General features: G+C 38.3%; 3 protein-coding genes across 8 annotated transcripts; 1 reads left to right on the forward strand and 2 right to left on the reverse strand.

The window, feature by feature from the left end:
• Positions 1 to 9,966: 9,966 nt before the first annotated feature.
• Positions 9,967 to 84,272, reverse strand: HS2ST1 (heparan sulfate 2-O-sulfotransferase 1). Of its 3 annotated transcripts, none has more exons than XM_063165761.1 (7): positions 84,086 to 84,267; positions 26,709 to 26,947; positions 20,570 to 20,655; positions 16,916 to 17,054; positions 13,445 to 13,542; positions 12,238 to 12,395; positions 9,967 to 10,770 (listed from the first exon to the last, which is right to left on the reverse strand). In XM_063165761.1, exons 1-7 carry the CDS (start codon positions 84,207 to 84,209, stop codon positions 10,544 to 10,546), a joined length of 1,071 nt encoding a protein of 356 aa, XP_063021831.1. In that variant the 5' UTR covers positions 84,210 to 84,267; the 3' UTR covers positions 9,967 to 10,543. The 3 variants fall into 3 exon arrangements, with proteins under 3 accessions (XP_063021831.1, XP_063021832.1, XP_063021833.1); XM_063165762.1 differs by lacking the exon at positions 84,086 to 84,267 and adding an exon at positions 38,052 to 38,146; XM_063165763.1 differs by lacking the exon at positions 9,967 to 10,770 and adding an exon at positions 10,806 to 11,908 and having other exon boundaries at positions 84,086 to 84,272.
• An 807-nt stretch (positions 84,273 to 85,079) lies between these two features.
• On the forward strand, positions 85,080 to 107,853 carry SELENOF (selenoprotein F). The gene is made up of 5 exons (XM_063165765.1): positions 85,080 to 85,182; positions 86,263 to 86,430; positions 97,556 to 97,619; positions 105,195 to 105,244; positions 106,865 to 107,853. Exons 1-5 carry the CDS (start codon positions 85,114 to 85,116, stop codon positions 106,994 to 106,996), a joined length of 483 nt encoding a protein of 160 aa, XP_063021835.1. The 5' UTR covers positions 85,080 to 85,113; the 3' UTR covers positions 106,997 to 107,853.
• Positions 107,854 to 121,387: 13,534 nt separating this feature from the next.
• SH3GLB1 (SH3 domain containing GRB2 like, endophilin B1) lies at positions 121,388 to 143,185 on the reverse strand. Of its 4 annotated transcripts, none has more exons than XM_063165767.1 (11): positions 143,037 to 143,185; positions 140,127 to 140,268; positions 137,449 to 137,577; positions 136,595 to 136,728; positions 136,121 to 136,213; positions 134,039 to 134,077; positions 132,588 to 132,611; positions 128,595 to 128,684; positions 128,028 to 128,128; positions 122,843 to 123,074; positions 121,388 to 121,860 (listed from the first exon to the last, which is right to left on the reverse strand). In XM_063165767.1, the coding sequence occupies exons 1-11, from the start codon at positions 143,106 to 143,108 to the stop codon at positions 121,753 to 121,755; spliced, it is 1,164 nt and encodes a 387-aa protein (XP_063021837.1). In that variant the 5' UTR covers positions 143,109 to 143,185; the 3' UTR covers positions 121,388 to 121,752. The 4 variants fall into 4 exon arrangements, with proteins under 4 accessions (XP_063021837.1, XP_063021836.1, XP_063021838.1 ...); XM_063165766.1 differs by having other exon boundaries at positions 133,991 to 134,077; XM_063165768.1 differs by lacking the exon at positions 143,037 to 143,185 and adding an exon at positions 142,541 to 142,665 and having other exon boundaries at positions 133,991 to 134,077.
• Positions 143,186 to 144,179: the final 994 nt, after the last annotated feature.

Raw genomic sequence — 144,179 nt, forward strand, 5'->3', positions numbered from 1 at the left:
GCTAGAGGTTAGCACACATTAATTGGGAACATTAGTCATGCCAAGGTAGAAAGTTCTACAGGAAGAAGATTAACGAACAGACAGGAGCAGCCTGTGCAGGGCTCAGGAGGTCTGAATTCCTGGCTCCTTCACAATGTTCTTGCCTAGCTGGAGGCAATTCACATATATCACCACCAGTGCTATATTTGCAGATACCACACTCTTGGCTTAGGACTGCAGTGAAAAACCCAATCTTGCTGTTATCTCAGCACACATCAGTATCAAAACCGCTCAGCAGGCAGACCCACCAGGTCTTCATTCCTCCCAACTGTTCCAGGCTGCTGTAGCTGACAGCTGGCAGCAGAGAGAGGAATCCAGGGAGCCATTCCCCGCCAGGCACAGGGCAGCCGTGCCCAGGCACCAGCCTGCCATGCTGTAGCTGGGTGAGGCTGCACACAGGCAGCAGCAGCCATCAGAAGATGCAGCTTCTCAGAGAGGTAAGCCCACCAGAGTTTCAGTGCCTTACTTCTGACACAGGACAACAGCACCAGATTTTCTAACCAAAGCATTGTAAAAGATAAGGGGACTTTATTCAATACTACCCAGTAATAAACAGATATTCTGGCAGTCACACAGCAATATACCTCTGACCAACACAGGCTTCCTTTGGGTCTGCAGCTCTACTGCATTGTGTGCCAATAAAAACATTTCTGTGCAGTAATACTAACACAGCTCTTTATCTAATTGATCTACAAAGAACAGGCATCTATACTGCCCCAAAATAGGTAAAGAAAGTGCTTACCTGATGGAGGGACTTCTCTCTGCTGGACAGATGATGATAACAGGTGCCCAGAGATGAGTGGGAAGATGAGATGTGCCAGATGCAGCAATTCACCTCTGGCACCTGTGTTTGTCTACTTGCTTTGCACGTGCAGAGTGAAACATCTGTCTCTGATGAGTAACTGTGGGGAAGTTACTTAAACTTCTCAGTTATGCTCTGCGTCATCTAAAAGACTGGAAAATCATAATTCCCAAAACCTGACACCAATATCCCACAACTAACCTTTCTCCTGCCCTTCAACAGACAAGTCTTCAGCTAGCAGTCAGTTTCTACCATCTCTTGGATATTCTTCCCAGGAATTAGAGACACCAACAAATGCTAATAAATCTCATTATTTGATGCATTTATTGAGAGTTGATGCATCAGCGGATGAAGCCTAGAAACCAATCCGCAGAACCCTAAGAAACTAAAACCCCTCCTCATCTGAAAGGGCATTCAGAGAGTGGAATCCTATTAATTTTGAAGTGATGTGGGCAAGGATTTGTACCAGCTTTAGGCAGGGTGAAAATTTGGCTTTGTTTTTAATTTACATTGCTTAAACTTTGTTTCTCAAAAATCCTTTAAGATTCTATTAGTGGCCTGTTTTTTGTGGTAGCAACATCACATGAAAACTAGCTATTTATTCCTTGAGGGTTCCCCCTGCCCCCACATGATCTGGGAAGAACAGCTGTATGGGGTTTTTTGATTTATATGGAAAGAGGAAACCACCCAGGGCAAAAAAGTCTACAGTCAGCAGAAGCAGCACTTTGTCTTCAAAGACTTAGACACAAGGCTCCCAAATGATTAATGTTTCTAACTCACATTTTTCTTGCAGATGTGATTACAGAAGAGAATATGAAGAGGAAGTGATTTTTAAAAAAATTGTTATAAATGTATGTGTGTATTTTCACAACAAGGCATGAAACAACAGAAACCAATTTTCTGGCTGGTTTTAGAAGAATAAAGTCAACAATTACAAACTCAGATGCCAGAGTGTTGCAATGTTAATACCTTGTCACAAAACTAGGTATTATGCTTTCCTAGAAAGTTACAATACTTGCTTAACCTGAAAGAAAGCAACCTATGAACAATATATTACTTAACTACATGTTAACATAAATAGCTAAAGTCAGGCTCCACACGTGAAAAATTGACAAATACTGTCAAGTGTCACAACATTTAGCTTGCATTGCTTTTGGTTATGTAGTATCAGAGACTTGAAGAAATTTTAGAACATCCAGTATAGCTGTGGTACCTAGATCCCATTTCCTAGTCTTCTGCAGTACCTTTGGAACTAGACAGGAAGACTTCCAGTCTTGAATCATTATTTGAATTTGGATAAACAAAATGAGATTGGCATGGAAGAGAGTCTATTTTGGATTTTAAACACATCTTTTTCATGCCTGTGATAAAGGACAAGAGAGTTTAAATTGCCACACACACAAATCAGACATGAAATGATGCAATTAATTTGAACAATCATCTGTGAACATACAGGATAAACCATGATGACATCAGGGTTTCTCCCTTCTCTCTCAGTCACAAGGTACACAATTGCCTTGGAAAACACTGTTGTCAAAGAAGCAACAAGCTTTAACATTAGGATCTTTAATTGCAGAAAGCTCTTTTAAACTTGTTTCCTAGGTACCTGAACTGAGTATAGCCCCAGCTGTACTCAGATGCTGAGAGACACAAAGAAGCTGGGATTTGAAAGCACATTCATGCATCTGCCGGTGCCTCTGACTACTTATAAGGTTTTCAACCTTGTCTTCAAAAGCTGCCTTTGGTCTTGTAATTCACTCTTCATTTTTCTTGAACATTCTTGGTTGGGTGAGTTGGGGAGGAGGCAGTATAGAACCAAAGATAGACATAAGCTTACTGCAAAGCTTTGCTCAATAAAACCTGTTGATTGCAGCCTAATTCTCATCTTGTCAGGCACTTTTCCTGCACAAAGTTTAAAAAAAGAAAAAATATCCCCCCCTGGTTAAGTATCCTTGCCAGATACATGGGGTAGATGTATGCAAACTGTCCTAGGTGCTGTCAGCAGCACACACATGAGAGCTAATGCAGCACACCAGTGCTGCCCCCACACACAGGACAGGGACCTCCACTGCCACCAGGCTCTCAAAGGTGACCCTGAGTAAACACCCAGTTTGATAAACTCCATACTGGGGTGTGATCTCATGTCCCACAACAATACCTGCAAGATAAGACTTGTCCTTTGGAAGGCTTGTGGAGGAACAAAAACTAGCACACTATCTCATAGAGCCAGCTGAGAAAAGGGAGAGACTGAACACAGATGTCATACACTCATACATATTTTTCCACAAACTAGGGGGTAAAAAAATAAAAGGACACTGACAAAGAATGTTTGCTGGTGTGGGGAGGGCACTGACATGTTCCTGTTTTGCTCTGTTTTAAGGGGAAAACTCCCTGTTTGCCTTACAAAAAAACCCTCAAAAACCTTGTTGAAAAGTTTTGTGGAAAACATTTACAGCCATTTTTGCTGACAGTAAAACTCATGTTTCTAACCATCTCTCCGAAGTAGCCTTTAGTATCAACAGATGTCTTGTTGGAATCTGCCTGAGCCAGTGAACTCATTCTGAATGGACACCAAAAAAAAAAAAAAGCAGCATTTTTGCTCCACATAATCTGAATATTAAGTTGCTTTCTCCCAGATTTTATGGATTTGACTTCTATCATGCAATTATTATTTTATCTTCAAGAAGCAAGGACCTCAGATGCAGAGCACATGAGCCTACCAGTCAATGTAATTTATTTTTCCAGATCTATAGCTTAGCTGTCAGTAGTACTGGAGCAAAGTGTGGGAAGTAGGTACATGGTCTGGGCTATAAATAGGAGACATTTCATTTGGTGGTGTACAGGCCTTGCTTATAATAGCAGCAGCCTCAATGGCTGCAGCTTTAAGTTCATTAATTCAGTCAGGAGAAGGCACTGAAGATCCAAAGAAGATAATTAGGCCAGAGACAGCCATCATAGCTGTTAATTTAAGCAATTACTGCAATATATAGTGGTTTGTATTTCTGCCTGTACTTTCCTGTGTTCTTTACAGACTGTCTTCACAGATATAAATACACCCTCCTTCCATATTGACTGTTTGCATGGTGTTTGTCCATATTTACACCCATTGTTACACAATGCTGGGAGGCAGTCCTGACAAAGCCAGCCTGTAACTGCACTAGTCTCTAGCATTCCTTTTCTTCTTGCCAATTCTCTAAGTCATATAACATTTTTAAAGTTATTAAGTTCTAAATAAAGGAGATTAAGGATTCCAAATTCTATTCTGTGCTAAAAACAGCAATCAATAATTGTCAAGACTGTAAAAGTGCCTTTAGGCCCTCTAGGCCATTATTCTCTACACTAGCTTTTCTCTTTTTTTGGTAAAGAGACAGCTTATAATATTTTCCAGTAACTGCTGCATCAAACTCAGAGTTCTGGTAGAGTTAGAGCATTCAAATCATCATACCAAATTAGGTATGTTTCTCTTTCAAAACAGAACAAGGTTTTTCATTATTAATAAATAATGGAACTATGTTTGAAATAACACATACATTTATACAGCATAGTAGTGAATTATTTCTTAAAACATCAGAGGAATGCAATACCTGTATACTTGAACGATAACCACAATTCCCATGAATCACCATTTTAATCTATTTTTTTCCCAATTTAAACTTCTTTTTTTTCAATAGGAAGATTATTCTCCGTGCAATTATTTTGACAGTCATATTTATTACAAAAGGTTAATGTCTGTGCATAGCAAATGTGAGAATGGATTCAGGATCAGCCTTGTAAGTGTGCAGGAAAGGGGCAGAGAATGTTTATCACAGTATTTTCCATTTTTATGAGGATGCAGTTGGTTATTATGACAAGGTTAAAGGTCTCAAAGCCTTCATTTTTAGGCCACAGGTGTTCTTTGTAGAGGTTTTTTTAATAAAGAAAATTATTAGTCCTTTAAATTAGCTCTTATTGAAAGTTACCACATCTGCGTTATGTGGTAATGAAGCTGGGGGAGGAGGTCATAGCAGGGGACTTGTGCTTGAAGAAAACATCTGGGTAGTGCCTTGACATTCACTAGCAACTTTTTTTATTTTATTAAAAAGTAAGGAAATTATACTGAAATCAATTGCAAGATGCAAACAATAAATAAAATGAAAATACAGGATCTGAAAAAAAAAATTGGTTGGAACAAAAACCACCTTTTCTTTCTATTGCTCCCCTCCCAAGAATTCCAACTGCTGAGATTAATTACATGGGCAAATGAATGGCAGCATCAGTTCAAAAATGGTTCAACCAGTACCTACCACTTACACTAGTCATCCTGTCTTTCAGAGGAGGAGCTACTGTCATGTTAAATAAAGCTTTTTGTTGTATTGCAACTTATTTTGGCTGTCATTCTATTTTACTACATCATTTCAGAAACAGGTTACAGTGACCTTAGGAAGTCCTCTAAATAGGCATTTTTTTCCTCCACTTCCCCCAGCTGATAAAAGCAGAGAGACTTTGTTTGCTGTGCACAATCACACCTAGCACTTCCATTCACAGGAGCAAGGAAAAGTCTATTTTCAACAAAAGGGGGATTTAAAAGCCATCAAAATCCTCAAGTGGAAGTTGCAGAATAATTCCATGATGGTTTTTAATTGTCAAGGCTGATAACTACGTATTTAGGAACTCCTGCATTGACTCCTGACCCCTTGGCAGGGTCAGACGATGTTCAGCTCCATAGCACACAGAGCCAGGGATGTTTATAGGGCAGTGGTTACAGTATGCCTCAGAAATCCTAAACAGCAGCATACCCATGCTCACTGAATTTTCTTGTTCTAAGTCCTTGCTTACAAATGCAAATGACATTTCTAGTCTACTCAAGTTCTTTACACCACTCTCAGCACTGCAGTAACTGAGGCTGTGCCCATACCACAGAAATTGGTTGGTCATTTGTTTCCTCAGGCAGGGAAGCACAAAGGTATAAATCCTCTGTTTTAATGCCAGTTTTCTGTTCTAACAAATCTTGGCTTTAATCTCAAGAACTTTCCATTGACACCTTCAAGCACAGTGTATAACCCCTGCAAACTTAAAACTTTATGTGGTCACAAAGCCCATCCAAGTTCTAAGGGCCTCTAAATATATTTGGTTATAGCTGTATGAAATTATTACAGAAGAGCTACACTCCAGCTTGTCTCTCCCCTCCAAAACCACAACAGCTGCCAACAAAGTTCACAATACTGTAAAACAACATGCTCCAGAAAAAAAGCATTCAATGTGAATGTGACATGCAAATATTAAGACAGGACACCAGACTTCTTTTCTTTCCCCTTCCCAATGGGTGTTTTATTTTATAGCATTTGCATTAGGTAATCAACTGAAACACTTAAACAACAGAAAGCTGGCAGCACAGTGAGGAAAAATTGAGATTATTTCTCAAACAAATAGCTGTGACAAAATTGTTTCAAGTTGGAATAGTATTGCACAAATGAATCAGTTTACGGAGGGTGAGTGGGAGCAAGCATCTTCAACATGGATTGTGAGAAAAAAGGCACTATTCAGCTGTGTGTGTGTGTTTAAAAATAAAAAGGTCATGAAGCACAATCCATGTTTTTCAAAATTACATTCAGTACTGCTTTAGAAATGCTCACAAACCTGTCTCTTTTGCAGAAGCTATGGAAAGCTGCTGATGTGAGTATCAGACAGTACAAGTGTACGAACATTTATAATTATGCTCCAGATAAGTCTCAGGAAGAGAGGCTCTTGCTATAAATACTGCTGCAAAGGTTACACAGTTGCATAGGCTTACAGTAAAGGAAGCATCCATCCAACTAAGCAGCCTTAAACTTTCTTTAAGTTCAATCTCTAGTAGTCATAAAATATGCTCTAATTTTGAAGAGCTAGATTGGCAGTGCACTTGAATCAGGCTTTTCCAGTGATTCCTTAAGCAGCACAGCTCAGACAGTATCATCCACGCACCTTTTTGTCATATACACCTTTAAGTATACATATACACATTAAGCCAGGTAAGCTTAATGGAAAATTTTAACATAAGTGTGAAAAAAAATAACTGAATTTTTTCCCAGTATAAGATAGAATTACTCTGAGATCATCAATAAGCAAAAGTTTATTCCAGTAATGTAAAAATAGCTAGGTATCTTCAGAAAAACTAAATACCCAGAAAAGGCATTTCAAATGATCAGGGTGGGCTGGTTCTCCATATCCTACATTGTATAGCTATACATTTTAATGTGTGTTTGAAAATGAAGCCATGATCAGCATACCAATAAAAGAGAGACTGCTAGAAAATCCACCCAGAACAAGCAGGAATGTGCACAGAGGACATTCTGCATCCTAGCCTTGGGTTTGCTTATAGATGCACTAACAAAATAAACGTGAAATACTTGTTGTGTGGCTGCAGAATTATTAAGGGAAGGAGCTAAAAGCACTGCTGCTCTCCCACCAGCACTGCCCAGAGTATCTCAAGTGCCCCAGGCATGCTGTGGGCTGGCTGTGTAGTCACCTGCACAGCAGGACCTCGTGCCTCGGGCTGACATCAGGAGTTTCAACAGGGCTAGAGTTGTGCACAAAGTCTGAGTGGCACTTTTGTAGAGAAAGTACAGAACAGTGTCACAAAATCTACTCTCAAGTGTATGTAGATACATGAGCATTTCAGCACCTTTCATATGAACTTAGCCCTGCAAAAAGCCAATCTCACTCCTCTACAGAGTCCAGTGACTCCACTTAAAAGATCTGTGTTCAGGAGGCTGCATAATAGTTTACTGATCATACAACCTGCCAAAACAAAACGTCACATATTGCTGCTTTCCTCTATGAGTCATTAAGGGAAAATACATGAAATAAATAATATTTATATACCGTCAATTTTTTTTAATGGCAACAACTTGGATTGTTTCTGTTTTCTAAACAGAAAACAAATAGAATAGATTATTAAAAATCTGTAAAGCTCCTTTTCCTAAACTGTCTTTTAGGAAATCCAATTTGATAGTTGTAAATTCAAATCATTCTAAGTTCACAGTTGTCCTTCATGGTTGCACTAGATATAAAAACAGACAGTCTTGGTTCCTTCTGTGTTCTACAGATGATCAAATTTTCTGAGTATACCTGAAATGAGTACCGCTCCAATTGTTGGCACTTCTAAAAAATGTTCCTAAAATTCTTGTTTGTCTCAACCATCACAGTTCACAGCAAAGAACAGGAAATTATATCTGATTAAATAAAATCTGTTATCTTACATGAACTATGAAAAATATATTGCTCTTTTAAAAGTAAAAAAAATTGCATTGTTCTATTGGTTTTGTTATTGGAGACTCATAATTAAGAAATTCTAAATCCTGGAAGGAAAAAAAAGGAAACATAAACAAAACTGCTTACAGAATAGAAGTTGTTTCTGTAGACCCTACTGAAATTAGCAGAAGTTTTGTCTATTGTTTTCTTGTCAATAGAGAAGCATTTGTACATACCTACTTAGATGAATATTTTGCTTTTTCTCTTAGCAAGCTCTTCAGGTCTCTTAGAGGTGCTCTGCTGAAAATTCTGAAGGAGATTCAAGAAGATAAACTAATCTGAATTAGAACAACATAGTAAAAAATCTAACATAAAACTATCACTAAGTGGAAATCTTTCCTGGGACTATAAATATTTATTTTACTTTAAAAAAAGTGTCTGCTTTTAAATGAAAACTTTTAGATCTCCATTAACTACTTTTTGTGTATGACTCCTCAGTTCCTTTCATTAGCTAGGAAACATGTCTTCATGTGTGACCTAATACATCCTATAGCCAAACATGTTGGCATCATTATTATGTCAACAGACAAGAACAAGAACAGGAAGTTTTATGCATGGTTCATGCTATATAAATGGTAACTTACGAGAAGGAACTTCCCTGATTATTTGGGAAGAACAAAGAGAGATCTATTTTTAAAATCAGAAGGGAAAAATCTAAGAAAACAAAGAAACTGCAAGATGTACTTGATAGTCTCTCGTTATCCTCTCTGTAATTGGGCTGTTGCTTTTGGCTGCAGACATCCAGTTCACAGACCATTTTCCATTTCCTTTGTTTTCATTACAAGAACAAGCTGGTTAAAGAAACTCCGCTTGGTAATTTTAAACTATACCTTCAGCATCATACTGTAAGAATTTAAACGTTTCCCACCATTCCTTTCTTTGTCTCCTCAGTGCCTTCCCAATCAAATCCTGTGAAAAGCACTTTTAAGAAAAGGCAGGTGGAAGCTGTGTAACTACTTGTATCTTTAAGAAAATTCAATACGAAAAATTCTTGCAGTGCTCCACGGCCATTTGCTATAATGCAGTGGCCCCAAACATCTGTTCTCAAATTTCAATTTACTTCATTTGCCAGGTGTTTCACATTGTTAATAATTGCAACTCACAAATTTACAACAGTCACGTAAGGCAGTTACATAAATACAATTATGTCAATCAAGTTCACTGCACCTTTCCCAACCAGACTGCATATGACAATTTTCTTCTTGTTCTCTTACCCTAATAAAAGGATGAAGACTACTTTTCTGAAAAGACAATCCCTGGAAAACATTCTGGTATTGAAGTCAGAGAGGTCACTGAAGTGCATTTCAGCAATGTCCAACAGTTAACTCAACCAGGAAGTAGATGTGATGTTTTTCACTTCACATATAACAGAACCGGTGCAAAAAACCCCACTTAAAACTAATTACTTTAAACCTTTTGGTCCAAATACATAAAATAAGCAGTATTTACAGCATTTTACTCCTTTTGTAAATGCGATGCTTTAAAACACATTATAAAGCACCTCAGTAAAAATATTCTACAGATAAAAGTATTGAAGTAGTAGGAAAACCCTAGCCATACCACAGCTCACTAGTAGAGTCATAATATGGATTCACCAATACCTCAGTTTACAATTATTACAAAGAATCCATGGAGGAACGTACTGAATTTACAATTTTTATAGCACTGTGTAAGGATCAACTAGAACTGCAGACAATACCAAATTTCTTTGTAGTTTTCCCAACCTCAGCCAGTGGCGGTGGTGATAAAAAAAACCAACCAAACAAAACAGAACAAAAAAACCCCAAAACAACCCCACTGCTCTGATTCTTTAACTTTTTACAATATTAATGTGAAAATGACATTTTTAACACCAATGAGTATTTGTAATTTTTTAATAAAACCACATATATAAATATGCCAATTCCAGCAGCAGCATTTCTCAGCAGAACATGATTAACCATCCCAATTAATATCATGTGACATGATTCACTAAAACAAAGCACAGATGTCAACCAGTTATTAGGGCTACTCATACTGTATACAACAAAAATTTCCATGTTGAAAGCTGGGGAAAAATTATTTCCTCTTCACAGAAGTATAAATGAAAATAAATTGCTCTGAAAATTAAAAAGAGCATCAAAAGAAGTGGTTTTTTGATTGTTTACATTTTCAAATAAAACTGCCATGTATTAATTGCTCCAAATTACATTGTAGATTTCTTCAGGTTAAGGATATTGACTCCCACTGAAAATATTAGATAAAAGAAATGAAGCCTTTGCTTCTGGATTACCAACACAACTATATCCAAAGCCCTGGAGGTGATCCACAACCCACTTTTCTCGTACAAAGAAATGTCTTGGAGGTCTACAAACAATCTAGTTTCCATGGCTGAGGACTAAGATGATGATGTGGCCAAAGATTTAGGTCCATAAATCTAATAGTATAGCATTCTTAGTTTGATTTAGGGTAAATCTTTTCATAGAAAAAGTTTTGAGCCAGAATATACAATTCTCCATCTTTTTCCCGAACTGCATGTGCTCTGACAAACTGAAATTGCTCCAGTGCAAATTCATAGAACTCATTCTCCATTTTCCAGATTTCAGACTGCTGCAGCTTGGCAATAGTTTCTTTTGTGGGAAGTTTTTTCTCAGTTGTTTTTCTAAGATGCGACTTCTTTCCTAAATGCAAAATGAAAGCAATAACTTAACTTTAAAGTTCATGTGCTCAAAAAATGTTTACAGTCCTTTGTTATTTACAGAGATTTTATATTCTCAGTGTGTTGATAAACTGCATTAGAAGGAGCAGGCTTTAATCCAAAATTTATTAACACAACATGCAGAGTTGGAACCGGCAGCCTCTCTCACTTAATGTTTATGAATTTTGCATCCATTCTTTCAATTCTTCCTGTTTGCTCTAATAAACCCAGGGAATGAACATTCATTTAAAGAGTAAGATTACTCCATATAATCTACCTGGAGCAAAACTGGTCTTTCAAAATTAATTATTTATATGCTAATCTGGTATCAAATGTTAAGAATTTTAGAAACTGCAGAGACTTCTTTCATAGAATCATAGAAATATTTATGTTGGAAAAGACATTTAAGGTCATCAAGTCCAACCACAAACCTAACACTGCCATGTTCCAGTCAGCCATGTCCCCAAGTGCCACACCTACACATCTTTTAAATACCTCCACCACTTCTACACATATTTTAAATATCTCCAGGGAAGGTTATATTCAACTCAAACTACCAAAAACCTCCCTGTTCTGGTGTAGCTCTCTGTAGCTCTCCATAAAAGAGAAAAAAATCTTGTTTTTGCATGATTTCAATTGTCTATTTCTAATCAAAATATAATCTCTACTAACAGCATTTAAACCATTACTCTCCCATCTAAATAGGATACTATAGTCTTATCATAAATTATACATAAGCCATATCCCTGTTGCAGAGTTTCTGAGACAAAGAAGACCAAAATGATGACCAGATTTTCCCCAAGGAGTGCTGTTGCTTTCTAATTAACTTGTTAATACTATGTATCTAGGCTCTGTACATCAGATCCTTTTCTCCCTCTATTTGCAGCTAGGAGCCCTGCTAAGATAGATCTTCTCTTCATCATAAATTGAATGGCCAGCTCCTAGAAAGTGAGCTACTTCTCATAGCTAGGAGCCCAGGAAGATAAACATCTACTTGGGTCTCTGCATCCCTCAGGCTTTATTGCTCAGCCAACCAGGCTGCACTGAGCACAGTTAATTCCAGCAGAGCTTCTGAGGAAATGGAAATCTGCCACATCAGCTACTTTAAAAAGCTGAAGCCACTGTAAAAATTAAAAAAAAATATTCTGTTACAAACATAGCACAATGTTACATGCAGTACACCTACACATCTACCTTTACCCCAGCCTTAAATATTTATAATTAGTGTAAGGCAGAAAGATACTTGGACTAGCATCACCCCTGAGAGAAAGAGAGAGAGAGAGAGAGAGAACTGAGAATCTTCGAAAAGGAGTTTGTTTCTTATACCGGAGCATCATCCAGCTGAGAGGCAAACCTGGCAGAGACTGAAACTATTCACCTAGATCTAAACAATTTACACTGAAAAAGGCAGAAAGTGGTTGAAAACTCCATGAAATCAGCTATTTAATACCTGTCCGGTACAGTTCTGTAGCACCCCTGAAGAACCGGGGCAGAGCTGCCTCCAATAACATGATAAAGTCTTCAAGCTCTTCAGTAACTCCCACTAGGAAGTATTCATTAATCAGATTGTATTTGGCTTGTTCCAAAGCCCATCTGCTTCCCACATTCCTAAAATGACAGAGAACAATTATATTAAGTTCTGATGTCAGCCTTAGTCCCTAGATGGAGATTACTTCACAACAGGACATTTGTATAGGCAAGACTTATTCCAAGTTATAACCATTGCTAACTTCATTTCCCTTTGCAGTTCCTCTCATTTGTGTTCTCACCTAAAAATGTGACTCCTCTACTTATAAAATAGTCTAAACAAAAATACTCAGTGTGTGTATATGATTAATGCCTCTATTCAAGCAATTTTTTGGCGATTTACACTGTCTCAATATTAATACTCTGTCTCTACTTTCACGTTAGATACCAGAAATCTGGCAAGAGCATACCTTCCCTTTTGCATCTTCTTTCTTTCTCTGCTTCTCCACATGGCCAGAGAGTAGACAGGTCTGAACAACAGGCACTGAAAGAGGAGCTCCCAAGTGGCCATTTACTTTGCTTATGTTTGAATGAACAAAACCTTTGACAAATAATTGCCATTGCTATCACTCAATCTCTCAAAAACTCAATGAGGTTTCTTCTGTTTTTTTTTTGCTTAAGAGTTTTTTTAAGTTTTTGCCATTATTATAAAATATTTTGCATTGACAGATGGATACTATTTGCTTTTGTTTCAGTTTCTGCTAAGTAGCATTGACTACTGGATATCTGGTAAACGTTTAAAAAGATAAATTTATCCTAATCTCAATTATTGTGTATTCCCCAGGAACTTTAGGAGCTTGAACTAAAATATATCCATTCCAAAAGAAGGATTCTGTAGTCTGACATAAGAGAAAAATGTCAAGACTTTAAATCCGCAAAAATGATTTTTAAAATTGAAAACATGTTTTCCCTCATAGCACTGCTGATACAGTATTGTAACACACTGCTAGTTTAAAGAACTGCAAAACTGTTTCAGTAAATCCATCTTTAACAGAAAGCACTCAAGTATCCACTGCTTCACTCTGTTCAGTCCCTCACACTTTTATCAACTGGACTACATACTGAAATTTGTTAAAGTTTAGATTTCAGCACTGATGTACTTGATGAAAAAGCTAAATTCTTCTCCCTACCAGCATTCTGAGCTGTGGCCACAGAAGAATGGAATTTGAAGCCAAAGTTTCTCTGGAGCACAGTCGGAACCTCCAGCTGCCACACATTCATCAAAGGTCTGGAACAAAGACAAAATTGAGCTGAGCTTTAAAATCTCATCTATGTACCTAACATCTCAAACAGAAAAACACATATATGATGTTTTAGAAAAAAAATGTCAAGCCTTGCTTTCACAGTGTTATCAGGATGATCTACTGTCTCAGCTAAACAGTACTTGGACAGTCCTTTATGGTTACAAGTAATGAACAATTGATCTTACCTGATACATTGATATACCTTTGATATAACTTTAGCAAAGGTTATTTGTCAAAACTAGCAAAAATAGTCAATAACTGTTGGTATAATTATTTTCCCTTATAAAAAAAGTCACTAAAGATACACCATCAAATGCCATGAGGAATTGTGTGATCCTGCAACAGCTGGGTCTTTTTTAATACAGAACATTGTGCATTTTGTCTTTTAGATTAAACAAGCTTCTATTACATTTGAATAATGAGAAATAATTGCCATTTCAGAGGCTAATTTTGTTCTGGCAATCAGAAGAACCAAAAAGAAGTTGCTCACAGCATAACAGAATATTCCATACAATATTGCTCTTGATGTGGATACACTGCTGTAGTAACAGAGTTTCAACTGCAATAACACAGTTACAATAGGAACTCCATTAGCACTGCAGGGAAATTGTAAATGCTTTACATGTCACCATAAAGGAAGTATTTGTGGTATTTCTAATCAAGATATAAGGCCTGTATCTAGGATATATTAAAAAATAATAGATCCCATGGACAACTTTTTAGATTGCTTCTTCAGTCTAATTACAAGTTTCTGTTCAAAGCAACTATGTAAAAACACATTTGTGTAATTATTTGGGGTTAAGAAAAAGGACAACATGATTTGCTTTTATTTTGAGGTGAAGTTTATGAGATAATCTGAAAAAATTATTGATACTATGCCAAAGCAGGGAGTAAACTGTGGTGCCTTGGTTCACATTGAACTCTGAGTTTAAAATAGCTTGTACCTGTCACACACCATAGATAAAAATGCAGCTTTAAGTGGGAAAACAAGACATTGGTATGCTTTCCCTAGCATAGTTCTCTAGGGAAACTCTGCACTGATCTATTGTTAAACGCACCTCCTAAATTATGAATGTTTATACTAAAAATGAACTGGCATCTGTGCGAAGAAAGATTTATTTGCTTATACCTGCAGGTTATTTTACAGTTAATAAGCAAGAGGAAGCAAGCCATTTTCTAAGTAAGCTGAAATAGGACACACTTCCTTCTACACTTCCTCTAATGCACCTACCTTGGCTGCTCCATCCAGAGATTCATTATAAGAAACCCTTGCCTCTACAGACCCTGCATTTGGAGCCAAGCTAACTATGACTGGAAACACAGAGATACAGAAAACAACCAAATTTATAATTCTTCTATATAGATGCCATGGTATGGACTAGGAGGGGACAGAGTATAAAAATACATTGAGATTCCTTCCCACTAATAAAGGAACAATTGAGTTTCACTAGAGGTAATTTCTGATCTTCCCTACTTTTCAACTCTAGAGCTTTTCATTAACCTACTGTAACATATACTAGAATAAAGACACTGCAATTGGCTCAATCCATTTTTGAGCTTACTGAATTTTATAACTAATGTATGCAAAATTTACATCATCTATACATGGACAGTTCCACAGAGACCCTCTGGAAAAATAGTACTACCTGATTTACATGAAAGAAGCCAGACGCTTGATACAGTAAATGAATTTCACTTCAAATGAACTTGAAATGCTTACAGAACACGTGAAGTCTGTACAACAACAACTAAGTCTCTCAAATCAAAAGAAAGTGGTATCGTAGTGACAAAATGTAAAAAGCCCCTTCAACAGAAAAACATCAAATTACTAATGCAATGCATTGCAAGCATTATAAACAGAAATGCATATGACCTTTTTCCCAGCAAATCAAAGCTTACAGTGCAGTCTAGCAAGCAGCAACACTAAGGATTTTTGGCATGTCTCCCAGTGACTACCTAACCATGTTGTTTGGATTATAATTCAAAATTAAAATAAACACTTACATTTTACTCTTTTTAGTAAGTTTTATGTCCTAGAAACAGCTCAGACTTAGCAGCATGCTCAGCTTTCCAAGTGACTGATCTCAAGCAGGAAAGAGGAAGACAGTCTACGAAAGATGAGATCTTATCTCTCTTTTTTAAAAATGCCTTTATGATATCATATCACATGACCTGTTCATCTGTTTAGCCAGTTCTATAAAGACAATTTTTAATCTTAATTTTAATTTATTCTTGAAGCTTTTCTCTTCCTATGCTGCTGTGCTTCAGGATACCTGGACAAACTGAAATGCAGTAACTGAAGATGGCGCTAAAGCCTAAATAACAGAGGACCACTTAGTTCCCAACTGGAAAAAAAAAGAGGAATGATTTGCTGCAAATATTTAAGAAGCACTATTTGGATGGGGGCAGCACACAAAATGATTACTAAACTGTATATTTTGTGCGACTTTTGCTTGTTTTTTAATGTCTCTTGGTACCCACACAGCACTACACTAAATTGTCAACATTACAGAAAAACAGCATCAGCTTAAGAAAATATAATCACTGAAAATGTATAAAGTCTTTGGCTCTATAAAGTACAAAAACTCATTACATTTTATAGGATTCCACACTATTCAAGCTACAGTTTTGTAAACCATACTCATGTATTTTACACCCTGCTTTTCTTCCCAATATAAGAAAAATCTAAACCAACATGTCCAGAAAGGTCATACTGCAAACCATGACAGTGGATGTACAGATTCTTTCTGGAACAGATCCATTATGAAGTCTAAATGATGTTGCCATCCCAAAACTGTATTAGTAGTCAATGTTTGAATGTGCTAACCTGAACTTGTCTACAGCCACCTAAGACACAAGGAGGAAGTACAGAAATTTATGTGTCATACTCCACAGTTTCCAAAAAGACATTGCAGTGTTTACCTTTTTAAAAAATAGAATAAATTGGGTTGCTAATTATATGAAAATAATCAACAAAGCCAAAGCATCAGCAGTTTTGCAGCTTTTGCTGAAAAAATATGTCTCAGTCTTCAACAAGAAAAGATGTAGCCTTCTTACACAGGAGGATAAATCTAATCTGGTAATTATAATTCTATATATACCTAATAACCACTTAAAAATACTATTTTATTTAATTTTTTAACAAATTGCAACATACAGTGAATTTATAAGGGTACAGAGAACCTATTTATGTCATGCTCTGCTCCAGTATGGACAGGAATCGGAGAATATAACTTTGAAAGCCATCACTATCACCAAGGCTGATAAAATAACAATTTGGCTTTGATCAGGGCATTTGTAAAATTGTCTTCACATTGATTTTACTAAGTTCAGCATATATTATTAGGTGTACTTTACCTTTTTATCCCCCTGCTTTCGCCTCCGTAGCCCTGGTCTGTAATCATCTCCAAAGCGCAGAAAGTAATAGTAAGAAACTAGGCGTTCTATAGGGTCTCTTATGACATTTATGTAAATTGGTTTCTTTTTAACACCAAATCTAAAGTAAAAGAGGAAAAAACATCTTTCAAAGGACAAATCAAAGCTTCTCATCTAACATGTAAAAGCCTGTCTTTATTGCTACAACTGAAATCCATACACAGAGTACATGACACTGGGAGGAAGCTTAATGATCACTTCTTTTCATCTCATATCCAGTGCACTACATGGATGCAAAAGTAAGTTCAATTTCAATCTGCCTAAGATGATGATTTTAAGGGTTTATTATTAAAGAAACAAACAAAACAGACATATTGTCACACAAATAGATACTAAAAATGTTTACACAACCATCCTGACTCTAGAAATGCCTTAACTAGTTTAGCAGCCACATACATGTTTATAATAAGTACAAGGAAGTTTGATATTGAGTTCCTGCCCTTGTGAACTGGGCTTTGCAATGCTGTGAGTGGTTTTCCTGGCAGGTCTCCAGCTGTCAGAGACATTAACTCTAATAGCAGGAAGACAGAGCTCAGAGCCCATCCATAGCCTGGGTTGAATGCATACAGCTATGCTTATTAAATATAAGTCTAAGATAGCATCTGTAACCATATTAACTTTTCTATCTAAAGATATTAAATTTTTCCATAGACATTTACCCTAAGCAAATTTTGATGCACTCCACTACAAACAGAAGCCTGATGAGATGAGGTGGTAATCTCATATGACACAGAAGAAAAATTTAAATTTAAATCACCAAACACCAAAGGTAGCAATTGTGCAAATGCTACCTTTCAGTGGTCTATGTTCAAGTCAGCTTTTACAATACATTTCTCAGTTTTATTTTCTTTGCCATTTGAGATATTTCAAATATTAAAGACCTTATATCACAGTGGAAATTGCAAGTGTGTCAAGTGCCCTGAAGTAAAGCTAGAAGCTGGAAAAAAAAGTTCTCTTCTGTTCCTATGCAAACTGGGAAAGTGTTCTCCATCAAAAGAGGGCCATTCATGCCTAGCTTGGCTAAGACAGAGAACTCACAGTTTTAAGATGCAGTACCATGATTTTTAAAGGGGTAAATTTTACTACCAGATACTGTGCATATGAGGAATGTTAAGTTGAAAAACTGAAGAACAGAAATGTAGCAAAAGTCGGAGAAAGGAGGAAGTTAGAAAAAAAAAACAATTAACAGGCATTGCTTTTGCCAAAAACAAGCACTACAGACACAGAAATTGTTAAAGGCTACAGAAAGAGCAATTGATTCTCCAGTGCTGCCAGTAGAGTACCAATGATTCAGACTGGAGCACTCTAAGGCAGAACTGCTGACATCTGTCTGCATGCCAGCTCTGGCTTCCCACAGTCTGCAGAGGATGGAGGGTGTGAATATTTCAACCACTCTGATGCAAAGTCCAGGCTTTGAACCTCACCCTCTTTAAGCTGCACTGAAGTGCATGAGACATGCAGGTGTCCCCTTCCACAGACTGCTGCAAGTGCTGAGGAAGCTGAAACAAACCATTTCCACAGAGCAGCAGACTCAGCCAATGAACAGCACATATCTGTGGGTTAAACGCAGATGTCCAAGCCCTCAGAAATGCTTGTGCTGCATTGTACAGCAGCCTGCATTTGCACACGAGCTTGAAGAACTAGTTTCAGTTACAGTAATATAAACCTAGCAGTAACATAATTATTACTGTAACCTTATTAATAATGATAATGAATTGGCAATTGCATTGTCAAAGAACTTTTTTCCCAACTATTTACCAGAGAAAATAGAGAATAAATGGCTAAGAAATTTTAAAAACAAAAAGAAAAGGGAAAAAACTTTAACTTTTATTAGCATAATTTCTACATGGATGGATTACAATACCCTGTCCTCAGTACTGTGAGTTATCGATGGAATCCAGTACTTTAATTTTCAGCATATTTTAAGAGGTACTTCTGATATTTGACAGTGGACCTAAGTCTGAGGTCCATGGATAAGGAAGCACTGACTCTTCTGAAATATTTTATACTCCTTAACTACAAGAATGTTCATTACAAGAACATACCTCACAGCCTTAAAGGTGTGGGCCTTGCCAAGCACAATCATCGTATTCAAGATATTATTTTAATAATGAAAACCCAAAGTATGAGAAAGCAAGCTGTTGTGGGGAAAAAAAAAAATCACTCAGGTGAAAGGATAACAAACAACAAAGACAAGGATAACACAGTCCTGGAGGGAAGATGCAGATGAAAGAAATCTGTGAAATTGCTTAGATGCTTTCTAGATGTAAAATATTTTAGTTTTAAGAGTTCCAGTATCTGAAAATGTTTTCAGCTTTATGAACTAATGTATAAAATAACATTCAGCTTTGCTGCACCAGAAAGCCGTTACTCAGTTCAAGCGTTTATTAATGTTGAAGCATTTTAATTTTAAAAAGGCAGAAAGGAAACTAATGAATTTTGATGTATTTTATTTGATTGACTGATTTGTCAGTAACTTTTTTTTGCCTTTTACTTCTTGTAAACTTGGTGCCACTGGTTATTTTCAGCTACTACTGTAGCTTTTAGCATTTTCTGATAACGTACTGTTTTGGGAATCCGCACAATCACTTCCCCATCTCATTCTTTGTAATAAAAAGTCCAAATTAAAAATCAGAATACATGACAGAATGAGTAATTAAAAGAAATGACTAAACAAAAGGAATTATTACATACAAAAAAGAATTTAAATAAATACTTTAATGCACAGAAACATATAAACACCGAGTGATCATCAGCAAGAGGTAAAAGTAGCGGTTACTATCATTTGTGCAGTCAAATGTAATGAGATCTGAAAATGCCACTTTCAATTTTAAATAATTTTCCACATGCTCCAAGTGCAAAATGAAGCACTGCCTAGTAAGCATCTTAAGCAAAACTGACTTGTCAGTTCAAGGGGAGGTTTCATAAGACTGAGCTACTAAGGATCACAGTTTTAGATCCAGGACCAAAAATAAGACAAGAAAAGAAACATATGAAAGTGGGAATAAAGATATGATCCTGAACCTTTGAAGTCAGTGGGACGATTTTTAAGATAATTTATTTAACTTTAGAAGTAGCAGCATTTAACTCCACAAGAATTATTCTGATGTTTTTTCTAGCAAATCAAACTATTATAGACCAGAAAACTACTTCAAAAGATAACTTTTCATATTTTGATAAAGTGTAAAGAGATACTAAGGTAGAGAAGAATGACATAACTTAAGAGGCAGGTGGTGTTACTCTTTATATGAAGCATTTTTGAGAACAGGTGTGTTAAACCTCCCCAAATGGGAAGCCAATCCTAAAACAGAACTGCCAGGGTTTCAGAAAAAAACCCATGATTTTCAGCAAAATAAGCTTGGAATTTAGACAGGGAATACTAATCCCAGTATATAAACGTTTCCTTTTTAAAATGAGTCTGGGCTACAGCATATCATGCAAGGAAACAAGAGCAGTGGGTGAAGATCACCCCGAACTCCGGCACTCCGGGAAGGCGGGGCCGGGCATGCCCGCGCTGCAGTTCCCGGCCGGAGCGCTGGAGGGCGCGGCAGCCCGGCCGAGCCCACGCGAACGTACTTGGCGAAGTCCAGGTACGAGACGTGGCCGTGGTAAAATCCCGGCTTCATCTCCTTCCACGAGGTCACGTTCTTCACAAAGCGCACCTGCGAAAGGGGCAACAAAAAGCGTTTCTGTGTGCCTCATTGCATTTACCCATACACGGCCTTTCCTGCCTTTTAATCTTATAATGCATTAGATTAAAAACTCTATTTTGAGTATTATAAAGAAAAAATAGTGGCCCCTAAAATAGACTTTCCTGCAGCATACAGATGACTGATTTTAGGTCATCAGAACTGAATGATCAGAAACTAACAAAACCAGAATACAGCAATCAGAAAGACAGTCCAAGGAAAACTTTCACAAAAACATCAGCAAAACAAACATTTATATTTTTGTCAGTCTATTTTATTTGTAATTGGAAAGGAAAGAAGGATTCTTTCAGTAGAAATGCAAGTACGTATTTTATGGAATTGTCTGTCTGATCTGATATTCAGTCCCTCAAATAAAAGTGTACTAGATTTACAGCATGTTCTTAGACCTATTTTATTGGGATATAAGAAACAAATCTGATGGTTCATTTGCTCTTCCATCCCAAAATGCAATGCACAAGTAATCCAGAAATGTTATAAATGCATGCAATGTAAATCAGATCTACAGTTTGCTATTTTGAATAGTCATCTTAAGCCTAACATTTCAGTGAAACTTTCATGCTAAAGCATGAAGTAGCCCTTGAATGAGGGCTGATAGAGCACTTATTGGCAAACTTCACAAAAATAGGAATAGCTTTACATTTCAAAGAACAAAATAAGACACATGCCCCAAACCAGAGAGTGTGATCAAATTAAGTGGGACATGCAAATGCTGATAGAGCTTGGCTTTACTGGATGAACAGAATATTCTAACATCAAAGCATGTAACTGAAAGTTATTCCAAAACTAGTGAATTGGATAATAAAAAGAGGATGATAAATTTGTACTGCCCGAGCTGTCTGACAAAGATATGCCATTTCTAAGGTTGTGAATTAAAAGATAATGTTCTCTGCACATCTGCAATATCTTTTCTGTTATACAGAGAAACAGATAACCACAAAGATACTAAGGTGAAACAAGAGAGACAAAAAAGCAAAGAGCTCAAGACAACACATTAACTACCATTCTGTAAGAACAAGTATATTAAGAGTGTCCTGAAGCATAATATTTACTATTTGTTATAACATACCAGTTGAAGATTTTAAGAGGTGAGACTGGCCTGCTGCTGTTTCTTCAATTGTGCAAAACTCATGGTCTATGATTTAAGAGATTGGTAACCTTATTTCTTTAAACACTGGCTCTTGGACACTCAGATAACAGAAATTTATACTAATTTTTAATAACAGGTAACATGAATTTTTTAGTATACAAGTTTCACAGTCAGTGGCATTACAAAATTTAAAGCATATATTGCACATTAAAATGGCGGCAAATCTAGCTGAAAAGCACTGCACAGTGTTACACAACGGTGTTTTATAAACTGCATTGGCTTTCTGTCTGGTTTTGTCCATAGCACAAACTGTTAATATGGGACTTTGAACCCAGTTGAACTACCTTTACCTTCAGTAAATAAACTGAAATAAACCACAATTCCATTCACTGTATCTTTCCAAAATTAATGACAAGATATTTTCAGTGGAGAGCCTCAGCTATAAATACTTCTTTACCTGGCAAAGATATTTCCTAAATACACAATATCAATCATCTTTCCTTCCCTCACCCACAAACCCCAAATGTCATGATTGATTGATACAACTCTCCAAGTAAGCCAGTTATGCTATTTAGGCTGTGCAGTGCAGCCCACATACTAAAGTGTACATTTATGTTTCCATGAATGAGCCTTTTGAAATCTTGTATCATCTGGGATGATTTCTAATTTCAGTTTCTAATAGACTTGGACTAGACATAAGGTAATGTTAAGTACAAAATCATAAGTTTTTTGTTTTAGATCCCCATGCCAGCCATCTGGCATCAAAATGTTGATGTTTCAGGCCTCTAACACCAACCAAGCTAAGAGAAGGCTAGGAAGGTTTTATAACACACCTGTGACATTTACATCTGTCTTAGGATGGACCTGCAACATGCTGAGCCCCTGAGAACTATAGTTTTTAACACCTATAACTAGACTGCAGGCAAGAGATTTTTTTTCCTCTCATAATTTGCAGCATTCCAAAAGCCAGAATTGTTCCAGGTCATGGACAGCCTAATGAGTCTGGATTCACACGTTTTAGGTCAGAGATGAATATTGCTCACCGCTTCATACTGTTAAATATGATCAATTTTACTTTTCTTTTCAGGGCTTAGCAGATACTGTAGCTTTCAAGAGACAGAGCAAGCTTCTCCATCAGAGTCCAATTGAATAAAATTTGAGGCGACTTTAAAAGTTCAGATGGACGTGAATGGAATTCCTGTGAAGCTGTTTCAGGGTGCTTTTATATAATCAGCTACAAAGTTGCTTCACAGCCTTCAGTAAGTGGGAAATCAGCTGAGGTTCACGGAATTAAAAAGCCCGATCAAAGGTACTCCAGGGGCATAAGATGTCCTGACAGGTAAGTTAAACACATTCAGTTTCTAGGACAGCAGGAATTTAAAACAAGTCCCAGTGAGCCAAAAGAAGGAAAAACCCAACCAGCATAGCTGGTCTGAGAAAAAGCCATGTGTGTAATGAAAGTGATGCTCTAAGTTCTGATCTCTCTCCAGTAACTGCAGCCATCAGTGCCTCTTCCCCAGTCTGACTGCACACTCCCACATGAATTCACGCACACACAGACACACTCACACAGGCACACACATGCATGTGTGCACATGTGTGCAAGAGTGTGTGTGTCTAATTGTGTGTCTGAGTGTATCTGATGTGTGTGCATGTGACTGTGTTTGTGTCTCAGTGTGAGAGTGCCTGGGTGTGCACAAGTGTGTGTGTGTGCTAGTGTGCAAGAATGAGTCTCAGTGTGTGTGAGCATGTGTGATCTAGCTCTGAACCACAGGTCTGGAATGCTGGAACAGTCAAGCAGCACACCTTTGGCTGCATGCCATGAACAACCACAAGTAAGCTCAAGGAAAAGGACAGCTGAGAATCAGTTCTGTGAGATGGTGAAAAGATGGAGTTCACCAGTTCAGCCATGGTACAGCCAGGATACCTGCCTTGAAGGTACCTGCCTTGTACTTTTCTTTCTTTCTCAGAAGGAAAAGTACAATTGGCACACATGCAGCACTTGTACTCAGTAGACCATCTAACTCCAAAAGAAAAATTCTTAAATGTCCACAAGCACATATCAGTACTTCCATTTCTTGCAGAGTTGCTGCAGGCTTTTCACTTGCTCCACTTCTGACAGCCACTGAAACCTGCACTTGCAGAGGAAATAAGTACTACTAAAAGCCACTATGACTGTGCTGGCCTCTGAGAGACCAACTGTTTTAGAATGCACTTGGAAGCAAGATAATATATGGTCATGGTGCTCTTTAGAGAAAAATTGAGAGAGAAACTGAAGGAGAAAAAACCCAAGAAACAGAAGCCAGCAAGGTGAGGGACTGAAACACTGGATAATTGTAGCCTTCATAACAGTACAGAGAATGTTCTTACACCCACTTTTTAAATAATATATCAAGAACACATGCTGTAACGCAGAACAATAATTTAATTTTAAGTGCTTTCAATGACAACTTCACCATGTAACAAAAGCAATAAAGTTTGTGTGACTGGTATGCCATCCTGATGTGACACAGGCATTCTTGTATGGACAAAGTGTCACTGCTGAAACATGCAAGCAGCAAGTAAAACTCAACCAAACAACTACTCTGATTTAGTTAAGAAAAACACACAGGTCAGAATTGCAACATGAGCAACACAGCACTCAGCTTGCTGCAAAGAAAAAGCCTGGCCTGGGGAAAGAGGGGCAGCTCCCAGGATCCTGCTGCCAGAGGTGCTGCAAAAGAAAGGAAGGCTCCTGGGACAAGTTCCACCTGAAACTAAAATGAGTGTTAGGAACTCTTATCAGTTTATCTCAAATCAGATAGAGACTATATTTGGAGTGGATTTTAAATATCATTTGTTTCATACTGCATTCAAGAAGTAAAGGTTTCACATATGGGCTGAGAACTTAGAATCTGTTACAGAATTACAGTAGTTCGGAAGAAGTACAGCAGAAAAACTGCACAAAAGAACACTCACGAATTTACAAATTTCTGCCAGGCCTGAAGCAATCTTCACCTTACCTAGGCAGATTTGCTTAAACAAACAATATCACTAACAGAACAATTTTGTCTCTATGATATGTTTATGTATTTTACTACTGGCACATATACACCTAATGCACCCAAATGAGCTATACTGGTGAAGGTGGCATATGAATATGCCATGCTAATCTAAGCCCACACAGAGTAAACACCATGAGCTACCACTCAGCACCCCTGCCATCTCTTGAATTATGCAGCATGACTTGTAATGGCAAGGTCTTATCTCCGTGTATTGAAGGTGAATAATTATTTCTGCATCTTTGAACAACTATGCAATATATGAAGTTCTTCATTGCCAGCATCTTCCAGTTAATGGCCACCAAAAAACAGTATCAAGTGTCTAATTAAACTACATTATTTACCACCTTGGACAAGAGCATAGTATCAAATGAAGGTAGGACTGACAGTAGTGTATATGCTCAGCACAGACAGATTTTCATTTTTCAATAGATTATTACTAGAGGGAGGATGAAGAGTTTCTATTTTATAAAACTACGCCAGCAAAGAACAAATTTTATTTGAATTAAGTTCAAACAGATGTAGAAATTTAAGGTAGCCTGTGTTTAATTTATACCTATTCAATGACTAGCTCTCCTATCCTCCAGGACAGACTTCCATTTCAAAAGACACCTTGAAAGAAACAGAATTTGGTGGGAAGTGGTATACCTGACTTGAGCATGATTTTAAATTAATAATTAATAGGTTTATTAAATCTTTTGAAAAATCACCCAGCTCTTAGTGCACAGGTCTTTAGTACTTGTTCTTTGCAGTGGACAGGACTTTAGTGGTGACTACCAGACTTCATAATCAGAGTAATCATGTATGACAGTACCACTTTCATATGTAGGAAACAATTTTACAGGAGGAAATACTCCACAGTAACATAACTCCACCATCAGAAAACAGATTCCAGTATCACCAAAATCCATTATTTCCTCTCCACAGAGATCCCTACCTAAACCCTCCTCCAACATACAGAACTGGAGGGCCTTTAGCATCTGCTTCCCCTGGCCCAGTCCAGCTGTGCTGAGCTGCTTCAGCCTGCAGACATGCACTCAGAGGAGCTGGACGGCTCAGAGCTGACATGCTGCAATGCAGAGCAGCTCCTGCCTCTGCTGCATATCAACTTCAGTGATCAGCATACAACCAGCAGCAGAGAGCTCAGAAACATTTGTTCTACAGGCAGGGATGATGACAGTGATGTTTCAGATCTCTAACCTGGATTCTCTGCAAGTGCACTCATGATGGCCAAGGAAATATTAATGAAAATAAACCAATAAACCTACTTCCTCACCCCAGCCTAATAAAAAACATGGCACTGAACCCTCATCTTTTTAAAATGCAGTAGCCATGGTCATGTCTAGTCCGGTACTACAGTGATTTTAGTGAGGATTTTAATGGATGCTAAGTGACCTGTCCTTTGCAGAGCAAGCTATTTACAAGCACTTTTCTGTGTGCTTTTTATCACCTGTGAGACCTGACCAGCCCCAGTACTAAAGACACAAGTCTAGCCCTGACAGCATGGCACAGTGCCTGCACTATTCAGAGAGCAAATTGCCTAAGACTGCATTCACTGCAGATGGAGATGACAGGCAAGTTGTATTACACAGCCAAAACAGTTCTAACAACAAAGGTCATTTCTACCCCAGTCATGCCCCTTTTAGCTTTGTTTTTGTCCAATAAACAGACACCACCTCCAGTAGCCAAGCAAAAGCCTCAACCTATTAAGAAATAATATTCTCTACAAAGAAAATATGAAAACATTAGATTTCATTTATATTGGAGCATGTGACAAAGAAGTTAAGTACATCAGAACACCCAAGTTTACAAGAGCAAAATTTTTTTCCTGTGTTCTTCCCTGGTTTCATAAAGACATCCCAAATTCAGCAGCTCACCTGATCTTGCAGAGACATAACAGGGTTATTTTTGGTTGTATTGATATGTAGAACATGGTATTTGTTCTTAGCACAGAGATCATAGGCAATATTTGTGAAGGATGTGCTGGCAGTCTTGGGTACTCTGTTGTAAATAATCACCACATCATCTTCCTCATCCAGTGTCACATCTTGTCGGGGACCATCGACTGTGTGACGTTGCTCTATTTCTCTGACTTCATGCCTTGCAATAGCCCTTTCTGTTAAGGAAGAAAAACATAAAATTTCAATGTAAGTCTCACCAATTCTGAAGTTCAAACCTTAGAACACAATCTGGTGAAAAGCAGCAACTCCTGAGCAATAAAGGAAACACTAGCTGTAGTATGTATTTCTGACATATCTGAACAAAACTTCATCAATAAAAATGAAGGAAAGACAGTCCAACACAGAACACAAAGCCTAGAAAACAATATGCTTAGGGAACACAGAGCATACTCTGTGACTCACACTGATGTCATTATCTTTAGAGCCACCATCTCGAAAGGAAAGTCTATAATGCGCTATGAAAATGGTGACATTCCTGAAATATGCCACATGATTTCTACAATATCCCTAGTTAAAAATTATAATGGAAGAAGATTTTATTAATTTGAAGTTTGACAAGAATAGAAACAAGAAGTGCTTACAAAACAGGTAACAGACTCAGGCTTTTTCTGTTCTAGACAAGTATGCACTTTAATACAATTTATAATACAGATGTGAAAACACTTTTTCTCACTCATGTGTGGTGATACTGCCTTTAATAATGTATTCAAAGAAATTTGCATTTATCAGTAGTGTAAGCTGAAGTTGATATCACAAGAGTAACCTGTAATTCTCTGCATTATTTTCTTTTACAGGGTATAGCTTTTTACAGATGACACACTTTTAACAGCAGCAGCAGCTCTTGACCTTTACTTCCCTTGATTCTTTAGGCAGTTTCTTCTATTCTCTTTCACCAAATCTCTTTAATTAGAACATAAAATCACTTCTAAAGCAGAATCATCAAGCTGTGAATAGCCTACCCTGTAATTCCACGTAAATTGTCTTAAACCACAAAATTCCATCTGTCTGAAATGCTTCAAAGCTTAAACTCACTCACTCTCTCATATGCTCATATCTCACACCCCATAACTAAGTTCCATCAGTAGGAAAATGTTTGTAGGAAATGCTTATTGAGTGTATCTCAATTTTCCACATGACATCTGTTGCTCCCCACTACATCAGCCACAGTTTTTGCTCCTTCCTTTCTCATTTGCTACCTCTCCCATCAATGCTGGCAGACGTCCTATTTTGGAAAGAGATGAGGCAACAGACTCAGGTTTCATCTCTCTGAAGATGGCTACAGAAGAATGGGGCTGGCAAGTCTCCCCTTCCTGCCAGTAACAGATTAGAGGAAGCATTCAGTAGGGAACACAGTTAACTATGTGGCTGCCCAAGGCTACACGGATAGTGAATACCACCTAGAGAGGCTGAAATGAAACATTTGGTTGGTATTTTCTACACTGGAGTAGTAGATCTAAGCCAGATTTAATCATATCTGCACAGAACCCCAGGGCTGATAATGCTTCCATGGAAGAGAGAAACATTTGTGAGAAAGAGACATGATTTGCAAGAGGATTTATGAGAAGCATTCTCTAATGAGGTATTTTAAACCTTGATGATTCAAGAATTAGTGTGATAAGGGCACTTTAAAGACCATGCATAAGATATAAAACTGCATGATTGGATGCAATTAGCAGAAAGGCTATTGCATACAACCACCTTCAGCTTTCCATTGCAAGAAGGAAAGCAAGAACTCAGGTAAGGAGCAGAACCTTCACAAGCCTGATGTATACAGACAGTCCTATTATGAAAAAAAAAGAGGCTTTACATTTCAAGCTGAAACAAAAACTGATCTTTAAGATGAAGCACTGAAATCACCTTTTTGAAATAATTGTAATACTTAAAAAACAAAATCTGAAATGAAGTGAAGGATATAAACTGCTGAAGTGCAAGGGGAAGCACCTGAAGTGTCTAACCTGGTCAGCCACTCTGAGGGCCTGTTTCATTCTAGTCTACAAGTAATACAGTAATGAAAATTGCAAATTTTGTAAAAGTGCACATTTTTTCCCAATCACAAACAGTTGGCAGTTCTTCCTGTGAAGTCAGGAAACTCTTCTGCTAATTACTGAAAAGGCTGTTTAACTCTTAAAGTGATGCATGATGCCTATTGATTTTTTTCTATTTATAAGGTTATTTAATTTATTTGGAGAAGGGAAGAGGTCCAGTAATGGTAAGCTGCAACTGAGAATAGTCTTTGGGATACCCATGTAATCAGAAGTTAGAGAATTTGAGGAGTTAATGGGCATTTGATTAATTACTTCATTTGCTCTTCTATAAAATTTAAATAATCTTAGAAGAAGAAGCCCTCTAATGGCTGAAAAATGAACAATATGTGTTTAGAAATATGGCAGAAAATGCAATGCTTTAAAGATATTTGACATGTGGAAGACAGGGAGGTGTATTTACTAAATATATATCATGTTTACCAAAACATCTCCTTAGATGACAGCCCTGCAAATATAACTTTGATTACAAGAACCTATCTACATAAGGTTGGACTGGTTTCACTGAAAACAATTTTTAAAAATTCTAAAAATAAGGATGGGTGATTTTTTTCCTCTCAGAGATTCAGTGGACAAAATGTCCCAAAGTCTTATTGCTTTCACTGCATTCTATTTAAACCTCGTGTTGTAGGAAAAATACTTATACAAAATTATTAAGAGCCAAATGCTTAAATAGGGTTAAGATCATACACTCTAAATTTCACATTATATAACTACACCCATTTTAAAAGATACATGGCATTTAAGTAAGTGATACCTTTGAGTACAAGACAGGTTTTCATAAAACTATAATACAGGATAGTTTTAAGGCATAAAATAGTCTGTTTCACACTGTTTTATTATTGCTTGTTGAATTTCCCCAATTGTAATACACAATATAATTGCTACACCCTTGGGATAAACTCTGTTCTGTCATCTGCAGCTGTCCTGCACACAAACTTTCATCAACTGCAAGGACAGTTTGCACACAGGCAGCACGAATATGATCAGTGTAATAACAGTTGCTGAACTGATTATTTACCAGCAGATGAATTACTTGCACAAAATCCTTAGTTGGCTGAAGTAGCTGCTTTGTAAACAGGAGAACAAGTTTGTTTTCTCCCCCATTTGTCTACATGTTCTTCTAAATCTGCCTTCATCCTATTTCTGTAAGTCAGCCTCTTGGCATGACTTACATTTCTTGAGCCATCCTCTTGTAGCAATAAACCACAAAATATCATGGCTAGCAACAAATTGGTATGACAGTCAGATGCTACCAGAAAATAACACATAATGGGCAAGTTATGTCTTCTCCTTCAGCAGAAGCACTAATAGCAACATTTCATCCATACGCCATCATTTCAAGGTTACTGCCCTTTCAAGTCAAAGCAGTTTCTCAACAAGCTCAAACATTACTAACAAGAAATACTTGGGAGAGAAATGGACAGGCCAAGGATCCCAACTAATAAAATCACCTGTGAAAATGCAGTAGACCCATACATACTTCTAAAAATATTTGAAAACCCAGCTGAATCATATTTACATAATTACAGAAACAAATCACCCAAATGAACAATATTTAAATAATTATAGAAACAAATGACTGGGATCGTAAGCAGTTATTAGTCTACATTCCTTGCACATTCAAACAGATAAATGTCTTAGGTAAAACAAGCTTATTAGCATTGACTTCAAATCCAAGAATTAACTGCATAACTGCATACAAAATCTTCCCAAAGAAAATAGCGTGTCATGGATTCTAACAACTTAAAGATTAACAAAACCAAACATTTCAAATTCCTCACATTTTTCACAGAAGCATAAGAATCTCCTGGGATTTCTGAACAAAGAAATCCATAAAATCAGAAATTCTTCTTTACCCTCTAACTTAGCACTTACCACTCTTGATGAAAGACACATTTAGAGCCTTGCTGGCTGTCAAAATCAAGTTAAAGTAATTGAAAAAATAATTCAGAGCATGCGGCTCTACTTTCCCAAACTATGTTCTTTGTCCTCTACAGCTATTTTCCTTCTGTATGTATCTACAGATATTATTTAGGCTCTCTCTTCAATCTGACTTATGTGCCTGACATGCTTCATTGTGAAAGTGCCCACCCAGACAAGGAAAGACTCAAGTCTTAAAATAAATTTTAGCTCAGCAGCCTTTGAGTGGTGCCCAACAGAAGAAAAAGATGTGGATTCAAACTTCAGCCACACTGGCTTGAAGTGAAGGAACTGGACAGCTGGCTTGGACAGCACCGCCCCTGAGCAAACTGTTGCTGTATATTTACATTACTGGACACCACATTAAACCAACAAACAGCCTTCCTGGAGCTGGCAGCACCAGGGCAGCCAGCTGACTTGGTGTGTCAGCTTGCTTTCCACCTTGCTCCCAGGCCAGTTAGGCAAGCAGCTCTCAAGCTGTCTCAATGCCCAAAAGCTTTGTTAAATGCATGACTGGCCTAAACACTGAACCCAAGCAGGACTGCAAACCTACTCACTATGGACTCCATTCTCCTCTGACCAAGAATGAGAACTAAACAACAGCTTAAAACAGAATCATAAATCTTAGCGAAGGTGATGTTGGGAATCATTTTCCACACCCACCACATACACACAAAGTTTAGGTATCCCAGCAAGCATGGTTATTCTCAGAAATAATATATTTACTTATAGCAAATATTTCGATAAAACAGCATCCAATAAAAGAGAAAAAAATAAAAGACTTAATTCCATCAAACATGAAAATTTCAAAAGTTTGTAAATGCTTTAAAACAGAACGTGCATACTTAAAACACATCTTCAGCTCTAACTACAGCACCACTTCCATGACTCCTGAATACTGCACATAATGCTAACTATAAAGTTAGGTAAAGATCTATGGAAGCAAAATGGTTATGCACCATGATGTGGTATATCTGAAAATAAGCATATGTCAAGCAGCTCCATAAGCTTTCCAACTTCAGATTGAACTGCTTTGCTTGACCCAAGTGTTGACTTCAAGTTGATGAATTAGCATGAGAACAAAACAACAGTCACCATTCATTTTTGTTTTCTCCTAGTCACTTGCAATTTCTTGTTTCCTTGGGACAAGTAAACAGCTGTAAAGAAGGATGTAATCACACAAGGAAAAGCTTTGTGACTTTTCAGAACACCCAAACTGTCAGTAATCTGCTACGAAGCACTGTGACTATGATAAGAGCAAAGAAAAATAAGTTGCAAACCAGGGATTTGTTCTCTAAATAATAAACACCAGCTGAGTATATAAAAGTGGAGTTTGCTTTATTTATAGTGCCTTAGTATCTTAATGCAGGTCTCCAGTGTCAGCAAGAGAAGTTAATGGAACTGTTTCTTACACACACGCAGTTGTCACAAGCATTCCACTATACAAATATGCATGTCACTCCTTCAAGAAAAATCCAATTCAAATAGTGAAAAGAAGCAAGATCAATATAGAGTGTCTGACTCTATTTAGTAAGGCAGCCTGGAGACTGGTGCTTACCTACATATATTTGTTATTTATATTATTACCCGAGCTTTCTGCCGCCATACAATCACTTACTTTTTAAAAAGGGTATTGACTAGCAAAAAAGCAAAAAGAATCACTAAACTATCTGTTAAAATCATTCAAAGGCCTATATGTAAGAACAATGCTGTATTCTAGTAAGTCCCATCAGGTTTAATAAAACTAATTGCTAAGACATACTGTTATTTGCAACATATTGCACTTATACCCCTGCTTGTCTTCACACATCTTGGCTAAACTAACCTAATCTGGAAAACAAGCTATTGCCATCTGCTCTAACAGCCAAAAAAGGAAGACAGCAAACAGCACTGCCTTCTGATCAGAACGGCAGCTGACGTGCTTAAGGTAGAAGAGCTAAAGATTTTACTAGGAATCTGAGCAAGTTGGAGTACCAAGAATAACCCTACAAGAACTCTGTGTAGCACCAACAGATAGAGCGTGATATTTGCTAAATTGACACTGGCTATGTATAGATTAAGCATTTACAGTGATAAACACGATTTCTAACCTTAATGTTGTTATTGGAGCTTGTGTAAAACAGAAGTTTTGAAAGAAGTTATAAAAAACAGAAATGAGCCTGCGTGCTGCATGAGCCCCACGGTTGTTAAGTCATTACAGAATTAATTTTAATTACATTTTAAAAATACTGATTAGATAAGCTCTTGATTATATTTTTTGTTTTCTTTATAGAAACTATTTATCTTGGTCTTAGCTTAAGATCTTCAATTTAATTCTATACCCTGGGTGCTTTGTACATAAATCAGAAGTTTTATTTTTCCCTCAAAAATGTGAATTGTTAATCGAGATATTTTCTACTTCATGTAGCTAAAATATCAACATAGATTAAAAATATTGCTTTATCTTTTTTTCCAGTCTAAGGTTTGCAGTCTAAAGACCTCATCTGCAAGATCAAAAAGATAAAGCATGAATAAAGATAAGCTCTAACAACATATAGACCACTTAAAAATTACATTTCAGGAACATCAAAGCCATTTTAAGTAAATGAAAGTACAAAAGCCCCCCTATTTTTAACTAAATGCTAGAACTACAACAAACACGAAATTAAAACGTTTTAATTATCTCTGAAAAACTCTTTTTGCTGTATCCTTCCCCTCCTCACTTTAGTCCAAGCTATTCTCAGCAGAACAAGGAATAGAAATACAGGCAGTATCAACCTTGTTCCTTTATGAATAAAATAATCACTTGCTGTAAGGGAGCCCTTCCCCTTTGACTCTCACAGGACTGAAAGGAGCAGAGGCCCTGCGCACCCAAGGAGTGCACAGAGGGACCATTACAAACTCCTCTCACCACACACCCCCCTGGTGCACCCTGAGGTTCAGCTGGACTGTCATGAGAGGTGCCCACATGAAATCCGCAATACCAGTTTGAAACCACGCATTATAGAACATTTGTGACACAACTAGCAGCTAATGCAAACCTTCCAGAATCATCTTCTCCATGCTAAGGAACAGTGGCAATCATATTTCAAATACCTGCATATCGACATCACAAATATAAATCTCTTTGTAGCAGACATTGATTAGTAAAATCACAATTATACAAGCAAGAGCTTGACCTCATTTCATGTCAGTGTGATATGGAGCTCCTTGTGCTTGGTAAAACAGAAATAGTCCAGGCTAGTGATGTGTACAGTAAGGTGGCTTTGTACAAAAAACTTCCCTCTGGCAGGAGAGCCAGCTGGCTCATTGAAAGCCTCTTGGTGTTAATCCTGATTTAGATTGGATTAAGCTTTTTAATTAAAAGGAATTCTTTTCCTACACGCATGAGAAATATTCTGATCTTCTCCCAGAACTTTTTTTTTTGAACAAGGATTATTTGATGAAAATTTGTCCAGAAGAAAAGGGCAAACCATTCCTTCAACTGCATCTCAGGTACCTGTTGCAAAACGCTAAAAACAATTCCAGCCCCCTGCTCGGTATTTCGGTCCCACACAGTGAGGGATACAGCAGATTTGTATTCATCAATCTCTACCAATGCTTCCTAACCACAATACAGCACAATTATTCATTATCAGAAGACATACCATCACTGAACTTACTAAAAGTCAGAACTGCCAAATATTATGCTGGGTAAGGCAATGCCACTGAAATAAAGGACAAAAAGAATTCCCCCAATAAGTCCAGAGAAAAAGAGGAATTAAGATTCTCTTTTGATGTTTCAAATTCATTAAAATACTCATTTTATGATGGGAAAGTGTATTTAGCTTTACATACTGCTTTGTTAGCAGTCAGAATTGCACAGTATGCAGAGTTGACTGGTCCTGAGAAAAAACCAAAGCGCTCCAAACCAAACACTAGGAACACCCACATATTTGGTCAGATTATCTTTTGCAGACATTAAGACTTTCAGTGGTCAGATTTTATTTTATACAAGCAAAGTAATCTGCTTCCAACAATAGTCAATAGGCTAAAATCTAGCATTAACCCATTTCTAATAAGGCTGAAGCCTGCAGAGCTCTAGAAGGCAATAATGCTTTTGCTGCCATTGAGAGCGGAAGTGTTCTGAACTGTCAATACCGAGGCACTGATGATGCTTTAATTTGGTTTTAAAGAAATATTACACAGTCAGCACAGCTATGAATAGCAATGCTAAAACTCTGTTTTAAAGCAATGGTTTTTGGAAACATCACTGCCCGAGCTCCCAAAGACACTGTGACTTTGAGAAGTCTGTGCCCTCATCAGAGGTGCAGCTACTGGTCTGAACTCAGCTTTCCCCAGAGAAGCTGTACAGTCATAACACTTCTTTCTATGCCAGTATGAAAACTACCAAATTAATCTAAAACATTTCCTCTCTGTTCTTCACATATCCATTAATGAACACAAATTCTCCTGAGGTGCTTTTGGTTTAAGTCTCCAGTGACCATCAATGGTTTCTGTATATACTGTTTAAATTTCCCTTGCTGTTGCATTAAGTCTCCACCCTCAAATTCCATAAGCCTCAATTACTACTTTTGCATATATGAATAGTAAGGTTCACAAGTTCATTTTTATGTTAACAAGCTGCAACCATGTAAAGATGTATATAAATATTTGTTGGTAATTCTAATAAAGCATGTATGAAAAAACACACTAGTCTTCCCTTCTGCTATATGAAATGAAAGTTACTACTTCAGAATTTTAAATCAGGAAGCTATTTTAATCCGAGCCATTACTAGGGGCAGGGCCTACAAAAGCACTACTATAAACTTCTGTGGGAGGATATACTGACTGATACAGTTTTTTATAAGAAATGCATTATTTATCTGAGATACTTCAAAGCAAAGAATACCACTGGTGAACTCTGATGACACATCACATGTATCTATCACCAACTAGATACATGTTACATAGTGAACTCACTCTTCAGACTGAGTGAGCAGAGGGAAACTTGAAAAGGACTTCTTTGTCATGATACAGACTCTCTGGCAACATTGTTAGATAAAGAATAAAATAAAATAAATTTTAAAAATAAATAAATGGAAATAAAATAAATTTAACTTTGACTCCTGATACTCAGCAAATTTAATTGCAGTGGTTAAAGAGGGAACTATCCATGTGACATCATATTATGGTAGGAACAATTCATACACAAACTTAGGCAGAAAAGATGGAGGGAAAGTCAAGAGGCAATAGTCCTCTATAGTATGACGTGGTGCAAAGGAAGCTCCATGATGAGTGAACACTGAAAATGTGCATACTCTCATCCTTCAACTCCTCAGTTACTGTTCTATATCTACTTCATCATTTTTATCTTCTGTTACAACTCACAGTTTATCTTTAAAAAGGCAGAAACACTATGGCTGTATGTAAGTTGTAAACACTAACTTCCCTAGTGCATATTAAAATAATTTCTGAAATCTTATTACTTCCACATTCCTAGATTAAAGTAACTTAGTTTCCAAACAGCCACCTCAAAATATTTTCACACCTCTTCTGACACCTAGTTCATACCAACTTATCTTCTTCTCAGGAAGGCAAGGATATCTTGGGCTGACATCAATATGCAGGGTTAAAATTGACTCAGGGTAAAAATTCTCACTAACGTTTCATACATCACACTATCCAATGAGAAAATGGGTCACTTTTCATCAAAGGGAAATTCTGTATATAAATTGTTGTAGATCAGGACTTCACATCTCTGTACACTACTAGCCTATGACCAACTGAGAAGAGAACTCTTAAGCAAGATCCAGGGTGAACCACAGCACAAATGTATAGTGATTTTTTCAGCAAAACTATATCAAATTTAAAAGAGTTTATTCTGTCCAAGTGGCCTCCCCTCTGTGCTCCCAAATGTGAACATATTATCCCAATGGTAATTTGGTTAAAGTAGCAGCCATTTATTCCAGAGGCTGTGGAGAAGGCCCCTCTCTGTAGTCAATGCCACAAGACTGCAACTACAACAGGTAGCAGAAATTTCACTTGACTTTATACGTGGTACTTAAAAAGTATCTGGGAACTTCAGTAATTTTGTACGCACCATGAACTATTTTAACCTGTTATTCTCTGAGGTACAATTTCTGTAATATATTGACTTCTAAAAACTGTATTTACAATTGGACAGAGTAAGTTTTATTTCAAAATACAACATTTCCTGTCGAACGAAAAAGCACAGAGCTGCCACAGCTCTGTTCTGCTCTTGCGCCTTCCAGCTGCTCAGAGGGGGAAAAAAGAGTCGGTTTAGGTATTGTGAGGTTTGTTTTTAAATCCTGTCTCTCAGCCCCTGGGAAGCAGAGGAGTTTCTCGCTGCTCCTCCCCAGGAGGGAAGCTGAGCGTGCCACAGAGCCAGAGAATCTCCTGCCAGCAGCGGGGGCTGCGCTGGGCCCGCGCCGGTCACTGACACAGGCTCCGCGGCGCGGGCCGAGCCGGGACCCAGACTGGCTGTCTCTGCACATCTGCTGTGCAGACAAGCGCTGAGAACAATCCCTGCTTTCAGCCCAGATACAAACTCACCCAGTATATTCATCAAAAAAGCAGCTGAAGCCATTAGCTTTCATTTTCCAAAATGATAGAGACCCACTCCCGCATGACTACGAACGTGACGGTTCCAGCTTCTGAACTTGAGATGGAATACCCCCAGCTCCCTGTGAAGGGTCACCCTGTGCAAAGCACACAGCCACACGAGGCAAACCACAGGAAATCAGCTTACCCATTGAAAACAGCTCTGAATTGATAACAACTGAGCTGCAAAAACCCATAGAAATTCACATTCATGCCACTAAAACAACTGCAGCAAACTGTCTTGGTGAAAGGAAATTCACCATGGACATGAAACACACTTTTTTCAAGAAGTGAGAGCTCTTGATAATAATTATTTAGGCTATTACAAAGCTAAACCTCACTAGGCTGAGCACCATTCTGCCGCTCAGAAGAACTTCCAGATTGGGCTGCACAGACAGACAGCATCCTGGCTCATTTAACACACAATACAGCTGTCCCTAAATTAGGCCTAAACTGAAAAATATTAAAATGATTCATCATGTTAACTTTATTATTCAGATTGTCATTACATGTGAAAGCAGGAAACTCTCAGGCAGTACAGGTATTTTAAGGTTACTTGATTGCAAAGTTTAAAAGCAACAACAATTCACCATTTATCACAAAATAATTTGGGTTGGAAGGGGACTTGAAAGGTCATCTAGTCATGTTGTGCAAAAATCAAGACCAATGTGATGAAGAGCATGAACAACACACGGAAGGTTTTTTTACTCACTGTCTTGTTTTCTCGCCATGCAGGAACACGTGGGTCCCATTACCAAGTCCTTCCTCCCAGGTGAGAAGGTGGAAATCTTCACTGTAAAACATATGCTGACATGCATCTTTCAAAAGCTAGAGTTTTAACAGTTTTATTAATTAGTCTAAACTACCTGAGTTCTCAGAATTAAAGCTGTATCTGTTACAATAAATGCTCCCTAATCTAGTTGTCACTAGCTGAGAAACACACTGCAGAGATCAAAGAGATTTGCAACTAAAAACATTTAAACAATTTTCCTCTTTCTGTTGCCTACCTGAATCTAAGGATGTATTTTATTTTCTTATTTTACCATAGTAGTACAACTATGCAAACCTTTCTTTTAAAAAATACTGTCATTAGAAATATGAGGCACTATCTTTGCTAATTAGTGGATATTTTTGCATCAAGAAAGCTGTCTTTAAAATGAGTTCTGGGTCTTCAAAATTATATGAAGTACTAATTTACAAAAATAATTAGTATGTACAACAATCACTTGAAAGCCTATCTCCTGCTATAGGACATTTCCATTGGGCAGCAATCTGGACTGCATTATAAGACACTATTATACATGAACAGATGGAAATCATAAACTGATATTTAGCTACAGATTTCCTGTCAGAAACTTATATAAAAAGAAAAGAAGGAAATATGCTTAACATTTTCCATTAGCCAACATCAAATCACTGAAAAAAACAGAGGCAACCATGTAATGTCTATGAAACAGCAACCTATTTTAATCCATATCTTTTCATGTTCCTTACAAATCAGATAATCTTATTTATGCCTATGTTTTTATCCTTAGGCACACAACATAGGATCAAAACCAATAAACTACCTATAAAAGAGCACACATTTCAGTCACAGTTAAAAATTAGGACTTCTCAGGTTTGAATTCTTACTAATGGCTGAAAATCAGTCGAAGCCATTGAAGCGCTTCAGAGCTTCACAGGTTTGTCAGAACTGATTATTGTATCACAGGCCAAAAATGTATTAAACTTTCCCATTATAAGCTGTAATGAACTGTCTTGGCTAGATTAGCAAACACATTGTTTATATTGTTTATATTTATATCACGTGTTTATATTCAGGTATGAAAGAAACTCAAGTTGCAAAGATTTATGTATGGAACACCAAACTACTATGAAAATAAACTGCTCCCTTCATTTAAGGGCAAAGTAATGTCAGCTGTTGCAATCAATATGACTATCTAGAAATACAGTATTGTTTTGGATTACACTTAATCAGAACCTTCTGCTTCACTGCCAGGATTTAAAAAGAAAAGTAAATATTAATGCTATTAAAACACAATACAGAGATCATCTGTTGCTGAACATGCCACCCAAGATGAATGGGGACTTTGGGAGATAAGGTACAGCTGTCATCTGGGTCATGGGAGCTGTATTTCACAACTGATAAAATTGATAACTTCAGCCACCTGTAAACTAAAAAAATCTCCAAAATATTATTTCACAAAACGTCAGAATACTTTAAGTACCACATTAATGTTTCCTTCTGCAGGTAAGTCAATAGCAGTGTAAATTTTTAGTCTGCGCATAGACTGAGTTTGCTATTTTCTTCATGGATTTACCAATGAAAGCTTGTAATATTATTATTCTACACATTCAGCTTCTTTAATTTCATTTTCTTTCTGCACAAACACAATACAAGCAAAGGAAACACTTCCTTCTGTTTCAACAGTCTTAGAGACAAACCAACCTTCAAGATCACTGATGATCTCCAAAAGGATTTCAATGGAGGGCCTTACTATTAATTACTCCAGGCTAACAACAGTTAGGGCTTCAGGCACAACCAAGACAACATACCTAATTCCCCATTTCATTTGGTGAATTCGTGAGGTCAAACTGCATTAAACGTGGGGAGGAAGGAAACTAATTGGAAAGAAAAAATAATGTGTAAGTTGACTATCAATTAGAACATGTTGTGTTATTCCACACTCCACTAAAGAGTGCACTGCATCCAGAATTTCTTATATGTATATAAATTCACATTCAACAGTTGCATAAAAGTTCAAAAAGTCTGTGTTACTATTTACTGAGAGCTGGGAATAGTCTACACAAAGTAAACCTGGCAGCTCACAGCTATCTCAAACTTACCCTTGGGAAGGGCACCAGAATTCTGCAATATTTGTCTGAACATAGCTAATAAGCCTAGTCATTCATAATTAACAATGTTCTCCTTTTATTTTACATTATGCAGCTGAGTAAGAACTTGTCTGTTAACCCAAACTGAAGAGAAGGAGTCTGAAGGTTTACTGAATACCACCATTAAGACACAACCACAGCTCTAGCAAGTGAAGTTAAAATAAAAATAGCCACAAAAAAAAACCACTAAAAAAGGTGGGAAACCATCTTAAGGAGTAGAAAAATATACCCCTATATACTACAATGAAAGAACACCAGGCACTCTTCATAGTTAACCAGATGCACTGGAGGTAAAGAAGTAGTTCTTCTTCCAAACAAACAAACAGAAAATCCCGCAGTTTCAAAAGCTTTTAAAAGTTTTTTTTAGGTAGCTTTTAATAGACTTGACTGGGAACACTCTGAGGCCAGACAGCAGTGAGCAGCCTGAGGATCCCATCTTCCAACCATTAGGCTTATGCAATCTACTGCCTCAGCCTTTTTTCTATAGCTGCTTTATCAAAGAATAAACATAAATATTTGTTTATAAAGCCGCAGGAACTTGAGGGGAATGGACATGTGGCTTTCTCTATCAGAAGAATGAGAGTCTTCATCTATCTTTTTATATGTAAGGCAGTTGAGATAATGTTAGGTCTTGTCCTAATGGATTTTGTTTTAGTATCTTCCAGCTCAGACGTAATATAACATGACATACAAAAGGCTTGTGAACAGGCTGAGAACACTGGGGATATCACTTCAGCTCCCCCTAAATTCCCTCCAAGCACAAACTTCTGCTCTACAGAACATAACTATTATTATAAAATTACTCAAGCTATTTCTTTGTCCATTTATTAGAGAGTGAATAGGAACCAAGAATACAGGACCGCTGGTCTGCTCAGAGAAGGTTTACTAGGATGCAGCAATACATTCAAGTGAGGAACCAGAGGATCTTCCAATACACTTGGTATTTGTGCTGGCAGCCACAAACAACAGTAAACAAGTTTTTTGATTGCAGACCTGTGAACTAAAGGGGTAGAATATATCATCCAATTCCTTTCTTCTCAAAGCTCTGCCACTGGGAAAACAGAGCACTTCTTGTAGAGGAAAAAGGACCTAGTACTCAATTCTAGTACACCCTAAAACAATTCCCAAATAAAAAAACCCCACCAAAGTAACTCCCTGCCATCAACACCAAAACCTGCTGATCAGTACATGATTATGCCAAGTACTTCATAATGAAGTTAACAGTTGTAGTTTCCAGCTATGACAGCCCCACTTGCATTCTGTTCACAGCTATCAGTGTCTTCTCAAACACACCTTGTCGCCTCTCACTGGTGTCATTTCAAGCACCAAGCCTGCAGCTGTTCAGTTTCCAGTGTCAAATCTCCCCAGTACTTCCTAAACCCTCTGAAGATCCCACTCCTCTGTCTTAAACACACCCAAATGTTAAGATGCCCACATACAAGCTGCTGTTGCCTAGTTTCCATTAACAGCTACAAATAAAGTAACAGGAATAAAGCCAAATACTTAGGAATAGAAACACTATTATTCTGATCTAAGAAAATCCACATTTATCAATTCATGCAGAAACAGTCTCCAGATTAAGCCAATAGCAGTTGAAAGACAGCTCCCCCAGATCGATCACACCTATAGAAAATTAACAAAAAATATTTTTTTATTTCAGTTAAGAGTTTTTTCTAATTTACATTTTACAAATTCTATCCCTTAGCCAAAATTTGCTACCTCAACTTTGTTAAAGTTTATTCTGCTTTAAAACCCAGCAGGAAAATTAAACCCCTTCAAGCCATCCCCTGCCTCCTTCTGATAGTGAAGGAAACACTGGGAGAGATTATAAGATGCAATCACAACTTACTGAAAAATCACAATAACAATAAAATCACAACAATATTAATAAAAGTGTAAAAAAGAGTGTTTTACCCCAAAAGGGGATTCACCACAGAACAACCAAAAAAGCTTCCTGAAGACAGCACCCAGTGTGGTTTCCCAAAGGCAAGATGGTGACTGACCCTGTGGTATATGGGAAAACAAAGGTTTAGCTTCCCCCAGACCAGTGGGAAAACAGGGACAAGGCAGAACCTGGTGGGACCGGACAGGGCTTTGAACAATCAGCTGAGGCCTCTCCCAGCCTGACTTTGTGGAGCAGGACTGGAACATTTGGTGTTCCAGCTGTGGCTCCAGCAGCTGCAGCTCGGGCCTCTCGTGGATCCGCTGGGCTCCGTGCTGGCCTCTCTCTTCCCTTGCTGGGAGCCACATCTTGGGCTCACCAGCGCTGCCCTTCAGCACCAAACCACAAACCTGCAGCTCAGAGGAGCAGGAGAAGGAGGCACCAGCTGTGGAGAGGGGCTTGGTCCACCAGGCTGACCCAGTGCTGGCACAGCCCTCCCTCGAGCCTGACCTTTCCACTTCCAGCTGCCTCCTGCAGACACCACAGGGCGGTGGTAAGGAATTAAACGGCACTAGAAACTCCAGCCCTCTTCTCTAGAACCACAACTATGTTACAAAGGTACTTACCTCTGGTAATCCATATACACTTCCTGAAAAAAACCTCACTTTCACCCTTAAAAAGCTGTCAACACTAGACAAACAGAAATCACTTGGAAGTATTTCTTCTTAAGCTCTCATATATGTCAAAGTCTAGATAATCACTAGGCTGTGGCAAATGAAACTATTTGGGTTTGTTTCAGTTGTGTTTGTTTTGTGCTCTATGGTGTATTTTTAAAGATTTATCTCTCAATCCAAGTTAGTCATATGAATTTTTATACCTATATTTTGCTACAGAAAAAATAAAAAAGAGAATGAAAAACTCTTTTACAGAATAAAACATTGATATAGCAACATGCAGATGACTAATATACAGATTAGGCACTTGAAACAGCTTCTACTTCAATCATCATTTCCCTATTCAACTATTCTGTAAAATGAAACCAACCCTTGACTGACAAAAAATACAAAAATGTCAAATTAAAATATTTTTTTAAGTTCCAGACATGTAATAATCTGCTGCTCGTAGTGGTGGTCTATAATTATGCAACATAGATATAGCATACTTATGCAAATGAAACTTACACTAAGGGATCAATTTCTCCATCCTTGAAGTGCAGAGACCCAGCAGAATATCTTATAGCATTGAAATCAGAACTTAGAGTGGAAAAAATTTGTCAGTAAAAAAAATTAAATATGCTCGTGTATATCTGAAAGAACATGTTCAAGACACTAGAATTCTGATTTCAAAGTGAAAACAATCACTCTTCTGTCTCTCACAAGAAGAGCCCACTGTCAATATGTATTTTGGAACAACTGTTATAAATCAGCTTGCAATGCTGAATGAATGCAAAGGTTCCCAAAAGTGAATTCGTGTCCTTTCAGAAAGGATCTGGACAATTAAAACATTGCTGATCCTTCTCAAAACAAAGCACACCATCACATTCTCATTATATAACTTCAGCTAATATGTACACTTTGTACACCAGTAAAACTCTCTGTAAAATCAAACCCAGTAATAATCTTTATGAAGCTGGCCATTAAACTTGTGCTTTACCACCAGAGTGCTTCCTTGAAAGTATTTATGGTAGAGGTGATAACAGATATCTCCTGCTTTTGTTTAGCTTTCCTAAAATTCCAGATGCCAGCGCAATATGTGTCAACTCCTTTGGCCTCTCAATTACTTTACAGAAGAGCTCAGGCAGGCACACAGCAGAGCCTGGGAAGTACCATCTTAACAGGAATGAGGAATGGGCCATGTGTCTGCTCCTCCTCAGCCCCAGCTCCCATCTTAGCCTCCTGTCACAAACCCATCTCCATCAGTGGTTTAAGCCAGTATGGTAAACCACAAACAGGTGACAGTTTTCAATGGAGACACAGCAAAGAACTGAAGGAAACCAAGGACTGATGCACATTTTCAAGGCCATATTGAAATATAGCAGATTTCACCTTCTAGGGACAAAGACTGATTCTCAGTTTGATCCTCTTACTATTTTTGCTTCGTCTGGAAAGAAGTGTTAGAAATTCTAGGAGAAAGGCATTTTGTCTAAATTCTCTGATGCTGTGGAAATGTCATAGTCATCGAGAAGAAAAGGCTAGGATGGCACAAGTCAGATCACTACTTGTTTTGCATAAAGGCAGTTGAATGAAAAATTTTCTCAGTAAATTCATGTGCTTTAATCAAACAATTCACAGGAATAAAGTCACTATATATAGATGAATATTACAAAGTGAAAGCAAGTTATCATTATTTTGCTATTACCGGTATCAATTCCTTTTTTCCCCTGCTGTTGTCCTACAGGCTGTACACACAGACATACTATTTATCCAAAAGAAAATGAATTTTCCAAGATTACTGCAGAATTAAGGGTGCAATCCAATGGTCTGTGTTTTAACACTAATAACAGATGGCTTATCTCAAAAAACTGGTTTCTACCTGTGTGAACCAAGTTCAGGGACAGAATTTTTTCACGGAGTCTGCATATGAATTTGATGGCAATTGAACTGGGAGAGTTAACTGAGTACTGCACTAACTGAGCCCACAGGAATGGCACTGAGTTTCACAGCAGGCCCAGCAGTGCCATTATGGGCACGGTCAGTGCAAAGGGATAAAGGACACTGCCACAGAAACAGGAAAGTGATCCTTTGGGGGCTTTTTTCTGTCTTACCTCATTTTCCTATGGTCTCATCTTTCTCACTTTTCCATTCTACTTCCCTGTGCTCTGCCACATCATCCTGTGGCCAAAACATTCCATGGGAGCCAACACACATTTCTCTTACCACATGATCTCCTCCTGATTCCAGAAAGGTGAATGCAAACTTTTGGGCAGTCAATTAATAAAACCAAGAAATACACAACACTCTTGGAATACAAAGAGGAAAAACCCAACCAAAAGACAAAAAAACAAACCCACTGTAAAAAAAAAAACCATGAAAAAAACCCATGAAAATTACATAGCCCATACAGGTTGTCCATGACTGGTATTTTCTTTTTAATTCAGAGCATCACAAATTATTTTCTTAGGCCTCCTTCCATAATTTTTAATACAAAGTACCATTATTAAGAACAGAGGCAGCAAACAAATAAGATCCGGCATCACCTTGTCTAAAAATAACTATTTCTACCTCTATATGTATTTCTCTGTTTCTCTTCAGCTTTAAGCTGACTAGGTTTCTAGTCAATGTTTTAACAACAAAGAGAGGAAACAAAACAAAACAAACAAAAAGACCTGCTTCCTTTAGGATGCAAGTCAAAAAACTTCAATGATCTTTATAAGCACCTGTTACTTTTTGGTTCCAAAGAAAAAGTGGTACCAAACCAGCAGAATAGAATTATGACTCCATGAACAGCTAAAAATGGAAAGTGATCCTCTGAATTAAAAAGTTGAGGAAGATTAGGGAAAGTTCAGATAAGATCTATGTCTAGAGAGCTAGCAATAGGAATGAGTTATAAAATATCAATCTATAAAATATTGTAAAAGAACATTTAATATAGAACTTGTAGTAGAGATAGTTAACATCAGTTTTCACCATGACAGCAGCTTGTATTTAAACTAGTTGTTAAATTTGTGTTAGACGTGCACACAGTAAAAATTAAATTTAAGACCTGCCCTTTTCCAAATGTTAAGAACAAGTACTTGATTAACATTATGTAAATGTATTCCTATTTTTATCATGACCAAGCAGAAAATGTTCATTAAGATGCAAACACAATATGCTGAGAAACTGTCAGTCCACCTCTTTTGCAAATTATTCATTAGGAGTCAGGCACTACATTAACACAAATTTCTATGACAATAAATACACACAGATCTGAAGCTTAATGCAGGATGAAATGATGGGAACACTCACATTTTGAGTGTTTTTAAATGTGTAACTTTAATACACTGCTATGTAAAGTTTCATGACTAGTGATGGCTGATTTGTATTTTGTGAAACAGCATACTTGATAAGATAGAACTTTTTGGCTGTTCCCTACTACGACTATTAACTTAGTCAAAAGTTTGTAAAGCATTCTAATAAAAACTCCTGCATATTTACATTTTGACACAATAAACAGAACAACTACTACTGCTAGAGTTTATCCAATGTTTAATCTGCACTGGAAACAGAAATCAAAATTAGTGAATATGCTTATAAAGATTAAATAGACAACGTGCTTTTTCATAGCTTTAAATAAGCATTAAAAGAAGAGAATGCCAGTTGCAGAACAGGTATTTCAAAGTAACAGAAAAATAAGTACAGGTTCTTGTTTGAAGTCGGTTCTTGTAAAAATCTTCACAGATGTGATCAGAGGAGCCATTTACCACATCAAAGGAATCTACACAAATACTTTTTAAAGCAGCTCCATGAGGATGGCACCAAGTTTTCATGTTTGGCCAACATAAAGCAGTGGTTCCTTCCCTTCTCCTTCCTCCAGCCACCTCCCAGACTCCACAACTGGGGGAATAATCAGAGGGAATGTACTTGGTTAGAACTTTACTCTCTGCAAAACAAATCTGAGTTTCTGATAGCTCAAAAGGCTTGATGAGCCTTTCACCATCTTCATAGTCTTCCTCTGGCCTCTTTCTAACATCATCTTCCTTATGTTGTGGCACCCAACTGTGTTACTAAAAACATCTTTCCAAGTCTACAGTGATTCTTTTTTCCCCTTTTGGAATACCACAAAGGGCTGGAATGTTGCAAGAGAGCTGCTTTAAATGCCCTGGAATCTGGTCTTGTTTCTTCTCTTTCACTTCTGTGAATTACACCACATTTTACTTACCAAACTGAGAAATTAGTGCAACTATTTACTAAATGAATATTGTTCTCAAAGCCTGAACTCCTAGCAAGAAGAGTGCTTGTACTATTGAACAGAGACTTTTTCATAGAACTAGTGAGAAAGAGTAACATTGCTGATACCAAGAAAGTGTCATTGCATTTACCTACAGCTTTTGGATTCTAAGCTGGAGCACTCATAAAAGGAAGTATGAAAGATTTTTAAAAGTAAAGAAAAAGAAGGAAATATTTCTGAAAAGTCTCTAACTAGTATACACTGGTCCTTAATATAACAATTGTAATGTGACCATCTACATTGTTTTAGTCCATGATGGTGCTTTCTTGTATCTTTGAAATTTCTGGAGTGACCACAATGACCACATCTACCATGAGACCTGCATGCCTCCACAATTTGTGGATTTAAACTCCTAAACTCTCTTGAGACAGAAAAACTAATTTTTCCATTTTATAAACAAGGAAGCATAGAACAAAGAAGCCACTTGCCCATGCATGCACACACACAGCCCCCAGCCAGAATTTAAAGCCAGACTGCATAAATCCTTGCCTCAGACCTCATTCATAGTATCAGTAACAGCTCTCTGTAGCCCTCACTGACACAAAAGAGCAGCTGATATTTCAAGAAGGGTGTCCTGAAATCTTACTCAAGTTTGTTTCTCAGAAGAAAGACTTCAGCTGCACACCAGAACATACACATTTTATTTTCTACTTCTTCACCAGAATGTTTTGTCAAATGGCTAGATAGGATTTATTTTGCTGCAGCATCACCTTATGCCCTACTCTGATACTAATGCAGTTGTCTAATATGCCTTAAATTACCTGTTTGGGCACCTGACACTGAGGTAGCTGCACTAAACCTGTGTTAAGTTTGAATCTTGCATATGGCAGAAGGTCAAGACAGCAATGAATTATCTACTCTGGGTAGATAATTCAATTACATTATTGCATTAAGTACAATACCTATCAAAATCTGTTTAATCACCAGTGTCCTTTGAGAATGACAACAGACATACAACTATCAAGAAAATAAGAATCAGCAGTTAAAAGTTTACCTTTCCCTACTCATTTCTCTGGTGTGTATCAAATTACACAAAATTATATAGTTGGGGGTAAAAAACCAGGTGAGCAAGTATCCATTCCCTGCAGTATCAGGTCTGACAAGAAATGGCACTTTCCAAACTAATTACAGTTTAAGAGAATTGTGTTTAGTTAAACTTAACTGCTGTAATTTGGCCCCTTGAGAAAAAAAGTAATAGCTGATTTTGAGTATATCAGCATGGGACCATGCTGCCAGTACCTGTATAGAGATACACAAAGACTGCTGCATATCTGTTCATGAAGGGTACTCCACTAAGCACAAATTCATTCAACAAAATTTTAAATTGCAATTATTACACTTACCTTACCTAGACATCTTCTCTAAGAGAAACGCCCAAGATATCAGAGATGCCATCCTACGCTGCAATTAGACATTATCCACTTATCTCAACCATGAGAGAATTCATCCTCATATTTTAATTCCACCAACATGGTTTCCATGTGGAAAATGGAGTAGCAGACTACCTCAAATACAAAGGTGTGACTGTACACATACCAAATTCATGCACTTTGATGTATTTTTCTGAGGGCCCCATGAGACGTGCAAGCTCTGCAAGGTCTGGCACCATGTGATGTTTATTGCTCTTCATCAGTTGTGATTTAATAAAGTAGCTGAAAGACACTCTGGCAGATCCATTCAAGATATGTGCTTCTCCTCCCCTCCAATACAAGTACTAATTATATAATGACTTTTGTGGGTGTTTTAAATTAGGAAGTATAAGACTGTAAGAGATGAACATTCTCCTTAACAGTAAATTTATTTTGCTTTTTAAAAGAAGAAGCTGTATTTCCCTGAAAGAAGTCCTTGTCTGGTGAAAGTCATGCCAAAATTCCAAAGGAAAATGTCAGCAGCATTAGCCTCAAAAACAGATGCAGTGCTGGCTATATTGCTCAGCCTGTTTTATGGACAGCAACTAGTTTTGAAGAGGTTTGCTGGCCTTCATAAGCATTCATTTTATTAGACTTAAGCTCATTATTGCTTGGGTTTTCCACTTTGATACTTGATGTTAAAACTGATCTTAAAAACACTGCAGTCACTTCTTTGTGCTTTTGGAGATGAAAACAATTCTTTGCATCTTGCAGTTTCTGTGACTGATAATATGATCTGTTCTATCATTTATACATTGTGATTTTTTTCCTTGGGGGCATTGAACAAAATCTTATTCTACACATTAGATACATTTTTAAAAAATACACCCACATATCATTGTACATTCCCCCTTCACAGAATTAAGAACTGAATTAAGAGCTCTAATAAAATTTTTAAAATATGTTGAATACTGACCACACTTTATCATCAATCAGTAGATTTCTCCTGCTGACTAGAATAAGAAACCATCAATCTGTAATCTCATCTATCCAATGAATTATACAATACTAACTAATCAGACTCTCATAAAATGAAATCATAGGTTCTGGATCTACATGATCTCTCTCAAACTAAGTATTTCATCACTCAAGATATTCCAGGGTCTAGTGATAGGAAAATAACCCCCTCCTGTTCCCAGTTTCCACATTCACTGCAGTGCCTTAGAAGCTGCGCAACCCTTCAGCTTTCTCAAACAATTAATGCTCTAAGAACATGATAATCTCAGTCACTGTTTTGAAACTATATGGCCCAAAACTAGATTTTTATCCTAATACTTCATATTTAGAGGAATGTACCAGTTTATGACCAGTTTCCCCATCTTCAGGTTTTTCTACAATCCTGATAGGAAACATTTACAAGTAGGAATCAACAGGCCCATTGCAGACCCAATCAATGAGATGAAGGACTATAATTTATCTGCCTAAGAATCACCTTCTGTACCTGGCATTCTGCACATAATTACTCAACTGTTGTTTAAAACAAATACAGCATTACTGAAATGAATGCCATTAATCAGCAGGCAGCCTCTGCCTATACAAATCAGCCCCACTCGACTTCTAAGTACTATAGACAAATTATTTACATTAATTTTTTATTAAGAACTTAATGGTATTATAATGCACCATACCAACAAATCAGCACAACTAATATAGTTATAAATACCACTATAAACTCTACTGAACTTCTCTGGCAGCAAAAAGAAGCTGAGCTGGTAATGTCAATGTAAAAACCTGGCCTTAGTTCACCACTATTCTCATGAGAAAATATTGTTATGACTAGTTTACTGTACGTTTTCAAGTAACAGAAAATACTCCAAGGAAAACAGCAAGTGTTTTAGAGCAGCCCTATTGATGCACTGAAGAGCCTGCCAATGTATTCTGGAATTTCATTAAAGTTTATAGTAAAACAAAAGGTCTCTTTTCTCATCTCATCTCATTTTGTGCAAGAGCCACTGAATTTAACTTTATAATCCAAAACTCTATTAAGAATGTAAGTGTTACTCCACAGCAAATACGATCTGAATGCTTTTATTCATATCTTCTTCCCTCACATCAATAGAAAAAACATATTTCCATTTATGTTCGATAATAAATTTTTAAAACTTTATTCCACTTTTTCTAGGCAAATCAATTGTGAATGTGTAAGCAGAAAAAGCTGACATTCTAGTCACAGAAAACAATGAGAGAAAGCTGCAATAGGAGTCAGAAGTAAGAGGCCACTCATCTATTTGCAGCAAACATCCAGAGTATCTCTTTTATAGATATGTTCAAATCTAATTACTCTGCAATGGCCAAGCAGCTCCATACCAGAGATTTCCTGTTCACCATTGCAGTAGAATATTTATAGCCATAAGCTGGAGTTGCTTCTTTCTTCTTTGTTTTCTATTACATTTTAGGGGTTTTTTTTCCCCTAGAAAAATTATTTCTTTCAATAGTTGCTCCCATATTGTTTCTTCCCAATAGATGCATCAGAAATGTTTCCGTGTTATAACATGGATGGGGAACTTTTTTCAATATACTTTCTCTGGAGGCTGAGTGAACCAGTTCATATGATTTTAAAAACAATAGTCAGTAATGTGATACCTAACAAAAACACAGAGAAATAATGATAAAAATGCAGCAAACTTTGACCAAGGGAAGGTAAAGGTCAGGGACATTCTCATTATCCACATATTAAAGATGAAGATTAAACCAAAAGCACTGTCCCACAAATGCAGAAACTAATTGCATCAGGCTATTTTCAGAATTCTGTATCTTCATTCTTGTAACCAAATGTTGAGGGCCATTCTTTGCTATCAGTACCCTAAACAGATGAAAACTGAGCAGCATTTGACTGCAAGCACAGAGGAAAACCTGAGTTAAGTAAAGTACACATTAAAACATCTTCAGGACAGCTAGGGTCAGTAATGAATAAGATTACCATTTTACCAGTAAAGTACATTTACTACCCAGATAAACACACAGCACTCAGCAGCATCCTTTTACAGGTCAATGGGTTTTCTATAGAGCCAGTGTGGAGAAATATTTCCAAAGTACCTCCTCAAATACGCTTGTCTAAATCTGTATGTCCAGCTGCACAAGTAAGCTGTCAGGCCATAAATAAAACAGACTATTGGGCAAGCTATTTATTTATTTCCTCAGACTGTTTGTACTGTTGCATTTCCTTTTGAAGTGCTACAGCTGTAAAGGTATCTCAGGCTATGTAAGGATGCACGACTCAAAGTATCAACAGTTAAATTTTCTTCTTCTACTGGCAGCCACAGTATTCATAGACCTTATGAAAGAAAAGGCCTAAGAAAAGACTGACACCTGGTTTTCTGGTTTGAGAGTCTTGGCAGTGGGGTGGGGAGAGTGTGTGTGGTGGTGAAAGCAAGTGTGCATAAACAATCCATGAATATAATATTAAGAAATGCAAGCAGCATCAGACACAATCCCTATGCTCTTCTGTTTTTATTGCTGCTAAACTGAAGGCTTTTTTATTAGTAAGTGCAGAACTTCAAATATTTTCAGAGGCTAAAAACCAGTATGATTCTAATCATAAGTAATTGCAAGAGATTACCAGCTGCATGATGCAAAAAAAAAAAAATCTACGGAAATTCTGTTCAAGCTAGAAAAATGCTAGAAAGATGGAAGAGATCTCAGTAAGCGAGCAAGCTAAAAAAGTTATGAATCCACAGAGACAGTTCAGGTCCATGCATCAAGACTCAGAAACAGTAAGATTCAGGCTCTCATGAATTAAATAGGCTGCTAGTGTGCCTACATATATTTCAATATACGTTCCATAAAGTCAGTCTTCGGGTATATGAAATGTCAGATAATCAAATATGAAGCAATTCCAAAAGAAAACTTGTAAATAATACAAAATACAGAGCATGTTAGTCTAGCAAGCCCGTTTGCAACCAGTTTCACTTGAAAATGCTGATTAGAGCAAAATGTCAGGCATAAAGTATGTAAAGAAAAAGTGTGCTATAGTAATCAAGTCTAAAGATGACAAAGATGGATGCCTGCAGTTTTGTTCAAGTCCTTAAAGAAAAGCTGCAATCACTTGGCCAGCTGGAGACAAATATATTTTCCTGGCTACCCAGGCTATCCAAAGAACAAGCAGTAAATCTCTCACCACAGACTGCAGGGCACCTTCCCAACTGAAAGCCTTAGGCCTCCAAGGAAGCAGCCCAACTAATTCCTAAAACCACTGAACCTTTTCCCCAAAACCATCACTGTCCTTAGTGAAGCTGAAGTGCATGCCAGCCAGTTTTCCAGCTCCCCATCTTCCTCAGATACCAGGAGAAGAAAGAATGTTCACCCAACAGCTGGACAGGAAAGCTTTAGCAGAGCATCTCTACTGACTTCCCACAGAACACTGACCATGGAAGAGGCAGCTGTGACAATGCAGTAAAATGTATGAAACAGGGACTGTGAAATAACCCACATCTAACACTGAAGTGAAAACACTGTAGCTCAATTAAGGCTTTTTCCTGAGTCCTGAATTGTCTTACAGTTTTCATGAGGTCTTGAATCCAGTGACTAACCATGTGACAACTTCAGACAAAGGACAGTTAGACATAAACATCAGTCCTTGGTGTTTTTCTATCCCCTCCACCTACCACTCCTTACTCTTCACTAGAACTCCTACACCACACACACCCTCTACCATGCTCTCCTTAGTTCAATTCTACATGGTGGTGAAGGGGAATCTGATCTTACAGAACATACATGATTAAATACTTTCAGGATATATATTTTTATCTTCTTCCAGCTGTCTCTTCTGTAAGATCAACTTTGTAATTTCCTGTTCCAATGTCCACAAGCAATACTTCAGCAGCCAGCTTCTAGGTCTGATTATCTATTTTCAGAGAAATAAAGGAGTGAAACAGAAAAAAACCAGCCACCAATATACAGGTATTTATGCAATATCCACATTCTCCACAGCTCTTTCAGTCCTTATACCTCTGAGTAGCAGTTGTGGTACATGGTAAAACAAGTCTGATTCACTTTACCTCTGTTTCCCACAAAGATTACACAGATTTGGAATGAGCACCAAGGAAAGGAGCAGTAGGGTCTGTCTAAGTCAGCATTGCTGCCAGAAATAATGAATGTCAAAGAACATCCCTAAGACATCTAGAACATTGAGGAATGAATAAGTAATAGGTCTGGATTTTAGCCTGCTTTTCAGAAAAGCAGCCTTCTTCTCAAATCCTCTTCTCCCTCACTGTAACATTAAATATAACTTACTGGATACTTGGAAACAAAATACAGTTAAGATGTCTTACCAGAACTAATTAAAAACAAGCCAAACCAAACAAAACACAACAACTGCCCCCATGCTCCAAAAAATCAAACAAAAATCCTAAGCCATGATTTAAAATAAAATTCTTGTGCATTTTAGTGTAATATGACTCAACTTTCAGGGAAAAAAACCTTACCAAAATGTAAGGTTACTTCCTTACCAAAAGGTATGGTAGTACTTATGTATTTCATTACATAAGTGACAAGCATTTTAAGGGAAATGTAAGCAAATTTCATTTTGGTATTTCAAGATTTTTGTAGCATTACTTCCTAAAATTAGGAAAACTAAACCAGTAACATAGTTAAAGGAATTTTGCAAGCTACACCTATAGAAAATAGGCTTTGTTCAGTTTTCCAGAAAGGGAAGAGAGCCCAGTTAGACAATACATTCACCACTATGCCCCAGGAGTTTAATTCTTAGACCTCTGTGTCTAAGAGAGATAAACATCTAATCCTGTACTAGCTGCCTACTAATGGCCCAGTTTCCAATTCAGCAAGATAATTAAGCAAGTGAGTATTTCCACTCACTTGTACAAGACTACTCACATTTTAAATTATTTATTACTGGAAATCTTTAAATTCTGGGGTTTCTTTTTCACTTTTTTCAGGGGTATGACTTTTGTTAAAACTTATATGATGGAGATGTTCACATATCCTATGCATCAAATAATGCTAGTAACAACACAAAAATTGTTAAGACTTTTTTAGGAATAAACTGTACAAAAGTGAAAGAATTTGCTTGCAAAATTAACATCATTTTGTCCATCACTAACAAAGCAGACACTGATGTTTGATGTGTTTGCTCAAAACAAACAAAACCATCAATTTCTTGTCATAAATACTGCTTATGTAAAGAGCAAAATTCACAAATATAACACTTAGAAGAGTTATACCTTTGTCTATTAAACATGTCAGTCAGCACCTGCTGACTCACTGAAGAGAAAAATAACGTAACTTAACTCCTTTCTAATGAAGAAAATCATCAGATTATATCTGCCTAACCCTAATTTGCAGCCTGTTATTTCTATAGAAATTTAATTGGGTTGTTTTCCTTGGGTCCTTATATTCCTCACATTCACCTAAAAAGCTCTACAGTTCTTGACTGCTGGCTCTATCAATAAGCTGTTACTTCTCCTCTGGAAAAATCGTGTTTAAGGTTTACAAAGAGCCCTAAGGGAAGTCAGTGAGTTAGGTCTTATTAGTCTTTTTCAGATGATAGAACTAGGAGCCTAAAACAGATGAGGAAGCATGTACATAATCATTTTCTGTCCAAGCAAAAAGCAAGGGTAGCAACCCCCAGGTGAGCAGCAGCAGCATCTTCTTTAAGCCCAGCCAGGTCCAGAGAGGGACCCCTGTCCCAGGCCTTCTCCATTAGCTACATAAGCACCCAAAGACTGTTTTGTTTCACAGTTCAAGAAGTCCTGGGTAGGAGTCTCAGACTGATGAAGAAGTCAAAGGGCATGAAGAGAAGCAATGTCCTTGCTTAAGGAAGACTGCATCTTTTCAGTACTTAACCAACCCTTCTGAGCATGTAATCCTATGTATTTGGTCACTACCTTTCTCAGGGCAGAGCTTCCATTCTTAATCAGAGCAGTAAAGCTACGACTTCTCGTGATTTATTCCATATTCAGCAGACTTTGTATTCTGCTTTTAATGGTAGAGCTTCTTAGTGACACCTACTGACATATACAAAGCCCTAGACTCTTACCCCGTGTGAAAACTGAAAATTTAAAATAGCAATATAGTTCAAAGTAAAGAGCATCTGGTTAATTTATAAGGCACTTGTGATACCTACATATCTATTGCTTCCTCTCCTCCACCTCCACATGATTACACCTCATTGAAATAGCAAAAACACTTTCGTGACAGGGTTCTAGCTCTTTTGGCAAGTTGCCCACACAAGAACATCTATCCCTTTTACAGTAACTGCAGCTAGAATATACACCCTATTCCTATACAAACACAGTGCAAAATCCTAAATACACTAGAGTATGTAGGAATCAATATTACAGCCAGTAATACTCCATCTTTCTTAACAGAGATATGTCATGCACAACTAAGAAAATTACACTTAGATTTAAGCTACACTTAGATAATCTACCTGACAAGTACCTTTCTGTCATACTACTATTCCCAAGATTTAAGCTATTTTCTTGTGTTTATTCTGTATTAAAATAGGAAATAGTTTTTTCACCACACACCATAAGAAACTTACAGATCTCAAACTCTTTTTGTCACCTTTTTTGCTCAAAGCTTTTGTACATCACTTGCTACTGTAAAGGAATGTTAATAATGCTGAATAATCCAACTAACAGCAACGGAAAAGAAGTTTTACACTAAGGAATTTTTCCATATTCTTCTGGTTACTCTCACATGGAGTAACCTCCTACAGCAAGCAGTACTCCCCAGCTGGAGTGCCATGTTCAGCTCTGGGATGCCCAGCACAGGAAGAGCAAGAGCACCAATCTGTTGGAGCAAATCCAGAGGAGGCCACCAAAATGACCAGAGGGATGGAGCATCTCTGCTATGAGGAAAGGCTGAGAATGGGGATTGTTCAGCCTGGAGAAGAAAAAAGCTTCAGGGTGACCTAATTGTGGCCTTCTAGCACCTGGAGGGGGCCTACAGGAAAGATGGACAGACACTTCTTCAAGGACATGCAGTGATGGGACAAAGGGGAATGGCTTCAAACTGAGATTAAGTTTAGGTATTAGGAAGAAATTCTTTCCTGTGAGGGCAGTGAGGCATTAGAAAAGGTTGCCCAGAGAAGAGATGGATGCTCCATCCCTGGAAGTGTTCAAGGCCAGGTTGGATGGGGCTCTGAGCAAACTGGTCCAGTGGAAGGTGTCCATGGCAGGAGGTTTGGAATTGGATGATCTTTGAGGTCCCTTCCAATGCAAACCATTCTGTGACTCAATAATTCTATAATTCTATGATATCAAGGACAATAGAGAATCTAGACACTTCTCTAGACAATAGAGAATTAGACACTTAAACCATCAGAAACAGATCCAATCTCCATGAAAATACAATCTGAAATGGTCATTAGGGAAATTTGTCCTAAATTGAATTAAATATAAAAAATATTTCTTACGACTTCTGAAGTCAAAAAGCCACCCAAAACTAACTGAACACATCACAGTAAGCAAGAAATTCTGTTTCATATTCACCCAAACTCCCATTTACTAAATTGCATCAAGGGAGAAAATATAATCACAGTGAATTGATTATGCAATTATGATATAATTATGCTTCATTTTCCCTCTTGGTACAATTTGGTAAATGTATGTTTATGCAAATGTTAAGCAATACTCTACAGGTAATGCAAGTTACACTTATATTTTAGTGGGAGTATCACCAAAAAGCAAGAGTCATGAGTGCACATTAATGCCTTAGTATAGCAGATTATTTCAAGTATACATGACTGTGAGAGTGGAGACACTGTCTAGATTATTACTACAACATCTTAAAAATTAAAATAAGCACAAACTTACACTCTATGGTATATATTTTATGAGCCAGAAATTTAATAACAAAGGAAGACCACAGAAGTGGACATGATAGGATGAGCTGGGTTGGTTTTTTGTGGTAATAATACACAAAATTTGTTTTGTTAATAAGTTGGTCTGATGTATGTGCAGACTTAAATGCCTGTTTTCCTCACCTCTTTGCTTCTAAAACCATAGATTTGTAAAGCCCTAAACCAGAAACTAAAAAGATATATGACATCAAGTCAGACACCATAGAATAGCAAGAAATCTGAAAAGCACACTTCATATTTTCAGTTTCTGCTCTGAAAGGAAGGGGAAATAATCTGGCATTTTCAGGGTAACTATTTCGCAATATCCTCCTTTCCAAAAAACTATTAATATGAATCTCTTCTTTGCTCACAAGTACTTATTTTCCCTACTAATTAAAACCACATTCTAGACTAGTCAAGGAAGGCTTAAGCACTCCTCAGACTAACTGTGCTCATCTTCACCCCCTTCTCCTTTTTCTCCTTGGACTGTCCTTATTTAAGCTGATACAACACAATACCACAGTAGTGAATATTTATGTTTCTTATGAAGAGGATCCTCTGTCACAGCACAATGTGTTCCCAAGTGACCCCAACATTACACATTTCAATGGTTTAACTGGTATCACAGAACCACAGAGAGGTTTGGTTGGAAGGCACTGTAACAATTATTCAGGTATTACCCCTGGCCATGGACAGGGACAACTTCCACTACACCACACCACTGAAAGCTCCATCCAAGGTGGTTTCAAAGCACCAGTAGTTTTGAGATTTTGCCCACAAAGTTGAAAGCTTCATTCAGTGCTCTCCACCAGGACAAACACTCACGTGGCATAAGGTTATGGTCCAGTTAGTGCACCGCCGCCAAAAAAGAACTCACAAAGCAACAAGTTGATCTTGAGTGATCCAGAACACTGTCAGAAACCTCACAATTTAGTACTGCAATAAATATTTCATTATTCAAGCTTAGCTACAGGAAGGCCCACGCTAATCTTGCCAAGATCAAATTGCTATTGAAAATCAGCATTAGATAATAAAAGTATTCTAAGATATTTCAAAGTATCTGTCCCGTTCAGACTTCCAAATTCCACAACAGAACTGGCAAGCTTGTATTGATTACACCAGCCAATAATGAAGCAGTTAACCTACATCTGTGTCAAGGATTCTTTGTAGCAAAAAGATGAAGATTACAACGTTTATTTTTCCAGCCAGCTTACATCAATGTGCAGCATTCGCTATATAAGTCTGTGTATTAGAAATTTATTTTTCAATGCTTCACCTAACCTTGACTTGCTTTAAAATTAATGAATGAGATTATCACCAAATTTCTGCTCAGGACTGAAGTATGAGGGACATTACTGGAAGAAGTCTTATAAAAAAGACTTCTGTCATAAAAAAATTTTCTGTCCCTAGCAGTAATGTACCAAGCACCATGACCCACTGTACAATGTGGTGGTTGGAAGAACTACATCAATACCAGCAACTTGATGTGTGAATATGATTCAGTTCTAAATAAGATACTAAATTACAACCACTTAGATAACCAATAAATATGTTTGCATTATAAAACTACAGAAGAGAAAGCTTTTGTATTCTATTTATCTTTCAGTTTATAATGTAGAATACAGGTTTGGAATTCAGACATCCTGCATTTTTAAACCCTCTAATGAACAAAAATATAGCTTGAATTTAAACTGTTTTGTCCAGACTTCACTAATGCTGGTTAGAAAGATGTCGATTCTAAATTGTAAAATAATTCATTGTGTCAGGCTAAATAACACCCTGAATGAGGATGTGGATGGTTTAAGAGCTGTTCCCATTCACATCCTCCTCCAGGAAAAATTACTTTTTGGAATGTCTGAAAGCATTGGTAATTGAACACTGGAGTTGTTGAACAGTTGTATTTCCATAATTATAAACACCCAACCACCCCCTACCCCTGCAAAAAGAGGCCCCACAAAAATCCCAGAAGGGTGTGGAAGCCTTAGAGGCACAAAGAGCACTGGGATTCATGTAATACATACACATCATACAGTCTGCTATGCTGCAGCAGTGGTTTGTAGAGGAACCTCAGAGAAGGGAAAATGCTGCATATACAGAGCCCCAGGGACAGAAGGTGCAACCCAACACAGTAACTCAGGCCTATCTATGCCTTCAGTACTTCAATCCAATGCTAACAGTTTTGTCAATGCCAATTGCTGCTTTCTTAGCAACCCCTCTCACTTGTGAGTTAGGCTGGGTAAGAGGATTTGTCTCTTACTAATCAATGTTCTACCATTTAACAGAGATCTTTAAATTCTATGTTTAAAGATTACTTTCAATGGATGTTTATCAATTATGCATTGTTTGCTAAAACAAAAGATAAGATACTCTCAAAAGACTTTTGATCAGCAAAATAGAGCCTGGGAAACCAGAGTCATGAAAAGTCCATTTTGAAATCTAGCAAAACTGAAAACAAAGAACAGAAAAAATTATGCTCTTTTATACAAGAATCTGCAGAATTGTGATGGATGATGGAGCCTGCACAATCTAAAACCCTGCATAGCTCAGAAAACCTACAACTTTGCTGTGATGTGGTCTTATATACCTTACAGGAATTGAGGAATTTCACCTGGACTTGGAGGTAAAGAAAAATTGAAGTGAAAGATTATATTTTCCAGCGTACCGCTTCTGAAAATGGTATTTAAGAATTCTGCTTCAGTGACATTTATGTTCAGCCTGTGATACATTTGTAGCACTTAAGGAACCAGAAGAAAAACGTCTCATTCGGATGGCACTTTTTCCAAGAGTGCCATCTACAAATTCCATTTCCAAACCTGATGCATGAGCCAAGACTTCAATGACAGAAGTTAACATATATTTGGTTGTTTCAAGTAATAAAAAAAAATTAACCATAAATCTATTTGTCAGGAAATACAGTTCCATTTTAATATATGTCCCCAAAAGCAATGTCACTTAAAAAGCCAACTTGGAACTTCTACGGCAATCTTCACTTATTATGTATTATATGAAGAGTGTGTGTATTATTTGTGTTAGCCATCATTCCTAACACAAAGCACTAGATTCAAGAACAGGCTTAAGTGGCACTGTCCACAAACATTTTTCAAGTTCTGGAAAGCAGAAGAAAATCTGCTGCTAGACTTTGCTAGTATTTTAATGATTTTCCTGGTTTTTTAATAAATAGAGCTTTATTTATGAATTCATATTGTATTTGGAAATCCCTGACTGGTGAAATCTAGTCAGACACTTTACAAGCCCATGCCCTGACTGTGAAGTCCTCCCTTCCCTCCATCCCAAATCCCCTCAAACAAGGAGTCAGTGATGGAGCTGCCTGGATGTGTCTGAGTGCCCAGTGCAAAGCCTGATGATGGTGTGCCCTGCTGTTCCTTCAGCTGGGACTCTGCTCCTGCTGCAGGCTGAGTTCATGTCCAGCCCTGAGGAGCAGCAGTGCAAGGGGCTCCACGAGCTGCTGCAAAGCCCCTTCACCATCTGTGCCACGCAGCTCCACCTTGGGCAGACTGGAAGGTCAGGCCCAAGAGGCAGAGACTCAGTTAAACCAGGATAGCAAAATCTGGGAATATGAATCAGAGCTCTTTCATGAAGAGAGGCACTGGATTTCTAAACACTTAGCTTCCATCCACTGTGCTAACATTGACTGCCAACCACCAGCAGCTCAGCTCTCATGTGGATTTATAACAGCACATTTGGAAAGGCTAAGTCGTATCACCAGGGGATTAAATTTTCTTGAATTAGTATTCCAGAAATATGATGATCAAACTCCATTACTGGCACTGAGATACATTAATATAGAGAAGCCAGAGCAGAAGAAAGGAACAGTTCTATTATTATACAGCCTGTCCCTGTAGAAAAGGTTTGAACTATTCAAATCAAAGTAATGACAACGAGTTACAGTAATGGGTTTATAGAAAGTTCAATTACATTTTCAAGAGTTTTCATGAATTAAAAGTTACTTTTTAATTGGGGGGGTGGGGGCCTATGTGGTGTCCTACAGCATCATTACTGTCCTTCCTTTTTAAGCAATAGGGCTTTTATCTAGTTTCAAATTTAAAAACAGGTAATCTAAACATACTTTGATTAAATTGGAAACTAGCCAAAAATGACTGGAAATATTTGCTTCAATAGGGTAAAATAAAGCTTCTGTGCTGGGTAGCCTGGAGGAAAGAAAATGACTTGCAGACAGACTTGCTTAATCCACATTTTATTTATCTCTATGTCTGGATACTCAAAATAGGGTAAATAGTAACTAATCTCATAAAATTTCTGTTCCATTATCAATCCAAAATCCAAGCAAAATGGGAGTTAAGCACAATAAATACACCAGTGCAACCCTGTGTTTATATAGAACTCGCCATAGTTAGGATATTGGCTCACTCATTCTATTTTACTATCTGCAATCAAGATTCTCTTTCCCTATTTTGTGACATGAACAATTAGCATCAGATGGAATAAAAATTAAATTTCCACCTGACATGACCAAAATATAGTGGCACTAGAGCTGAAAAGTTGAACAGCCAAATTTTTCCAGTAATCAATGTCAGAGAGTCTTTGCACAGAAGGAGTCTGGTTATGAGTATTCATACAAACAATCTGATCAGCAAAAGCCACAGGTCAAAGCCCTCATCATCCCTCACCCACAACAGTAAAGACAGAAATCCTCCAATTTTCCATTTAAAATTCGTCTTTGCCAAGGTTGCATTACTTCTTAGTTTGCTATTGCCATCTGCAACATGTCAGACATCTCAATTAGATATCACAAAAACACTCTACTCCCATCAGTGTGTTTTGTAGGCAGAAGCTGGGAACAAGTGACACTCTTAAGTTCCAAGTGGATACAAACATAAATAGCACCTCCCTGTAGATCTATATGTGGATCCCAAAGCATCCCAGGAGTCAGGTTCCCAGACTCTGAACTTTCACTGTGCATGACTGCTGTCTTTATGAAAAGAACTCTTTGGCTCAGCTACAGTTGTCATGGAGACAGCAACTTTGATTTTTAGATCTTTTGTATATGTGATATTTCAGCCATATGTTGCATACATTTAAGTTCTCTACCTATTCCTACTCTTTAAAACTATGAGAAGTAAGAGAAACTGAATGATTTCAACATTAAAGTAAAATGCAAGCCACATACTTCTCATTGTGGAAAAACATACTTGCAATCCAGAATAACCACAAATTTAACTACATACTTGGTTGATGTTTTTCCTTCCAGCCCAAACAGTTCCATTTATGACAAGATTTCACTTGAAAAATTAAGGCTCTGTTCTTCTGATAAAGCCATAAGATGGGCTTTATCTTGTTCATTACCACAGCAAACTGCTTGTTGTGCATTAGTCCTGCACTAACAACATCTGAGAGAGGTTCCAATTCCAATCACACCAGGGGTGCTGCTGGGCAGACATCATATCTCCAATATCCCAACTGGTTTGCCTGTGTCTCTCTAAACTCAGACCAGCAAGGGCCTTCACCACACCTCAGCAGGCACAGGAAACGCAGTCTCACCTCACAGAGAGGTGGTTGCTACAGTAAATATCAGACACACAGGCTCTTGTAAAAATCCCCTCAATACCCAGTGACAAAGGATTGAGCTATGGTCTGGACTCTAGAAAAACAAAAAACCCGAAGATCACAAAATACTGCTTAACTTTAACAAACAGTTACCTAAATAAAGCAGTGCAACTGCTCTCACATTTGGCATTACAACCATGATTATCTGTGTTTCCATATTTTCAATTTCACAAAAAATGAACAGAAGTATAAGCTGTTCTACTGCATAATTCAACAAATCTACACAGGCAACCAGAGGGACAAAGCATATCCACTTTTATTTCTCAGGGTCCTCAATAGAGTCACAACTTCAGTCCAAGCAAAGAGCACTCCTACAATATTTCTTCATAAAAAAGAAAGCACTTTTATAACAAGCTGGTAATTATTTTCTAAGCTGCATTCAAGCTCTTGACTTTAAAGCTAGGCACACAGATACTTCACAATAATTCTAAAAGTTTACATCTGAAGCAACAATAGACAGCAACTTGCTTTGCCATGGGAACAATTCTTAAAATTTGAAAGAGTTCACTTCTCAAATATAAATATTAGTGTAGAGCAGCTGCTACAATACATAACTTGTTTTCAATGTAGAGATACTACCACAAGGGTTTCCAATCTCTAATGTGAGACAATACCAGCTATGGAAGAGAAATACAAGCTACAAATGACTCCATCTCCAGCTTAAGCACATCACAAAAAGAAATCAAACCACTGAGGCAGGAAAGTAACTTGCTCTCCTCTCAAGAAGAAATTACATTTCAAATATTTAATGTAGTCAAACATCAGAAGTATGACTGGTCAATTATAAAATCTGAAAAGTCTCAGTACTTTCTCAAGGAAAAGTAAGGAAAAGAGTTTTCCTTATGGAAATATGAAGAAAAAAATCAAAACCTGAGAGATTAAAGTGTGAGCTGCCTTCTCTTCCACCGTACAACTGCAAGAAATAAAGAAACATGTTATCTTAATATGTTATTTATTCCACCAGGACACTAAGAATGTAATCCATCACTCATCCTAAAATGTGCTCTATCACATTTCATACCATTGTAACACTGGGAATTATGCAGTGTTTCAAATAAATACATTCACACACATTTAAACACACTCCAAATGATACTCAGACCTTTAAAATTAAGATCTGGGGTTTTTTTCTGATTTGCCTTCTATAACAAAATCCTTCTGAATCCCTGAGTATCACGTGGACAAACCTGAAAACAGCTCAAAAATAAAAGCAGTACAGTTGAACAAGTATGGCTCCATGCCAGTTAAACTATAGCTTGGACTGGAACTAGAAACTGCACGTTAAACATATTCACTGTATTTGATAGATGGTAGATGCTAGATTTTCCTGCCAGTAAAATAAATCATTAAAAACTGCAAGTATCAACTCCTCAAAGAGTTTAGGGGTTTAGCTATACTATTATCTTGATACTATAAAAGCTCTCTACCTTGATTACGAATTAAGTTGCTACCTATCTAGCAAATAAATTGAAGGCAAATATTTGCTGGCATTTTTAGTTTGGAGATAACACGATAAATTCCCTACTTTCAATTTCATATAAAGCTGCTGTTATCAGAGTTCTATCTGCTATTCAATTTCAGTAAAAACTGGGAAATGTCGAACATGGCACCTTGCTAACACAACCAGCCACTTCGGCTGTATCTGCAGCTGCAGAAGCAATCACAAACAGCACCCACTGCTGGGTCAGGAGGGCAGAACTGAGGAAAAGAATGAAGTGCATGGCAGGGAGGAGCCTGCTGCTGAAACATTCCATACCATATTTGCCCATATTTTAAAGTGGTTGGTGGAAAACTATGAGGGTGCAGAAGTGCCATAAAAACGATTCAAGAATCAGAAAGGTACCTTACAATGAGAGGCTCAGGGAATTCAATGTGTTGAGTTTTTCAGAGAGGTTGAGAAGTGAGATGATTAGAGGATGTAAGTACCTTCACAGGGAAAAAATACTGCAGGGTGGTAAGGAGGGAATATAGAAAACATTGCAAGATCCAGTAGCTTTAACACAAGACCAACCATATCCAGATTTTAAGAAACTGTGACTTTATTTCAAAATACTGAAAGGTTCCAAATGAACAAGGAAAATGCTCCTTTTCTTGATGACATTTTCAAAGCAAGACTACATGCCTTCCTGGATGGAATGGATTGACAAAACCTTTCCTAAATCTGACTTGAAATTTAAGTGAGTAATGATAAACAAAAGTCTTTATATGCCTTCAGAAGAGGCAAAAGCTATAAATGTACACAACACTGAAGTGTTGTCAGGCATACTCTGAAAAGGATGAATGGAGGCATTAAGGGACACAAGGCATTTTAGGGGAAATGTCCTGGTGCACACATCACCTAAAGGGCTTCACTGGTTCAGACCAAGGTTCTAATACCCTGTCTCTGACAAAGGCCAACTGACATCTGGAGAAGACAAAACCAGGTTGAGCACAAGGTTACATACTCCTGATGTACTCAACATCACCCACCTGCTGGCAACTTAGTAGATTAATTAATTTTCAGATGAATACTTTTTCTACCCCTAGTTCTAAGCATTTCGATGATCATTTCATGCTGTGGCATTGTGTTCAACAGTTCATCAGTTTGTTTCAGCATTTTTGAGGCTATCAAGCAATAGTTAATTTCTGATTGTTTCCTACTACTTGTATAATAGGGATTCCTTGCTCACTTTATCCATAGTTACAGGCTCCTACCATTCCTTTCCTGACATGTTTTCCCAAGTCTGGTGACCCTTGCTCTACTTTATCATTCCCCATATAGGGAGATGCTTCATTTCTTTAATTATTCTCAGCATTCACAGATCATCTTTTCCAAGTCTGCTCTAACCTTTTCCATGATGAAGGGCAAGAAAGGCCAACACAGCAGAACTGCTCCATCCAATAGAAAACAAAATATTCTCATGTGGTTCATAATTTGCTTTTAACATGCATTTTTGATCATTGTTGAGAGTAGATCAGCAGTTTCCATAGAGATAGCTTCTGTAACCCCAAAAACTCCTGCCTGAGTGAGGACAGCCAATTCAGAATTTAACATATGTAAACTTGGGATTGTTCTTCCCTTAATAGATTTAGATATGACAAGTTTCACCTGCCATTACCTAGTCACTTGGTATTAGGAAATTGTTCCCCTGAAAAGCTCATTATCATCAAACAATGCACAATAATCTCTAAACAAACAGGAAAGTACATATCACAAATTCAACCTATGAGTTAATGTTCAGTAAAATATATGAGTAACAATTCAAATCACAGTCTTCAAAAGATTCAGATTTTTTCCTAGCTAATTAACAGCCTAGAAACACTTAAAAACATTACAAATCTCATTCAGCTACCATTCAGCTCTCTATCTAAAGCATTAGAAGGAGCAGATGCAAATGAGGAGATACCTGCAGAGGTCACACTATGTGGTTATTTTGCAAAAGCCCACACAGCCCTAATGCTCAATGACTTAAACTCTGCTATTCAAAATACATTAAAACTGTTCCCAAACAATAGCACTTTTTGTTTGGTTGGTTTTTTTAACAGACTTCTTTAGAATTTAATCTTAAACGTAGACTTGAATAAAATGCAAAAGCATTCCCTGAGTACCACTGTATCCAGTGTGATACTTAAGGAATCTAATTGCAGAAGGATACTCCAGATAATCAGTTTCACTATTAGCAACTGTCTACTCCTCACAAGACACCAAAGTCACCCAGACATAAACAAACCCTACCATGTGGTTTTATTGAAGACTGGTCAGGCAACAGGGTTTTTTTACAGCTGAAACTGTAGCTAGAAAAACCTTTACTATGTGGGGTTACAATTTTGAGACCATACAGTTTCAGTCAGCGTGTCCTCCTCAGCGGAAGTGCTGTGAAACCATCTAATAACAATTTCTTTTGGGAAGAACACAGCATCAGCACAAAGGCAATGGGAAAGGGGAGGAATATCAAAGTCACTGTCCAGTTCCTATCTCATTTCAGTAAAACTGTGCCTAACTTGCCTTCATAATTTGTAAGCAACAATACATCTGTTTAGAGTTTATGTTCCCCTGATAATACCACTATCTGCAAGAATTTATGATTCACAAGAGCGCATCATTCTGAACTCATTTTGTTCCCAACCATTTGTAAAATTATTAACCAACTGGTTTTTGTGTGCACTGGATAAGAACAACCATTTTGCACATTTAAAGTTTTCAAAACTTCAAGCAGAGTTTTTCATAATGGGTTTTCTGTTTATTTGTTTGATTAGAGGCCCATTTTCCTAGCATAAATTTCACTACAGTAGGATTTAAAAACCTGGTTCATGCAGACAGGACTACAATTATATTATTTGCTGATTTCATGTTCAATTTGTATTGTGTAGTTTCCAAAACAGAAAAATTTGTTCAGAGACTGTAAATTTAACAGGCTCTAAATTACTTGGACCTAATGAATTCCTATTCTTCCCTAAAGCCAAGCTTGCACAGACTCTTGGCATCTTTCAGTTGTCTATCCTCACCCTGCAGGTTGTTATGTCTAAAAATACAGTAATTGTATTACTGCACATACAGTGCTGTGTTTGAGTGCCCAGGCCAAATTAGCTTAAGATGGTATTTGTGACTGGAACTCATTTCCTCTGAGAGATTCAAACACTCTGCCACGTTCTGAAGCAACAGGTTTATGACAGTAGAGTTAAAAGGACAAGTGAGACTGGAAAGCATCAAAAATTCTACACTGTTATTCTGACCTTCTGTACTTCCTTTGTTTTCAGAACCAGACTCTGAAAAAAATCACCCTAAGCCTTTTTGTATGTTTTCTTATGAAATTTTTCACCCCAGTTTTTCAGGGAAAAGTTCTCTCATTAATTTTAAGTCCTGACTTTATTAAGCTTACAACCTTTTTAGAGTTGCAGTAAGGCTTTGCAGCAATCCCAACATAGTTATCATGGGGAATAATTAATACACAGCAGCTTTTAATTTCATCATCTGGCAAAGGGAGCAGAAAATGAGGAGAAATTGTCACTTGTTTTATCACTATTGAAAATTTATTATTATTGAAAAAATCTAAAGTTGCATTAACAAGAAGTGTGTTCCTTAGTTGGCCTGTGATAAGTGGAGCACCAGACCAAAAAGAAACCACAAAAATTTGTGTTCATTCACCCAGGATTATTCAGGATCTCTCCTCTCCCATCACTTTATTCTGAAGCAAGCTGGCAGTATGCTTCCATGAATCATGTCTACAAAGGTCTGCTATCCATTCACACATATGTCAGGGAAGTATTTCATTTGCAGTATCTCATAAGGGGTTTTTAGTGAAGTCCCTCCCTGACTGGTCCACAAATTCCAGTAACAGAAATACTGCAGCAAGAATTCCACTTAAACATAAGGCCATATATTGTCATTAGAAAAGGAACACTGTTAAAATATGATCATTTTCAGTTCTGTGGTTTCAGATCAATACAGCAAGTCTTCAATGAAGAAATAAGACTCCTTGAAAGACTACATTTCACATCTGCATGGGGGGGATAAAAAATTATGAGGAAAAAAATCAATATATGAGAGGTTGTTTTCAAGAATGTTATTAAATGTTATCATCTTACAAGCAGTTTTACATGCCTTTTCTGTTACCACCAGCATTTGCTGTATGCTGCTCTCCTAAGCTGATTTTATTTTACTTACTGCTGAGTAAGTGGCATTCAAGTTGCTCCCAGGAAAAAGCCATGGAAGTGTCAAAAGGAGGTTACATTCTTGAAATAGCCAGTGAGCTCCTAAGACTGACAGACTACTGCTGATTTGAGGAGTAGAATAATAAGCATAACATATTTGTCCATATACACATTAAACATTGGAAAGTCTTTAACAGCATGACTTTATTATGAGAAACTGCAGAAATTATACACTGTCTCCAAAACAGTCATCAGTCCTCTCAAAATACACTCTCCTCTGAAATGTTAGTTGAACAAGCTTACTTCCAGTTAATATAAAAAGTACCTAACTCTATAAAGGTTTAATTTCAATGCATACTGAACATAATTTATTAAATAATTAACAATCCATATGGACTAATGACTAAAAATATGTCATTAAATCATTTAAGCCAAACTATAAAGATTCTCTCAGCACAAGGATGGCTATAGGACTTCAAGGGAAGAAATTTCTCTTTATTTAATGTGAAGTGGAACAAATGACACAGAAAGAAGACCTGTAAATCTCTATTTGTAGTCACTTCAGGACAACACACATCATGAACAGACTCATGCTTAAACCAACATCATAAAAGCAGCACTTCAGAAACATGAGGGAGCTGAGCATCAAAAGCTGGTCAGAAACAGGCTTAGAGAAGCCAAGTCCATGCCCCCAGAGAGGCTGCAGTGGCCTGAGTGAGCATCCTGGCTCATTCACACCTAATTCATGTAGCTTTAACAGGGTAAGGGACACAAAGCAGGTCTCTGTCAGGTGCCACAAGGATCCCAATACAGTTTATTCTCCATAGCAACATTTATCAAATTTTGGGAAGAATTACCAAGTTTAAACTCAAATATAAATACAAACAGTGGCTTTTTGTACATATACAAGTTTGTAATGTCACATACCTGCAATGCACTTGTGAAAGACACAGATCTGTATTGTTTCTGTATTAGGATGATTCTTCTGGGTATTTTAAAACTACAAAGACTTTGTCATTGCACACACACATGTAAGCTGATCAGCTACATAGAGAGAGGAGTAGAGGCTGAAGAGCTACTGAAGCTGGATGGCCTATAGTGACCCACAGCATCAGTAGTAACCTCCTGCCATCACATCATTGCTTGTCTTGCTATGAATCATCCCAAGGCCTTGCAGCCCCAACCTTCCCCTGCTTCACGTACAGGTTATTTAAAACATGGGAAAATTACTCTGCCCAACAGACTCTGTTTTATGTAATTGTTATTCCATGTTAAAGGCTGCCCTTTACAGTCTGTAAAAGATGTCCTGTTCAGGCAGTGGTTCACAAATCAACCTGTAAAATGGCAAAAAAGCTCAATAAAATTGTTCTTCATTCTGGCATCGTAGCCAAGGCTCACAAAGCATAAAAAGGAAAATTTCCACAAAACACACAAACACGGAAAGTCATGTGTACTTTGTTGATCCAGTGGTTGCATTAAGAAGTGCCTTCTTCAAGGCAAGAAATCTTAAATTTTCATTAGAAAATGTCACTTCAGCAGTTGGCATTAGCAAATGTTCTTCTTGGGTGTCCATGTTAAAACATGCAGAAATAACACAAACCCCTGAAAACAACCCCAAACCCAACAGTCATTTCTACACCAACACAAAGTTTAGCTCTTTATCAACTAATCATAAAAGACAGTGTGACTGCATAGTTTTATTCCAACTATTAGAAAATAAAACTTCTAGTCACAAAACTACCACTAGAATCTGCAATAAGTGCATCTACCACACACAGTTCCCAAGTACAAGACAATTACACTGACATTTTCTGGTCACAACAATCCCTTTATTAAAAAAACCCAAAAAACCAAAGTATCCTGAATTCACCTGAAATAAGCCTGCAGATCAATCAAGCAAACAAGTCTGCTCAAAATCAAATTCAGAATGCTAAGAATCCCATTAACACTTTAACTACTACCCCATACAAAATGTGAGTGATTCTAGTTTGGAAACACAACTGCTTGATGTAACAAGCACTGTGTGATGAGTACTGGAGGTTACAGTGACAGAATGCTTAGTGAGTACTGAAGTGCAATTTAGGATGATTCTTTTAGATCAGGTTATTTTTTGTTAAAAAAAAATAAAATGAAAGCCTAACCAACTTTTACCTTCATAAGATCATTACTGCTGTCAAGGAGCAGTGTACAGTAAAATAATAGCACTAAGATATGTAATGAACATAGCAAGATTAGTCATAGTTTGGAGAAGAGCAAACTTACTTGTTCTCTAATTAAACTGTTAGAGAAAATAGAGAAAAACAGCTACACTTACCAAGAATGCTTTTGGCAACTAATTGACATGCTCTTTGACACTAGCTAACAATTCTTGGATGACAGGCCTCCTAAAAACTTGGCATTTGGTGATAATTTAAGTGCCACACTTTTCAAGGAATGTTGTGATACTTTTAGATAACTTTCACCATGCACTTAGCTCAAAAAGGAAGCAGTGATAAACTTAAGAAAATAATTATCCTCAAATCATTAAGTTCTTTCTACCTACAAATTTCCCCAAACCAAGATCCTTTGCTCTGAAAGCAAGACCCTCAAAACCTCTATGAGGATCTCCCTGGGACAAAGAGACACAGATCATTAGCCTACACCACGTTCCCACATCCCATCTTGGACAGCATGCAGTTGCTTAAAATCAAATTGCCATCTATACTACATACCACAGGAAAATTATGAAGGATGCAACTGAAATTACACAATAGAACAAGATTAGACAAATTTGAAATCACTGTATTTTGATTCTTAAACATCACAGGCTTTTTAGCACCTCAAATTCATTGTAAAAAGGTGTTGACCAAAGGAAAAAGAACAACCTCTTTTCATGGCTTTACATCTCAACTTAGTTAACAGTTATCCACTGGTAAAACTTTAAACTACCTGGTAGTTCTGCCTGATGTGTAAGGACTAGGCCTTTTTCTGTAGAAAAGCTAATTTAGGTTCCTATTTAATTGTGGAACCTGTTACAGCAAAGGTGGAAGGGTTTTAACAGAACTTGCAGAGTTTATAGATAAGCAATTCCATCAAGGCCAGAAAACAGATCCAACTCAATTCCTGGATATCTGAGAGGATGTTCATATACATTTCTTTTGCATAGTAATTATCTCTAGAGTGCCATATCATGTTCATATTTACATGGAAATACTTAATATATATTAAGTAAAAGAGATGTAGGAACAATCACTTTATTTCGTATTCCTGCTGCTATATGAATACTTGACAGATTTTGTTGCTTAAGTGTCATGTTGTCAGACATTCAGCAGGTTTTTTCATATTTAAAAAGCACATTATTGCTATTTTTATTTCCACATTGTTTTAAGATATATAATGAGAACAAGCAAGTCTAAAAAAAGTTTACCATCTTCCTAGATTAATTCTTGAAAATTAAATTTCAATGTCACTTAACATTTAAAATCTTCTCATCATTTCTATCAAAACAACTATCAATATTTTATAGAACCAGTTTAAGATATTTATTACATACCATTACTTGTTGCAAAACAATATGTGTTTTCAACTGCAACCTTGACACAAGCTTCCATCCCCGAAGTGTGCACATACTTAAAACCCCCACAAAATCACTACTAATGCTCCTTAGTCACTCAGTTTTCAAGGGCTTTTAATTATGGATTAAAATAAGGGAAAAAATCTTGTATTAATTTAAATACCTTCAGTCTTTCTTTTTTTCCTTAAACTTGATATGTGAATAATTTATAATCTATCTCTCTTTCTTAACTCTCCTATTAAGACTGCCTTGCCATCTGCACTGTGCAATCACACTTAAGTAGGCACATAAAAATCAGTGGAAACAATGCTTTGGGTTGCTCCAGCAACCACAAATGTTTAAAAAAATGCCCCCACAAGCATGTCAGCGAGACCAGATTTTTCAGAGCATGGTCTGGAAAGCACAGACAGGAAAACCAGAAGAGGATACATTTAAATGTTTTGCCATTTGATTTATCATTTCTTTGCGCTAAACCAACACCTCAGTTTTATGCTGGTTTTTCATATCAGAAAGGAGAGAAGGGTTTAATGGCATTGTAGAGGGTAAACGGGAAAGCAATAGGAATCAGAAGCAAGTATATTTTCATATTCACTAGTTTAACACCTAGTGAAGCCAGCCTTGAAAATAAGCATATTCCCCGAAACTCACTGCCTTTCTATTGGGATCAGTAAGACTGCGGGCAGCTCACAAATGCAAATGCAATAGTTGCACTGATCCTCACACACACATCCCTTCTTCTCCTACGCTCTCCAGAAGGTAATTTTTAATATTCTCCTCTAAGTCTGACCATGTGATTACAAGATGAATTTGCCCTTAGTCCAAACTCACTTATCCCACCTCAGGAATAGCCAAGAAGCCTGACTAGCACCCTGTACCTTTTTTTTTTCAGGGCTGGACAAAGGGATGGCTGTCCCTCCCAGCCCAGAAGCAAACATAAGCCATCTCTGCAGCCCAAGCAGAGACACCCAAAGCCTTAAACTCCACTGAAATCAAGAGCACTGTAACTTCATGTTCCAAGCTGATTCCTGCTGGTGGAGGAGCTGGGGACAGCTCTGGTTACCCTGGCTGTCACTGGGGTGACACTGTCCCACCAGAGTGCCAGCCACACTGCTGGGAGAGCACTTCATGCATCCTCTGCTAACTAAGAGCTCTGCTGTGACATCTCCAGTCCTCCTATGCCCGAAGAAATTTTACTTCATCAACCATTCCAAAATCTTTCCTCAAAATGCACAATTTTTTAAATAAAAGCAGCTCCAACTGAACTCTGTGTAGAAGGTTTTACATAACTCTAACTGCTTTGGCAATTGAATAGTTTCAAAGATAGAATTCAAGATTTTACCAAACATTACAGGTCATAAACACTCCTGTGTTTAAGCTTAGACAGGTATTTCTGGTCATTCAGCCTGTGCTTTTGGCCCACAATGCATGTTTGTGAGGCAGTTCAAGGACTAGAATGAATATTACTAGCCCAGCTAGAAAATGAGGCATTTTGGCACTTTTAGCCAAAACTGCATACACATTCAACACAGACAATAAGCCCTTGTTTACAGGTATAAATCAAGCAGCATGCCAGAAATTTTATAAGGTGCTTTTTATAGTTTGATCAAACAAAAATATTAAAGACACTCCTGCTGAAGTTAACGTCAAACCTGAAGAGGCTCTGATAAAACACCAGAGCAGGTTTTGCCCTCATTCAAACTGACAGCAGCAGTGCAATTAGCACATTGGATAACAACATGGACAGCAAAGGGAGAGGCATCCAGAAGTATTTTTTAAAAATATTTGTTTTCATAAAAATAGAAAGACAGTAAATTTACAAAACATTCCAATTCCTACTAAATGCTTATACATGAAAAGGCCACTTTTATGATGGGAAGTCTTCAAATAGCAAATACACAGCTACTCTTGAAATGCTATCTTTCAAAGCTCAAAAACATACTCAGGCCAATGCCACTGTACACAGTTTGAAGTCATCAAATTGGACATCAAGATCTAATCACTTCATCATAAAACAGCAAACTATTTATTAGGTACTTATCTTCAAAAGCTTGCCTTGTTAGCAGAATCAACAAACTTAATACAAAATAGCTACTCTGACTAAAAATCTATTAAAACAGTCTAAATTACTCTCAGATAAGGACGTAGGCTTTGTAAGGGTCTTTTGTTTGGTTTAAATTTTCTAAAAAAAGGGGGGGAAGAGGGGCAAACTTTAAGGCATTCAATATTCCCATAGGCACTAAATTTGATTACAGGAAAGCATTTTAGAGTTATAGTAATCTCAGTTCATAGGATAATGTATCAAGAGTATTGTTATTTTGTAGGTATTCTAGAGGAATACCTACAATAGGAAAACATCTTTTCACAATTTTTAAGAGTGCACACTGCTGAAGGTTTACTGACAAATGAGATGCTGAAAAACCTTGGCTCTGAATTTCTCACTGGGAGTGCAGCTGAAATAAAGATTTTACCACTGAAACACTTCACTCAACACCAGCATACATAAAAACTGACATTATGGCTTTGTTTCAAAAAATTCAGGTCCTTACACAAGCTATTTTGTGTGTCACATACAAAACAACATGTTCAGAAACTGATCACAGGCTTGTGTTCAAGTGTTTTGGTCAGGAGACAGGGTTTTGTCCTTCAGCTTGGGAATAAAACCCTGGGAGATACTAGTTTTAGGGCAAACAGTGGAAGGACATGGCTGGACTCAGCTTTTGCAAATATTAATCCCCTTTTCTTGAAAGAATAAAAACTTTCAAATTACAACGTCCAAAAAAAAATCCTCTCCCCAATTTACGTCTGTCACTCAAATGCTGAAGGAGCCAAAATCTCAGTGCTTTGCTTCATAAGGAAGGTAATTTTTTGTCTATTTAATGTGTCAGAATAAGATTCTATCATTTTCACATCCTATCTTTTGGCTTTTATTCTAAATTTCTGAACCCTTTTTAGAATTAGTGAAATCCTTTGCTTAGAATGAATGATCAATATCAACTCTAATATAATAAATCGTTCATTAATATTTAGTATATTAAAATCCATTGCAAATTCCATATTTGCAAAATGAGACTTCTCATTCCTCCCAAGACCTCCACAGAATTAATGCAAAGAAATGGAAATATTTCAATGAAAATACAGACATGCTATTAATGCAATCATTCTGAATACCTTCAACAACAAAACATCCAGAAAAAAAGATAATAGAAATACTGAAAGAGGAAAGATACATGGGGAAAAATTCAAGGGGAAAAAATAATCAAACTGGATTTCCCCCTTCATTTTGCAGAAAGTGAGATGCATAGGCATAATCTCTGTCCAACTGCTTGTCTTTTTGCACCTTTTTCGAAGTGAAATGAAATGCTACTGTCTTTCAATCTGCTGTGCAAGAAAGATCAGTCCTATATTACATCAGAAAATACAGACAATAAGAGTGAGGAATATATACATAGATCATATTTATTTCACAGGACTATATGTATGATAAATTTATATACTTCATACTCTCTCTCACCTAAGTATTTTTATATATATATTAGGAAAAAAGAAGAAAATAAGATTGCCTGAGAGAAAAGCCACTAGAGAAGTAAACAGAGAATATATGCATTTTAATTTAAGGAACCTAAGAACCCATCCCCACACTCTTTACAGCTTTACAGCAATTATGCACAAGGTTTGCATAAACACTTCAAAATCATCAAAAGCTGTTTTATCAAAACAGCACTTAAGTTTTACATATGTTTCAACACAAATCAGTATTCAGATTTAAATGGCAAACTGATGAAAAAGAAGGATGTCAGCTGTCATTTTAAACTCTAACCAGATATAGAAAGTGGACATGAAGAAGGAAGATGAAGACTGGGCCAAAGTGATAGAAAGGTTCTTTCCAAATACTTCTTGTAATTTAATTATCTTATTAATTATTTCACTGCCATGGATTTCTAGCCACTCACAACGAATTTTATCGCTACCAGAAAACTTGAATAATTATTACAGCAGTAATGTTATTGAAACCATTATGACACAAGGATATTGTAAAGTAAGGACAGCAATAATATGCTGGATACTAGAGACAATAAAAAGACACATGGACACAGCTGGGTTCTCTGCAGACACATCTGCAAACAATACCTGTATGGTAAAAGTATGCTCTTAACTTGTAGCCATAAGAACTTAACTATAGCAATGAAAGAATCCCTTGGTAACAAACAGACACTGAGTATGAAGCCAGTCCCTGACACCCACAGGCACATCCTGCAGTAACACTGATGTCCTGGTTGTCAGCATAGTCCTGACACAGAGCCGTACAAACCTGTGCCACAGGAATGCTTCCATCAGTATTGACACTTGGCATCCTTAGGGAAGTGCATGGGCATACCAACCATAATCAGCATTAGAAATTCTTTTGATAAAGGCAGTTTATCGAAGAACTTCTATCATTTTATCACTTTATCATTCCTATCACTTACTGATAGGAATGCCAAATGGAGGGACTTGAGTTCTCCAGAACTCAAGAAGTCAAGAGGCAGGGAGCTGGGGGGTGAATAAAGAACCAGCTGAGCCAATTCCAGCAAGGAAAGAGGTTTGCTTTTCTCTCCTAAGTGGGTGAAGACTTCTCTGAATGCCACCATTCTAAGATGCTGGGCTTTGAACACAACAGCTTCACAGAGCCACAGGTTTTCAGGGGAGTGAACATTCCAACACAATGGATGGGCTTGAGGACCACATGAAGCTGAGGGTTTGAAAAAGATACTGCCTATCCCCCAGATGGCAACTAAGAGTCTGTACATATTTATGAAAGGCTGCAGCCAGCTGGCCAAATTTCAAATACCTCTCTCAACACTGGAGTCCTTTCACTCACTCTTTTATCTTTTATTTCCAGTTGAAAAAATAATGCAAATACACGTACTAGTTCAGCTATTTTCCTACAGCATGGAACTCTCATTATGCTTGCCAGGCTAGTATTTCAGATACATAAACAGATTTCAAGCAAAGCTCTTACCACTATTTTAATACTGCTTTGACAAGGTTTAAATACACTTTAGATAAGTGACAAAAACTACAGATTGCACACAGCTACACAAAAAGACTGTCTTTTGATCCATTGAAGTGATAATACATGGAGGATTCCATATGCAAAAGCCATCTTTTTCCTACTCAAGAGAAGGCGCTCATTATTAGAAGAAAAGACCAGTCTGGCCAGAGTAAGTCTAGCAGTGAGTGACTCATGGTTGCCAGTCAGTAGATATGGAAATTATTTCTTCATTAACTGCTCAAATGTCCCTAACTTCAACACCCAGGGGCAATATAAAGCTATGCAAAGAAGAAAAAAATTCAGCTTCAAATATGTCAGTTTTCTGAAATGCAGAAAAAAAAGTTCTACAATTTCTTTCGCTTCACAGGTATATAGAACCATAGAATGGCTTAGGTTGGAAGGGACTTCAAAGATCATTTAGTTGCAACACCCCACCATGGGCAGGAATACCTTTCACTAGAGCAGGTTGCTCAGAAAGGCATCAAACCTGTCCTTAAACACTCCAAGGGATGGGGCATCCTCAACTTCCCTTGGCAGCCATGATAAACTGGAAAGCAATGGTTCCATCTGTTACATTAAACCCAAAGTCTGCATAGTTTACAAGGTCTCTTTGGACAGGCAGTATATATATATAGTATACACTAGCCTCCAGTGAGAGCTAAGGAAAAGATAAAGACATAGGAACTTCCAATCATTGGATTTCAGAGGTGTAATGGAGACATGAAAATTTTACTTTTGCCATGCTGTTTTCAGAAGTAGAAAACAGACAAGAAAAACAAAGTGAACACTGGCATGCCATTATGCTGTAATGCTGTTGTTTTAGTTCCTTTAGCACAGAGAAAATAAAGGCATCAAATGTAGTTTTCTTCTGATTTCCAGTACTTTTACCACTTTTCCTTTTAGAGTGCTAAGCACAGTAGAAAAAACCTGACAGGTATTTCATTATTAAAATAACCCAATCTATTTTCCTAAGTAAAAAAAAAAAAAACAATGACATGGAAGAACAGCATGCAGAACTCCTTTGAACACTTTCTCCTGAAGTTGCCAGCCTTGAACTCAGAGCTATCCTTACCAATTTTTAATATTGCATTAATTCACAATGAAGAACACAGTACTCACATTCCTTTGACTGCTCCCCAAGCCTTTTCTGTCCTAAAGAGGTGACTGCAAACATGTCTCCTTTCCAGGATTTCCACAGAGAATGGTATTGTAGTTCTATGTGCTCTTCACTTAAATTTGTGCCTTACTAAGTAACATAGATAAGTACTGGCTTTGCTCAATGGAGAACCCAGAATGACAGAATGCCTTACCTGGTGATTACTTCACCCACTGCCCATGGCTGGAGGGACTGGAGGTGCTTCATCTGTTTTCTCAAGTCCACTTAATCTCTCAAAATATCTGTAAAATGCCCTCAAAATATCTTTAACAAAAATATACCCCTGCCATTTCACCAGTTTGTTTTCCAAATTATTTCACTAAAAGCACAATGCCTGCAAAGTAGGTCCAACAATAATGTAGTTTCTCAAATGCAGCTTTTGAGAAGGGGAAAGATATTTTAGAAAGTTATGCCTCTTATTTCCACTGTTAGAACCAGCTGTTGGGGTACCAGCAGAAGGGGGTGAGATCAAATCCCAGACCCCATCAGCAAGCCTGAGCTGCCTTGACGTTGCTTGGGAATGTACACAGTTCTGTACTAGTCAAAGTTCACACATTACCAATTTCACAGAAAATAGAACACCAACAGCTGCAACATTTATTCCCCAAAAAGCTATAAAGAAATATAAAAACCACAAACAACAACATAAATAAAAAGCAGAACAAAATTTATATAATTGCTCGATAACACAGCTTTCAATGGAAAGTACAACTGTAGTATGGGAGTAGTTTAACACTTATTCTTAAGTTTTAAATTCTTAAAATTTATTCTTAAACCATCTGGGACAACCAGAGGCACGGTGAAAGGGAATAGTAAGAGGGAACCAAGTGAAAAAGTGTGATAAAACCAGCAAGACAAAGAGCAAGAAAGTTCCATTGGATGGGGACAGACTAAGGAAGCAGCATTACAATTCTTATTTCAGGAAACCCAGTACACAATAAAACAGCTTCTGAAGGAATTCCTTGGGCTACTCAGCAGCAAATAAAAACTGCTGTCTAATAGGACAATATTTAGAAAAAAATCTAGGAAATTATTTGCATAGCTGTGTGTGGCCAGACCTGCCAACAATCACAAACTCCTCTTTATATGTTCTGTGTCCCTCTTTATAAATGCTCAATTACAACAACAATATGCTAAGGAACCATGCAAGCTATACTAGAACAGACAATATGTTTTCTGAGGGATTTCCCAACAACATGCAACAGGCAGGCCTACCAACAGGAGATTTTTATTTCTAAATAAAGGAAACATGCAATGCCTATCATTTCATCATCCCAAAGTCTTTTATGTCCATAAAGCATAAGATTTAATCATTGGGAAGTTAAATCCTTTAACTTCAAGGGAACATTGGTTTATTAGGCACACAGTGCTTAAAAAGATACTATCCCAGCAAGGGTCACATATGCTAGGAAACCACCTTAATTTATTTTTTTTTAATCTGGAATAAATCATCAATTAAATTTTCTTGCCTGGGCTAACAAAAAGAGCCTTAGCCTTTCAAATGATGTAAGTATTTTTAAACAAAAAAAAAAAAAGGAAAAAGTTAAATATTCATTATTTTGTTTATCACTTAACAGAACAAACACTCCCACATTACAGCTATGAAGTTTTTCAACATGATCTGAAGCAGGTTCAATCCTTGCTTTCCCTGTTATGGTATATTCTGTTTCTCAGACAAAGCCTTTTTCCAGTGCAATATGGAAACATCACTAAAGTGCTAGAAAGCAGCATTATTGTTTCATTTCCCCCCCACCAAAGAGCAATCCTCCTTCACCTCCTATTGTCACTTTCTCTCACCAATCCTACCGACTTCAATTCCCAAATGAGACATTGTCTTCTCCCACTTCCCTGGCCAATCCTGAAGTGCTTCTAGTGCTTGGTGCTGTAAAACACTATTATTTAAACAGGACTAGAACACATAAGAACTTCCCTCTTCCTTCTCCCCACCAATAGATTACAAAATCTCAGGATGGAAGAGAAGTTAGGGATGGTTTACATCCAGCTGGTTAATTTTTTTCATCCAACTCACCACAAATACTAATGACAATGCAGGAGATGGCATGGTACACATTAAACATGTTAAATGCTAGGCCAATTTATAACAAAGGCAGAGCTGCACTCAGGAGGCTTCCAAAACCCAAAAGGGGCAGCCAGACATCGCCTCTGTTGTTCTGTTCCAGGAGCAACAGTGAAATCTCAACATTTGCCTTTCATGAGCAATATTCTCTGTTAGGGCTGTGCATTCCTAGAGCTAAAGGGCACATACCTACACCAGGCTAAAATGAAAACATTAAAGTTCTCACTGGCAATTAGGGACAGCTTAGTCTGGAGAGCATGCTAACTGATCATGTAAACCTGAAAATAATATGAAAGATTAATGGCTGTAGGTAGAAATCTCACAAAAAACATATTTCAAATTGTTCACACTCTGCTTGTGATCTCACCACCATAAACTACTTGTACAGAGCTGCAAAGAAGTTAATATTTTTATTTACCTTTTTTAACTAGTAAGTTATTTTTCATATGAAAAAGCCCATAGGTTTATAAATACCCTTTCAAAGGATCACAGCAATTTTGTCACAAAAAGCAGCAGCAGAATTTGTGATGGTCATTTGCTTATATGTCCTCTACTTCTCAAATAAGAAGTCTGCCAGGGTGACCAAGTTTATTCATATAAAGTCTTACAGAAAAAAAAAAAAGAAGTTCCCATTCTTTTTTCACCCAGAAACACGCTCCAATTTCACTCTACAGACAAGATATTCTAAGTTATTAAACTGAAATTAAGGCCCCCAACTATTCACTACAGAACTGGGAGTTGCTCATACATGAAGGATTTGGATAAAGCCCTTTCTGTCTGAAAGTACAGTTGAACATTTTCAGAACTGCTGAAAAGACTGCACAATTATTTTGCTATCAAATCTGAAGTAATTTGGTTTTCCTTGCCAATGCATAACTCTTACAAGAACTTTCCAAGATGACAGTTTATCATGTGATATATCAATGCAAACACTTGGCATAGCTCAAAACCCAATCCCCAAACACCATGTAACAAGGCTTCTGACACAAAGCTGTAGCTGCACTTCTCTTCCCAGAGAAAAGCAAGGCACAACTTTCCAAGGATATTTCTGGGACTCACATTCTCTGAACTTCAGAGAAAGAAAAAACAATTCTTATCTCATTTACTGCTCCTGTGTTTTGGAACAAGTGGAATGCATTGAGGAAGATTATTTATTTACCTGAAGGAATTTGCTTGACTGGATTCTGGTGTGAGTGTTTTGATTCATTGACCAATTGAATCCAGGTGTGTTGGGACTGTGGGCTGACAGTCACCAGAGTCTGTGCAGTTGAGTTGAGTTCCACTTAAAGTAAAAGCAAGGTGACCTCCATGGCAGGGAGAAATGATGCATCTGACTCCATTGATATCAGAAGGCTAATTAATTACTTTACCATACTATATTATTCTATACTACATTACACTACATCTAAACTGAATCTGCACCAACTCAACTCAACTGCCCAGAGCCTGGTGACTGTCAGCCCACAGTCCAACACACCTGGATTCAACTGGTCAATGAATCAAAACACACCAGAACCCAGTCAAGCAAATTCCTTCAGAATCCAGTCAAGCAAATTCCTTCAGGTAAATAAATAATCTTCCTCAATGTATTTCACTTGTTCCAAAACACAGGAGCAGTAAATGAGATAAGAATTGTTTTTTTCTTTCTCTGAAGTTCAGAGAATGTGAATGCCAGAAATATCCTTGAGAAGTTGTGCCTTGCTTTTCTCTGGGAAGAGAAATGCAGCTCCATGAGGCACCCACTGAAACACACCTGAAAGAACAAAAGAGCTACTTTGTCCTCACCCTCAAATCATAGTGTCACTCTGCACACACCCACACCATTCTTTCAGGGGGCAGGGAGGAAAATTGGCATTCAAGTGCATTAGGCCAATTAATTACTTTGATCTGGAGAAAACCATTTTCCATAATGCACCTCAGCAGAATTCTAACCAATCATGATGGTAAAAAAACAGCTGTAATGAAATCTTAATATTTGAAAGTCATAAAAGACATACCAAACATGTGATAAGGGAGACATTCAGACAGCTAAAAGCTGTTAAACAAAGCATACTCTCACATTAAAAATTGGAATCTGAGTTCAAAGCTGCTGCAGAAAGTCCTTCTCCCCTTCCTTCCATGGGTTTTGGAGAGTCACCAGTAAGTTACACACAAAGCAAATCTTTCCATCTTAACTTCACAAAAGTTTTCCCTTCTCCTCAAGAAATAAAAACAGCACAAGATAGTAATTAGATTCTTGTCCCAAAGCAGTTTAAGTATTTTAATACTCTGAATATGTAAGTTAAATATGTCCTTTGCATGTATAGTAGGGAGGAAGAAGTTTTACCGGCAAAATTCTTGATTCTCACACATATTATGTTACTCTTTAAATGCCAGGAGGTAGAGTTCCCTAAAGTAACACACACTGTCAGCAACAGAAGCATTGCAGCCACGGCTATGAACCACTTTAAAGCAGATGTATACAAAGTACCACTGAACCTTCAGCACTATGGCAACACTTGCTTGTTTATCTTCCAATTTCATTCATTTTCTTCTTCAAATGTTTGTTTACAGTTATTGAGACCCTGCAAAAAAAGAGCCTCGATTATAATGGATAAGAACTTTCAGGTGAAAAGTATGCAGAGTAAGGGCCTCCCTCAACTCAAGCAGCCACCCACTGCAATTTCCAGGTCCTAACCACTAATGTGTTGCTCAGAGAGAATGGAGTGGAAAAGAAATGCTGTGAAGTAAAATCCCATGGCATTCATACAGCTCAACATTAAGTTATGTGGACTCTGTTAAAAACTCATTGTTAAACTTCCCATGTCACTCAAATCCACTTTACTGTTAACTCCAGAAGGAACACTATGCGCACTTTTTTTCCAACAAACTTAAATTTACACTGTTAACAATGTAAATATTTTAGTATAGTCAAATAACAGGAGAAAACAAATCCACAACGTTTGTGAACCAGTTCCTTATCTTGTATACACCAGAAGTCTCAGTGCCCTGTTTTCACAACTCCTAGGCACCACAAACTAGGTTGAGAATGGTTTTTTCACATCCAGGAAACCCTTAATTACGAAATGCAAAAACTTCACAAGTTCTGCAGCCTTATATACAACAGACAAAGTAGTAAGATGCTACCCACTAGGCAGATATTACTCTAAAAATACCCTTTTAAGGCAGGAAAAGTAAAAGAAATTTTACACAAGAGATTTCTGTCTGCTATTCACTGAAGTACAGCTCAGTGACAGTCTAGGAAATCACTAACTACACTCAGTAAATGCAGAAAATAACATCCTACATTAAATGTGAGGTAAACAAATTACCCATTTGTCATTAAGAACATTTCTTTTCTTTACAACGCGCTTTCCACTACAGTGCCAAGCGTTGGTAAAACGTCTGAATTAGAAATCAGATGTGAAGAAGATGGTAATTCGCTGCAGCAGCAGCCGCCTCAGCTTGGGCACACGGCCGCTGCTCTCCCGGCTCGCAGGTGCCTGCGGAGGTAGGGGCGGCCCGGCCGTGAGGGGAGCACCGCGCCCCGGCCAGAGCCCTCGGGCACGGCGGACACGTCTGTCCGTCTGTCCTCCCCGCGCTGACCCGGCACGGCTCTCCCGATCGCGCAGAGCAAACAAGCGAACTCAGAGGCCAAGGCTGCAGAGCGGCCGGCCGCACCGAGCCGGTCCGTGCAGCGGGGCACGGCAGCGCCCGGAGCCAGGGCAGCAGCGCCCGGGGGCTCCCCCGGCCCGGCCGCGCTCCCTCAGCCCCGCCGCCCCCCGCGCCTCGCCCGGCCGCGCCCGCCGCTCACCCAGCTTGCCGCGGGACTCCTCCAGCTTCTGGATCTGGTTCTCCAGGAACAGCACGGCCACCCCGAACACCAGCACCGCCAGCAGCTGCAACTTGGGCGGCAGCATAATCCTGAGCAGCCCCATGAGCAGCAGCAGCAGCGCCGCCCGCCCGGGATCACGACATAACGCGGGGCCCGGCCCGCGGGGGCCGGCGGGAGCCGCGGGGACGGCGCGGGCGAGGAGGGACGGAGGGAGCGCGGCCGGGGGCGCGGACAGGGCCCGGCGCCGCCGCTCTCACATCGCCGCGCGCACGGCCCGCAGCGCGCCCGCCCCGCCCCGCCCGGCCCGGCCCGGCCCGGCCCCCGCCGCGCCCCGCCCGCCCTGCGCGCGCTGCTCGGCAACCGAACGCCCGGCCGCGCGCCCGCCCCCGCCCCTGCCGCCGCCGCCGCCGCCGGGCCCCACGGTGGGCCCCGCCCCGCGCCCCCGCCATTGGGCGGTGCTGCCACCGCCCCGCCCGTCGCGCGCTCCGATTGGCCCGAAGCGGGAATCGCTCCGCCTCCCCCGCCGCGCTGAGCCGCCGGAGCGGGGCGATGTCCCGCCTACATGCGTCCCTTCCTGATTGGAGGGCGCCCGTTACAGTTCCGCCCATCCGCCCGACCTCGTTGGGTGCAGGCCCCGCTGCCCGTGGGGAAAGCACAATACTATTGGTCAGATCGGCTGTCAGTCACGGGCTGGGGGCCGATGTGCCAGTTGGCAGTTCCCGAGAGAGGGGAAAGGACTTCATTTGGGGTTGTTTCCGCAATGCCGGACCAAGCGTTGGAGAACGGCAGTTTCTCCAGCCCCGCTGCGAAGCACTGCTCTGAACAGAATAAAATGTCTTTACTCTAGAATTCCAGCAGATACTCTGGGTTAGCAGTTTGTGCTCGCAGTGCCCGGGGCTGGGAGCTAGTCTGTGCTCCCCCGCATCAGGCGGTGTGTCGGTCACCCGCCATGGGTGAGGTCCTTCCGCGGCCCCCGGCGGCGCTGGCAGGGGCGCTCCGGCACCAAGATGGCGGCGGCGGCCGAGCTTGGGGCGCTGGGGCGGCGCTGGCTCTGCTGGCTCCTGGGGCTGCAGGCGGTGAGAGCCGATCCGGCGCCTTCGCGCTCGGGGCTGAGCGCGGCTGCAGCTCCTGAGACAGGGAGCGGCTGTGAGGGCGGGGGAGGCGGCGTAAGACGTGTCCCGGGGCGGGAGGCGCGGGCGTCTCCTCCCGCTCCTGAGGCCGTGGCCGCCTCTTTGCTTTCCATGTCGGAGATTGGGCTCTACTTCTGCCCGCTTCCTAGAATAATTTGTATTGGTGCTGCCTTTTTTTTAATAGAGGAAATTATTTGGTGTGAAAACAAAGCAACAGTGTAGCGTAGATTTGGAGCCAAAGCTTTGAAAGAGCAAACGCTGATGAAATGTGGCACGTCACTTGCTAAGTGTCTGAAATTATCTTGTTCTGATGGGAATTTGCCTTCTGGAGTGTGAGAGTTTTTTTCCAGTCCTAGTCAGAGACATTTATTATGATGAGTGATTTATTGTTTCAGGAAAATATGATAGTTATGATACTAAAAATGGAGTAAAAATATTAGGGATAGAGACTTCCTTATCTTTATTTCTTGCTTTGCTTCTCTGTACTTTTATTCTAAAGGTGTTTTGAGCTTGCTGTGTAACCAAAACTGCTTGAAGGAGGAATTATCATGTAATGGAACCTTTACTTCCTTCCATACACTCTTGCTGTTTTGGTTGGTTCTTTGTCACACACACACAACCCAAAATAAAATCCTCAGGAGAGCATTGGCCTTGTATTCATGGATTGCTTGGGGATCTGCTGGGCAAAGGTGTCAGGAAAGAGAGAGGCTGCTGGGAGCCCAGTGACAATGCCAGTACTGTCCCTGTCATTGCTCCAAGGGGAGCAGATGCAGCAGTGACAGTGAAGTGAAAAGATGACAGTAAAGCTTCAAAGGGGTGGATGGTGAGATGCATGAAAATGGTTTTAGTTACTACCATCATTAATTTAATAAGTCAGCCATAATTAATATGTAGCTTCAGCAGAGTTTAGAATGCTCCTTTGGGGCTTTTTATACTACTGTGTCATTCTTTCTAATCATTACAGCATTTAAAACCATCTTTTAAAAAAATAATTAATACTAAGTGCAACATTGTATTGACTTTCAGGTGAGTGTTTATGGAGCACAGTTGTCATCAGAAGCTTGCAGAGAGCTGGGCTTCTCCAGTAACCTGCTGTGCAGTTCTTGCAACCTCCTTGGGCAGTTCAGTCTGAATCAGCTGGATCCCTTCTGCAGGGAGTGCTGCCAGGAAGAAGCTCAGCTGGAAACCAGAAAGGTGAGTTTTGCACCAAATCCCTCGTGGAATAATTTAACGTGTCACGTTTATGGTACATGAGAACCTGTGTTAGCATCTCAGGAGGGAAATGCAGCAGTTACTCCTGCATGTACAGGCTCTGGGTTTGCAGACTTGCCATGCTGCTGTGAAACCATGTCCCTGTCCCAACAGGGCAAGGTTTGGTTCTTTGGCAGCCCTTCCCTGGTGTGACATGACCATGGTTGGGAGCTATATCCAGATTCTTTGGGGTTGGAAGAGGGCAGAAGAGGGGGATAAGGAGAGTGGGGCTTGGTGACAGCTCCTGCTTTGTCACTGACCTGTAGCACCATGGCCAGGATAGCTGAGATCAGTCCCAGGCTACAAAGGGCTGCTGCAGCCTCCAGTCAGTTCCTGGAGTGGCACAAACCTGATAGGAGCAGGACTGCTCAATTCCATCCTGCAGCAGAACAGCTGGAAATTTTGGGATATATGCAGATATATCCAGAACAGCTGGAAATTTTGGGATATATACAGATATATCCAGAACAGGTGAAAATTTTGGGAATATATGCAGATATATCCAGAACAGCTGGAAATTTTGGGAATATATGCAGATATATTCAGAACAGCTGGAAATTTTGGGAATATATGCAGATATATCCAGAACAGCTGAAAATTTTGGGAATATATGCAGATATATCCAGAACAGCTGGAAATTTTGGGAATATATGCAGATATATCCAGAACAGCTGGAAATTTTGGGAATATATGCAGATATATCCAGAACAGCTGGAAATTTTGGGAATATATGCAGATATATCCAGAACAGCTGGAAATTTTGGGAATGATCTCTCCAAGAGTTCATGCTGTGCTTCAATCTGTTCAAAGCAAAACCTTTCCTTTTCTATAGTAAATAAATATCTGTAATCCTTAAGGTATGTTATCAATGAAGAATTTTTAGAGTTCTTGAAAAGAATACATGTTTTCTAATATGTGGTAATGTAAGAGTGTTCTAGAATATAGTGAAGACAAATTAATCATCAAGAAAGTAGATGTTTCAAGGATGAGAGGTGCTGAAGTCATTTTTAATGGCTAGGAGATAGTGAAATAACTGACATAATGAAATTAATGAGCAAATCTAGCAGGTTTTTCTTGTCAATTAAATTCAGCCTAATATTTAAAAAAGAAAGTCTGCCTTTCATTTTTAATAAAACCACTGATTACAGTGTTAGGTAGAATATATTAAGTATCAAGAAGCATATGTTTGAGCTTGGCAGAGAATTCATAGTTTAATTAGTAGCCTCCTAATATTGACAGACTTTAGTAGTAAATTTTATGCATTAACAAAGTCATATTTCAATACAATCCTTCTGGGACTTGATATGTAAGGCTTTTTCTTTGCTAGATATGTGAACCTGATAAGGGAAAGTTTGTCTCTGGGGAAGCTCCAGTTCTTTTACATGTGTATACATATAGATATAGATATAGATAGATACATATAGATATATACATATATATATATACACACATATATATATACACATATATATACATATATACACATATATATATATATATATATATACATGCACACACACACATATATATAAATATAAATATGTACATATCTATACCTATGCAAACACAAAACCTGAGGTTTCAGAATGAAGTCTAAGGAAATGTACCAACAGGGAGTGCCAGAACAGAAGGAGTCTCCAGCATGCTCAGTGACAGCTGTGCTGGCAGCAGCAGTGAGGCTTTGTGTCCTCAAGTGAAGAGAGGATGCTTTCATTTGCTCAGGTAATATTCTCAGAGTTTTGCCTCTGTGCACAACATGTAGCACAAGAACTTATGGAGCAGAACAATTTTTGTTGTCATTTGATGGGAAAATAAGCTTTGGGAACTATGTTGCATTTCTGTCAATGTAACTTCTGAGAAAAATGTCTTAACAATTTATCAGTAACATACATAAGGATGCAAGTTAGTTTGTGCTGTGAACATTGTATTAATAAAATTTGGATCAAATAACAGAAATTAAATTAATAAAGAGTCTTCTTAATTTCCTGAATCAGACCTAGATTTCATTGTGTGGATAATTACACTTTCTGTGTAGGGATAAGCAAATGCCATTTTGTGGTCAGGACTTCACATTGTAAACATTATTAGTCTGAAAACTTTTTCTGTTTTAGTCATGATCAATGAAGTAAAGTAAATAGCACAGAGCTGGACAGGGTCTCAAGGGTGTTTGACAAATTCTTTCATAGTGGACCAGATTTCCTTGTATATTCACAGGAAGCAAGAAATTATATCTTATAAGTTGTTTTTTTAATCTATTTGTGTTTTACCCAGTTTCATTTTCTTGGGGTTGGGCTTTGTAGTAAATGTGAACAATGTAGATTTTGATTATTACTTTATCTTTCCTTATTTCTGTGATATTTCTGAAGACATGTAATACAAATGATATTTGAGATTTGGAGCTAATATGGCAAGCTTGAAGTATGGGAGTGATTCTGATAGTATTTTCATAGCTGAGTTTGAATGCAGGCTTCCCATATTGTGTGCATGAATGGAAATACTGGATTGTTCTAACATTATGATTTCTTATAGCATCATTTCTAATTTTATTATGAATGCTGTTTCAGAAAGTGGAAATTTTTTATACTGGTACTACTGCTTAGAAATGTGTATTTCAGATCTGGCAGTTGTTAGGAGGTTTAATTTCTCTTGAAGACTAGCCAGTGGAAAATTAGTGTTTGGAGACTGTTAATATTATCTTAACAGACTGTATTCAGAATCATCACATTTTGATATGACTTGTGTTTTTACATAGTGCTGGTTGTAACAGATGTCTGTAATTGAGCTTGAGATTTTACCATTACATAAAAGTTAACAGTATAATTTTTAGTAGCTTCTTGCTAAACAAAAATTTTCATGCTAGGTATGCAGACTATGAAAACTGAATGCTGTCTTTTGCTGTAGTTTTTATTTTCCTTGGTTTTTTTTCCTGTTACCACAGAAATCTTCCTTCTAATGACAATTTGACAGTAAAGAGTGAATGAATATTGAAAGTTCTTAAAGGTTTTTTTTCCTACCCTCTTGCTTGTAGAGTTTTTCGTGTTACTCAGAAGCCCTGCATGTCAGTGTGAGATGTGTGACTGTGACTGGGAGCCTGGCAGGTTGCTGAGCTCCAGGCAGGGGTGCTCTGGGCTTTGCTGGGGCTGTGGCTCCGTGCCCCAGGCACCTCTGCTTCCCCAGAGGTGGCACAGCACCTTGGCTGCCTGCTGCAGACAGCCTTGGCAGCTCCTGGAGTTCCAGGACATGCTTCAGGATTTTCATTTTACTGTCTTTGCAGCCATGTGGCAAATATCAGAAATAGGGAAAGCAAGAGTTAGTTTATTGCATGACTTGTGCCTGAGTTCTAAATGAGAATTTAAAGTTAAAGGTAATAGCACATCTGTCTGAGATTTTTTTACATAATTGCTGCTTTTCACAAATGGTCTGTGAAATATCCTCAGGCCTAAAAATATTTTATGCTGCACAGTATCAGTGCAACCTCAAATGAGATGTTTACAGATTTGAACTGTTTCATAGCCTTGAAAGAAGTGTCTTTATTAATCCTGCTCTTGTTATTGGTCCAGTAGTTTGTGAATTGACATTGTGGAAAATAGCTGTGAGATATTCTTGTTACACAAAATTTGTCTTGCTCTGAACTTCTGCTGACACCTGTCCGGTGAAATATTTTAATTACTTCATAATTGGACTGTGGGTAAAATGAAAATTGTTTTGGTTATTTTCTCCTCCTCTAGAGATTTTGTATGCAGTCTGACACTAATTCAGAAGCCAGCTTAAACAGTATTGCTTTAGACAGCTGCAAGTTTTGTGCCTCAGTCTGTCAGATGCAGAGTGCTGCTGGTGTGTAAAACAGAGAAGGATGAAATGGAGGTGAAGCTAACTGTGCGTGAAATTGTAGTAGCAGGAGAGATTGTCCATATTCTGCAGTAGCTGAAAATAGCTGCACTCCATCTGCAGCTTCACACAGGCTGTGTGATCACTTCAGACACAGCCATAAGCATATTCCATTAATTGTATATTATAATCTTAGATTTGTCTCAATTATATATGCGTATCAAAATCCACATTGATTTTAAAAATCAGCTCTGTGATAAAATTTGCAATACATTAAATTTTATAGTTGCACTGTGCAGGATTCCTACAACCCATAAAAGTTATCAATATATCTAAATGAAGCTTTGAAAAATATATTTTGCTCACCAATATGTGTTGAACTTCAACATTTTAAAATTCTACTGTCAAGTATTTGTCATGTGGTATTGTTAAAGTGTTTGGTGACTTAGAAAACATGACACCAGGTGTAATGACTAGGTGCTTCTTCTATTAAAAAAACAACAAAACAAATTGAAAGCTTTCTTAAAACTCCACCCTTTTACATGTATAGAATTCCTAAATGTGCTCTCATGAATTATAAGGAAGAATAAGGTGACAAGTCTGAACAAGAATAATAACATTCTTGTTCAGACTTACTTTTTAAAACTCAAAAAAAAGTTTATACAACTCAAAATAATTGCTGGAAGTAAAATAAGTTGAAGTGCTTTTAATGTTTCTGGTTACTCCTGTGTGACCCAATTTACATTCATTTTTCAGGTTGTTTTTTTTTTTTTTTCTTTTCATTACACTAATTAGAGTGCTACACTCAAATTGCTGTTGACTGCTCTCTTGTTCTGCCAGAGGCTCTTAACATGAATAGGTCTACTCTCATTGGAACTTCTGGTTTTCAACTCAATGGTTAAAAACAGAGCTACTTAGAATTCATTGACATCTCAGAGACGTAAAGTAAGTCATATCAATACTTACAGAAATTAATTAGAATTTTAGTTTAATTCTAGCTGTTTCTCAAAACCTACATCTTTTTCTGTCTTTTGATGTGTCCTGTAAAGTCTCTTTGATACTTTATAAAAAATCAAATTGTGTTTTTACCTGACTGTAAACTGTAACTTCCTTATTTCTAACATGTTACACAAAAATGGTTGAAATTCATTGGTTTTCTAGCAAGTGTGATTTCAACAATAGTGTGATCCAATGACAGCATATTTTATTTAACATTTAAGTAAATAATCAGAACTTTGTAATTAAGACTAATATGTCATATGATCTCCTTTCAAAGTTTGCTTTTAACTAAGTGTCCCATGCAGTTCATACAGGGATGATTTTATGGGCTCTATTGAGGGGGAGGTTAGGGAATCTAAGATGGCACTGTTCTCTCTAACTGAGAAAGTCTCTTACCAGTACTGTTGCTTCAAAATATTACCCACAACCATTCCTTGTATTAAAAGTGTGCTGCAGTGGATGTCCTTCTCAAGAACCATGTACACTCTTTCCCTTCCCTCTGTGCATGATGTTATTGGCAATGAAAATTAATGTTGATAAGAAGTAGTCCTAGATAAGGGAAGTGCAGCTAACTAGTCAATGCCTAAGACAGAAATTTGCTGTCTTTTGTTTGGCTCATATTCACCAAGTGTTCATCTCTGTCAGATAAACTAAGATAAAATACATTATCTGTCTGTAATAGAGTAAGCCTTACCCATGGAACAGCTCTATCTGATCTTATCAGTGAAAAAAAAGGTTAGGGAAACTATAAATGTGAGTTTCAGTTGTTGATGTGCATCAACAACTGAATGTGCTGGTCAGTGGAATACCTTTAGCTAATTAAGATTGACCTTCATCTAGGTAAAGCACTGGCATTTGACTCTACATTTGTTGAAGAAACTTCAAAAAGTAAAAGTCTCAAAATTAATGAAATGTGCAAGGTCAAATAAATACCTCATGAGATCTGTTCTCAGTGTATTCTTTGCAACTCTAAGATGTATTATTTTTTAACAAAAGCACAGACTGGGGAATAAAAGAGATATTCAGGGATTCTACTTGTAGAGGTAAGTAGGTGCTCAGATAGAATCAGATGGTATAGTCCAGAATTGAAACCTGCCCTGTTAGCTTCCTGTCTGTACTCTTTCACTTGCACCATTCTGACTGGGTCCAAGTGAGAGCCAGTAAACAGGAGCCCTATTTCTGCCACCCTTCTCTGTTCCACTCAAACTGGGTATTCACACCACCTGATCTAAGTGACAGCTCCAGAGGCCCCAAGTTGGTGGTTGCTCAGCTTCTCCATTTTCTGTCTCACTCTCGTGCCAGATCTCTTGCTCACATGAACTTACACCAAACATTGCAGAGACTAAAGTTAATAAAAACAGGCTGCTAGGAGCAGAAGCTGGTTTGGAACTTTTTGGTGGTTGCTGGATTTAAACAGCACAAATATTTATAGAATCCTGCAAGGAGGGTATCATTTAACACCAAAAGTAGTAGTGGATGACACATTTCCTAAATGCTGAAGAATGGAATAGTAATGCACAACTATATATTGTATGTACAGAATAAAAAGTCTCTTGAGTCTTCTACTCAAAGCAGAACTCAAAGTTCTGAGGATCTCCAAGAATGCGGATTGTAGTCTTCCTTAGTAAATTCCTCAGTGAATAAACACCATCATTGTGACTTGTTTTCACCCTTTACACTCAGCAGGAATTTCCTTCCCTAGAAATAAATGAGAGCTTAGATTCTGCTCAGCTTTGTTCAGAGCAATTTGCCTGCAATACATATCACTAATCACAGGAGTAGCACTCATTCACATAACTGGTTTTTGGCTGTTGGACTCTGTTTCCACACTCTTATTTAGAGTTAGGCATGTCCCTTCACAGGATAATGAGCTGTCAGTGGCAGAAGTTGCTTTGTTGCTAAATTTACTGATGACATCAGTTCAGAATGATGTGTGTGTGTAGCAATGACTTCCTTGGCTTGCTGTATTATAGAGCAGTAATTCATAGTGTTCCTGGCAGTGAGGCTTTCTGACTGCTCCCTGTTAACCCACAGATTCTTACTCATGTTCTGCCTCCAGGAAAAGGAAAGACAAAAGGGATTTTGAAAACCTTGAGCTGTCCATATAAGTGCATTCTCTCCCACAGAAAATATTTTATAGTTTGTATCTCAGTGTATATTCTTGTGAAGGTTTCTAGCTTAGAAGACTAGTTTTCTAGTAAAAGTCACAAATGAACTGCTAGTTAGAAGAAACTTCCAATAAAATCTATTTTTGTTGTAAATTTCTAGGAAGAACAAATACTAATTAACCTGGTTTGCTTTCTGTGTGTGTGGCTGGAACACAGTAAAAATTAAGTTGCATGCTTTCATAAAATTTACCCTATTTTTCAACAGTACCATTTTGCATAAATGAAGGAACTTTGGCCATTAATAATAATAACATCCATATTTTTCTGAAATCTTTTGAAGTTAATAGGAGATGAGGAGCTGTCTTCTGCAGACCTGCTTATATCATAATATGAAATTAGAATTGCAGTGAATTTCATAAAGACAGTGTTAACATTGGAAAGAGAGTTGTTACTAAAGATTTAGTGGAAGATAGTATTTTACCTGAGGCAAGTGCAAATTCTAGAGGTTTAGCTGTAGTCATAAGTTTGTTTTCCTGCTTTTTCTCTGAACTTAACTATATTTTTGAAACTGATATTAGGAGAGGACAGTATGCACATACTGGAGAGAATCCAGGTACCATAAAGTGGCTGTTGCCCCTTTGTGGCTGTGCCTTAACAGCCTGTTTCATTTCACGTTTTAAGACTGGTACTGTCAGCTGAGTACAAACAACTGTACAAATCCAGCCTGAATGACACTTTGTAACCTGTGTCAGGCAGGGTCACCTCGAATTAATAATTACAAGAAAGCAGTGTGCAAAATGTAAATGTCATAGAAGTAAAATTAGCTATAACTTGCTGTATTTTTTAAACTTTTTTGTCACCTTTGATCTAACAGAATTTTATTACAATCAGGGAGCAGTCTCTGTTCAATACCACTTTTTGCCGTTCAGTTTGGTCTGAATTCCTATTTGGGTGTAAACATTAAAGGTTATGTAGCAGGAATGTCACTTTTCTTTTGGAGTCTTCACCATGAGTAACTGTGATGACAATACCATATCAGTGTAGAAATGAGGCACTGCTGGAATTGTGTCTTGCAGAAATTGCTTCAATTCTCTTCCTAATAGCAGCTGAAACGTTTTCTTTCATATAAGTTAAAGAAGTTCCTTATTTTTACAATGCATATTTTTAACTAGCATAATCCTTATGCAGAAAGGTGTTATTCTGATGTAATTAGCATTCTCTTTCATAATTAAAGCAGGCATGACCAATAATGTGGTTTGTCTCTTTTCATTTGTGAAGAGCCACCTGATTGCATCAGTATGGACTGGTAAAAGAGTTTCAGATGCTCTCCAAAAACTTTTGAAATAAACTGAACTCAGGTTGATACTTTGGAAAAAAATGAGGGAAAAGTTCAAATATTGTCACAGTAGCTTTAGAAAACATGCTATTAGAATGTTATAAAAAATCTAAGTTCTTTTTATAGATGCAGACATGAATCAGCACTTGTTTTAACATGGACACCAGTAATAGTTTAGAATGCCTTTATTTCATTGCTTCTAGTACTAGACTCACTTTCATGAGCACTAAAACAAGAGAAGCATTGCTTTAAAATGAACTAACTCATGAGTTAAGCATTGTGTAATGAACTGGCTCAAGATGTTTGTGCCTCCATATGATACATGTCATTCTCACTAATACTTGAACACAGTGGCTGCCTTCACAAGGAAATTTGGAGAACATCTGCTCTGGACACAATGAGATGGTAGATATTAACAACCAGGCTTTTGTGGTGGGCTAAGTGATGCGACTAAACCTGGGTTTTTTGCAAAGGACACCTTTGTTTACAGTCATAAATGAAGCCTGTTGATTTTTCTTTTTTTGTGGTCTAGCCATCGAGAAAGCAGCTGTTATTCCCAGCATGAATCTAAACCTTTTTGTCTGAGAACATTTGGGTTTCAGTTATGGCAGAATTACAAGCTCAAAATGTAGACATCAATGATTGACCTGTTTTCTTTGTTAAATTTCTATAAGATATTGGCCAGGAGTTATAAACTCGGAGTAGTGAGGTGTTACAAAATGTCTTACATATTTTAGATTTCTACAATGATTTTGTTCCATAAAAATTCATGTTTGGAAGGAAAAAGACTAAGAATAATTTGCAGTCATAAGAATTCAAAAATGTTCATTTTACTGTTGTCCTAAATTTGAGTGTACTTAGCTTGTGATAGACTTACATAAAATAATTAACTACATAGAAGGTTATTTATTCCTTTGTCTGCTTCTTTATACTGACTTATTGATAGAAAATGCAGATAGCTGTCAGTATCAGAGAAATCAGAATATATATTTAGTGAGTATTTAAAGGACTATCTAAATCTAGGATTGCTGATAGAACTGTTGAATTTTTTTAAAAAAAGAAGGACAAGGTAAGTGAAGTTTATGAACCCTGTGCCATGTTTCGTCCATCTTTGTAATTACTTCGTGTTTTAATTCAGGAGAAATTTTAATAATGCCAGCTAGTATCTGAGCTGTTTATCACTGCCTTTTTTAATTAAAACCTTGAGTTGGGTGGTGAAAAAGCTTTTAAAAAGTCTAGTATTTATGATCTCTTGAGTATTGTTTCATAGTATTTCTGGGTTTCAACAGTCAAATCTTAGATTTTTATCTTAAATACAATGTTTAGTTGAAAATGTATCTGTAGCTAGGCAAATTTCTGAGATGCTGTTCTGAACAGATAATGCAGTGTAACATTCTCTTTTCAGCTTCCCATAGAAGTAATGATTATTGATTAGTTCATGCAAGAGCGAAGTTGTAATTTCCCTGCAAATCATTAGAGTATTTGTTATGTTCTAATTCATAGTATTTCAGTAAATACGGAGTTGGCTCTGAATCAGAATTTGAATATTCAGAAATGAACATGTATTTTTGGCTGTCTGTAATGCCTCCATGCAATCCGTGATGGAATGTTAATAAAATTGTCTTGGAGATGTCTGTTTATCATGTGTGGTTTGCTTTTTCAGATGGGTTCATGAAAGTTAGTTTTAATTACTTGTGTTCACAGTTCATATTTTAAGTGAAGCATGAATTTATGTAATTTCAGTAAGGTTATATTTTCTGTACTCAGACTTGCACATTTGTTATGAAAACACTGTCTAAAAGAACATGAAAGCAGAGGTTTTAATTGTCTGTGAAAGGTAATAAATTAAATTTTTTTAAATTAAACTCATTCTGTCTGCTAATCTATGACAGTGGAGTTTAAGGCTTAGAAGGATGTGATTTGGTATACAGTATTATATATCTATAGTATATATACTATGTGTAACATTAAAATGCCTTACTTTGGAGTATGAAGTTCTATTTTAGTAGCTGGAAAATATGTTGTCAATTTATCTAAGATTCATCAAACTATAGAACCATTTGCATGTTGCAAAAAGAATCACAAAATAGTCTCAAAATATGACAGTATGCAAGATAATAAGGTTTTTATAGATATTATATAAAATTTAATATATATTTTAAAGAGACTCAATCTGAATATCTTGCATAGCAGACAGGAGGGATTGACATCTAAGTGCAAGTATCAAAGTTAGCCCAGCCTGTACATATTACTTCACCTAAGGCCTGTTAATGTGATCTGTCCTCCTTCTGCAAACACAATGAACTAAAATCAACCAGTAGCCCAAATGGGAAATTCTAAATTACTGCCTTGTCTTTATTGTAAGTATTTCACTGTCCAAGTTAGGTTTAAAGTGGAAAGTAAAATTTCATTTAATGAGATTTTGTTGGTATCTTTGGGAAGGAAGGAATAGTTTTCCTATTACTAATCCATAATTCCTGTTGTAACATGTCCAGTTGCAATTTTTAAATGAAACTTTGCTTACACCAACAGTATATCTCAAAAGATCTTTTTTTTTGTTTTTACATTTTTAGTATAATGAATGAAAATTACCATGTGTCCTGAGTGAATGGGTCAGTTGTTGCATAATCAGAGACAGGTCTGGAACTGTGATTCTGTCTAGGATCTTACTTGTAATTAGCATTGACAGAGTATCATATTGTCTCCTCAGAGAAAAACAGTTCAACAGATAACACATTATAAATAAACTAGTAATTTAGTTACTTTTGTCATTAACAGCTTCTGTTTATTATTACAGCTTTATGCAGGAGCTGTCCTAGAAGTATGTGGATGAAAATTGGGAAGGTTCCCTCAAGTCCAGGGTAAGTAAAGCCACTAGTACTCCTTCAAATATGAAATATTGTCACAGCTGAATGACAAAAGGTACTTTTAAGTACATTACAAGTAGTCATAAATTAAGTATATTGTATCAGTGAAGTTGCATTGACCTGAAACTCATAGAACCAGCCTCCAGTAATTGCCAGATGAAATTATATTGTGCGCTTATGGAACGATTTTATTTTCACAGATCCTGCCATATAATTGTTTTATCAGTGGATAATGACAGTCAGATAACAGGAATAGAATACAGTAAAACAAAAGGAAATTCAGTGCCATCAGTGTCTGGTGGGAGTAAGCTACAGGAAAAAAATCTGTGAGAAATTTCAAACTGGACTTTTCTTATAAATTAGGGAAGAGCTTAAGTGATAGCAGTACTACAGTTTATTTTGGGGTTTTTCCCTGAAATGAGGACCCTAATACCATACTCCCTAATGCTGTATTTTGGACATAGTTGGACATAAGTACCAATGTAGCTTTAGAATTTAAAATTGCACAAGCAGCAAGTCTCCATCTACTGTGGGAAGTATTAATACCTCCCTGTTTGAAGGCTGGCTGACAAAAGTGGGGAAAAAAGTTTTTAAAGCAGGTTACAATTTACATAAGTTAAACTGCATTATATCCTTTCCTGCCACCTCTGCCCACACAGCTGAGTTGAATGACAAGGCCAGAGCAAAGCTCTTTTCTCTTTTCCACTGTATAAAATGTCCAAATGAGAATTCTTTAAATGACTTGTCATACTGAGGGACGTGAGGAGGTAACTTTGTTAGCACAGGAGTCTGTATTATCTCCACGAATGTTCAAATTTAGCAAACATAAAAATATTTCCAACTGTTGTTGCCCATTCACTCAAGCTGCTTTATGGTTCTGGATTTGCGACATGAAAGTGCTCATTTGAGCCATAGGTTTGAAGGAGAAGGTTGAGCTGTTAGCCTGACTCCAGCCTGCATTGTGTGCTCAGTTATCTTCACATGTAGGTCCTTGAAGGAAATGGCCCTCAATTCCTGCTGTGTGCACACTCTGAGACATGTTCCAGAGACTTGGGATGGTGCAAAGGAAAACCTCGAAAATTGTGACTGGTTGTTTTTCCCTTTCAATTCTTGGTTCTCTAAACCTCCTCAAATGTTTACATTCCATTTATCATATAGGTTACTTTCTAAAGTGGCTGGACACAGTTCATTGTTTTTTGAAAAGGATCTCTGTTTTGACCACCAGTTTTGATTCGGTGCAGTAAGAATTAAGAAAGGACAGAGTAGTGCACTTAAATTTCTTTTTTTATGTTTTCATCACCAATTTCTGCAGCTACTCAATCTAAACTTATCTTAACCAAATTTACAGCTAGGGTATTAGAAGAGATTGGAAGATGGGATATGTATTAGAAGCATACTTAGAAATTTTTAAAAGCAGTAGAAAATATTCTTTCAGCTGTTGTTTGTCTTCACACTAGTATTAACCTCAGAATACCCAGATTTTCTCCTTTATTGTAACTTCTAACAGAAACAGTACTTAATGTCTCCATCTTGAGACATTTGTTATGGAAGTTAGGTTGCCTTGAGGTCATGCTGCTGCTTTGGAAGCATTGTCTTTGTAGGCTTCATTCAGCTGTGTAGCCTGTCACTGACAGTGTCCCATCACAAATGCCTGAATCCTTTTCCATAGCTCCTCTGAGGGTTTTGTTAGAGTTTGTTTAGATGTGTTTGGTTATTCTCCCCAGAATATACACAAAATGGCATTGTTGATTGCAGGACTTTGTATATATTAGAATTACATGGATTAGTGTATGTTACTACTGTATTCTGAGATTAATAACTGTGAAGTCTTGGCCTCTAAGTACCTGTGTAAATTGTCTTGTCACTTGGATTAGTCCCACAGACTTGATGTGTCTCAGGCTAAATCTGGATTATGTTTTATTTGGCTAAGGGATGAGCAGTGTTGTTTTGTTGGGTTTTTTTTTTTTTTTTTTTTTTTTGTTGTGGTTTGATTTTTTATTATGAGATTCACATATTAAAATAGTTAAGGATTGAAATCAGTTGAATTAATAAAGGTTTGTAAAAGTTGCACAGTTGGAAGAAGCTGTGGGCTGCTAGGTCCTTGTCAAAGTTTCTTTCAAAATTACTGGTTATATAATCTTTAGCTATAAACAGTTCTCAGTCCACCTGTGTGCCTGAAATGTGAGAATCATTACATATGGAATATATTTGTATATAATAGGAAAGCAAAGGAGTGAGAAGTGATGACAAAAATCTAGTCCTCAGCACGAGGATGGAAAAGTCTGGTCTTCAGCAAGTTATCTCAGTCTTGAACTGGATGTTACTGTTTGTAGTGTCACACCAAACACTAAATTTGGCATTTGTGAATGTGGCTATGTCTCTTAGGTTTTTCAGATAGTTCCTTGTGATAAGTCTGATAGCAGACCCCATTTTTGTATGCCTCCTTTAAATTCAGTACTGAAATATTCTTACTGATAAGTTTCCCTTAAAATAAAGTGCTTTATTATAAATGCTGTACTCTAAAATTAATTCCTGTATTACATATATTTTGAAATTGTTCTGTATAAAACTGTTCTTAAATATTTGTCATTTAAAAGCTCTTCATTAAAGTAGAATATTAAAAATCTAAGTGACAAGATTCATAGATGAAGCAATGTCTTAATATACCAGGTAACACAATGACAGTTTTTGGTAGACATCCATAAAACTGAGGCTCTGGAACAGAATAATGAATTAGCTGGGCCAGTGATTAATCTTGCATATTTGTTTTAAGTTGACTTTTCAGTGGCAGCTGTGTTCTGTTCACCATGAGATAGGAGATCAGTGTTTAGACTCCCACATTCTCTCCAGTTTGTTTAAAAAACTGAATTAGACTGGGTTTTTTCATTGAACATTCCTTACATATTTCTCTCTATTCTTTTGCTTTTTTCAATAAAATAATTCTCACCTCTCCTTGTGAGTTAAGAAATGGACATGCTCCAGCAAATCTGTTCTAGAAACAAGGTTCTTAATCCTTGCACTCATGCTGAGTGCAGCTACATTAAATCCTCTGACTTCAGAGTCAATCAGCACTATCACCCAACTTCTCCAAGTGTTAAGGGAATTCTTTTAGCTACTAAAATGTAATTTCTTATGGGATTGTATTGTATGAAGATCACTCATTTCCTAGTTATTTAATCTGCAATTCATAAGTACAGACAAAAGAAAGTTAGAAAATTATACTAACCTTAAATCTAGCACAGATAAAAGCATCACTAAAACTCTTGCTAAGAAATATGGGTACTGTAGTGGGAGACATGCATTGCTTCATTGTAATCTTTTGCAAATAGATGACACACAAATTAAAACAATACTTCCCTTCAGATTTAGAAATGTCTCTTGCCCAACTGCTTATACAAAGCACCCTGTCTTTGGGATTTTTGAAGCTTCTTCTTCAGATTTGATTGGAGCTCTGTCTTGGATTCATTTCTGAAAGCATGTGGTGCTTTTTATAAAATCATGGACAGCTGCATTGTAACTTAAGAGACTACCACTAGTAGTTATTGATGTGCCATATGAATTCTTAAATTTAATTTTTTATCTCAAACTGAGGTCCCCAAAAGGTACAGAGCTGTAGTCATTCAAATGTAAATGAGTGCTTGTGGTGTGCTGGAGTTCAGTCTTTTTGCTCAGCTTTCATGGTAACTTTGGAAGCAGACTCATCCCATATTCAAAACTGCAGAGCATGTATTTGTCCCCAAAACAAATGTCTGAGGGAATTGTCTTGCCCAGTGATTTACATCTTCATATTTCTAGCAAATATTGCCAATTGTCTTAGCAATGCTCTACTATTGGGGGCATTACTAAATATTGGAATTTCCTGTCTTCATAAAATGTCCCTCTCTTACTCTAGCTTTTGTTTTGGTTTCTTGTCTTTTTCATGGATTTAACACTTCATAATTGGGAATGGCTCAATAAAATGTTTTTAATTCAAGTTCATTTCAGGTATAAAATTGTCAAGTCTGTATGGTCAAGCCCTTTGTGCCTTTTTAATATAAAATTTTGCAAGATTATGCACTAACTTGTGTCTCCAGTAAAATTTCTTATTTTCAAACAACTTGTGTCTAATAATTCACGGCCAAGAAAGCAGACTGCCCTTTAGCTTATCTGAAGTAACATTACACTTGTTTTCTGTTTATTCAGGTTAACTCAGAACAACTGTTTGTTCTGCCTGGGGAGATGTTTCATGTCCATTTTGGGTCAGGAAGTTCTCTTATGCTGTGTCCTGCTGCACCTCAGAGAACAGTGCAGGTCTGTGCGTGTACACAGGCTTGCCCTTTTGGCCTCAGTGATCCTGAGATTCCTGCAGAATCCATTTAGGGCTCTGGGACTGAACTCCAACAAACTCGTTTTCACAGACTTTCTTATTACACCTCTATGTTTTGTATTGAAACTAATGGACATTCTAACAGTAGCAGTGAGTTCTCCAATCTGTTGTGTTTGTAGGTAAAGGCTTCTTTTAGTTCTTTAAAAGCACTGTTCAGTGGGGTCCAGGCTTTAAAATGCTCATGCACACCTGATCCTTCTGTGAGCCTGTAGCTGTAGGTGGTTGTGGGGCTGTCCTGTCTCTCTTCAGGAGCACCTCAGCAGTGCCTTCAGCAGCAGTGCTTTGGTGCTGCTCATCGTTTCCTGCAGCACAAGGGGAAGTGGCTTTGCAAAGCTCTCTGTGTCTGGAGAACAGCTCTGACTCCTGCTCCAGGATTTAATCCCTCAGAACTTGGTGTCCTGGCACTGAGCTCAGGGTTCATCTTGCAAAAGTCACGGTGGAAAATGCCTCTCCTGCTCATCCACAGATAGCTTAGAGAAAGGCTTCTTTCTCTGTGGTGGGTAATTCCTAAAGCTGCTACAGAGAGAAGCAGATGGGGAGATAGCTTGAATAGGATTTAGTATGAAACACCAAACTACTAAATAATGGTGTATAGATGATGTGCAAGTACTGTTTAGAGACAGAACCATAAGAAGCAATGTTGATGTCAGGGTATAGAGGGGGCACTGTTGGAGCAATGTGAAGGTGGAGCAGATGCCCCACATCCCATGATAAGCAAGCAGTCATATGTCCCTAGATGTGCACTGTAGCTGCATCTCTCTTCCTAACCTCATAATTTCAAAGGCTGCTAATTCAACTCAAGGACTGATTTTGTGGAAAGAAAAAAAAAAAAAGGCATTTGATGGGGTAATCTGTGTTTTTAACACATGTCAGTATTTGAGTTTCTCATTTTAGCTTCCAAAATTCAGAATATACAAATTTAAGTTGTTTGTACATTGAGTGTTTTTCTTTGTTGCATTACAAATTCAAGTGAATGATGCAGAAAGTCACAATGATCAGCATTAGAAATAAATATGCCATAACAGAAACTAATTTAGTTCCAGCTGTCTAAAATTTCAGAAAAAGCATTTTGTAGTGCTTCAGCTTTCAGAAGATTTAGACATTTGACATTGATACAAGTGTGTAATAGCTACTTTTAATGTGGCAGAATGTAATGCTGCCTATAGAATACTTTCTTCTTCCACCTAATGCTGTTTCTACTTTATGTGAGCTTGTTCAGTCCAACACTGCAGCCAGAGAACAGCCTCTCGTGTCCAAATAAGCTTTCATCAAATAATCTATCACTCAAGTAACAAATCCTCACACCTGTTACAAGCTTGAAGTGCTGTAACTTGAGGTTCCTCCCAAAGGCAATTTTTTATTACAATCAAGTTCCAGAGTTCAGATTTGCTTCAGAAACTCTATCCATTTTACTATGCTCTTGTACCATTTTGCAATTAGTCACCCACTGTACTGACTGCTTCTTAAAACCCTCTTTTCATATAAAACTCTAGAGACTGATTTCAGCTTTAGATTTAGGTTGAAGAAAAACGTGGAAAAATTCCTCCAGAAACACTTCAACAGTCTGTGGACTTAACAAATAATAATAAATGTCTGTGCTGCTTTTTTGCACGTTACTTTTGATGACAACCAAGGCAACATGTCACAAGGGCATGGGGAACACTGAAGCTGAAAATACATTTTTGAGTTTAAATCAGAATCAAACTGCAGTATGTGAGCAAGTACGGGTTATTTTGTGCTATTTGAAGTTGTTATGCACAGCTTACAATGACATCAGTGCATAGTCTGTAGAAGGAATAAAGACAATTTGAGTGAGACAGCTCATTTTCTTCAGGGGCCTGGTACATCTGGCAGCTCCATGGGCCATTGGTATTTTTTAAACTTCTTTATATTGTGTAGTAGTTGGTGCAGCAAGCAGTGTATATGATTTTTTTCTGTACCGGGAGCTGGTGAAAGAGGGAAGAAAGTAAGTGCCACTGTATAACCATGCTGAGAAAGTGTTAAGGGAACTGTCTGCAGTAATGTAAAGATAGGTACAAAGATGCCAGGGGATATCTGTGCAATTACTGAGGAAAGCACTACACTTTGTCAGGCAGTATGAAACATTAGTCCTGAGGTTGCACTCATCCCCGTGCACCAGCTGGATGCACTGCAATTTGTGAGAGATTCTTTGTTGTCTAACCTTGGAAAAGCAGCTTTAACATGCAGCTGGCACCCTTGTAGGAGTCAGTCTGTACTGACAGGGTTCATCCTTGGGGAGATGCTGCTGACATACTCCAGGAGCATCCTGAATCTACTTAATCTCTATATAGACACTAAATTCAGCTTTTAGCATGTGAAAAGGAAGAATGAGAACTGTTATTTTCTAAATAAATTTTAAATATTTCTGGAACTCAGAAGTGCTAGGAAGTAGGGGATTATGCTCACACTTAGTCCTGAAGTACTTCATACTGTCTTTTCAGAATTAATGCAAGGCCTGGTTGTGCTGTGGGGATGCAGGGGCTGTGCTGCAGTTAATAGCTGCTGCCAGGTGCTGCAGGTGAGGAGTGGTGCAGCAGCAGCTCCCCTCAGACCTGCCTTCTCTCACAGCCCATGGAGCCTTCACACCGGCTGCCTTCAGCAGTGTCAGGAGAAAAGGAAATACGAGCTTCTCTTCCTGTTTTCTAGCTTGGTTTTCTTGCTGGTTTTGAACACATAATCTCAGAGATCTCTGCAAGACAAGACTGACCATCTTGCTCACCAGTAACACCTCTGCCCACGGCTTCCTGCGTGCCTGGCCTGCAGAGCTGCAGGGTGGGGAGGGTGCTGTGAGATGGTGTCACTCCCAGCCTCCCTCCCAGCGCTGATCCTCAGCCAGGCTCCCATCGCTCCAACGCCTTCCCTCACATTGCCTAGCAGCAGCACATGGGCCAGGCTGCTGAAGGCTGCCAGTTGGGTGTGCAGATCAACTGCCTTCCACAGTTGCACTAGTGTTCAAGGAAAATCCAAACAGACAGAATTCCTCTTTGGATTACCAGCAAAAATAGGTGTTCCTTTGGCATAATAGGCTTAGTATTATTAATTTTATGAAGGTAGTAAGATTTTAACATTAAAATATCTTTTAAAGCATAACTAAAAAAAAATTGGGGAATACTAATTTGACATAAATCTACTTTATGCAAGTAGAGAAGCATTTGATTTTCTTTCTTTTCTCCAAACTGTAGCTTTCGTCAGGAGTGATAAGCCAAAACTCTTCAGGGGGTTGCAAATCAAGGTAAGTAATAGCCTAACTTTTTTGTTTGTGATGTTAAGAAGAACTGTATTTGGTGGAGACAGTCTTGTGGATTGTTCCCTATTTGCTGATCAAGTAATCCTTCAGTAGATAACATATATTTGCATTGCCAGTGTGAATCTTTACAAGTTCCTGTTAGTAATGTTGATTTGTTTACTGCTCAGTAACTGTTTGGTACTAATTCTTTGGTGGTGGTGAGGTTCTGGTTTACTTTATTGTTGTTTGGTTGGTTTCAATTCAAGAAAAAATTATTATTATAGCAGATGGGAAGAATCTGAGGAATGTTTATATTCTGTTCTTAGTTTATAGATATCTTGGATTTACTCAATTCTGTCATAGTTTCTCCTGTTTTGTTCTCCCCTAGTTTTCTTACAGAGCTGCCATTTCCATAACATTCAGTGATTCTTGGATTTTTCATCTCCCTTTCAGAATTCCCTTGTTGTGTTCTACTGTGCTGGTTTTTCTCTATATACTTCAGACATCCAGCTTTATAAAAATGCATATACTGAATGGTATTTCTTATGACTTGCATATATGCAGAGTTGCATAAGCTACACTGCCTTAAGCTCCAACAATTCTTTGGTTTCAAGATCTAATCTCAGACTTCACCTTCCTCTTAAAATCCTGTGTGAACTTCAAGTGTACTTTAAAGATGCACATCTTGAGTCTCACATCTTGTCCCTGCCATCTCTGTTGCCCAAATGGCACCATCTGGAATCACTCCATAGCTATGCATGGCTGCAATAAGTGATTTGTCCTCTCAGCAGCAGATTCTATGTAAAACAGATTTCCTCTGTCTGTCTCACGCATTCATGTCTCTGTGTCCTCCAGTTTCTTTCAAAAGCTTTCTCTCCTTCTGTACGTCTGTTTCTTTTTTTTTTTTTTTACTTTATAGATTTATTGAACATCAAAGCAATCTAGACTACAATTGGTATCCAGTACTACCAGAAAAAAAATGTGCAAATGAATCTGTTTATTTCACAGGACTTTTGGAAAACTGTATAGAGGTGCCACTAGCTAGGTTAGCTCAGCTGAGCAGTGTAATACACATGGGGAAATCTTTCCATAAACTTAAATGGTCAGAGCTTCCTAATACTGTTCAAAGCTTTTATTTGCATTACTTAATTTAGAACTTAGTGAGTTTGAGAAGCGCTGAAGAATTATATTACCAGCAAAGCATAGTAGGCACAGATACAACACAGCAAGAAAGAATGTGATTACATTAGAAATTGATAGAACTTCGACCTGTTAGAGTGACTCAGAATTTCTAAAATGGTAAAAAGGCTGTTGATCATATAAGAAAAATCATTCATTATCAAAAGCTAGCTTTGGTAACTTAAAACAATTGGAGTAAGTAGCCTCCTTCAAAGGCAGGCCAATGGCAGTGCCCCTCTGCACAGGCATTAACTGCTGTGGTGCACCAGCGAGAACAAGGAGAGGTTTCTGACACCCAGCACCACCCCCCTTCATTTGACTTGTTCCTCCACTTTCCTCTCTGACACTAAATGCAAGTCAGAAGCCTGAACTGATTTAAATCACTTGAGAGCAGGGGCAGTGTTGGTGTGGAGCCAAGCCAAGGTAACTGACTCTCCTTTCCCCCAGTATGTGCGTGGTTCTGACCCTGTACTGAAGCTGCTGGACGACAGTGGGAACATTGCAGAAGAACTGAGCATCCTCAAGTGGAATACAGACAGTGTGGAAGAATTTCTAAGTGAAAAGTTAGAACGTCTGTAAATCATTGCTTTCTGTCCTCTTTCCTTTTCATATTTTGTCATGGTAATCTCAGATGAAGTGCACTACTATTGAAGAAACATTCCAGCATCTGTGTTAATTTTAAAATATCAGTTGTGCTGTACTACATCTTGTAATTAGAAGGGAAGCTTCAGCACACATATCTGACAAGTTGACAAATAGCTTGTCTTAACATTATTATGTCAGCTCTTAATGCATTTATCACTAAGAAAGCTTTGTTTCAAAGTTAATTATGCAAATCTCAGTTTGTTATAATCAGGTCTGTTTTTACAAATGCTCTTCAAACTGAAGAGCTTCAAATAATAGAAATGATTACCATGCTTTTTGTCTGCTGCTCTTTCTTAAGGAAGTTAGAACCAAATGCAACCTATCTCCCAAAGAAACTTGGCTACTAATGCCCTTTTTGTTTGTATTTGAACTGTCCTTTTGTAGAAGCCTTGTTTACAGTGAGTACCTAATTCACAGGTTGGAAAGCTGATGGAGGAACTCATGCTCTGATACTGTGAAACATTTATTAAGTACACTTTAGTGAAGACTACATAGAAAACCTCTTGAGGTGTATGAAGTCAGATGTCAGGTGTGCTTTACATCAAGTGTTTTGCTTCAGAAAACATGAGCTACAACTCTTGAAATAGCTTTCCTTCCAACTCTCAGAAGTTTATTGGAAGTTCGTTTATGAAATTAATTTAGAAACTGTTCTTTAAAATGTGTATTTTTTTTCTCAGTTGACATTTATGTGAACAGGGAGTATAGACAGTATGTATGGTATTGAGTCAAATCCACTAAGACTTGTTGGGTTTTTTCCACTTAGAGTCAATAAATATGGTAATCAAAAATAATGTGATGGTGGTTTTTTTTAAGTCTAATTAGCAAATAAGTGTTTGCTGTAATTACTTCATGCTCACCAGATTTGGGTTGGATGGGTGTTATGCTATGAATTGAAGTGGTACACAATTTTTATATTCATATATAATTTTATATCTCAAAATTTTCTCAGTTATTTACAGACTTTATTCCCAGCTTTTGAGAAGAAGTGATCAGATTCATAGCAGAACAATAAACCTGGGACTGAGACCATACTGAACTACCAGAGGCAATGCCCTAAGGTTATTCTTCAGGCATAGCATTTGGAGTTTTTATTCCCAAAATATTCTTATAAACTCATGGAGATTGTGTGCAGCTGACTCCCGTTCTTGTGAATATGCTCCTATCTTCCAGGTGACTCAGTGTGAGACAGCTACAACAGTGGTTACCACTGTCTTGGAGAAACACGATCTGTACAGAAAAAGCACAAATCTGCAGCTTGTGCTGACTTACCACAGTCAAACATGGATTTGTTCTTGGGACACATGATGTGTTAGTCAGCAGATGAGCTGCAACCAAAACGTGTGGCATGACAACCCTGTAACCTGGTAGTAAAAGTATGCTGCCATCCACTGGTCTTCCAATGTACTGACTGTATCCAGTACTTGCCTTTCCTGTGTTTGCTGATTCCTATTCCACATACTAATCTGGCCTTGGATCCATATTCCCATTGCTGAAAAGCATGCACAAGGTACATTCCTGTAATTCCCTACATACAGGCACATGTTCAGAGTTCTCCCTGATTCTGTTACTGGGCTACGGAGCCCTGATGCTGCTCAGTCTGCAGCTTTTAGCAAAAGCTAATTACCTACACTTCCTGACCTGCTAGCTGCTCTAAAGTGTGGAATTCATACTGTCCTGCCTTTATTTTTCTCATTCTGTCCTTTAGATGATACCTCAGGTTCTTGGCTCTACAGACCTGTTAGGAGCATTTAACATTCTCGCATAAATGAGCTGGGCTTTGTGCTAAAAGAGGCAATTAGAGTGAGGAATAATTTCTTTTGGAAATTCTTAAGTTTCTATTTATTGGTGAGAGGTTTTTTCCTCCAGTCTGCAGCTGTGAAAATTCATAGAGCTCAAAAGGTTATTTTGGTTTGTGGCAATTAACCACACAGAATACAAGGTTGAAAGCTCCAGTTTAAAAAGGAAGTGATTCATTTTTGCTTATAGCCATGATAAGTACCCAGTACTTCATGAAAGGCATTCACTCAGACTTATGTAAGAATTATTTAATCTTATATAATGCTCTTGTTGTGCCAAATCTTCAGAGTTAATGAAAGGACAAATAAAAGCAGCAAGCATGCATGACTGATTTGGAACATGAACTGTCCATCTACTACTCCTATCTTTTAAGAAAGAAAAAACGCAGTCTTTTTGCAGGAGAGAATATCTGTGCTTTTAAGAAAAAAGTGTGTTCTGCACTCCATTTTACACATATATATATGGTAAGTAGAGGAACTTGAAGCATAGTGTACAAAACACTTGGAAGGGTTTCCTGGCTACTTGCTTAGTCATAGATTCCTGTAATGTGAACCTGAATGATGTGATTGTAGCAAGCAAAATCTGTTTCAGAGCTAAGGGAAACCTTCCAGCAGACATTAAAGTCATGGGAAGAAAGTAAGTATTCCACTCTGTACTTGTTTTATTGTTTCAGCAGACAGGTAGAACAAGAACAGAGAGCCAACTTAATGAAAAGCACACACAAAAAATCTGTTCAGAAACCTGAGCCCCCTATTGAGAGTGTCTCTGGTTTTGAACTTGAGCTTTCAGATGCAGAATATCTCAGCCAGGGAGATTAGACACCACACCTCATGTAAAAAAAAAAAAGAAAAAACAAAAAAATGTTTTAGGTGTCATTCTACTTCATTAGCATGGATGCTGGATTGTAAGAGCTGCAGTAGAATTTTTCCACATTCTATGCATAAAGGCAAGCAGGCTCAAATCTAACAAGATGGCTTTCAAGAGTGCCTTGCAAGGAACACTGGCATTTGCCAGTTCTTGGATTGTGTAAGGAAGGTCAGGCAAAGCATTAAATTTTCTTTGCTAGGAATGCTTTGGTCACTTAAAGTAAATGGACCTGGAAATTTGTCAACTGTGCCTGAAAAAAGTCCATGAAATGCTAAAACACAAGAGTATTTCTGTACAAAACAGCTAAAGATAACTTCCTGAACTTCCTTAAGTTGTTTACTGTTAATGCTCAGCACAATTACTTTGAAACAAATCTGCTGTGATGTCTTAAGAGGAAGAACCCAAGGGAGAAGATAGCCAAGGAGACAGAACAGCCAGCCTGCTGATATGTTGCTGAACACTGTGGTTCAGAACACCAGCTTCACTCCTATGCACTGCTATAAAAAATCTAAGCAGAAGGTAGTGGAGAATATCATCAGTATTTTTTTCCTATCACTGGTCATGCAGGATGGATAGAGGGCAGTGCATTATGAAATTACTCACTGGTGAGCTCAGACAGGAGACAGACTACAGAAGTGATCAGAGTCTTCTAATATTTACTGATTGAAACTGGAACCATAGTACCAAGTGAACACAGACTGTCTCAAAGAGTATCTGGTTATTTGTTCTGAAATCTTCAAGAATGCCCATCAGCTTGTTGCTGTCCAAGAAATAAGGTATCTAACAACATGTTTCAGTTGCCTCTCATAGAGTGAAAGCCTGCCTTCAGCACGTGTCCACCAGTGTGCAAATTAAACCCTGGGACATGGAAGAGTTTTCTCAGCACTTCCCACTACTAAGGCAACTGTGATCAAAAGAGTTGACCATTATTTACTCTTGCATCAAGCCAGCACTGCTTTTGAGTCATAGTCCATTTTGTCTGCTCTCTGGCTCTGTTGTCCAGCTGTCATGGTTTAAACCCAGCTGGCAGCTGAAGCACAACATGGCCTCCTGCTCCCTTTCCACAGTGGGATGGGGAGGAGAATCAGGAAAGACACTCTGGGATGTTCTTTTGACTATGATCTTCTGAGGTTGAATTCAACTAGGTTGGGCACTTTCCTGTCTCTTCCCTTAAAAATTGAAGTGAGACTTGTAAGACAGACTGAAGCATTCTTCATCTTAAATATGAGCACAGTAAAATTTTCACTTTTTTCTGCTGCAGAATGTATGTAATTTCAAGGCAGGATGTCTGTCAAACCTAGCTCTTGGCTACTATTCCTGACTAGGAAATTCCATGGGCAAACACAGATGTTTGGAGCAGGAGGATAAGCAGAGAGCAGGATCATTAGATAATATTTTTGCTCTGCCTTTACCCCCTGCATTCAATGACCTGGTTTCTCAGTGTAACTCTAGATATTAGGCCACCTGACCCAGTTTTTGGTAAAGCACTCATCTTTGGTAAGGAAAGGTATTGATGACAGACACATCTTCAAGCAACAGGCTGGATCATGGTGAAACACCTCAGAGCCTCTGTTCTCAGTGCAGGTAGGTTCCAACCTGTAGTTTCCAGTCATATTGTGATTTCTAATAATGCTGGGTTGCTTTTTCCTCTCCTGGGTCTGACAGCAGAGCTGTAATAAGATGACAATCACAGCTTCCCTCCACTCTCAGCAGTAAGGAAACACCCACATCCATGCTGCAGCAACCATGCTCAGCCAGGCGTGCCCCAGCTGAACAGCTGTGTCTCCAGAGTGGAGTCCTGCTAATGCTTTATTCAATTATCTGGATCAGTCACACTGGATCAAGTTTTATGACCTGTCATTTCTGAACTCCAGGCCCCCTGTGCCACACGCCTCCCTGGGAGCCTGGCCAGGCTCTCCCCACACAGGACACTTGGCCTCCCTGTGGAGGGGCACCACACACACCAAGACCCAAGGGCACTGGCCAAGTGCCACCTTCGATCTTTCCAAAAGGTTGCTGAAGGGACTGTGACAGAAAAGATGCACACCCTAATTTTCCTGGTTGCATGGAGCAGTCAGAGGTGTGTCATGGGCCATGGGACAGTCGCCCCATGACCCCTCAGCTCAGCCTGGACCTCTGACCCCAGAGCAGCATCTCCCTCTGGAGCTGGTACTGGTTCCCCATTCCTGTCACACCAGAGGTGACAGCCCACCAGAACAGCAAATGCAGAGAAACTAAACCAAAACAGAGCTTTTACCTCCTAATCCTGGTGGCAAAGATTCATGTTTCCTGAAGAAAAGCATGGCAGCTGTCAGCAGCCCTCAAAACAGATTTGCCAGGCCAAGAAATAAGGCTTACAGATCATTTCTGCATCACTGGAACAAAAGGCAGATCCTGCCATCAGGCACTTACTGCTGTCAAACAAACTGGGGGACATGTGACAGCCACCCGAGGAGCTGTGTGTAGGTGTGAAGGGACAGCACAGCTCTTCTCCATGCCCTGCTGCCCAGAGACCTTCTGGCTGCCCCTCTCCTGCCTCAGCACTGACCACTGCAGAGGGACCAGTCTCCACTGCAGCACAGGGTGGGCTCCAGTGTCAGGATTGCACTGAAGTGTTTTCCTGAGGGGACCTGAGAGACACAATCATGTCAGGAAGGGTGTAAGAGTGGGCTTTTCTTACTTTATGTTTTTTGAATAAGGTGAGTTTCCTTGTCCTATGTTCACATCTGTGCACAGGTCCAGCTCTGTCCAGCTGTAGCCTCCCTGGCTCACCCTCTTCCTGGTTTGCTGACACATTCTTCACCATGAAACTATTTGCCATTTATCATTGTAATAGCTAGATATTTCCATAAATTATTTTTGTGTAAGTGAAATACGTCCCTGGGCCTAGCATGAGCAATGCTGCTGTTCACCATTCATGCAGGTACAAGCACTGCAAGGTCACAGAATTTAGTAATACTAAGAGCATTTGTTACCCTATTACTCACCTTTTCTGGAACTGTGCCCCAGCCATGTCCTGCCCAGGATGGGAACGTGGTGACAAGGACCAACTCTGCTCTCATCTGCTGCTTGTCTCACACAGGCAGTGCCAGGGCTCTGCTCTCACAGGTTCTCTGAGCCTGAGTGTGTTTGGTTTTAAGTTAAGATACACATAGTCATATCTCCCTGTAGGCACACAGCTTGTGATAATTGGGAGTGGGGCTGTGGCCAAGCCTCATCCCTAATGGGCTACAGCTGTGAGCAGCAGGTGAGCAGCATTGACAGCAACGAGCCAGGGAGTGCCCAGGGGCAATGAGCAACCACCAAAGGGAACAGAGGGCACACAGGTGCAGGGCATCAACAGGAGGGGATAAAAGGCTGGGCTAAAGAACAAGAAGGGCAGACCCTTGCAGCCTTCTGAAGTGCTACAGTGTTACTCTGTAAATCATGGCTGTCTCAACTGGGACATCTCCCTTCCTTTTTAACATAATTAATCATTTAAAATGTAAGAAATTCAACAAGGACTACCACTGACACACTGTAAATCTATATTCAGTGAGAAATTTTACCCGTTTTATTCTGCATCTTTGGTTACGAAATCAGAGGCACAGCATCACTTCATCAATTCATCGTGTTGAGCACTAAGTTGAAACCTGGACTAGAGAAGAGTCATGTGAACCATGAAGATCACATGTGTGTGATAGATACCATGTCTGCCCCACAGCAGCACCATTACAGACATCTTCCATGGGTTACTGTGATGGCAGTGCTGCTGTATAAACTGCATTGAAACAGACCCTGAAAAACTCAGGATGAACTTCTGTGGCAGAGTAAAGAGTTTTCATGTGATCTAAATTTCATCACCCAGGTAAGAATTGCTGTCATTAGCAGATAGATGCTACATGTAGAAAGGCCCTGCAGTGAAGTGTTGAGTGACAAGTGAATGACAAGTTCCCTATTACCAACCTCCTCTTGTTCAGGCACTGAGCAACACCCAGAAGTCCCAGCCCAATGGACAATGCTCCATGTGGCATGGGAGCACAGTGGGAAGATGCTGGCATTTGAAGTGGGTTTCCAGTGCATTACTTGTGATAATAGTCCTTGAGGAGAAGGGAGGCTCTTGCCCTATGTGCAGAAAGCCAAGGCTTGTGAGACAAGCAGAAGTTGTGATTTTTCTTAAAGCAGCATCATTATAAAAATGAGTTAAAACCTCAGATAAAAACCTTCAGCTAAGCTCAGGTTGCTGTGAGACTTTTTGAAGAGTTTTCATTGCTTTGGTGTCTCTGATCTCCAGTCGACAGAAGTGTGGCACAGAGGGAGAGGTGCACAGAGCAAAAGAGCTGCTGCTGAAAATCCAGCATTACAGGATAGCACATTCTAGGTGTTTTCCTAGGAAACATCTCCCACTAAAGGAATCTGGACTGCCTGCTAAGAACACAGTGACACAAACCAGTGCACACTAAGCAAGGACAAGCATGAGGTTCACATCAAAAGCACAAAACTTTTGCAGGCTAAACACGAATGCAGGCAATCCAACTCCCAACTCCACAGTCCAAGACTCCCTTCCCTGAAACCAGACATTTGACAAAGAATCTTGCCTGATCCATTTAGTTGTGCATTTAAGGAAGGATATGATTGTTCGGGACCCTACTGTGAGGATTTAAAAGTATAATTAGCATATTTGTTACTGATATTTGCTGCAGGATTGACTGGATGACAAACAACTACAGTAATCACCATTGAGACAGACTCAGCACTTGGCAGCAGGGCCAGAGTGGCTAAAATAACACTGCTCTCCACATATTTTTTCTCCAGATGGTTACTGCTGCAAGGCAGCTAGCATTTAATTCCACCTTACAAATACACATAATCTGGAGGTACAACTGTCCCACTCACAAAGGCACATTTAAAAGGTCTGCTGGACTGGTAATGCTGTCCCTTGCAAGTGCAAAGAAGAGATATCAGTGTTCTTTTAAACTAGAGCAAATAAAGGTTAGCCTCAAAATGTACAGGATTTTGCATAAGCTGAGAGCAGTTCAGTGGAGTACAGATATTAATGCCACTGCTCCAGTCCTCTGCAGCCAGAGAGGCAATAGGGCTAGGAAAGTGTCTGGCAGGGTGCAGTCTAGGGAGAGCTGCTATCTAGGCAAGTCTCATACACAGCAATCAAAGTTGCTGTGAGAATTAAATGAAGCTTCCTGCACACCTGCTCAAAAGTCATTTGGCACCAAATCTTAAATAGCTCTCCAGCCAACTGTACAATGCTTTAAAGACAGCAAGTTTCCAATTTAGCCTATCACAGTTATCTAAGAACTCACATACAAAGCCTCCCCTCATCTCTAAACAGTCTCCTTATTTATGCCAAATTTAGCTGAACACTATTTATCCTTAGGCATGTCTTTAAAATATATAAATAAGAACAGGAGAGAAAAAAATGTGTGATCTACACTTTTTTACAGGATTTACATAAGCATTGAAAAGCTTTAGGTCCTTCCCTTGTTACCAGTGATTTCTCCAGACCTCTCAGCATATTAGTGAACACATGCTACCTAATGGCCCCAGCTGGGATTGCAACTGGAACCACAGGGTTTGTGCTGCACCCTGACAGCTGGGGATTTGGCTTTTCTAAACAGTAATTTCCCACCACCCATAGCCCTACAACCTCTTACCTTCTTGCTCATGAATACTGGCAGGGTTTGAGCCTGCCTGGGAAGCTGGAGGAAAGAAGAATCTGCTCCTCTAAGAGGTCTCCTGTGGCACCCGTGGGGCAGGGAAAGCTCAGGCTGTGCTCGTGAGCAGTGCAGCAGCTCTGGAGGCAGGACTGGCCTGAGGTCAGCCAAGGGTGACTTGCAAAAGCCTTAGGGTAGCCATGGGAACTCCACCTGGTGCACTACAGTCACTGTATGCTGCTCTGCAGTGAAATACTCTTGCCTCCCTAAGTATCTTAATATTAAAATCTAAAGATCTAGAAAGCTTTGAATTGACAAAGAAAAGAAAATCCTTATTAAGTTGACACCAGCAGTGATTCTATTAGCACAGGGCAAAAATATGTCTGACCTGATCCAGGTTGGACTCTGTGTGTTTCTGTACTCCCTTGAGTGGCTGCCAGACCTTCTCACAACTGGTGCTAAACAAAATAACAGAGCAAAATGAAAGTTTGGGAAAATTATAAAGTAATATTATGGTCTCTTTTCATTCCAACAAGTGAGAAAGAATTCTATCTAAAGTAATTTTTTCTTCTTGCTATTAATATAAAATGTAAGCACAGCCCTTGAGAGGTGATGTCTGAGCCAGCCTTTACAGGAGGATATGATTAAGGCACAAGTCATCAGGAAAACAGCAGCCTCAATCATCAGATCACTAAGATGATGTGGATGAATCATCTCCCTTTTCTGTGCTGCACATTCTCCCAGGTAAACAGAGACAATGATACTCACCTTTGTGAGGGAAGTTTATGATCAGCAATATGGAGGCATTAAACTGAAAATAATGAACAGTTTCACTGCACAAGGAACAGGATTAGAGACCTAGAAATTCTCCTAGAAGCTCAATACTCTCAATGGAGAAAAACCAATGCTTTTCCCATTGGAAGGCATATAAAGGTTGAGGTGGGAAACATGAAATTAAGCCTCAGTGACATGTGCCCTTCCCTTTACCAAAAACAGATAAAACATAACTCCCCAGTATGTCCAAAAAGGGGATTTGAACATTTTCAAGACTTCTATCATACAAAACCTACCTGGTTTTGTAAGACTCCCAGTGTACACAAATATCACTGTTGAGCATCTAAAATTAAAAGCAATTTAATTCAGAAGTAAAACTGGAAGATTCCTTGCTTCAAAAGTTTCTCTGTATGAACAATTTCCTCCTTCATTACTCAATTTCCAGTACTTTTGCTTCTGTCTGTAACTGTTTAAAGACATTTTAAAACTTTAATTAATTTTGAAATTCCAAATAGCTTTCCTTAATTGCTCATGTCAAACATCTATTTCATGTATTTAAAAATTTATAAAACAATTCTGTGCTGACAAAGTTTAGATTATTAATTGCATGCAAGCTCCCCGTGCTAATGTACTTCCTGTCGTTCACTTCTGGCAGGAAACTATTTTGAAAAGGCATAAAATTCATAGAGTAGTCCAGTATTTGCCTTCATGGTACATTTTCCTGCCATTCCCTCAGCTAAGGTACAGAATTCATCAAGTTACCCAGCTTGGAGGGGTTTCTCACCCCCAGATGCCACCCTGAATGCTCCATGTCACGGCTCAATGGTAAGGGCAGCAGCACAGAAGACAACTGAGGCTGTCTGTCAGCTTGACTGATGTTCTTTGCATCCTCACCAAACACAAATTTGCATGGCCAAACTAACAAGCTTGCAGTGTACTGCCTTGTACTTCCATTAATAGCTGTGTGATTAATTGGTTACAGCCCATTATATTAGAACAAACACAGCCAGAAATTCTGCTTTAAGAAAATAAATCAGGATTGGGCTGCAGGCCAAGTTTAGCAAGGATTTTCATCAGTTCATAAATTCGTAAGGTGAATGAAATGGAAGAAAAAAACTAAAACAGTTTCGAGGAGGTCTGAGATAGAGGGATTCAACACCACCCTCACAGGACTCAGTACTGTGAGGCTAAGTAAATGCATACCTTGGCAGTCCATGGAAAATAAGGCAGCCTAATTCTGCAGCCCTTGTTTAGACAGGACTTGCAGCCATAGTGCCAGAGAGGCAGTGACTAATTTCCCATCACCTTTCATAGGGTACAAACTCTCACGGGAGTTCTTGTTACACAGGATTCCAGACCTTTATTTATGGCTCATGGGGCTTCACAGCCCTACTCCCTTTCCTAGAAGTATTTACTTCAGACCAGATCTCTACCTGACCCTCTGAAAGACCAGCTTTGAATTGGGATAAGGAAAGCCCAAACAAAACTACTGATAAGGCAATTGAACACTAAACCCTTTTGCTCTAAGTCTCATGTGGAGTTGCACAGTAAGGTAGAGAAACTCCACAAATTCTGGAAGAGGGATTAAAAGGTAGCATGTTGCACTGCAGAATTCCACACAGCCTCACCACCTTCCATTGACAATCTCAGTCTACATTTTTGGGGAACTGAAAATCTATGCTCAAGTATTTTACACTGAATACATATGGGAATATTTATGTCTGCTCATTCTAGGTGGAAACATAAACATTACTTATGGGACTCCTGCCAGAAACTTGAGTCAGAGAAGTAATATGGTGGTTTTGAATAAAGAACATTTGCTTCATAAGCCTTTCTTAGTGGATTGCCACAAGTGTTCTTCTATCTACAACACTGAAATAGTGAATTATTGGCCCTTCTAAAATGCAGGCAGGAAGAATCAGCCTATTGATATTCCCCTACAACTTTAAAGGACTGCAGTACCTGGCTAAAGCCCAGACCAAACATCCATTTCACAATGTCAGTTTTTAAGCCTCAACAGCTTTCAAGGTAGGATGAAGCACAGTTCAGCTATTCCATTCAATACTGATGATATTATGTGGACACCAAAATTCTTTACAGTGAATGATACCTTTGGTTCTGAAATCCCAGACAAGGTGTGTGCACAGCACAGACACAGCCAGCACAAGTCCTGACAAGTTTTACATTTGTTCTTCTGTTTTCTGAGTTGCAGTACACACTTGGTATGTTGTAACAATCAGAAAGCCCATGTCAGCTTCTTGAAAAATGTGAAGCATGCCACAAAATACAAGATGAGGGCAATCCTGCCCAATTTGCTTTTTAATCACGTACAAATCCCTGGCTATGATGTCACCTGCATGAGTAAAGAGAGCACAGTAATTCCTGCACTGTGTATGGGATCCAGGGATGCCAGAACTGTACTGACACACTGCTGTTTGTGGGCTAATCAAGCTTCCATCTCAGAAGACTAATTAGTTTGGGCAGAGTTCTATGCTAAGTTCAATATCTCTGCACAGACACACAGTCCACAGATATTTCTTTCCACCTTCCCACACATATTTGTCTCAATTAGACACTACATACTGGTGGGTTTACCTGTGGTCAAAATTTCTACATGGCAGAGAATTTTGCTCCAAAATACACTACAACTCTAGAAAGAAACAGAAGTAACAAAAATTATTAAAATCTCACAGTCTGCAAGAGGTCTAAATGAGAATTTCTGTTCAGACTTAGTAAGAGTTAATTTTCAAGCTTGCTCTGGCTAAGAAAGCATCAAAACCAGCACTTATGGCAGAAGCTATATAAAACCAGTATGTAGTTTTCTAGAAGTATTAATTTACTGGCACTAACAATGTTGTATATTATGACATCTACCATAAAAACTGATAAGCTGTGATGAAAACTCACTCAGGTTTGTTACAGAATATAAATGTGATGACTATTCTACTTGAAATTGTTCAAAATCTTAGCATTAATTAAAATGAAGTAAAATGCCAGTGAATACAGGGAAAAAAATGCATATATGGAATTACTCATCCCCTGCCTGCACATATCCTCAGGTATCAATTCTGAATGCACTTAGTTTGCCAAACCAGTTATTAAATGTAAGGTAATGCATATTCTATATCTTTTTCTGTGTTTGAAGTCTGATTTGATAAATATCTACAACTTCCACATAGGATTTTTCTGCCCTGGTTTACCTTTTCTCCTTTCTTTCAACCAGTAAAGCTTGTTCTAAGAAAACAGGGAATTAACTAAAGAAATAAGAGACCCAAAGCCAAAATCAGTTACTTTCGTATTTCTTGCAAAAATCATTGAGTCAGCAAACAAAACCAAAAACTTCCAGTTAATTTCTGCCTGAAAGTTGCCAACAGTGACATGCAAAGATGGAGTTGTGGGACTACCTGCAGTAAAGTTATATTCAGTAATACAAGTGCAAACAAGCACTGTTCTACCAGCTCCCCTTTTCAGGGGTACAACAGGGAATCTCACAATAGCTGAGTTTAAGAAAACATTAACAAGTTTCTTTATTTAAATTACTTTTGGGCTAAAATTAAACAAAAACAGGGATAACTGAAAATATGGATTTTTAGCTTTTTTAGACAGAGGGTCAACTTCAATTTCTCTCACACACAGCTTAAGCTGTTGACATATAACAAAAATTTAGACTGCTGCTAAATGTTGCCTTCACATAGCTATACTACTCAGATTTCACTAAATCTCCATCCTCATTTAACATGCTGCTCTGTAACATTTTCTTGCACTCACTTAAATACTAAGTAAATAGTCCAGTATAGCAGAGTAATTTTTTACATTATCTTGAATATTCTAAAAATTAAGTCAAATGAACAATATTGATTTTAATTTAAACATATTTGATTGCAGTTCACATTAGAGAGGACTGCAGATCATCACTATGGTGAAATGGCTCAGTCTTTTTACTTCTAAACTGTAGGGTTTTATCTTCTTATTAATTTTATTTAATGCATCATGAATGATTCATGGTTATTTCTACTTAATTACTAACTATTATTACTGTTGTCTCTTATATTTGCATTTAATAGACAGAAAAACTTTAGGATTTTCTTGGCAGTTACCCCAAGAGATGAATCAATGTGATATATTTGTTCTAATGTAACTTCTGCACTCTAAAAATGAGAGAGTAATTTTGGAAGTGAAATTCAAAATAAAAATCATCACTTTTTTATTAAATAGCCATAACACCTAAATTAATATAATTTTATCCATCCTACTGAAGCACTTTCTATTGCTGAATGTTTCATCACTACATGCTTGCAGTGACAATGTTAGAAATTTCTTAAGGAAATACCATTTTAAACTAAGCTGCTGATCAGAAGCAGTTTGCTAAGCATTGGTACCAGAGTTCCCTGACAGCTAAAGTGGACTCCTTATAACGTTGCATGATCTGCAAGGAGAAGAATTTCCTTCTCAATGGACAGAGTTTCCTTCTATAAGTCCAACCCACTTAACTAACTATACTGAAACTAAAGGTAGAAGAAAGAAAGGAAGATTCCCTTTAACTACACTTTTTAAATCATTTTACAGCCTTAAAAATCTGCTACTTATGAAATGCTAAAGGGTGCAGTGTTCAGGGAAATGTTATTTTATTTACAAATAATACTACCTTTCATAAAACCATTTTCAGATTCAAAACATTTTTTCCTTCCTGCATTGAAAGGAGATTCTCTTGCAAAGCAAAATGCCTAACACTAATTGAATCCAATTAGAACAGGACAATAAACTGTTGCATAAGAATTGGGGATGCAGAATTTCATTACAACCTATAATCTGAACAATTGTATGCTCATCTATACAACTACTTAAATGTAGGGAGACAGTGCATATTTGCTTAGCAAAATGCAGTGCTTAATTTAACATAAAGGCTGATTTGCAGTTGAAAGAATTTTTATAATTACTAATCAAACTGAATTAATCTCTTTTCTGGAAAGCAATTAAATGAAAAAAATACAAGGCAAGGTTAAAAACCAGTCAGAATTGTATGTCCCTACTTTGTGCCAATCCATCTATGTGCAATTTAAAATCTCAGCATACTGGGAACTTGCCTTAACTTTTCAGAGTTGACTAAATGTACCAGACACTCAGCAGAAGCCATGTGTGCCTCAGCGCATCTGAGCTCCTCAAGTGTTGGGAACAGAACCACATAGTTTATGTGTCACATCTGGTTTTGGTTATTCAAATAACGTGCATTACACCTGCATCAGTTCACAATAAGTTTATTTTATGTGAAGAAAAGCTTTGCCATTAATGAAAAATTTCAGTAGAAAACAGTACCTCCTGCTTTCAATCTAGATTACTCAAAAGTAGAAGCTTGTATTAGTGAAAACTTCAGTAGAAACAAATCTGTAGGAAACGTTCTTGGCACATGAAGTAAAAGCTTTAAACACATTAAGTTTGAATAGAGTATTGACCGTGCAACCATGCTGGCAGAAAAGCCAGTTTTTAATGGCTGGTATTTGTCCCTCAAGACAGTAACATGGAAGACACATAAACCTGCTTACATAACGTTAATTGTATATAAATATGGTGTTGCCATAATGGACAGTCTCTATTCAGGCCAACCATTTAGTTTAGCAGTTCTAAATAAGTAATAGGCACTTTGCCTTTCTGATTTCCCCTTTCACCCATCAGCCAGTCTGAATCCATGCCAGGGATACTGTACACTGTTATCACCTACAAAAAGAGAAAGACATTATTATAAACTTCATTTGCAGGAAAGAGAGTTACAGTCTATCTACATGTGATTCCCAGTGTCTCAGAATTGAGATTAACCAGGTTAAACAGAGAATTTAATATGAGCATCCACGGAACATAATCTAATGCTCATAAAAATTATTCCATTGGTCCATGAAAAAGAGTATCATAGACACAGTATGATATTTTAAAGTGCCTTTTTTCTGTTGAAATTCTATTCATTACTGTTTATTTTCTATTGTGCTTTAACTTGTGTATTCACCCTCAGCCTTAACAGGCAACCTAAAAGAAACTTCTGTGGAGTGCATGATAGAAAGACAGATGGTGTTGATGTGCTACATCTTCACAGAAATTCCAAGCTCACAGCTTCTAACTAAGTCACTCTCTAGATAAGAAAAAAGTCAAATAAAAATATTGAAGCAATGCACACTAAAAAACCTAAAAGTCCTGAATATTCTTTTTTCAATTTCTTCTTCAGCATTAAGCTACATTCACATTACCAGGTGAAGCACTGTGCTTCACAATCTATCTCCATCTTCTTTGTATAAACTCTGACTTACAACTGCAACTGAACCAGAACAGGAGTAAACACAGCACAACCTTCACCACCAAAGCAAGAAGTAGTTGTATTTTCATATTCTTCCCAAATTGCAATAGTCAATGTCTGAAAGACTAATCATATTGAAAATAGTGCTAAAGGTGTGGTGAAAAGTAGACAGCAGAACTGCATCCTGACTGTCCATGAAATGTTCTTGCAAGCTAAGATGGTGTCACACATGTTGGCTCTCACTACAGAATATTAGGATACATAGGTACAGGACAATGCTCCAAGGGGTATTAATGAAATTTAGTTTTCTAAATATCAACTACACAGACTTTTTGATGTAGCATATCTCAACTGGCTACTCACAAACATTCCCACTTTACTTTCAAATAATTAAGGTACATAGAAAACTCTTACCTCATCTGCAAGTAGAGATAATTCACTGCTGTTTGCAGCATCATAATCATAGAGAACTCTTGCTTTTCTGCTGCCACTTGATGACTTCAGTTCACTGAGGCCTGAAGTAACCATTGAATTGCTTACTGAAGGCAATGAAGCAGAGGTTGAGGCCAACACTGAAGGAGAGGAAACACTCTGCACAGGAGTTGTGGAAGACTGATTGTTGTTAGAGAGGAAAGTAGATGGAAAGCTGTAAAAGGACAAAAAAAAAAAGAAAATACTTCTGAATTAATCCATTTTACACAGGGTATTATACATGCTCCCATGCCTAAATTAGCATTCTTATTTTTATCAGCAATAAACACCAGTAGATAGAAGTAAGAGAGCAGCACTAAGAGTTCTATAAAATAAATAAATATACTTGTTCCTGAAAAGTAGCATAAATCAAATCAATAGAATTTTAAAGGAATACTGTCACCTTAAAAAACCCTGGATATTTGTCTCTTAACGGCAAAACCAAGAAAGCACTGTTGGTCAAACTTAATTCAGACTGTACTTTGATAAACATTTCTTTTGACAGTTCTGCCAGGAAAAGTAGCCTCCACCTCCTCCTGCTCATTCCTCAATTATGTGGTTACACAAAAGATTGTGCTGACAAACCAAATCGGGGCAATATAATACGACTTAAAACCACAGCCTCCCTCTGAAAGCAAGAAAAACCACACAACTATTTTTGTAATCTAAATCAGTTCATTGATTCAGCTAACTTCACGCTGTAAAGCAAAAAATATTTTTTACACTAAAAATGAACTTATATCAACTTAAGCTCCTCATTTCTGGGTCAGGCTGCTACTTGTTCAGCGCCAGCCATAGTGCTTGCCAGACCCTCCTGTGAAGTCAATTAAATTCATTAACCTGACTGAAAAAGAGGAGAAAAAAGTGTATAATCTCCTACTTAGTTAATGAGCTCAGTCACAAAAAACTGTTCTGAGTGACAGAACAGATACAAGGGAAAGCACAGAATAACATGACTGAAAAATGGAAGGAGGAAAAGGAGAGCAAAGCAGCAAGAGATTTTGGGGCAGTGGGGTAGGAAGAACGGACCAGCAATGATGAGCTCTGAGAACATTTCATGTCACTCTGTCCTACATTCTGGGATGAAGTCCTGTGGCTGACTAAATTCAGTTATTTAGCAGCTGATGTAACAATTTCTTGTCTCTTTGCTGCCTTACTTGGCTCTAACACCCATCTGGATTCTACCTTAAAGAGTAGGTCAATAGAGGTTTTAAAAAGTGACAGAGCTTATGCAGTAAAAAAGGGCCAGCACTAGGAATTAGACTGAGTCATGATGACCTGGAACTGCAGTTTGATTTCCTTCCACTCTTTTGACCAGTGAATTCCCACACATAACTTCCCTCTTCAGTCCTTCTACATGGATGCCTCTTCATTACCATCTGGGATTTGGGCATATTGCCTACCCCCTCCTTTCATGTGCCTGCTCTTTGACATAAGGAGGATCTATCCACACCATGCATATGAACCCACCAGAAAACAGCCTCATCCCTTTGCACCTCTTGCACCCCAGTCAGATTCTTTCTGAAGACACAGCTCAGTGGCAACTGTACCCATGTAAATCCAGATCAGTATATTCCTAACCATGTCTGCAGCATTATTGGTGCTCTATGATCATAAGAGGAGCTGCTTTAGGGAGCTGATGCAGGTAAAAACTAAATCCATCAATGCAGCAACTAATTTTTGGTTCATGTGACAAACAGTGGAACTAATGCAGCTCATATCTCTAACAGCTGCAGCAGTCCTGCACACAAGGTTCCAGGTTCACACTACATTTAACCCAGTAAATGCACTGTGCCACCAAACAGGGCAGACCCACTCCTGTACCCCTTTTTAGCACAGATGTTCATTCTCTACCATTTGAGTCAGATCCAGCAATCTGCTGCTTTTGATTCAACAGTCTGAACTAACCAAAAATCAGGAAGACAACTTTCCATGAGAATAGCTTTTCAAACATGTTTATCTTGCAGTCACAATTGTATCTGACTAAAAGGAAAGAGCAGCAGTGTAGTATGGAGGACAGCACTAGCCCCTTGACAGTCAGATCAAATTGCATGTAAAAATTGGGAAGACTTTCAGCAAGCTGTTCTGAATTTAGGCAGCAGCTTACTACTGTGCAAAGGAGGAAGTCCCACTTCCCTGTGGCTTACCTTGACCCCACTAGACCATAAAGAGCTGGTTCAACTCACCAAGAAGGCAACTCCACCAAATGTTTTTGGTCTTTTTTTCTCATTTGCTAGATTAGTTTTGCAAACTAGTTCATCATGTTCCCTGAACAAATCAACAGCAAAATAAAGGGAGTCAAAACCAAACCCCACATTTCTGTAGGTATAACTCAGCTGTGCCTCACAATGTATTTATTACATGATTAGCTGGCATTCAACCAGAGGGATTTAGTTTTAAATGACAATCAGCTGTTTCTCAATATTGCTAAATGACTATTCAATATACTGCTAAACCTGTTCTCAGTTAACACAGTAATTACCTGTAAGTTATTCTGCACAGTTCAAAGGGTCACTGGTTTGTACAGTCAGTGGAACAGAAAACCAAAACTTTATAACCAGTCTGTCAATCAGTGGAGCATTAAGTCTCACTCCTTTTGCAAAGCCATATGTAAGGCATTTTACTGGAAGGCTTCAGCTATACAGAGATTGTCTGGTTTAGGGTTTTTTATTTTGAATGCTTGAGTAACAGGAGTTTCACAGCTCGTAGAGTAAGATACTAGTAATAGATAATCAGAAAAAATTATGCCACAGTTAACATTTGTCTGTCAGGGAAGCTGAGAAACTTCAGAGTAAAAGCAGTTATCAGGAAGGAAAAAAGCAACCAGAGTACCAGAATATTTGAAATAGATGTGTTTAGTTCATACTGAGGAACTAAAAACAAGAAAAAAGGGAGATTTGATTTAAAGAATCAATCCAGCCTCACAGGAGGGGAAGGCAGTACAGAGATAAGCAGCTGGTGCTACCTTGAAGAGAAACATCCATAAAAATATGTCTATTTGTATAAAGAGAACTGAGTACAAGTTTTCCCCCCACCCTCCTTACAGTTGCCTCTGGAGAGTACATCAGGAAGATCAGTGCCCAGCTTTGGAACCAGGAAGGGGTGTATGCCCTAGATGCTGACCCAGGTAAAACATCATATGCATCTCCTCTGAGAACCAGGTTTCTGTTTTAAGTAACAAACTGATCTCACTTAGGGGTTGAATGCCTCTGGTCCATCAACAACCTCAAAACAAAACTCAGATCCTTCACAGTTCTTGCCTTTTATGTGAGAATATTGCACAATACCACTCTCAGATGTGTGAAAAGCTGTGTAACTCAGCACTACGTGTTAACCACCAGAGCACAACCCACATCTAGCTGAGCTGCCTAAGTTGTTTATTTGGTCTGTATGTGCCCACATAACCTCAGGAGCACAGAACACAAACCTACTCATCTGCTTATTTACTGCAAGGGCTACACACCACATCCCTATAAATGGAAGCAAGGAGCACAACTGAGACCCTGTCCCAGTGCTCTGTGATACTTCAGTCAGATTTCCTTGCACAAGGAAGGAAAGACACACCCAAGATTTAATACCATAACTATTTTAATCCACATAGGCAGGGAAATTTCATTTCACTGTTAGAGGCACTTAGAATTTTGCAAAGCTTCCATGCTTTTGGTTTTCTACCAGTCATAGTAATTTTATTAAAAATACTGATCAGATCACAGCCACATAAAGATGCACCTGTTTTCCTAAAGGCGCTATTTTCTTCAAATACACTTTTTTTATACCTGGTAGCAACTTACACAAATTTTAAACAAAAACAGCAGTTCTGAGACAAGCTGTACATCCTGAAGCAGAATTTAAAGAGGAACATGTTTTTCCTTAGAATTATGTTTAAGACCTTCTGTTTGATAAGTACACTAGGATAAAAGTACACATTTTAAAAATATCCTCTAAAAATAGTTGTGTAATATATTTCACTCTATTTCTAATTTAATAGTTGCTTTTCCTTAATACTGTAAATGTTTGTTTTCAAGCTTTCAATTCCATTACTTGTATTTGTGTGTTACCACATTTTATAGTTGACTATCTGGAATGTATGAGACTGCGAGGCAACTTTAAAGATGTAGCAGTTTTTGGATCAAAATTTTAAACACTTTAAACTACAATTTAGGAGTTTAGTCTTTTTCAAGACTAAAAAACAAGCTTTAAACTACACATTTAAACAAACTGAGGAAATCAAATGCCACAGGAAGTTGCAAGTCAGGAAAAGGGCAAGACTCAAGAACACTTTTGTTTTTACTTCCTTGTCAGGGAAAACATAAACACAGATACCTCAGAGACAGTCACCTAGAACAGACACTAGAGTAAACTTTTAAGTACAGACAAATCTTCAGTGCATACACTCATATAAACAACATGATCTGTGTAACTCTAAGAAAGGATGATTTGTGAAGAATTAGAATAGAGAAACTTTATGAAATGTAAGTATGTGGATCTCTACAATCCCACCCATCACAGAAAAAGGATTAAGAATAAAAACTAATGTCAGCTTCTTCTCTTACTTTAAAAATGCTAAACCCATGAAACAAGACAAACTTGTTCATTCTACTGTGTGTGCTCTGGATAATAGATAGGATGAAGTAGATTTCTCCCTATACACTATCTATGCTGGCAACTCGGTTAAGAGTGGGGAACAGGGTTTCATCAGAAAATCAGATAATGACCTGTAGTGAATTAAGAGGCAACAAGAATTTATAGGAAGTATAAAAACTTTTCCCACATTGCACAGTGGTTTAGTAGCACTAAGCATAAGACAACTTAAATACTGAGACTACAAATAAATCTCTAGAAATTTCTTTTTGTCACATTTAATGAGGTTACCAAGAGCTCACCTTCCTCAATTACACAATATATAAAATCTCAATAGATCAACTCTCAAAAAGCCTTAGGTGCTGTGTGTAGGCTTAGGGAAGTAGTTGCACTGGGTAATTACATATTAATTGCCTGAGAACAGATACATTTCCTTTCAGCCCAGCATGCCTGTGTGTCCACCACTGTTCTCTCAGTTACATTTTCCTACTATTAATAAGCATTTATTAAAAACAGCTTTTTCCTGAAGTTTATACAGTATTACTACCTTCCAAGTTGTTTCTGGAGATCCAACATATATTGGTAACATTGTGCATAATAGGTCATCTGAGCTTCCACAAAGTCATTCAGACAGCGGAGATGATGTGCCTGTAACACAGCAAAGAATTCAAGAGTTCAGTCCACAAGGGCACCCAGGTGCATTAGAAGGAGTAGGCACCTGGTCAGGTGCTAATGCCAATACTGGCACTTAGGGATAAACACCAGATAGGCACAGTGCCTGGATTTACCAGGCAAACAGAATAAAATGTCATAAAAATCAACATACTTGAGTAAACATTTTTATGGTTTCAGCACTCAATTTGTCTGATGAATGGGAAGCTGGTTATAAAGAACGAAAATGAAAACTTCTGCATTCTGAAGGTTAATGGGAAAGTAAAGTTAAATTCAGTGAATATTAAATTAGAATTAAAAAAAAAACCCAACCCTTGTGGTTTGATGCTTTAATGCACTGAAGTGAAACCTCACAGACCAGAGTTCCCAAGTAGTTTACAGCAGCTTTCTTTAGAAGGCACCTGATACTGCCTTTCCTCCTCAACACCCTTTGGGTACTCACATGTGTGCTGCTGATTCCTTCCAGCAGCAGTCTGGTAATCTCTGCTTGACGGTCAAATTCGCTCTGAGTGATTCGCACCTCCTGTTCAGACTAAAGGCAAGAATGCACATCAGGTACTGGTACAGTGCTCTGTGCCACACCTGCCCACTGCCACAGTCCCACCTGATGCACAGCTGCTCACACAAATGCATGAATTAGGTGTTTGAAATGGGCTTTTCTTTGCAGACCTTTACTAGGCAAAACCAGTAATTGCATTCTGAGTTAAGAAACGTGGAGGCCCTGTGTACACAGCAAGCAGCTTATTATCAGACACCTACTATATATGCAAAGGAAAGGCATTTCTTTGCCAGCATTATTACCCCACCTCTCACAATAACAAATCAACTGTTCACTGCCACAATCACGTCTGCACCAGGGGTTTTGTCAGCATACCAATGGCAGCCAAGAATAATGTAATTTTTTTCTATAGATCAACTGAACGAGTCTCTGATGAAATAATTCAGGGTAAATCTGACATTATTTTTGCCATGTAACTGCACAGCAATCAGCTGTACATAAATCTTTGATGGGAAGTTTCACCAGAATATCTCATAATTTATTGCCTTATACTGACCACCAAACTACTACAATTCTTTCTGTAGCTTGTAATCAAGGAGTCTTTGAAATAAATAAACCTGAACTATACAAAATGTTCTAACACTTGGTGCTACAATTAGAGTAAAATCTTTATTAAAAATGATGTAATACAAGTTTCATATTTCAATAATTCAAATTTATTCCCTGTGAAATACAATTCTGAATTATTTTTAAGTTTTAAATTACTTCAATCTAGCACAGCCAAAATTACCTTAGAGTACTTTTTTCTGGGGGGTGGGAAGACAAAAATTACACTAAATACACATATACAGAATATGTGCTCTAAGATTCATTGCTCCAAGACAGAATGTCCTCAGCCTGGAATCTGGATTACCTTGCCTCAATGCTTATATTCATTTAGTGCCTTGTTTCTGAAAATAAACTCAAGGGCAAAAAACCTGCATTAGGTCCAAGGTGCAGCAATTATTATTCTCAGAAAGGAGAGAAATATTTTCAGGAAAATTGAGGTGATACTGGGTGAAAAAAATGAGGTGATACCAGCTAAAAGCATTTTATGTGTTTGCAACCATCCTGCTCTTCCACTCAGCTAATGTTAATCAGTATGAAAAGTCACATGGAACCTCAGAAAAGAGCACAGAAGAATGACACAGTTACCTAAAAGTCATGGCAACCGGAAGAGCTTACACAGTAATTAAACACTGAAGAAGTTCCTAAAGAGAACCATGGGCCTCCTACTCAAAACTGAGATAGCAGTGTTTGTATCAAGTTTCAAATTAATTAGGTTTTCAAAGTTGGTTGACGAAAGAATCTTTGCTTGGAATTTTCTGATTAAATTTGAATTAGCAGCAGCAAAATCCATCTGTCAGTCTTTGAGAGAAATGTAAGAACAAACAGATGAAAAAAGCTAATCTGATGGCCAAGAGGGGAAGAAAAGCAACATCTTAATTTTCTTTTAAAAACCTATCAAAGCAATAAATAAATAATTTATCTGGAGAGAAATAGCTTTGTGTCTTGCTTCTCTGAAGTCAGCAATTGCTAATGTGTTTCTGTCTCCCTGTCAGGTAAGTAAATACAGGAGAACAGGAACTTAGAAGGGGACATATCCATCAAAATAATCATATTTGTTTCAACAACATTCTAGCAAATCAACTACTTTCTGTAAAAGAAAGGAAAAGTAGGTAATGTGGTAACACATATTAACTTAGTACAGAGTGACTTAAAATATATTTACAAAAGCCCAATGGACTGGTTTTATAGAGATTTACATTAACCGAATTATGTCTTTAATGAGCTTTGCCCATCCCTATTTTCAGTACTGCTAAGTGAACTGTACCAGGACAGCACATCTATTCTTCACCTTGGGGTAAAGGTGAAAACCAACTGACTTTTAATCTGGGGAGTTTATGCCCTTATCACCTTTATTTCTGAACAGAGTGAAGAGCTCAAAAATACAAGCATAAACTTCCCAGGTGCAGCTGTATTGTGGTTTTAGGATCATTAAAAGACCTCACTAGGTATGTCTCATGAACATCCCTCAAAATCATACTTGCTCTGCAATTACAGAATATGATCCCAGGTTTTGAATCTGAGTACTCATATGTAAATAATCTCCCCAGATTTCACACAGGAGTACAGGACCTCTTAGAAATACTGTGTAATCCTGCAGTGAAGGGACAACACACATAAAAGCATAGGAAATAAAATGACCTTGCCAATGTTGTTTTACCAGACATGCTTTGAGTAAAACACTGGTAGTGGATACACAGCTGTGCCTAGTAGTCAATATTCCTTCTGAAATACAGAGTTAGAGGAAGCTAAACTGAAGTTAGTCATTTGTGCCACCACGCACATCTTTTATTCTAACTCAAAAAAAACTGCCATAACTGAGCCAGAGATGACTGGATGGTCTGAATTTTTTGCTGGGAATCTTATATTTAAATTGCAAACATTTATGAATCTCCTCCTCCAACTCTCAAACACAAAAGGACAGATTGCCTTTAGAAATGTGGATGGATTACTGCTCCACTGGCAGTACATAATATTGTCATTTCTTCTCAATAGTCTCTGCTATTTATATACTACATTAAAAAGGGGACCTTGAATTACATAATTTATTACAGAAGCTAAAGTTTTTTGTCTTCTTTATAGTTAAACACTTATAGTTATATAGTTAAACACTTTGTAGTATTTCTTCTTTCCAAGACATAATCTGTTAAATTTTGCTACCCTTAAAATTGCTTGTTCTTGTCTCTGAAAAGCAAATAGCTTCAAGATTAGTTTTCAATACAGCAGTATTTTTTCCCTGCCATTTGTTCCCCAATATAGGACCAGCAGAGGGGTTTCCTGCTTCCAAATGTTACTTTACTTAATTCATTAAATAATTCTCAGACTTTAGGCTCAAAGTTGACCTCATCCTCCTTTTACAGTTAACCCTCCTTTTACTTTAAATGCCTCCTTCCCTCTGAACTGACACTCATCCTCACCTGTGTGCACAACTCACAGAAAGCTGGAAGAGCAATTCCCATAACTCCCAAGATTTCACTTGAAGCTGAAATATCCCGGCTTTTCCCTACACCTCCCACAGCTGCCTAGCTAGTTCCCCATTAAAAACCATACTCCAAAGCCCCTGCTGTCCCTTCTATTGACATAACTTTAATTACCCCTCCTCTACAGAAATCCACTAAGAAACCCTTCCTTCCCTGCTAGCACACCCCCTCACAGCCTGCTGCCAATGCTGGCTTGTCAGAGGCAGTGAGCCCATGAGAAATGAATGGCCCTTCTCAAGGCACCACAGCAGCCACTGCCCAACAGCCCATTAGCTCCTCTGAGTTTGTCCCTGGCCAAGGGGTGGCACAACAGGGCAGGCTGCAACGCCCATCCCAAGGCTAATCCTAAACTTACAAACCAGCTTTCAATGCAGGTGTGCTTCTCAGATGTCCTACCCTCTAACTTAGGCTGCTGAAAATCTAGTGACACTGGAGAGAAAGGTGAGGTGCTCCATGTTCTGGGTAAAATTTGAAGATCAGTGTTTTCAGGAGAGTTTAGATTACTAGACCCAAATATTTCTGAAAAATTTCAAATAAGCTTGTTCTGATAAGGATATTATACCAGTAAATTTTGAGAGAAGTCCTGTAGTAGTCTATTGTATCTTGTCTCATGAGAATCATTTGGTACTGGTACTGAGTGACAGCCAGAAACAGCTTACCATAAAACAAGCCCCAGGCATTGTTTTGCCACTGAAACCAGAAAGGCCCTGGAGGGGCCCAGTGTACTCTGATCTAATGCATCAGGCTGCCAGCATCAGACTGAAATCAACAACATGTAATATCCCCTATTACTGTAGACCAGCACAAGTTATGATTTCAGAATTCTGCAATTTTAAAATTGTTTACTTACTTTTGTCACTTCCTCAGCCCATATCTAGTCAGCATTAAGAATGGGGGAGGAGAAAATAAAAACATACAAACTTAGACATTGGTGGCACTCTATTATAGTATATAATCACACTTTGGCTTTGAAGTACTTTCCTGTCCTCAGAACTTCACAGGGATTTGAGGAGTGCTACAAGTCAGCTGCCCAAAGCCCTTCATACACAATGAATCTACTATGATTATGGATAGCATTACCTCTATGAAACAAGTTAGATACTGAGGAGAGTGTGACTTGTAGAACTCATGTATTACAAGAATCTACTTAAAACAAGCTATTACAACACAAGACATAACTACTTTAAAAAATGACATGAATCAGACAAACCAAATTACCTTAGGAGGAATTTAAGTTACCTTAATGTGTTAAATAATGGAAAACTATGGAAAGCTATTCTCATTTTTACACTGAAACAGATGAATGTTTTCTCTTGCTAATTTCATTACCAGTTTTCTATTTCACAGCACTTTGACTGAAATCTAAATTTAATTGAAACTGCTACAGAGGTATCTCACATTGAGAATTAGAGTAGTAGCAAGCAGCGCAGCAAAATCATAGAACTGCAAGGGATTGAGTCTAAAAGTTAATTACTTCAGCTTGCTCTTTCAATTCCCTCTTGCAATGTGGTTCTTTAATTTTCATCTTCTGCCACTGTAAGATGATGACACAATCAGGAGTAGGAAGAAATGTGTATAAAGGTTGCAGGAGCAAACTGTAACAAACAAGTTTATTTGCTCATTTTTTTATCTGATCACAGCTGAGAAGTCTGGAACACTAAATTGAGATGAGATCCAATATGCTGTGCAGATCCAAACCTCAACCAGAACAGGCTGGACAGCACAGTCTATGCTGTACAGAACTAATTAATCCCTTTCTCTTCCACTTTCACAATTATAGGGCTAAAACCAGCTGCACTAGGGAGTCTTTGCAATAAGTTTGGGATACATTGCACTTTAAGTTAAGCCATTAACTCCTGTGACATCACTCAGTTGCAGTTCTTTGTAACACACTGCTGGAAGGGAATAATTTCTACATATTCCTGTCTGCTTCACATAATTAACTTTCACACATATTAAAAAGATAGGAAAACTCAACAATTTCTTTCCTCTAATAGCTGAAAATAATTTCAGAAGTGAAAAATTAACTCCTTTATATAATAAGTTTACATTCATAAAATCAGAGAAATTAGAATACTGTGTGTTTCAAATTATCAGAAATAATCTGATAAAAATAACATCCAATGCTGTACTGACATAAGTGTATTTAGTGCATTTCACAAATCCATTTTCAAATGGAAAACAACAAAATGAGCTGGATAGCAAGAGGAAACATTTGACTGGAAAATGAATGAACACAGGAGGCCAACAAACCTTTAGCCATTTTACATGCAGCAAGTTGAGCATGTAAGAGACATTTACCATAATGTTATTCTCTTCAGGCTGAGAGATGTTTAGTTGCTTAAGTGTATAGATAAAAAACAAAGGCAAGTTAAAAAACTGCAAATATAGCAGGCAAATAGATTATCAGCACAAAGCACTGCAAGTTTAAGGGAAACAAGATTGTGAATTGAATATAGATAAATAAAACAGTTTAGATTTTGATTATAAATACTGAACTAAGCTGTTTCAGTTGTAGAGTCAGCATAGGACAAGCAATTTTCAAATTATTTTTCCCAGTTCTAAAAATATGTAATCACATGTAGATAAAATTTAGCACGTTAACCTGTCACAGAAAATAGTAAAGCATAAAAATTTGTGTCATAGCTCAATACACTACACTAACCTATCAGTCCAGCCCTGTTAGTTAGGTTTCTTCCTTTATAAATAAGGGAGCCAGCAGAATCTAACCCACTTGCATCACACCTACATCCAGGTTAATTCTCACTTATACAATGCAGAGGATAAAGCAGAGCTGCAATTTGGTTATTTCTGCTGGCATTCTACAATCTGATACTTCTTACACATGCATATTAATTTTAATTACATTTTGACAGCAAAGTATAGGCAAAATAGTGAAGAGGTTTAGGGTTTCGTGCTCTTCCAGCACTAAATTATGTGCATAAAACTGCATACTTGCTGTAGGAATACACGGGATCAAATAGGAGCAGCAGCAATTGGCACCAAGCTCTGAATGACTGCACTGGTGATGAATTAAAACTTCAGTGTTTTTTTTATATATGTATATATATATATATATATATATATATATAAAATTTTAATACCAAGCTCAAGGGGAACAACTCTCATTGCTTTAGAAAGCAAAGTCCATACTTGCCACCATACCACAAAGGAAGCTAATAATAAAACCACTTTTTAACTTAACTCTGAACAAAGTCAAGCAAAGGAATAGTTAACTATCCAATGCTCCTCTATCCATTGCTTCGAAATTGCACTGCTTGCTGATCAAAACCTTCTCTGTTCTCCATAGTTAGTCTTACAAATTAAGAAAGCTTGACAAATAGAGAAGTGACTCTTTTTGGAGAGAATTTACATAAGGGAAAATGCATGTGTAGATTTAAAAATACAGATAGTTTAAATACAGAGGGACAGTGTGCATGACATGGACTGACACACAAGAGCAGAACTGTCAGGTAGAGATCATGTTGGTTTTTAGATGGATTGTCATCGCAAAGATGCACTTCAAAGCTCAAGACAATGTCTCTGAGATCCTTCAGGACAAACACCCATTTTGAAAAGCCAGCAAAATCTGTCAGTCCTTCTTCCTCTCCATCATGTACACTGTCCCTGTGTATTTAAATTAACTGGATTTCTTTATTTGCATGACCCTTACTGCATTAACCCTTACAGGAGAAATCACTATCCATCATTAACTGCTGAACCTTTAGGAAAGAAGTCAAAAGATAGCTATGAAAATACTGTAAATATATCCTGATGAAACTACATACAGTCAACAGCCCATTCCTTCACTTAGAGCATTTTAAGAGTTTAAAAAGCAGTAACCTTCTTTTTCAATTTAATCTCCTTGAATAAGCATTTTTTGAGGGAATCAGAATGGTTCAAGTCATCCAAGTTGAAACGTCTCACCTCTGTTTGGTGGTGTAAAATAGTAAGCAATACATAAAGAGAAACTGCAAATATTTTTGACAGAGAGAAGTTAAGTATAGATAGGTTCATCAGTTGAAAGCACACACTTCACACCCACACTTCAACATTTGCAGAGATTCAGGTATTTGTATTTACACCCATATTGGCAGGTTGTATCAATCAATTTTTGACAATATAGGCTGATCTACTATAAAACAAGAAGAGAGTAAGTAAGTCTAACTTGATGGAATATTTAAAAGTAGAAGACTAACACCTCGATCAGTAACTCACTTCTGTTGACTTGTGTTCCACTAAGGCATTTCTTACAAAAGTACCTAGAAAAACAACCAGGGTAAGAAGCTAGGACTGGAAACATAACCAAGCAGTCAAGTTGATAAATATGTATCAATCCATCTGAAAGTTATGGACCAACTGGAAAAAAAGCCCTCTACTTACTGCAGCTCGAGCTTCTGCAACTTTTGCCTTCTTCAGTCTGGTTTTTGCAGCATCCAAATCCAGTCTTTTATTCTGTAACAGTTTACGTTCTTTCTGAAAGTGAGTTAAGTTAGTTTGTGAGAATGAGTACACATACAAGCAAAAGACTGTCTGCTTGGAAATGCTTTTAATGAAGTATCATGTAAATAAAAGTTCTTCAGTTGGAGAGGCAGAATTAGATCCCAATTATTCCCATACAGTTTATGCTCAATATGCATACTTCTTATAGTACAATAGTTACCAAATTAACATTTTCATTATTATCATGTTTTTACGTCGGCAAAAACCAGAAAATACTCCAAAGGCACAAATTTCACTTGATTTTTTCTGTATTACCTGGAGGAAAGTAATAATGCACCATTATCTACTACTACATTTTGAAGACTGACAGTTACAATTAGTGTGAAATTCTGAAAAATGTACAATTCAACTTACAGTAATAGTTTTGTAGTCTCCTTCAATAAAGTTTCTTAGGGGAGTGAGAAAGTTTATAGCAGAAGTTTGAATGAGTTCTCTGTCTGCTGCCCCAATTCGCTTTTGTGTTTCTCCACATTTAATGAGTGCATTTCCTGCAAAGGAAAAAATATGTTAATCATATTGTTCAGGCAGGAGGTTAACAAAACTGGTTGCCACAGTCAGGAAAGTTTAGACCAGCAGTTTGAAAAACAATCCAATGCCATGAAAAGGGCCTTCAAAAGAAAGAATATAATGTGCAAAAAACTCAACCCCTTCCCAGAAAAACCACTCCAATCCCCCCAAAACTAAACACCAAAAAAAACCAACATAAAAACAAACAAAAACCCCACACCAAAATAAGCACCCACACAAACAACAAGCTAAACCATTTTTATTATAATCAATCACAGGCCAAGGCAAGATTTCAATGAGACCACATATTATGGCAACTCCATGGTGAACATCTATTTCAGAACTGGACATCATACCTACTTATTTTAATCCAACAACTTCCTCTCCTACACAACATTCTTAAGACAGGAGTAGTTGGTAGCAAGGAAAACGCTTGAGATACTGGAAAATGATGTGCTTTTCCTCACCCCATCTACTCAAACTTCTAAATATGCATTTACACATTAACTGAGCAATACTTTAAATTTTAGTTTTGATCTCCCAATGCTCACTAATACAGCAAGTCAACTCAAACTGATACAAATGTCATTCAACAGTTTTATCTAGAGGAAGACAAGAAATAATTTTATCTAGAGGAAGACAAGAAATACATTTTTATATTGTTAAAAAAGCCTGTATCTATGCATTTTTTTACTTCTTACCATAGGCTGTTCCTGGGCCAAATTCATTCCCAGCATCAATCATATACTGGCCTAGTAACTCTGGGTTATTCATGCGACTTGGTGCTTTGCGGTCCAGCTTCTCATAGACAAATTCTTCTATTCTGGCATCTAAAAAGGTTTATTTGAAATAATTACTGTCATTTAAAGCATAAATTAGAAACAAGCAAACAAGAAAAAGGAACACAAAAAAAGAATTCCAAAATCCAGCCACTAAACTCAATATTAAGTGAACAATGCTAGGCTGGAGATCCTGTTCCTGAAAACTGACCATGTTCCATGTTTGCCATGCCATGTTCAAGTATTTCCTAGAGCCATCTGGGAAAGTGAAAATGTGTACTTTTCTTCTCCATTAGCATAGTTATACAGCTTTTCAGAATTTTGATCAGAAGTCTCCACAGTAAGAGCAATAACAGAATACTTCTCCTTAAAAAACCAGTCTTTTGTTCCCCTTCCAGAAAAAAAAAAAATGTTAACTACAATTTGCAGTAAGAATTAAGTTCATCAACTACTCTAAGTTCTTATTAAGATATTCTGAAAGTTCAATAGCCCCAGAAATTATATCCTCCTTCCCATGCTCCCTTGAAATGTTCTGAAAGAAACCATTAAAAGTTATTAGAAAATGTTTCATTTCATGTTCTCATATTTTCTTAGTCTGAGCAATAAAATTATCAGAAAAACTTGTTGAGACTATTTGAGTATTACTACCCATCTATCACAATACTAAGCCACGGGGAGCTTCTTCAGTGGAAAGGCCTCACACACCTAACCAGGGACTCTGTAATTGAAAAAGCAAACTCCTCAGATGCAATACCCAATTTCTCTGACCAACTGCTTTCATTTCTCACCTAGCTGGCCTTATTTATACAGTCAGTAAGAACTAATTTCAGCAAAAATAGTACAGACAACCACAAAGAAGCTTTCCAGTGAACAAACCTGCCATTTTAATACTACTTGTTAATTAGACAACTTTCAACAGCAGTGGATTAAATAACTACTCTCTCATGCAGGTCACAAATTAATCTAAGACAGACAATTATGGGTATCAGCACATTCCCTGGCAGCAAGAGTGAACCAGAAATTATCAGAAGTTATTTGTTTTCTTTACTCCATCCATATTTATTTTTTACTAAATCACAAAAGAACTGGAAAGTAATCTAAAATTATTGGACTATTACATAGGTCTGATCTATAGGTACAATTATAAATGGGACTGAAAGTGATTTTTCCTCCCCCAGACAGGGTCACTCCATTAACAAGCACCAAAAGCAGCTCCCTGCAGCATGTGATCCTTCTCCAAGTAGGCCAGCAAACAGCTGAAGTTACATTCACAAAGATCATTGCTCAATGGTGAGTATTTTTAGCCATAAGAAAATGGACTGGAGAGCAGAACTGAGACACTACTATATATCATCCTTCCACTGAAACTTCTGCATACACTTCCACTAGCCTCCAGTCAGTGCTTCAATACTCAAAGCTGACAAGTTTCTGAAGGAGTTCAAGACATACTAAAATATTGAATTGAATGAAACAGTCAACTATTTCCTCTGGCCTAGACAAAAGTAGAAACTTCAGCTAGAATTTTCTGCAAGTTCTGCTGCATCCTTCTCACAAGATTAGTTGGCTTATTTTTAAAATACTGCTCTTATGGAACTAAAAGATGCAACACACTTCCAAAGTAATACTTCAAACGTCTCTGTAATAAAGAATTTATCCATTTGGCATTAGAGAAGTGTTAGCAGTGTATGATTTACCTTTACTAATAAATCCTAGCTCAGTATGTCATTACAAGGAGAACATTTGTTTTCAGTGCAGAAGTAATAGCAGTTTTATAAAATTATCATTTGAGCAAACCCAAAGGAGGTTTAGATTTTTTCAGTGAAGTAGTTCACCCACTGACTGGACACCAGGTCTTGACTTAAAATCTAGATCTATACATTAAGCAAATTCCTATAGCTCTAAACTCTAGTACAAGTGTAGGATGAAGCTGAAACTGATGTCCTCAACATTACTATTCATAGCAGCAACTTCAGAAACAAATAAAATTAACACACCATAGAACTTCATTACTTCTGCCCATGTTTTTTTTTCTGTTGCTGTTACAGTAAGAGACTCAACAGTGATGAAATCATATTTCACACTTTTTGTATTGCTCAAGTAGGGTGCTAATTCCTCAGTAAGGGAATTGTTAAAGACAGGTATTTTAGTTCATCTTGCCTGCTTCAAGCAGATTAGTATTGTGCAGAGAGTTTAAATAATTAAACAGTAATGAAGTTTCTTGAGCCACTGTATCTACCCCATAAAGAACTTCAGAGCTCTTACAGCTATCCAAGATATCTGGAATTAAAATGGGAAATTCAATTAAACACTAAACAATTCAAAAATCCAATCAACCTGAGACTGAGCAGAGTATGGAACCAATATGACAGTTTAAAAAGCTCAGTATAAAGTTTTCCCCATTTGAAAGGGGAAAGTATCAGCAATTGGCAGTGACTCCAATTCTTCCCAGCTCTTCAAATTTGCCTTCCATAACTGCAGCCTTCAAATGTTAAAGCTGCTGTATTTAGTCATTCCTTATGCAATAGCTATTGAAGTAAATACTTACATTGGCATATCTATTAATTCAAAAGTTGAAAACAAAAACCTGAAGGGCTCCTTACTTGGATTTGGCTGCAATAATACTTCTGTTTGCTTCATTATTTTTTCTGTCCATAACTTAGTGCATTCTGCTTTGCTGAGAAGGTTCTCCAGATGAGCATCCAGTTCAGTCTTCTCTGCCTGACCAAGCTTTTCTTCTGTGAACTGCAAGTTGGTCAAGTTAAAAATATTCAGTTCATAGACATAATTTTCCAGAACAAATTTAAAACAGTCACTTATATTAGTTTGAAGATGATGTTTTAAAAGATATAACCATTCCCCAGTCATCAGTAAAAATCTAAGGACAAATCTGAAAGCTGTTAAGGTCACCAGCACATCCATATTATCAGATTTTAAAAAGGGCAGAAAAATATGTGAAAGGTAATTTTTAACATTATGAAGAAATCCTCTGCTAAACTTGGTACTGAGGATTCTCACGTGAAGCAGTTTGTCCAATTTTGCACAGTGTTCTTTAAAACATTAACTATAATGGAAGCCCAGAGGTAATAAAGAAAACGAAAAGATTACTTCAATCTTGTAGGTTTTGTAATTGTTTGTCAATTATCCTCATGTAAAACCTGAAGACAAAATAGATTCTGATTTGAATCTACCTTGAATATATTGAAAAAAAAGTCCTGTCCAGAGGAAACAGGACAAAAATAGGGAGTTTAAACTATAGTAGTAAGAAGATTTAAATTATAATTAGACATTAAGGAAAGCTTCTACAGACAAGGATTAAAAGCTAAACCAAACTTTCTTGGGAAGTTGTAAAATCTATCTCTTTGGAGGCAAGGAGTTGCTTTTTAGAATAGGACAAACCAGTGTTTGATAAACTCTTTAGATGTCCTGTTATTCCTTAGAGAAACAGTAGGACCACCTCTGCTGTTCTCATCCAAGCTGTGATTTTAGTGACCATGAAGTACAATATAACATCATTTAGCTAAATAAATCCATCAGACAACTCATTTCACTTGATACAAAATTCATGCCAAGTCTCACTAGTCCACGAGCAGTTTGTTTTTCAATCCCAGGCAGGGAGAAGCTCCACATTTCACATCAGGGAAGCAAGGAAAGGCGGAAGTGAGGGCTTTCCCTCCCCCTTCAGAGCAGCAGCTCCTCCAGCAGAGATCCCATCCCATCCCTGCTCCAAGTCAGGCATCCTCAGGAGAATCTGGCTTATGATTAAGTCACTAACAAATTTACCAACAGGACTGGAAGCATTCTGACTGTCCAATTCCATTCTTAACGAGTTCTCTGGTGGCCAGTAAGAAATAGAATACAATGTAAGTAAATTGCATTGTCCAAGTTTGTTTGCATTTCTGCCACATGTAGATTAACCAACTTTGATAGCAGGCACATCTTGATAAATGCTTCTGGCATTTGCAGTTCTACATAAAAGCAAACTGCAGGCATGAGAAAGTTCAGCTGCTGTATAGGGAAGAAGGGAATTTATTCATAGACATACTGCTGCTGCTATTTAAAAGGCTTTTTAAACAATGCCAGGTGTTCTCAAAAACTTCGTACAGATTCTTTACAATACAGTAAAATAGGTGTGGAATTATTTTTTATAATTAATTACAGATAAGAGTATTTGTATATAAAATTATTAAAATTTCTTATTAATATTTCCATAAATCCTCTCAGCAGCGTCAAGATTGCTAAGTGAAGATCACAATGTTAGATTTCACACATACACTTAAATGAAATCACAAGGCCCCATCACAAGATCTTACAATGAAGGGTGAAATTGCATCTCCTTTTTCCCCCTTGTCCTACAAGAAAAGAGAAAGTGGAGGCAGGAAAGGAAGAGTCGGTCTGGGAAGGGGGTAGATGTGGAAGAAGCCACGAGCAGTGGGGGAAGCATGGAAATACCTCCACCACAAAGAGAAGCTATAATGACTGCTTTAACTTCATTTGAATTTGAACAATATTTTTTGACGAGTTTGCATTTTCAGAGCTCTGCTGCGCTGCTGATCATTGGTTCTGCTTGAATATTGACATTTAGGACAATACATCAGACTGACAAGACTAGATAACAACGCTCACCACATTCCAAACCTGACTGTGACCCAGTGAGAACTCACAAGAAACCAAAGTGGATTACTATATACTGCTTGGATGCCCATCTCCATACAGCAAATCTGTTCAAGTTTGATTATATAAGGAAAGGGGATTACGGCTCAAGACAAGCGCTAAGGAACAAAAGACAGTTACAATGCTCTTACTGCGAAGAAAGGGGAAGACCAAATCTGAAACAATGGGCTATCAAACTAGCTGAAAATCGATACCAAAAGTAAAATAAACCAATCAGCCTAAGCAGACACATACAGGGTTTTCATGTGTCGCATGAGAACTCGATTTTTACCGGTCAGGCAGCGATATGAACACGTTTCTAGCAGCCAGTAAACCCCAGGTGCTTATTTCAGGCGAGACACACCTTTGTCCTTTGCATGCACAAAGTCCGGCCGTACCTCCCGGCAGTTGATGCCGGCGCATCTCGTGCTCCCAGTGCCGGCGCCTTCTCCCCTCTTTGCCCGTCTGACCTTGGGCTGTGTCACCCCCGCAGCCCCCCGAGGCTGCTGCAGTGCAGCCTGCCTGCCGAACCGCCGGGCCCGCCCAGCCCACGGCCGGAGGGGCCGGCTGGAGGAGACTTCTCGCAGCAGCCCATCGCCGCCCGGCCCGGCCAACGCTCCGGCCTCGCCCCCGCCAGCACAGCCGGGCCGGGCGCTCCCTCCGAGCTGGGAGCCCGCGGCGGGCCCGGCCCCTCCCGGCCCCGGGGCGGAGCCCGGCGCCCCGGCCAGCGCCCCGCGCCAGGCCCGGCGGCGGCCCAGCGGAGCACCCGCGGCCTCGACCCGGCCGGGGCGTCCTCGCGTGGGGCCGCCCCGACAGAACCCCGTCCCGGCGGGGCCCCGGCAGGGGAGGGCGGTTCGTACCTGCACAGCGCGGCTCAGGAAGGTGCCCGCGTCAGCCGCCAGCTTCTTCACATTGAAATCCATGATGTTCATGTTGGGCGGGGGCGCTGACTCAGCCCGGGCACCCGCGGCGCCGGCGGCCGCTCCGGCCCGTCCCTGTGGGAGCCGCCGGGGGCGGTGCCGGGCCCGGCCCGGCCGCAGCCGATTGGCGGAGCCGCGGCGTCAGCCCAGGGCCCGGATCGGCCGGGGGAGCGGCGCCGGCGGCCGCCCCGCCCCAGCCCCAGCCTGCCCTGGCCCCGTTCCGCCTCGGCCGCCTTCCTCCACAGCTCCGCCCTGGCGCTACTCCGCCCCGGCTACCTCCCCCCCAGCCCCGCCCCGCTCCGCTCCAGCCCCGGCCCGCCCCACGCTGGCGTAAGGGGACGGCGGGCGGGGTAGGGTGGGCTGTCAGAGGTGGCCCTGGAGTCAGGGCAGTGTTTTCATGCCGGCGTTCTCGGCGGCCTTCGGAGTTAGTCGGCATGCTGCTTCGGGGCCGGGTCAGCCTGCCCGCCAGCCCTGGGCGAAGGAGACTGAGAGCCGGGCGCGGCCTTTGCCGTGAAGAGTCGCTAGCAGGGCGGGCGGTACGGGCAGAGCCCGGGCAGGCGGGGGTGACCCCCCGGGCACGTCTGTCCGCTCCCCTAGCGTGGAAATCCTACCGCTCACTGGGAACGCGGCCCGGCTTTTGCCTCGGGACTAGCCTTAGCCCTAGGTTTCTTTTATTGCCTAGGGTTAGCGTCCAAAAACCACAGAGCCCAGAGCTGTAGGCACACCGCAGCTGCTAAAGGCATCCCAAGGGGAGCGCACAAGTGCCACAACATGGCTGCCTCCACGGCTTTTGCCTCGGGACCCGCCTTAGCCCTAGGCTGCTTTTACTGGAAATGTAGCTGGAGCCCGCTAGATGTCAGTGCCTCCGTACAGCAGACTACTGCAGCTCTGCTTGCTAGGCAGATAGGAGTGGGTGTCCCAGGTAGCGAGTTGTCCTGGGTCATAGAGATTGTCGGTGTAATGTCATATTTTTGCATAACTCTGGGAAATAGTTACAGGAACAATGCTGCAACCTATTTATTCCGATTGTGTGATGTAGTTCCTATTAAAGAATTTGTATGCGGCAGAACTCCTTTATTGAAT

Source organism: Melospiza melodia, chromosome 11, assembly GCF_035770615.1.
Source record: "Melospiza melodia melodia isolate bMelMel2 chromosome 11, bMelMel2.pri, whole genome shotgun sequence".
NCBI lineage: Eukaryota > Metazoa > Chordata > Aves > Passeriformes > Passerellidae > Melospiza > Melospiza melodia.

Bases quoted from the DNA above. Each gene is read 5' to 3' on its own strand.
- HS2ST1 (XM_063165761.1), bottom strand. From the start codon at position 84,209: ATGGGGCTGCTCAGGATTATGCTGCCGCCCAAGTTGCAGCTGCTGGCG. The intron at 20,656-26,708 runs GTGAGCTGCTGA...CCCCTTTCGCAG, and splicing joins TTATGTCTCTGCAAGATCAG to GTGCGCTTTGTGAAGAACGT. The intron at 13,543-16,915 runs GTAAAGTACACC...TCTTTGTTCCAG, and splicing joins GAAAGCAGGGGGATAAAAAG to ACCTTTGATGAATGTGTGGC.
- SH3GLB1 (XM_063165766.1), bottom strand. From the start codon at position 143,108: ATGAACATCATGGATTTCAATGTGAAGAAGCTGGCGGCTGACGCGGGC. The intron at 136,214-136,594 runs GTAAGTTGAATT...ACTCACTTTCAG, and splicing joins GAGACTACAAAACTATTACT to AAAGAACGTAAACTGTTACA. The intron at 121,861-122,842 runs GTAAGAGTTTTC...CTCTTTTTGTAG, and splicing joins TATCTCTACTTGCAGATGAG to GTGATAACAGTGTACAGTAT.